This window comes from Pogoniulus pusillus, chromosome 11, assembly GCF_015220805.1.
Source record: "Pogoniulus pusillus isolate bPogPus1 chromosome 11, bPogPus1.pri, whole genome shotgun sequence".
NCBI lineage: Eukaryota > Metazoa > Chordata > Aves > Piciformes > Lybiidae > Pogoniulus > Pogoniulus pusillus.
In genome coordinates, this window is record NC_087274.1 from 8,059,460 (window position 1) to 8,201,826 (window position 142,367).

Genomic DNA, 142,367 nt, shown 5'->3' on the forward strand with positions numbered 1-142,367 from the left:
ATCTTGTCCCTGATACCCAGATATTGCAGTTCCAGTTCTCTAATGCTCCTGCAGGTCTGACTGTGACACTCTGTGTGCCTGCAGTTTATGTAATGGTGAAGTCTGGGTAGATAACATTTGTACCCTGCCAATGCATGGTGAGATCCAGGGCTTTCAGACTTTGTTTGGATGTACTCATGTTTAGTTCTCTGCTATCCCATGAGCTGTTTGCCAGACTAAGGCAGCTGCCTTTCTCCTTTGTCAAGTGGACTACTCCACCTTCTTCCTACGTGCCTCTGAGAATGGATTTAGATACAAGAATCCAATTTCCCTGAAACCCAAAGGCAGAGGATTGCTTTCACCCTCCCTCTGCAGGCAAAGCACTGCCTTTTCCTCCCTCTGCTCCCGTTAAATAGTCTGTGTTTTCTTGAGGGTTATGTGAAGCAGAAACAAAACATTACTTTGCTGAGTTGGCAGGCTGCAATTGTTTGATTAAAGAGGATAATTAGTATATTGCTTTGCCTTAAAGTAATCCCTAGTTAGCGTAGGTGCAGGTGTGCCCAGCATGAATGGTAAGTGGCTTGGCTTTGCTCCTGTTGTAATAGTGCCTCTGAGCTCACAAGCACTGTGTATTAAGAAATGAATGCACTGGTCATCTCTTCTTGTTAATTGCAAGGCTATCATCTTCTAGAGTGCCTGATCAAAGTTTGGGTTGCAACCTCTTTGTCATTAGCATGGTGACTTGTAGTTCCATGCACAAAGGGAGCTCTGTCTTGCAGTGCCTAACTGAGCAGTGTTCTGACCTGTGTCATGGAGCAGGAACTAATGAACCAAGCCTGCATCTGTCTGCACTGCCTATTAAGAAATGCCTTGGAAGAGGGGGTGGGATGAGTATGCCTTAAATATCAGTTCTGTCTAGAAATGTGGCCAATTGGGATTCTCAAGTATAAAGTGTTCCTGACTTGAGCAGCCTAAAGCTGGCTTGATCCTTTCTTGACACTGGTGATTGTGTGATGAGACTCGTGAGAAATGGCTTCTAAAATCCCACTGTGTGGTTAGGAACATAACCTGAATCCATCACATAGCCCCAGCCCACTCCTGTGCTGTAACAGGGGTTGTTTGTCGTGCTGGTGACTGATATATTTTCTCTGGCGTAGAGAGAGGAGAATTGAGTGATGGTCTTGGGAAACTGGCTGAATGGGAAGTGGCAGGTAAGCAGCTTGAAACTCCACCATGATGGACATTTAGCTTTCTATTAGAAGAGAGGCTTCTGGAACAGGCCATGGAACTCAGAATACTTTAAAGTGTGTGTCTGCACGAGGGAAGAAGTGGACTCTTTCCATGGGAGGTAGGAAATGTGGTTTCAGTTGCCATCTTTAAACAAGGCAGAGAAGCTTTTTTGGACTTGGTTCTCCCACACTAATCACTGGCCTATTGGGCAAATGCCACACCCTGTCCCTCCCCCTCACTTGCTGGGCTAGTTCCAATTCACGAGGCAAGCTAGAATAACATGTACCAGCTTAGTGTCTAAACCTGATTTGAGTACAAGGGTACTCAGAAGTGATGAAAGTTGCAGAAGGTCTTGGTTAACAGGCTGGTTAGGGTGGGAGATGTTATCCCCAGAGTATCTTGGAAGTTATTTTGTTCAAGTAGCAAAGTAATTAAATGGGCAGACTGGGCAGGAGAGTTTGAACTACTCTTACTGTCATCTAGAGAATGCCACAGCTAAATGCCAGGCAGCATTTAAGTCCAGCCTGCCAAACGACTGTAAGGCCTTACCTCTTGTGGTGTGAATGAATGGGAACAGGCAGCTGGCGTAGACAGAAGAGATTGATGGTCAGGATCATGTGACAGGGAAGGTGGCTGAGGAAACTGTAGAAAAGGAGAACCCAGACCAGAAGAAAGCAAGCACAAAGGTGGGTGACATACAGGGAGACCGAGAGCTCTGCTTCCCACTGGTGCTGTGCTTAGTGAGCTGTTAATCTTGCTGCTGGGCTCCCTTGTTAGGAGTGCTTTGAATGAGAACCTTTCTCCATGAAATGAACAAACCCACAGCTACTAGGTAGGGATCTTTTCAGCCCACAGTTCCAGTCCTTGTATGAACTCATGCCTGTAAACTGTAATACAGCTTCAATTGCAGGGCTGAGCTCAGCAGGGCCAGAGGGGATGTGTGTGCAGAGACATGAACACACTTGTACAGAATGAGGTTGTTGAGAAGTCAAAGCATTAAAAGGGGTTTATAAAATACTTAGGGTGTGCTCTTATCTCCTGGTTCCTGGAAATGCTGTGTTTGGCATTAAAAAACAAGTCATGAGCCCTGTAATTGGGGTGGGGCAGGGAAGGATCTTCCCTCTTGTCAGACATGCAGGGAGATGTGTTTATTTTCAGACCCTTGCAGGCACTTTTGGTTTATTACTGGTCAGTAATATTCTTTTCCAAGGCAAGAAGGCACTGAGGACATACTTTGCCAGTGCTTTATGCAGACCTAGGATTCTGGGTGCTGGGTTTCCTGACCATTTTCTGTCAGACAAAAGGAGGACCAGTTATGAATAAGCCTTGCATCCATGGAGGCAAATTTAAAGGCTCCAACTGGACACATGTGGTCTAGCAACAGGACATGCTTGTGAGTGTATGCCAAGTCTCTGGACGTTCTGGTCTGACAGGCTAGAAGCAGAGCCTTGGATAGTGTAGTGGTGAGACCTAGACCTGCTCAGTTGCAATCAGGCTGGTTTAGATGGGCAGGAATGGTTGCTCAGGACTTGGGCCAGACACACAACTCTGTTGTCCTCCCCCCGACCTGGCACTGTTTCCTTCTTTCTCCTACCCCCTCCCTCTCTGGCCTTTTTTTTTTTATGTTTCCCCCTCTTGTCTCCACTTCGTTGGGCATGCAGCAGTTTAACCCCTGCTAACCTTCCAGTTAAAGGCTCTAGTGCTGTAAAGGGTTTGCTCACAGGTCAGCTATGCCAGCCCAAGCATGGCCAGACTGCATGTGTAATGCTGCACAACAGAGCGTTGCTTTGGTTCCTTTAGCAGGCTCTGTGACAAGCACTTAAGGGCCTGCTGGTTCCAGTGCACTAAGAAGGTGCCAGCAGCTCTGCAGGAAAGCTGCTCAGGCTGCAGGACATGGCCATGCTGGAGCAGGGTCACCAAGCATACAGTAAGTAAACTGCATTTAGAATACAGGCCACAGCTGAGCTAAGCTTGATTTGGTTTTCCCAGCTTCAAAGGGGCTGGCTTGGCTTCCAGTTCCTCAGCCTGCTAAGCAGCTGTGCACCATTGCTGGATGGGTTCTTTGACTGCTGACATTCTTTACAGTATATTGACCATTGCAAAGCTGCACTGACCAAAGGCCTAGGAGACACACAAAGCCCACGGGGAAGAGGTAAAGTCAGGCAGGGGTCATGGATGTGCAAACCTGCATCTGGTTTGGACACACTTCTCCCAGGCTTTAAGAGAGGGGAAGGAGAAACAATGATCATGTAATTAAGTATGAGATTGTGGGCAGGGAAGGGTTCAGGGACTTGGTTCTACCTTAGCACATAATTTCAGACACTCCTGTCTATTAAAATAGAGATTTAATTTTCCCCCAACCTTTGGCTCATGGCAGCTCATGAAGCTTTATCATAGTGTATAAAACTACTGTTAATACACAACGTGGTAATAGCAACATCTTAACAGTTTTACATTCACATGTTGAAAGCACTGCTGGACTCCTTTTTGCACTGCAACTGCAACCTGTGGCAACTCAGGCAGGTGTGACACATTCTGTTCGTGCATAAGTCATCCACGTTGCTGGTCTTGGCACACCAGAAGCTGCCCCAATACATTTAATACCCAGCTATTGAAACCAGGACACAAACAGTCAATGAACACAGAAGAGGCAGAGCCTGATGGCACTTGAGTGGTTGCCCCCAACAAAAAAAAAACCAACAAAGCAGCATTTTCAGTCTTCAAAACACAGCATGAGAAATTGAATTGCATCCTTTTTTTATTTCAAATGCAGGACAAGTCCCTGAGTAAGCAGCTTGCTTTTACTTAAATAAAAATTTCCCAGAACTTAAACTAAACCTGTGGAACGAGTTCACACAGCTGATGGGGAGCTGGAGACGATGTGTTCTTTGGCCCAGGGAAGCAGAGGCCTGGCAGGAGCTCTTTACCTTCAGTTCCAAAGCTTCACACAGTACTGTCACCAGCCTCCTGCAGCACAGCAGCCTCCCCCGCAGCTACATCTCCTCTCCGACTGACCTCTGGGTTCTGAATTACTCTTTGACTACTCTGCCATGAAAGGGATTTTTCATATTTGGTCTTAAAAAGTAATCCATGACCTGAAGAAACAAGGATTGAGAGGGAAAAAATATAACAGAAACAACCCTGAAAGCATTGGTAAAAGAGAAGAGCTCATTCCTTAGCGTTCCAGAGGAGGAGTCCTCCCCAGCAGGGAATTCTGCATCACAGAACGAAAAGGCTTTTAAACTGCTGATAAAATTGCAGCTAGGTTTGTATGTAGATTTTAACCCACACCTCATAAACCATTAAGTAACAAATATAGATGGAAGATGAGCCACCTGCTCAGTGCCCCACAGGGACAGCCACACTCACCTGGGCAGTCCGCAGTCTCTCTGAATGCTCTTTTCTTGCAGCAGCCTCGGCACATGTTAAACACACATTTATTGCCCTGGGGTGGGATGGAGGTGGGAAGAAGCTCGTATCAGTGAAAATGAAACTGTTACTGTAATAAGCAACAGCAGAACAGCTCTGCACATTCAGACCTCCTCTGGGAAAAACACCACGAACTCCAATGTTAGATAGGCACACCTCAGGCTAGTGAAGATGGCAGGGCTGATGTCACACTGGGGAGAGGGAGCCTCAGCTCTCAGCTGTTTGTACAGAGGAGTAAATCCTTCTGCAGCATCTGTGGTCTGCTGGGCATCTTGAGCAGCAGAAGCACATGAGTGCCTAGAGCACTCTGCAACAGGCATGATGGTGATTGTTGCAGCTGAGCTTGCTGTAGTCCTCTGCCAAGGTACTCTCTAGAATACAGTGCCTGACATGCTTGCTTCCATCTGTGCCACAGCACTTACTACCCTACATGCAGCTTAAAATGTACCTGAGTATATATTAAAACATCATGTATGACCCTGAGGGACAGCAGCAGCTGACTCCTGGATAGCTGACAGCCTGGCTATGCTGAGGGGCTTCTCTGGTGCTCTGGCTCACCCATGCTTAGTGACTGTTGAGGGAAGTAGGGGTTGTTTGGTGTGTCTCCCTCCACCCCAATAAAAAAAAAATACTTCATGTTTAGGAAGTCCTTGCTTGATTTCTGTTGTTTTCCCCTCATCCCTTCAGTCTCTTATGCCAGAGCTTAGAAACATCTGACTTAGGAAAGAAACAAAGAAAAACACAGGCCCAGGCACAAGATTTCAGGCTGCCTGCAGCACTACAGTGGTGTAAGCAAAACAAAATTGGGACCTAGCACAGCTTCAGACAAGCATAGCTGCTGCACCAAGCTGTGCCAGCTGAACGTGGTCTAATTTCCACCTCATGGAAATGGGTTAATGGACACTGGCACTGACTTACCTTTGGGTTTCCACACTGGTCACATTTTGCATATTTGGCTGGAAAAGAGAGAAAGAGAGAGAGAGCTGATTTCAGCAATAGGATTTTTTTATGTGGGAGAAGTAATTTTAAATGAGGATCAGACAAAGCTTGGCACTCTTCTAGCCAGACAGTCTTTTTGAACTAGAGCACCTCCAAGAGCAGTGCAGAGGTAAAGGTACTCTGACTTTTTAAGTGCCTCCAATTAAATCTAAACACTGAAAATTTGACTTTTCAAGTCAAGTGTGAAAGAAGAGAAGGAGGTCTGCCTGAAATGCATACAAAAGTTCAGTTAGCGACAGCTGGAATTTTGTTGGTAGTGCATTTTGATCTCAAAAAGGAAACTAATTGGTGGCAATGACAAATGTGGTATTAGTAACTCCATGCATTTATGCCAATAAATGGAACTTACGTTTTAAAGATGGATCAAAGCTTTTATTTGGGTTTCTTAACTTCTTTTTTTGTTTATTCTTTGACAGAAGCTCAGAATTTCCATCTTCCTCCTCTTCCAAAGCACGCTTCCCTCGCACACATTTGTCAGACTCACTGCTTCCATTCTCCTTGCATCTCTCTTTTGGCCTGGAACAATGAATAGCAGTCACCCTAAGCTGGCTGAAGGGTACAAATAGGTGTTCCCTCAACACTGGTCTGCTTTACAGAGGTCTGGGCAAACTGGAAACCTTTCTGTCATGGCTAAGTTACAGGGAAGTGTCACTGCCCTTGGAAGTGGGCTAGAAAAGTCTAACTTTTTGGATAACTACCTGCTAATAACAGACACTGTCAGATTTATTGGTTGGTAAATCAGCTGAATTAGTCAGGTACCTGTTGTTCCCAGGTTTTACTGAAGTGTTTAGTTAAGTATTACACCTGACATGCTGTTCTCCTCTTCAGCTCAATTTTCACAACAGAAAAGGAGTAAGGTACCTGCAAAGCCTGTCCATACAGCACAAAGGATCCTTTATCAGACACAACTGAGTTGCACCTTTGCTGCACTGGCAGTTACAAGCAACATCAGTGTGCTTATAACAATAAAAGACTTTCAGACAGCATGTTTGTTGCACATCAAATTCTCTTTCTGAGCTGCAGTGGAATTATTTGGGTTTACTTGAGAGAGAGAGAGAGAAATCTGAGGAGCATCTAAAGGAGGCGATGCACACCATAAAGCAACATCCCCAGAAACAAAGCAATGACCTGGGGGGTGGAGGGGAGGAGGAAGGAAGAAGACAACAGAATAAAAATAATCCAAAGTCTTCCCTTATCTTCTAATGTATGTAAGTTCCTAGACCAGAACTGGGTGGCTCTGTACTGAGCATGGTTGGGAAAGACATAGGAGAATTGTCCACATTAGAAGAGATCACTCACCCTGGCCTGACATATGGCTGACAGATCCAGTGGAAAAAAGGCAACCCTTCTTTTGGCTTTTCTCCTTCTTTCTGATTTGCTATTTCTTCCTGCAGCACAGAGTTCCAGTCAGTGTCCCTGGAGTTCTCAGGAAATGCTCCAAATAACACTTCAAGCTCCAGGAAACCACAAATTGGAATTTAAACTAACAGTTACTGACAGTTAAATACAGGCAACCCCCCCTACTAAGATGAACAGAAGCAGATTTGTGCCTCCTAAAGCAACTTGATCCTGTGTAAAGCTGCTGAGGCTTGAGGGGCTGCCACTGTAGTAAAACTACCAATATCAAGGTTGGAAAGCCACAAAAGGGACCAACAAACACCAAGTGCACGACATACATGGTAAGTTCCCACCAAGTGCAGACAGTGTTGTTCTGGGAGATTAGGGCCCATCTTGGTACCTGGCATCGTAGTTTCAGCTCCCTGTTGACATCTACAATGCCCTCTAGAGTCTTCACTTTTGCTAATTCATCACGCAGCTGCTGGTAAACTTGAAGCCTGAGGCAAATCCCAAACATCAAGTCATACTTATGCATTATTGCTAGACTGAAGAAGAGATGAGCTGAAAAATGTCTTTATAAAAGCTTTCTATAGACTTTCCTTGCTGCACATGCCTTGATAGAAGCTTATCTCCTTGGAAGTCCAGAGGAAAGCACACACAGCTGCTCCTCTCAGCCAAATAAACACTTGGCACACAACCAAGGTACTTAGAGATAAGCTGAGGTGAACCTGCAGCACGTCAGCTGCTCCTCAGTAGCTACCCATGGCCATGCTCTTATTCTACAATAAGTGCAGGGCAGTTGCTTCACAGCAGACCAGGCATTAACTCGGGTTTGCCACAAGTGCAGGTGTGCAGATGGGCAATTACCACATGGCAGATGATGTGCTGGGAGCTCACACCCTCCCTTATCTCGTGGTAACTTGTTCACTCCCCATGCCCTGCTTCCCAGATGTGCAGTGAAGCATAAAGGCCTCAGCCCACACTCTCCAGCAAGAGCCCAGGAAAGAAAACCTGGCAGCATACTAGTTCTGACCAGACAAATCCTTGTGCAGAAAAGTCAGACACTTGCTGAGCAGGATGAGCCCTGAAATCATTCAAAAGTTCTCTGGAGATACTCACGTGTGATGCCAGAGCTTGAAGAGATGAGCCCTCACGTAAGACAGCGGACAAGGGTGCTTCTGCACTATCTCCAGGTACTCCTCAGCCATTTCCCACACCAATGGGTTTCGGCCCTCAAACAAAGCTGGGTTATGAAGATTACCTTCTAGAGAATGAAAAGAAATACTCAAACTTTCATTTCAGGACTGCAACAGAAAACAAAATCCAAGCTGTGGGGCTTGATCAGTACTGAGTGATTCTACCAGCCAGTCAGACACATCACTCATGCTGATAAAGAGGAATCCAGGGTCCACAAAGTGCAGCCTTATCTCAGCATGCCATATTTCACTATTTCTTAACTGAGCCAAATAGCTCCTGTCTAAAGTACATTTCCCAGAAAGGAAACCCATCTTGACACAGAATGCAAAAAGCCAATAGAGAACCCTCTGCTTTTCTTGCCCTGTGGTTACATACTTGGACTTTACATCTGCATCTGCATCCATCTGGCTTAAGCTTACAGATGCTGCTTCTCACTCTACTTTTCCCTACTAGCTCCTCAAGCCTTTTGTTAAACAGTATTTCCTAAAACTGAGATTCTACAATCCCCCCACAATGTTTTATCTGCAGTGACGGGAAGCTACTTCTGCTGTCTATCTTGGACCTTCTTGTAGGAAGTTATAGCACTTCTTACTTGTCCCATCCCAACATGAACCACCTGAAGGAATACTAACCAGTGGATGCACTTCCTGCATGAAGATCCATTCAAAAACCATAGAATCAGAGAATCAACCAGGTTGGAAGAGACTTCCAAGCTCATCCAGTCCAACCTATCCCCCAGTCCTATCCAATCAACTAGACCATGGCACCAAGTGCCTCATCCTGTCTTTTCTTGAAGACCTCCAGGGACAGCAACTCCACCACCTTCCAGGGCAGCCCATTCCAATGGCAAGCCCATTCTGCTGATATCAGGAAAACATCCCAGTAAAAGAGAAGTCCCACCTATTTCTGTCAAGCAATGAGATTTGAGCTATCCACTTAATGGTGCAAGTCTAACCTAACACAATTGTTACAAGTCTTAAGTGCCTTGTGGTGATGGTTGGTGCAAGAGGAGGCAGAGTGGCCACTCAGCTTTCAAAGCTGTTCCCCATGTCAGGCTGGTGTAAGCATTTAATAAATGTATTTGGAGCTGCTGAGGGTAAGAAGCAGTTCTGCTCTCATCTGTTGTGAGTGTAAGCTCACTTTCATTACCTGCACTCATGACACCGTGCACTCCTGTCTTACGGATGCATTCCTCCACGTCCCTGAGGCACTGGATGTTTCCATTTGCAAACACAGGAATCTTTACAGCTTTCCTGTGCCAGTGAATAAAACAGATGCACAGAACTGAGACACGGGGTCCACCCAGAAATTCTACTGCTGTCACACACTTTTGTGCATGCTTAAAAATTCACCCTCACAGCATGCTAAGCGGAAATCCAGCGGGGCTGGGACTGCTCCCTCACCTGACGGCTTGAATGTGCTCCCAAGATGCCACGCCAGCAAGTGGTCCTTTCTGCTCTTTAGTTCGGCCATGCACCGTCAGCAGCTGCAACACAAAGTCCCTTTTCACCTCTGTGAACCACTGCAACAAATCCGCTGACAAAAACTTCCTCCCGCCCCACACTCTAAGTCCCTGCTGCTGTTTCAACAGTGTGGGGATTTTGGTATCACAGGCAGGTATCAGCAGCTCACCTACCATGGCATGGGCTTGGGCTTCGTTCAGCTTGCTATTGATTGTATCTTGGGAGAACCTACACATTTCCTGTTGCATTGGTTCCCCTTTATGATTCACTCTGTAACACATGGATCAGGCTGGCTCCCCACTGGCACTCTTGTACTGGCGCTAACTCCAGGCTGTCTCTTCCAGTTTAACTGGGCTTAAAGCCTAGAAGGCTGCTCACTTCTCCACTAGTGGTGGTCATCTGTGATAACTATTTCCTACAGCACCGTGGATTTCAAGCATTCACACTGCCTCCTGCAGCATAACGTCAGACTGATGCAGAGTGAAGGTTGTCACTTTGTGCAGCAATTGCAAGAGAGACACCAAAATCGTGCTCATGGAATCACAGAATCAGTCAGGGTTGGAAGGGACCACAAGAATTATCCACTTCAAATGCTCCTGCCATGGGCAGGGACACCCTACCCTAGATCAGGCTGGCCAGAGCCTCATCCAGCCTGGCCTTAAACACCTCCAGGGATGGGGCCTCAACCACCTCCCTGGGCAACCCATTCCAGGCTCTCACCACTCTCATGCTGAAGAACTTTCTCCTCACATTCAGTCTGAATCTCCCCACTTCCAGCTTTGCTCCATTCCCCCCAGTCCTGTCACTATCTGATATCCTAAAACGTCCCTCCCCAGCCTTTTTGTAGGCCCCCTTCAGATACTAGAAGGCCACAATAAGGTCACCTCAGAGCCTTCTCTTCTCCAGACTGAACAGTCTAGAATGGCCTAGGCTGGAAGAGACCTTAGAGATATCTAATCCAACCTCCCTACCATGGGCAGAGACACCTCTCAACTTGACCGGGTTGCTCAAGACCCCATCCAACCTGGCCTTGAACATCTCCAGGGAGGAGGCATCCACAACCTCTCTGGACAATCCACTCCAAAGCCTTGCCACCCTCATAGTGCAGAATTTCTTCCTAAGATCCAACGATATGTTCCATCTCATACTATGGACCTGCTGCCTATGACTGCAAACATACAACCCCTTGCATCCCGTGTCCTCTGCCTGAAAACCATCTCCACAGCACACCAAGAACTGACCACCAGATGCTTTGCACAGAGGCACGTGTGCAGTGCCAAGTGGAGGGAGCTCCTTCTCACCTGGCAGCCAGCTTTCTCCAGCATCTGTGCATACTTCACCGTCTTGGCAATCTCTGGGAAAACGCGGATTTTGCAGGTGATGGGCACAGAGAGCTTCTCGTTAGCCAGCAAAACTGGGGGAGGTTGAAAAGACAGGTAAGTGGGCTGCACAAAGCTGTGAAAAGTCCCTGCTCTCCTCAAGAGCTGACACTGGATGTGAACAAAAAGAAAAAGCCTGAGAAGTTAATGCTGTGTAGTTCTCACAGCTGAAACAACCAGCAGTGTTCCCTGCAACTCTTAACTGCATGGATTAATCAAGCAGTAGTAAACACAAAGCAAAAAATCTGCACTCTAACAAGAAGACATAAAACAGGCAGCATTTAACAGCCCTAACACTTCCACTGCATCAAATCTTCCCTCTGATCACAACCTGGAATCACAATCGCTGATACAAGCCTGCTAACATCACAGGCTCTTATACGCCTTCTCTGCCAACATGAACACCTAGGAAGGTGCTTGCACACCTAGAAGAAAGGCTTTGCTTCTTTCCAAACTACACCCAAATAACCATGACAAGTCTAAGAGGCTTATCAACAGAGGTGGGCTGTGGACCCATTTAAGTTGTAAATATAGATTACCAAGTCAGGGTGAAATCTAGAATGTGATAAACTCCTGTAGTCCTCATACAGTGCACCGAATCAGAAAGCTGCTAAGACAAGAGCTAACAGCCAGCAGGAAAACACTGAGCAAGGGCAGGCCTGAAATTCTCTTCTCTTCCAGAGCTCTGATGTGTAATGTAGAAAGTCACCTGCTGTCTTCTAATGCAGTTCCTAGGAGCTCCAATGATAGGTCTTCCTACTGCCCTTTCAAAGGAGCCAGCAAAGTGTTGCAGGAACCCCATTATTTTAATGGCTGGGAGAGCAGGAGGACAAGGAAGCTTTGCCCACCTTTCATAGAACAGCCTGTTGAGATAATTCTCCTACTAGACAGCCTGGGTTCTCCAACTAGATGACCTGGGTTCTCTTCTCACCTTGAGACTGTTCTGGTTTGCATCTTTCACTCCTAAGGAAAGTGCCCTAACAACCACACCACATCACACGCTGGGCATCACACTGTCTGTCTTTCACAGTTCCCAGCAGTGTCTTTGCATCAATCATCACTAGAGATTCCCTGGACTACAGAGAACACAAACAGAAAACTCTAACTTGATGGTTCAGATGCTTGTTTTAAGTGGAGGCACATTCTCAGATCTGCACAATGACCCAAACCTTGCTTTTAGAATCCGTTTTGAATGTATTTCTTTAAAAAACCCAAATTTATAATACTGTTCACAACTGCTACCAATAGTCTGAAAATGTTCTGTGAGCATCAGAAGAGAGCCTTACTATGGTGTGGACAGAAAAAGCACTCTGACTTGATTAAAAAACAGCAACTGCAGCTTCAAGCACTTCAAGCAGAGGCAAAAGTCCTAGCAAAATAAAAAAGCCTGGCACTGGGAGTTCTGCTCTTTGTAGAGTTGGAGAGTCACTAAACTGTTGGGACACATTGGTGGAGTGCTATGGGAAAATGACTCTTTGTTCACCAGTATGGTTAGATGGTCAAATCCACTTTATTTCCGTGATGCAGTGACTTATATACACTTCTAGCAAGAGGTGTGCTCCACCAAGGTTGGTTACAGTCAGAGGGTCCAGAGTTACATGTAAGGCGTGCATAGGTTAACTTATCACAACATTCTAAGGGTCAGCCTCCATCACCACCCACTCCAGCCCCTTTGGTTACCTAGTCTCTGCCCACTACAGCTGTGTGTGGGGTGCTCAGCTGTTTACAGCTCGATTTCCTGGGCTCCCAGGATGTTCCCAGCACGGGTTGCTCATGTTTATCAATTCTTGTGTGCTGTGCTAACAAGAATTTTCTCCAACACTAAACCACCACTGGATTGGAAGTGAACTGACTCACTTTCACCTTAAAGTCTGTCTCAGGTACTGAAATCTTTCAGCAGACCTAGCCTGAGTTTGTAGTGGGATATCACCATCCTGAGGATGCCTGTGGAACACAGTGAGAAAGAAGAAAAAAACCCAAGCCCCACAAACACAACCCTCCTGACAGAAACATGCTGCATCTCCTTCCCCCAGAACTGCTAACCCTCCTCACAATGATGCGTTCATCCCATTCTCTCTCAGAGTGAAGCCTCTCCAAAGTGAGGCCCCTCTAAAGACTTACTCATTCTTTGAAGAAGATCCCACTCCTCTTGCAGAAATGCCCCATAGTGACCTACAATAAACCAGCAGATGAGACACTTTAACAGCAGGGTGAGACTGAGGCATGCAGCTCTCATAAATGCCCACATACAATGATGCAGACACTCGTATGTGTCCCTGGCAGAAGCAGAGGTGCTGTGCCCTGCCCAGACTGCAACATTTGCATCACTCTCTTCCCAATGCCACTCTAGATTTACAGGACGAAGGATGAATACCCACACCTCACTTTCACTACTGCTCCCTAAGGCTGGTGTGTTGACACTGATAGCTCAAAGTCCAACTTTCAGAGGTCTATACCAGGTGTTTAACAATTCCTCTCAGGATAAAAACTGATCAGCCTGAAAGATCTACTTGCCCTGTACACCAGTGACCACTTCCTATTAGTCTCTGAAAGACATTCTAGAAGAGGAATGGGCAGTTACTGACCAAACCTTCCTTTGACACCCCAACTAATCCAAAACCTGCAAACACTGGTTCTGAAACAAGCTCTCCTTTCAGCGTCATTAAGGGATTCAGCCGCTGTTATCCCCTTTTATGTTGAAGTGAACAAACTGTGCAAGTATCAAAGAAACAAGACACTGAGTACTAAGTAACTTTAAATGCAGGTTTGCAAAATTGGGCTGTCTGAGCAACTGAAATCAGAAAGAAAACAAAGCTCTTGTTAAAAATACTTTTTCTGACAGATATTCAAGATGCAAGACCTGTCACAGAGCAGAAGCTGGAATTAACTATCAGTAACTGTTTTTTGCTTTAGTTATTAGAAAGCATTATCTGTTAACGTGGGTGTAACTAAGTCTGACTTCAGCAGTGGTGCAGCCACCCCCCTCCACCAAGTTAGCCACTTTGATCCTCTTGATGTTTTTCTGCCAACGTTCCTGTCTGGAACATCCCAGCTCTCTGGCTATCCAGGGATCAGGCCTGCACGTACCTCTTTTTGCAATCATCTGGGGGCAACCCAAATTTAGGTCTATGGCATCACAATAATCCTGAGCCAACAGCGCTGCTTGGACAAACACTTCAGGGTCATTGGCACAGAACTGAGAAAGATAAAGCAAAATGGAATAATCAGATAATAGCTTTCTTCAAATACTGACAACATCTTAGGACACAGTTATGAAGCAATTACTTGCTACAGAAACAGTTAATCTGCAGGTCATGATAGCAAGCACCCTTTCTCCAAAAAACCCCACCAAACAAAAAATGTGACACTTACCAGCTAAAGATCATAGAATCAGAGAATCAACCAGGTTGGAAGAGACCTCCACGATCATCCAGCCCAACCTATCACCCAGCCCTAGCCAGTCAATTAGACCATGGCACTAAGTGCCCCATCCAGTCTTTTCTTGAACACCTCCAGGGACGGTGCTTCCACCACCTCCCTGGGCAGCCCATTCCAATGCCAATCACTCTCTGTGTGAAGAACTTCCTCCTAACATCCAGCCTAGACTTTCCCTGGCACAACTTGAGACTGTGTCCCCTACCTCAACCCTCAAATAACAAACCGAGAAAGGTGAACATCCAAGAGGCAAAGAACCATTTGTAGAATATTTCATAGAATCATAGATCTTGGAGGACTCTTCCAGTCTGGTTGATTCTATGATAAATAAATTATTACTGACACCACCTAAACCCAGAAAAGCCATTTCACAGAATCATAGAATCAGTCAGGGTTGGAAGGGACCACAAGAATCATCTAGTTTCAACCCCTCTACCATGGGCAGGGACACCCTACCCTAGATCAGGCTGGCCAGAGCTTCATCCAGCCTGGCCTTAAACACCTCCAGGGATGGGGTCTCAACCACCTCCCTGGGCAACCCATTCCAGGCTCTCACCACTCCCATGCTGAAGAACTTCCTCCTCATATCCAGCCTAAACCTACCCATCTCCAGCTCTGCTCCATTCCCCCTAGTCCTGTTACTCCCTGATAGCCTGAAAAGTCCTTCCCCAGCTTTCTGCTAGGCCCCTTTCATTTATTTTCTCTGAGATGACTGACACAAGGCAAAGCCTCCAACAAAACCACACTGGTGAGGATTTTTACCTAGTAGACAGAGCCCAGATTGCAGGCTGGGCTCAGATGTCCTCTTGCCTAATCCACTTCCAAGAGTCTGTAACCATAACCTAAGCCTGCCCAGAAACACAGCACAACTCAGCAAGAATCGCTGTACTGGGTCAATCTAAAGACTGAGTCCTGTACCTCAGCACCACCAGTGGCCAGGGGCAAGAATACAGCAAGCCCACGGTAATCGGCAGACTTCAGGTAGGCTGGCCCAGCACACACAGCTAAGCTGAAGGCTTGTGCTCAAAATACATCTTTTAAGACTAGTCAGGATTTTGCCACCTGTATTTTTCTGTGCCTCCCATCGCAAAAAACAGTGAGGCTATGCAAAGCTGTACTGAGACCAAAGACCCACCTCATCCTCTGGTAATAGTCAACAATGTTCAGAGAACAGTAGCAGCTGAAAGCACCTTCAAGGACTCTGGATGCAGGAGTGGTGTTTGCTGTACCTCATGAGCCCCAAGAGTTTTCCCTTTTTTACTTTCAGCATACAGTAGATCCCAAGGGAATGAATTTTGCTGGGTTTAACTGTCACTATTCTTACTAACACTTGTTTCCCATTTACCATCTTCAAGCTAGACATACTTTCACACATCTCTACTATTTCTCCTCTTGGTCAGGACCTGAGGAGTGAAGCCTCCTTATCCATTCAAGACGTGGAAATCAACCTATTTCTCGGTTTGTGCCAGCTGTCTGTCCCTGCATTATTCTTTATCTCTCCAGGATCCTCTCCTCCTTTGGGATGGAGCACCTGAAACTCACATGGTACTCAACAAGCAGAAGCAACAATAACTTAAGAGCGTGTCCTATCTCCTTTGCATCCTTTTTTTGTGGCTAGCCACTGACCTTATGGTTTCAGAGAACTACTCAAACACCTGTGATCCTTCCTCAGTAGGATGAGCTCTCTGAAAACGAGATGCAGAGGACTGAAACCCAGTCAGAAGCGTAAAGCTCCTGTGGTTAAGGCACCCAAACCCTCTTTGCTAGACAGGGGATAAAAGCAGAGTCATCGTGAGCTGCACCGAGGTAAAGAAAATGAGATTTCTGTCACCCTACACCACAGCCACTCAAACCCGGGGTGAGACGGAGTAGCTTTACCTCACATGCGTTTGGGGAACATCTGGATTTGTTCTCCCACAGGGGTGGCTGAGGAGGTTGAGGGAGCATTGGGCAATGCTGACTGGCTTTTGTGGCAAGTTACCCAAGAGCACCCGGCGAGGTGCCCCGCTCCTTGCCGCCGCTCCCAGTGCTGAGGCTGCCTGGGCAGGCGTCGCCGCGCCGGGAAGAGCGCGGGCGGGCCGGGAGCAGCGCGGGCGGGCCGGGGGCAGCGCGGGCGGGCCGGGGGCAGCGCGGGCGGGCCGGGGGCAGCGCCGGTGGCTTGGCCGGGGGGCCGCGGCACTCACCTGCACGATGAGCGGGCGGTCCTCGGGGCAGGCTTCGCCGTACAGGTTCTCGCGGCGGTAGTTGGCGTCTCTGAGGAAGACTTGGGCGTGCAGCATGGGCGTGTAGCAGAGCTGGGCGCCGTGGCGGCGGCTCAGCAGCCTCCAGGCCAGCTCACTCTGGTCAACCATGGGCGCCACCACATAGTGGGCGCTCCGCAGCGTCTCCCTCCAGAAGGCCTCTCCGCGCAGCTTCGGCATCTCCCGCCTGCCTTCCCGCGCGGGCGGCGCTGCGCCAGCTGCCGCCCCGTGCCGCCGTACCGGGGCTGCCAGCCGCCGCCTGAGGCCCGGAGGCGGGCACCACCGCTGGGCCCTGGCAGGGCACCGCGCCGGCCGGACGGTGCCACCGCCATCTCGCTCCGGCCGGCCCGGCGGTGCAGCCGCGTCCCGTCCCCTCCGGAAACCGCTCCGCGGACAGTAGGGGCCGCGCGCGCAGCGGTCCGGGTGACGGCGGCGGCACGGGAGGGGACCGCGCTGCCCCGCGGGCACGGGCTGCGGCGCTGCGGGCGCCCTCAGCTCTTGCACCGACCCCGGTCCGAGCGGTGCCGTAGCCATTCACCCTAGGTGAGGGGCGGCTGCCGTCGCGGCCGGCACACAGACAGGGTGTCGCGGCGAGGGACTGCCCCGCTGCCGGGAAGCGCACAGGCAGCCTCAGCCGCCGGCCCTGGCTGGCAGCTGCCCGCAAGAGCCCTTCGCAGCGCCGCCTGTGCAGCAGCGGCCAGCAGCAGCGGCCGGCCCCGCCGTGTCCCAGCTCTGACCGGCACCGCGCACCCCTCACAGCCTCCTCACACACCCCCTGGAGTCCCGAGGTGTACTTTTGGTTTTGCTCCTTGGCCTCTACCCCCAAGAAATGCCAAGGTGCAGTGCTTGTTGATCCCTAGGCAAGAGGGTCCTGCTGGTCCTCGGCGTCAGATGAGGGCAGAGGTGGAAGTGCTCCACCTGTCCGAGCTCAAATAACGACATACGCGATAGAATTGTTCGTTTCTGCAGCACTTCCTAAAGCTGCTGACCACCACCAGCGCTAGCACAGTGGGAGAGCTGCCAGAACCTTCCAGAACACTGAAAATGCTGCGTCTTTTCACGTCAGAATATCCATGTACCTTTAGGCATAGGGCTTTAGATGTTTTTTCTCCAGAAGGGGAAAAAAGTGCTCATTACATGCAACATGCTCATTGCATGCACCAGACTCTACATAGAACTCAGTAAGCTGTTAAGACCTTGTCCACTGACAGTCTTCACAGTTCAAGACCACAGACAAAGCTCACATTTCCCTTCTCCCCACTTTTCTAGCACTCCTGGGTGACAGACTTTGCTGCAAGAAATATCTATGCTTCAAGCTCCTTTGATTCTCTTGTTTTCCGCTGCCCTCCAAGAGGCTAATACAACCAGTTCTGCTGTTTTAAATACACACACACCCTCCCCAGCCCTTCCACACCACTCCCATTTCCTCTTGTGCAGCTGCTCCAGGGTTATTTTCTTTGACCCCGATTTGCTGGCAAGGTCTGATCTTCAAGGGGTCTCTTAACTAACTGCAGGAGAAGCAAACACCTCACTCCTTTATCATTAGGCTGTCTCAAATATCTTTTTTTTCCCTGTTGACCTCTTAGTACCAGAGAGCTTCTCTACTTCTGCTGTTTAAAGTCACCAGTTCACTGAACTATGGCTTCTTGCATTTTCTTTAGTCTTTGCCAAGAGAAGTGTAACTCTTTCCCCTCAGGAAGGTGGCACAATATAAAAGGGCAATCATTGAAATGCTGATCACTCCATGTGCTAGGTGCTGTTTTTAACTCTCCTGTTCAGGCTGTGGTGCAGATTTAAGGTATACTGCCCACCACTGCAGAACAGCAATGAGAGTTTGTCAGCCTAGTTACAGTTATAATGGGCAACATGGAACTGTGCTTGGCAAGTCTTAGGAGTAGCATGGTGCAGTGCTAGGTGAAAAGCAGCATCAGCTGAGAAGAGACTTCCACTTCAGTTTTGGCTAGAAAGGTAGACATAAAGGACTTTGCTTCTGTCCCTCTCTTCTCAGAACAAGCAACTGCAGCATTTGTTTGCATTATGAATTGTTCTACCTCTGTCTCTCTGATGGACCACTGAGAAACAACAAGCAGTAGCAGAGCTAGTAAGGTTTTTATTTTTGGCACACTGTATTCAGCAGCCAATTACATAATGGGTTACAGAGCAGCAGCTCAGAATTAGACAATTATGGAGGACCCTCCCCCCAAAAAACCCCCCACCCCAATCTTCTGCTTTTCCCATCACAAGAACATTGAGAGCATTTAGGCTGTTAAGTAATTCTCAAAGAACTTCTACTACTAAACCAGAATCAAGCTATGCTTTGATGAAATCACGCACATTTATGTTTAGAGAGAACTTGTCCAACTCCTGCTTTGACAGCTGAGCCAGTGTTAGCCTTTCCTCCCTCCACAGAGACCATTCTTGTTAAACACTTTAAGCAAACAACTGCAATCACTCTGCTAAAATTTAACCACACCTTTGTTTTTCGGCCTAAGTTTCCAATAAAATCACGGCAAGTAGGAATCTTTCATCTCTTTTCAAACTCAGTACAACTTCAAGTAGTGAAATTTGAAGTAAACCAAGCAAGCAGTCCGTATTTGTTTTGTTTTGGGTAGTATCCTATGCTGGCATGTGCATGGATAGCACAAAGATACACTGAAGTCTCAGAATATGCTCAGTTCAGAGACACTCCTTACTATTTGATTCTCAGCACCTCTAAGACACTTCACCCACTTCCCTCCTCCTGTTAACACCTAGTCATCATACCTAACAACTTAATTGCCTACCTAACACTCTCAATGACCTTGAGATGCTATTAGTCTCATTTTGCAGATGGGGAAACTGAAGCATTAGCATTAATGGCCTGTCCAAATTCACAGCAGTGGAGCTAGGATTAGAATTTAAGCATTTCCACTTCAGTCTAGTGGGTGAGGGTGGCTTGGTTGCATCTAGGGTACCAAAATCATGGCAGCACGAAGCCATGGTCTAGAATATGAAGTCTTCTTTATTATTGTTTCTACAGACTCCAGATCAGATATGCCAGCAGCAGGTTTTGCTTTATACCAAGAAATGTGATGAAACACAGCGTTAAGAAATGGTGGTAAAGAATTAAGACAAAAAGCCAACCAGTGATCAATTCTGTTTAATACTAGGAAAGCCAAAGAGAAAAAGACACTCTTCAGACCAAAAAAGTATTAAAAACAAAACAAAACAAAAAGACTTATTCTGGAAATGCTTTAAGCTGACATCATGTTGGTTTTATTTCAGATTTCACAAAAGAAATATTTTATAAAACTAAAACCAGTTAACCCAGCCACTATCAACAGAGGGTGGTAGAAGCAGAAGACACTAGGTCAGAACCTGCAGTCAAGAGCCATCCATTCCTGCCACAGAAATGCTGCTGCACTACCAGGATACTTCACTGCAGGATGGAGAGAACTGGGGTTTTACAGCAGTTCTGAGAGGCACAAGGACTCCTCCTAGTTGGCGCTTTGTTGCTACCCAGGTCTCCTCTGTATCATAAGTGTAGCAAGGATTTACTGATTTTGGAAAGGACAGATCCAGCATAGCAAAGGCAAGAAACTTTTTAAATTGAATTTTATGCAAGTTTCCTTTAAAAAGGTACTACATTTTAAAACCATACCATCAAACTGATTACTTAGCTAACTTATGTGGGATCTCCAGTCTCATTACAAGGAAAATGAATACACGAGGCTTAAGCAAGCCCCATGCTAAATACAGGGGCTCTGGGAAGGTGCTTGCAAGGTTTGCCTGATCTCTGGTTATGGGACAGCAGGGGTAAGAGTATTTGTTCATTCAGTTCTTGTTGAAGAATTCTATTTCCTGCCCCATTCCAAATGTCTGATTGGGTGGTGAGACTGGAGGTGGAAGGGAACAGGGTAAAGTAATAGGCTTAATGCTTTACTAAGGTTCTGATGCTGCAGAGCACAGGACCCTGCATTAATATAAAGAAAGTACCTCTCCAGGGACACCTTTGCCTGTTTGTATCATGCCCAAGCTAAGGCTGTGCAATACAGTGGCATCTGTCAAACCATCTACTCTTCCCTCCCATCCCTCTCATTCTTCCAAAGAGTGGATGGTGTCAAAACCCCTTCCTTCTACCTTTTCCTTTCTGAACAGGGCAGAGCAGTAGAATTAAAAATAAAAAAGAAACAAACCCCAAAACCAAACAACAATTAAACAACAAAAGAAACCAGACTGTTCCAAAGATTCACTTTGGTGTAACAGATGGACAACTTCCCCTTGTAGAATAAACCTTCCCCTCCAAAAAGGGATGCTTCTTTTCTCCTATAACCCATGATAAATTAAAACCAAGTAAGAAGTCTCTGGTTTGACACAATAAATACTTAGAATATATCAAATTAAAAAAATATAGTTACAAAAGCCTCAATGGAATTCTCTTTCTGACTCAACTACAGACAGATTCTTCACAGACAAAAGGTTATCTCCGAAATCAGCTGCAGCTCTTCTCCCTGCTCACTGGGCTTGGTCAACAAGTGCTATCCCACTTTGGAATACTGTTAAGACAAAACAATACAAAGCACAAGTAATCTACTCCTAACTTTGTTTTTCATACTGCCAAAGGTGTAGGAAGCAACCATCAGTGGAGAACCTTCAGAGCAGTGCACAGTGACAAAGTCACAGCACTACGGCAACATGGACAGGGATACCAGGGGAAAATAAAGGTTAGGAAGAGAAGGAGGAAAGAGAATCCATAAAGGCGACAAAGGAAAAGATGAGCAAGAAGGAGAGAGAAAAAGACCAAATCAGCTGAACTTCCCAGTTCTGGCAACAGAGCAGATGAGATGTTAAACAACAGGAAGAGTTCCTTGGGGTCTATCATAACAAGGAATGTTGTTGGCAGTTTCTTCCTCGTTGACAGTGAGCAAGCAGACGTTAGCCCTCCCTGACACTGACGCGAGGCTCTGCCAGCGAGCTGTGGATGATGCCAATAATTGACTCAGCGCCGTTTCCCTCCAGCAAGGTGCGGTGATCTCCCTCAATGACGTGGACAGATATTTTCCCATCACACACCTGCAGAGATGTGAAAAAGAAAATCTTATATTCCATTCACAATTTACAATCAGATGGTCGCTGAGCTCTTTGGGCTTTGGCAGTCGAAGCTGCTCAGTAACACCACTGTCTACCAAAACCAGCACCGGTTTTACTCTGACGTCTTATCATAGACCAGATGCAGAGCATTGTTTGGAACCACTGTTTTAAAGTACAGTAGTTTTGGCAATCTGGCAGGTGATCCACTCAAATATAAACTGGGCAGGAAACCAATGAACCTAAAGAATGATAACAGAGTAATTTGCCTAAGGTATCAAAGAATTAATGACAAAATAGCTACTTCTAAGCCCTTAAGAAAACAACAAAAAACCCCTCCCTTCCACCTCATCTTTCTCCCACCACCATAAATCTTTCTTTAAGGTGGCCAAGAGAGCCAATGGCATCCTGGCCTGCATCAGGAACAGTGTGGCCAGTAGGTCAAGGGAGGTTATTCTTCCCCTGTACTCAGCACTGGTCAGACCACACCTTGAGTACTGTGTCCAGTTCTGGGCCCCTCAATTCAAGAAGGATGTTGAGGTGCTGGAACATGTCCAGAGAAGGGCAACGAAGCTGGTGAGGGGCCAGGAGCACAAATCCTATGAGGAGAGGTTGAGGGAGCTGGGCCTGTTTAGCCTGGAGAAGAGGAGGCTCAGGGGTGATCTTATTACTGTCTACAACTACCTGAAGGGACATTGTAGCCAGGTGGGGGGTGGCCTCTTCTCCCAGGTAACCAGCAATAGAACAAGGGGACACAGTCTCAAGTTGTGCCAGGGTAGGTATAGGCTGGATGTTAGGAAGAAGTTCTTCACAGAGAGAGTGATTGGCATTGGAATGGGCTGCCCAGGGAGGTGGTGGAGGCACCGTCCCTGGGGGTCTTCAAGAAAAGACTGGATGAGGCACTTAGTGCCATGGTCTAGTTGATTGGATAGGGCTGGGTGATAGGTTGGACTGGATGATCTTGGAGGTCTCTTCCAACTTGGTTGATTCTATGATTATGTACTCTTAATAACATAGAAGTTATCCTGGAATTGATAATGAATGTAAGTTAGAAGGGATAAGATGCTGAATACAGGAAGGTAATTCTGAAAAGCACTTCCTTTTCCCTGCAATCTGAACTATCATGTAAGGCATTTGACCCTTTTGTATGAACACAGACTAAAGAACAGTGACCTTATCTGGACTACAGGCCAAAACCTGAATTCTTTTAGGCTCACAGAAAGCCCACATATTAACTTGTAAGTGATCCACAAAAGCTAAGAAAAAGTCACTTCTATTGTCAGAAGGCTGACATTTCCTCTTCAAAAACCTGTCCTCATGCAGCAGATAGACTTTAAGGGTCTACAGTGAATTGGAGGAGACTGAAAGTTGTTCTGTCATGTTACTCTTTTAACATCTTTATTATCTCAAGTGCATCTAGGGAGCTACAAGTATCAGCTATATAAAACACCAAATACAGAGACTACACTACCCTGAGAAAATGCCTAGAACCAATCAACTTGTTTGCTTTTGGGGGCTGCTAGTTCTTGTTAGAGCACAACAGCTGCAGAACGATCATTTATTTCAGGTTGGTTCCATCCCTTTCCTCTCAACACAGTTGTTTTCCATGCTTTTCATTCACTCCCCCGAATATCAGAAGAACCTCAACAGAGACCTGTGGGCCTCAAACTGACCTCTGAGAGTCTGTAGTCTCCGCCCAGACCTTCTTCATATTCGTTGTTAGACTTTGCCCGCATCAGTGTTATATTCCCATGATACTTGAACTCTGGGACATACTTGTCAGCAGCCTTCAGTTTATGGTAAAAGGAAGCAGCAGCAAAGCTGAGTGCATCACGATTGATGTTTGTATGAACTCGAGCTATCAGGTCTGCAGCAGCATTTGCACGAGCCTCCAGATCTTTTAGGGGCAGAAGAACCTCCAGTAGCTGAAAACAGAAACATTTTTTCCCTCCATTAGTCTCAGTATCTGGGAAACCATTGCCATTATAGAAAGGAAAAACCAAACCGCATCCATTTTATGCAACATACAGAGACAGGTGAAGAAACCCCCAACCCCCCCCAAAACCTCCTTACCTTATTGTAGTCAATGCCTGTGAACTGCTGAACAAAGGCACACAAAGCTTCAGCCTCCAGTGCAGTCTCACTTCCCTCTGACAGCTTGGCTCTGTAGCTCTGGAAAAGAGAAGAACCAAATTCAAATATGAGAGGGGTGTGTCTGATCTTGTGTGTTAGATAAAAACAACTGCAGAACAAAGGGATCTGAACTAGGAAAAGAGGTAGACTGAGGCTTGGGGTGGAGAAGGAATATCCCTTGAGGACAGACTAGAAAGCAATTCCACAGCTGGCAATTGCCAAGAGCCTAGTATCCTCTACAAAGTACAACAGAAGTGGAAAGGGAGGTTTAAACAAGCACCCCAACATGAGGATCTTGTCTTGCTGGCTCCAGGTTCTTCCAGAGGACACATATTTGTGTGCTAGCCTTTGCCAGTTAATAAAGGCCACCCCCATCTTCTTCCATCCTTCAGTCACCCCTAAGCATCCACTGTATCTACAGTTGCTTCCCAACTCCCCACTCAAGAAAAAAGTCTGTCAGTTTTTCAGACTGCTCATATCTAAAGTAATAAACTTCCAGAAGGTGAGCCCTGATGGCACAAGATGGACCCCAGACAGGTGGTTTCCTTTCCATTGCTTACCTGAGTGTATGCTGCCACAAAGGAATGAGACCCATCAAAGAGGAACAGACTGTTGAGTGCATGGGAACCTTTGTGCTGTGCTTGCAGCTGGGAGCACATTTCAAAGGCTACACAGGCACCAAAAGAATATCCAGCAATGCGGTAGGGTCCTTCAGGCTGTATCTGCTTCATACAGCCAATGTAGTAGGTTGCCAGGCTCTGTACACTGTCCACAGGAGCAGCTGGAACATAGAAGCAAGTCAGAAACATTTCCATGAGCTCAGAAACAATCCAGGTTATTTTGAAGGGAAGTTTCCAAACGATAGCAATGTACATTATGGACAGGGAATAGGAAGGTTTCTGCTTTCCAAAGACAGCTGAACAGCATGCCTTATTTTGATCCTGCATATTTATCTGCTGGCAGGGCCTCAGTGCAACATCCAATTGTTCTTTTTCCCCTGGGGCCTCAATGCAACATCCAATCATTCCTTTTCCCCATACATGAGCTTCTCAGTTCAGCCTAGCACATCTCTTGTAACCTGGGGATGTCCAACACGATCCCAAGCAGGCTTCAAGTACTGAGTTTGAGAACTCAGAAACAGCTCCATAAAGCAACTACTAAACTCCAGCATTTTATATGTTTACAAACTCAAGATGCTAAAGAACTGAGATACCTTTTGTGCACTGGAACCCATAGCAGGGTACACGGAGTTTGGAGGCAAGAGTGTAGAAAACTGCAATGGATCCTTCAATGGGGTGGACGAGGAAGAGAGGTCGCTCTGAGCTCTGGATATCATTGAGACGGGTGACTGTTGGTGCCTCTGGGTTCACCAGCAAGTTGTTCAAATCCAGTTTTGGAGGTTCACCTGGGCCTGCCTTCGCCATTTGCGATGGCTTCATCTCTTTGAAAAGAAGCACAGCAGAGAAACACAATTAGATTCAGGATCACTCTTGGTCACATGGCCACAGTCCTAAAGGAGAACTCCAGGATGCTCTGGATTAGCACACTGGCTCACTAAATTATCAGGGGGCACAGACAAGGAGACCTTCCTGTTGTCAGCTGCTCTGTATCAACTGCATCTGCTTTTAGCTTACAATAAGCATGACACTGCACTCTATTCCTTAGGTAGAAGGTTTCAAATTAGAATCTGCACACAGCTGAATAAGAGTACTCAACGTGGGCAGGTACCAGCCAGGCAAGAAAGCATCTCTCATGCTCTTTTTTATATCCTTGCCCCAAGAACTGATGGGCCTGACCCAGCTGTCAATTCACTTCAGTGACACATCTGCCACTCAAGAGCTGTTCAGCTATAACCTTGCTTCGTGATCTTGTTGTGATGTGATAGAAAACCCTATCAATACAGATGAAAGATGGACTGGAAGCTTAATTGTTTGGGCTCAGGTGGCTAGTTCCCAACACACTACCTTCTGGTTTCCCAGTCTTGGAGGAAAGCTCCCGCAGTTTGTTGATTGTAAGCAGCCGAATTTCCCTCATGGTCATAACGATGTCGTAGTCTCTCTCCAGGGTCTGGCGCACCTCCACACCCATCAGGGAATCCAAGCCCAAGTCTGCCAAAGAGCTGTCAGCATTCAGACTGCTCACGTCACGGACACCTGAGAAAAAAAAAGCACACAGTCTGCTCAGCTTCCTTCTTTCACCTGAAAGTGGAACAAACAGCAGCTGAAGGGTCTTTCAAGGCCATCTTCAGCACCTACGGCAGCACCACTGCTTTCCAAAAAGCACTGAGACAGCAGATGCTGCCCGGAAGGACTTGTCTGAGAGCACTCACCCAGGATGTGAGCCACAGCTTCTACAAGATCCCGCTGACCACCTCCCTCAGATTTCACAGAGACCTTCTCTGCTAGGACAAAACTGGACATGACAGGATGAGGTTGATTCAGGAAGGTATCCAGCACCTCCAAGCATGAGCTGATTTGCTGGGGAATGGTTCCTCCAACGACAATCTCTTTGTTTCCCATTGTCTTCAGAAGGATGCCCACATCACCAATGGCTCCCCACTGGATTGCCAGGCCTGGAGGAGAAACCAGAATTTCAGGTATTAGGCAACCAACTCAAGTATGTAGCAGCCACAAAAGGGAGTTAAAAACCAGCTAGCCAAAGGTCTGCATTGCCTTTGTGCTGCCGAATGGTTCATTTACACATGAATCACTCAAGGGAACAGCTAGGAGAGGAAGAAGCTTTCAGCATTCCTCACTGTTCCAGACGAGTGCTAAAGTTCCTGGTGAGCTGTTCTTTGGATGTTTGCTGAGATAAGATCATTCTGCACAATGCATAAAGTCAACTTACCTGGGAGTCCATCATGTTGTCGCTGCTCACAGATCCGCTCCATGGTAGAATTGGCAAAGCCGTAATTACTTTGCCCAGCATTTCCTCTTCCACAGCTTACAGAGGAGAACACAACGAAATAGTCCAGGTCTGGACACTTCTTACGAGTCACCCTTTGAGCAGAGCAGGAAAGAGAAACCCAGTCAAAACAAACCTGCTAACGGCATGTCAGCATGGAAGGCTAGTGCAAGACAATGACTGAGTTCGATCAGCTTTGTGACCACAAAGCAGTTTATCTTTGTCCCTCCTACAGACACTTACCGGTCCAAGTGAAGGGTGCCTGAATACTTGGGCTTGTTGACCTCTGAGAATAATTCTGGGGTCTGATTTTCAATCATGCCATCTCTAAGGACCTGAAGGGGGATAGGGAAGTGGGGAGAAAAGAAAAGGAAGGTGCCATTTCAGTATCTCGAGTTTTTCTGTTCAAATCTGCCAGTGACATAAGAGGTGAGAGGATTTCACTGGGCCAGGTGGTTTTGTATGTTTACAGCACAGACATATCTGGACTGTCCAGAAATAAGGGCAGCAAAAGGCTTTTGGCAAACCTGGCATTTTTCAGAACTGCCACTGCAGCCTTCAACTGTTAAGTTCCATATGGGATCCTTCCTGTCCCCAGGAGTCTTAAGCAACTTTTTGTCTTATCCCAGAAATGAGTTTGCTAGCAAAATACCCTTGCTTCCCAGGTCAAGGGGCCATATCAGTAAGCCTTTAGTCACTAGGTAATGCCAAAGCAAAGTGTCCTTTGAAACAGGGCAACCTAACACTATAAAACCCTGTGGTCCTCAGTGTAAAAGCCACATGATGAGTTGTTGTCTCTTACAAGCCCTAAGCACTTTTGTCACTTACCACAGCCAAATTAAAGATGCCTCCAACTGGGCCAAGCTTCAAGGCTTCTTCTATCAATCGCTGTGTTCCTTCTAGTGTTCCAATATCACTGGTAGATACCAACACTTGGACTCCCAGTGCCTTCCACTCTCTCACACATTTAGCCTGGTAGCCTACAAAAAAACCCCAAGGTTAACAGTGCCTGGGATGAAGTATTCAAAGCATAAGGCTTTGGTTAACGTCTTTCTTGTGCTTTTCTCACTAGACAGAGGCTGAATAGCTAAACAGTTCCTGATTCAGCCACAAGAGTAGTACATAGTTCGAGTTTCAGAAGTACTCCAAATAGATCAGAGTGGAAAAGGGGTGGGAGGTGGGGGATGTGAGAAAACAAACCAAAAGTACACCATTGAAGGGAAATTAGCTTCTCAAGTATTTGAGTACTGAGAAAGGAAAGAATGGCTACATTAGACTAAGGCAACAGATTACAGTAGCACAGCCAGAACTTGAGAAGTAGAAGTATTTAATCTCTGTGTTTGTACAAGTACTGCAACTGTGAACTTACCAATAGAAAGAATAAATCTAAATTTGTATGAAGAAACACCAAAACCCACCCACTGATAAGAAATGCTGTGACTGTAACCATTAAAACTGAGTGAAAACGACGTTACCAGACAGCAGAGCAAATCTCTACAGACTGACTACCTGAAGGAGCAAGAGCACACACGTAACACATGTGACTCAAGGGAAGGGGTACCCATAGCAACGAGTTTAGAGACCTTTCTTTGTGGTGTGGGATTCACTGTGCTACAGTCAGTGATATAGACAAGCAGGATACAATCAAGGGAGGTTCTCCTCCCCCTCTACTCTGCCCTGGTGAGACCTATCTTGAATACTGTGTTCAGTTTTGGGCTCCCCAGTTTAAGAGGGACAGGGATCTGCTGGAGAGGGTCCAGTGGAGGGCTATGAGGATGATTAGGGGACTGGAGGGCACTGCCTTATGAGGAGAGGCTGAGTGACCTGGGGCTTTTGAGTCTGGAGAAGAGAAGACTGAGAGGGGATTTAATAAATGTTTATAAACATCTGAGGGCTGGGGGTCAGGAGCAGGGGGACAGGCTCTGCTCACTTGCTCCATGGGACAGGACAAGGAGCAATGGGTGTAAGTTGCAGCAAAAGAGGTTCCACCTCAACACAAGGGGGAACTTCTTTACTGTAAGGGTCACAGAGCACTGGAACAGGCTCCCCAGAGAGGCTGTGGAGTCTGCTTCCCTGGAGACTTTCAAAGCTTGTCTGGATGTGTTCCTCTGTGCTCTGTGTTAGATTGTGTGGTCCTGCTCTGGCAGGGGGGGTTGACTTGATGATCTACTTGTGTCCCTTCCAACCCCTAATAGCCTGTGATAAAAATCTTGTAGAGGGGGTAAAAGTAAAAAAAATCCCAAGTAAGGGCAAAAAAGCTGATAGAATCAGTAAGCATAAAAAAACCAGGGAAGATTTAGTTGGAAAAGAGGTGAAGTTAAAAGGCACTTTCTCCTTTAAAGAGGGACCACAGCTTGAATAGAATATAGAGATGATAAGAAGAAAACAGATGAAGATATTAGTAGCTGATAGGACAAGTGGGAAATGGAAACTATAAACCTGAGGTCTGTTCAAAGACAGTCACATTCCCTGCTCCTTTATTTTTGCTTACCAGTCCGTATGCCAGAACGGGAAGTCAGGATAAGCTTCTGTGCTCCTCTCTCAACTAGCCACTGTGCCAGCTCAAGCCCAAATCCTCCTAGCCCCCCTGTGATGATATAAGACTTGGTAGGTGGACAGGAGGTTCTGGAGATGGCAGGGATTTTAACTGGATCAAATGTTCTTAAAGGATATTCTTTTTCTTCTTCTTGGACCTTTAACCCCCCAAAAAAAAACAAAGGCAAGAAAAGAAGTCATTAAGATCAGATACACAATGCATTTCTTATCTTTCCAGGCTATGCTCCCCCAGTCAGTAAGAATGAGCCTTGTAGAATCACCAACAGTTCATTCATTACACTGTCAGCGTTGAAAACAGTAAGCCCATGCTGGCCTAGTTACACAACTTCGACTTGTACTGGATCAAAGTGTTCAATACAGTCACTTCCAGATGCATCAGAGAAGGCCATTATCTCATTACCTTAATCATAACTTTGCCAATATGTTTTCCTTGTGCCATGAACCTGAAGGCAGCTTCCACCTCTTCTTTATCAAAGACCGTACGCTTCAGGGGCTTTACTACACCATTCTTGATGCCTTTTGTCAACAGCTCTGATACCAATGCCCACTCTGGGCTTCCCTCCTCAAAGACTGCATCTAGCAGTATCCCATGAAATGACACATTCTTGAGGAAGAGAGCCATTCCTAGAAAAGAGCAATTTGGTTAGGATTTGATGCTGCTGAGTTCTCAAAACATTTTGTCTTCTGCTTCAAAAACATCTCTTTGTAGGTCAGCAGTGTAAAACCGAGGAGCAAAGTAGTTGTTGGTAGAACTGTACCTTTCCCACACTCATTCTTACCTATACTCTCTAAATGCTGTATTCATTAGGTTGTTCTCTTACAAGCAGACCAGTTTAACAGAAACTCCACTCACAAAAACTGTGTGCTGAGAGGACAAGCTGTAACACGGCCAGCCTGATATTAAAAAGGACAGTTTGTGTCTAGTGACAGCTGAGCCACTCCTCTAGAGTCACAGAGGAGCTAGAATCCTATGTCCCTCTGTCCATCTCCACAAGAAACTCCTGCTCATAGGAAGTTTTTCATGATGCTAAGATCTTTTGAAATTTAATTAGAATAAGGAAGGAGACTGTCAACACTTGTTCTGTGCAATCATTTTACAACAGGAGAACATTCTTGTTGCTTTTCACTAACACATCCTTTTATAACACTCAATTTTGTTTTTCCATCCAAGAACAATCAGGTTAATCTTGCCTCTGTGCCATCAAAATCTGGGAGATGCTGCTGACTTTCTTGAGGGACAAGACACCTTGCAGAGAGGTCTGGATAGACTGGTACATTGGGCAATCATCAATGACACAAAGTTTAGCAAGAACAAGTGCCAGTTAGACTAGATAGTCATTGCTGGTCCCCTCCAACTAGAACTAACATATTCTATTCAAAATGGCCCAGATATTTGTGAAACAACAAACTGAGGTTCTCTCAAGATCAGGTTCTCTGAGTTATCTGAAAAATTCCAATGGCTTTCACTCTACAAGTGACCAAGTTTACCCAGAAGAGAGAGCAAAACTGAAGCTTGCATATCTATAAACTTTATTTGCTGAGTTTGACAGTGCACTCAGCTATTACAAATAGCTGTGGCATACCCACAAACATTTCTAAGTCAAGTCCAACAGAGCTATGATATTTGCAAGCTAACAGACACAGAGGTAAGCAGTGCCATGTGAAATGAATGCTGCTTCTTACTACCTTCCTATGGAAACACTGTGGGCAACATGTCCCCAGTGAATGCTGCTTCTTACTACCTTCCTATGGAAACACTGTGGGCAGCATGTCCCCAGTGAATGCTGCTTCTTACTACCTTCCTATCGAAACACTTTGGGCAGCATGTCCCCTGTACTGACTTTAAGGAAGATATTGATTTGAGGAAGGTCATTATTTGCAGGCTTCCAGAACAATGCTGAATGCCATGCAGCTCCCAGAAGGTGTTTGTTGAAAAGAGCACATCAACTGTTAGTGATAAAAATGAAACAAGTATTCCAGCTAAGGCCTTTGCTGCATTTGAAGACTAGTCAGGGTTAAGATAACAAACAGGTTGTGCTGGCATGCTTAAACCTAATGAGATGCATTTCCTGATGATCTTACCAAGCTGACTGTTCTTTGACAGATCAAATTTGCCTATTTCCAAGAAGCGGCCATGTCGAGCAAGGCAACGCAAACTGGCTTGGAGCTTCTCTTCTGCCAGGGAATTTAACACCATGTTGACACCTGTAATGAAAGGAGAAGCAAATACTTCAACTCATCTTTGCTGACAGCCTAACTCTGGTGCTCAGTGCCTCCTTTTGTCTTTAAAAAAAGTACAACTGCATAATATGGCAGAGATGACTAAAGAAGGAAAAAAAAACCATTCCTTGAGCTTACCTTTTCCATTGGTAACTCGCAGCACATGCTCCTCAAAGGCAGTACTTCTGGAGCTGGCAAAGCTGCTGGCATCCAGCTGTGGGAATTTTGCTTGGAGGTACTCACGTTTCTCAGTGGAGCCTGGAAGCAGGAGACAGGTTGAATGATGACAGTGTTCTTATGTTACCTTTATTTTAAATGATGAAACATCCTGTTCTACACTGCACATCTTCTCCTCAAGGATTGTAAATATGAGCAGCCAACAAGCACTTGTTTCACAGCTCTCAGAGTCAAATCTTAGGACAAAGGGTGTCTAGGACAAGAAGGGATGGAATGAAGCTTGAGGAGGGCAGAGTTAGACTGGATATTAGGAAGAAATTCTTTACAGTGAGGGTGGTGAGACGCGAACAGGTTGCCCAGGGAGGTTGTGGATGCCCCCTCCCTGGGGCTATTCAAGGCCAGGCTGGATGAGGCCTTGAGCAATCTGGTCTAGTGGAAATGCCCATGCCAGTGGGGTTTGAACTAAGTGATCTTTAAGGTCCCTTCCAACCCAAACTATTCGTAGAACCATAGAATTAACCAGGTTGGAAGAGATCTCCAAGATCATCCAGTCACCTAGCACCCAGCCCTAGCCAATCAACTAGACCATGGCACTAAGTGCCTTATCCATGCTTTTCTTGACTCCACCACCTCCTGAGCAGCCCATTCCAATGCCAATCAGTCTCTCTGGCAAGAACTTCCTCCTAATATCCAGCCTAGACCTCCCCTGGCACAACTTGAGACTGTGTCCCCTTGCTCTGTTGCTGGTTGCCTGGCAGAAGAGACCAACCCCCACTGCTCATTTATGAGACAAAGCAAGGACCAAAAACATATCAAGCCTTTCAATAATAAACATTCTTTGATCAATGTACTCAATTTGAAATGAAGAAGCCTTGATTTTCTTTCATACTTTTGACTATATAATGTACAGAAGCAGATATATTTGTCTGTGCTGTGGATTTTTCAAGCACATAGTAACTGTATTTACCCTGTATCCTGATCTCAGTTTAGAAACTAGATCAAAGTTACAGGAGAACATACTGAGGGAAAAGAATATACACATGAAGAGCTGCTTTTCATATACAGACACATGTATCCATTTCCTCTATTTATTATGTCTATATATTATGGATTTAGCTTTCTCCCCAGAGCATTAGACTCTCAGTACTCACCCACAGTAGTGAAGACACGGCAGCCCATGCTCAGGGCAATGGCAATGGCTGCTTGGCCCACACCTCCTGAGCCAGAGTGGACAAGGATGCTCTCACCCTTCCTCATGCCACCTCGAACCACCAAAGCATAATAAGCAGTGGCATAAACCACAGGCACTGTAGCTGCTTCTTCCAGAGTCCTAAGAAGCAAAGTGAAAGAGAGACAATGGCTCAGTATCTTCAGCCTTGGAAAAGACAACTAAATTCTCCTGATTAACCTTTTCATTGTAGGAAAGTGAATTGAAACAACTAAGACCAAAAACTACAAATGGTTCTCAAATCACTCAGCAGACTGTGACAGCTGCCATGCACAGCCAAGAGTTTTATCCCTCTATGACATTTTAGCAACTAACCAGTAACATAACCAACACAGAAATCTCAGGGTCTGCTGAAACACAGACCTGAGAGCCCAAGGAAGGAGAGGAGAACCTTGTGTGAGCCACTGTACAAACACCAGTGCTCAACTCCTGCAGTGAAAGCCACTGTACAAAAACCAGTGCTCAACTCCTGCAGCAAATCTAAGCCAAATCCTACAGCTGCTCAGAGGGCTACAGCTCTGTTATCACTTCCAGAGGAGACTCTGGTCTGATCAAGGCTGTCACCAGCCTCAGGCAGGAAGGCAAATCTTAACCACATAGACAAACCAGAAAACAGAAGTTGACCTACCAGTTTTTAGGCACCTCCCACAGAAACCTCTTGTGGCAGTCTACCACTGTAGCCAGCCCCTTTGCTGGCAGCAGTCCCATCACCCTTCTTCCAGACAGGTCCCGTCCTGAGAACTCCATGCCCAGCATGCACTGCTGCAAAACCCAGTTACCTGAAAGAATGTTAACATCTTTTACAAAGGGAATTTCTCTTCCAAAATCTTATAATCAACAATTTACTACAACAGTAGCCCCTGAAATTTAGAACCCCAGAGAAATGCTGTGGTTTACATACAGCATTCACAGTTAAATTCTTCCTACAAGAGTAGTGCAAAAAGACTGTCTCATTAAATCTTACTCTTTATTCTCAATGGTACTGCTTTAGTTGTCAGTTTTCATCTGAGAAATTTCATGGAAACCTCTTGTTTCAGAGGCAATTTTGTTCCTTGTTGAAGAATGATGAGAGCAAAATTATCCTATGAGACCTTAGTTTCTGCAAACATCCATTTTAGGCAGCCTAACCTCAGTCACAAAGGGAAATCCAGTCCTGACCATCTCACCCATAAGAACCTTCAAACACATTTCCTACATGTTTTGCCCCCTCTGCTTTAAAACCATTTAATAGACACTACATTTATTCTTAACTCACTACAAGGTAAGATATTATCACCTTGTTTTTTCATTCCATAAAAGTGTATCCAGTGGCATGGCAACAGGAAACTAACATTCTCCCTTTTGCAGTTACCTTACTTCACCTCCATCAAGTTGGTCACCTCACACTTGGTACCTATGCAATGAGGCTGGTGCTGATTTCTCACAGCAAGGTTTATTAACAGAATGTCAGGGGCTGGAAGGGACCTTGGAAGATCGTCTGGTCCAGCCCCCCTGCTAGAGCAGGATCACCCAGAGCAGATCACACTGAAATGCATCCAGATGATTCTTGAGTATCTCTAGAGAGGGACACTCCACAACCTCCCTGGGCAGCCTGCTCCAGTGTCACTCTCACAGTGAAAAAAATCTCCCTCAAGTTCACGTGGAACCCCCTATGCCTCAACTTCCACCCATTGTCTCTTGTCCTGTCACTGGGCATCACCGAGAAGAGTCTGGCTCCATCCTCCTGACACTCACCCTTACCATATTTATAAGCATTAATGAGGTCACCCCTTAATCTTCTCCTCTCCAAGCTAAAAAGTCTGCAGCAGGGCTTTAGCTTTCCAAAAGGATGCTCTCTTGCTTAGCAAACACTGATGCATGCTTTAGTCAGTGCTTAACTAACATAAAGCAGATTATGCAAAGAAATTGTAAACCAGTAGTACATAGATACTTTTTGCTCTAGTGTAATTTTAACTCACCAGGGATAGCATCAGGAGGCAGCTTTCCTGTGGCCAGCATAATGTCACGGAAGTTGAGAGATGAGTAATAGACTTTGCAGAGCTGAACATCAGAAGTTGACTGGAAGTGTCGAAGTGGAGAGGCAATCCAATGAAGAGATGAGAGATCTCCACGAGTCAGCACATTTACATAGGCATATTCTGTCAGCTCCTGAGGTTGTGCTGCAGAAGAAGGAACCATAACAACCTCACACACTTTCCAGAATGAGTAAATTCCTTGTGTAATTGCTACTTCTTTCTCCATTTGCTCTCCAGAAAGCCCCTTCTTACCCCTACAATATCATCCGTACCCTAAATAGCTGATCCCTCCTCCTGGCACCAGAGCTTGCCACTGTTCACTGTGAACTGGGGCAGAATTCCAACTTATCCATTACAAAATAGTAATAAAAAGTAATTGCAGTCACAATAACTACTCCTTTTGTATTGAAAGCCCATTCAGATTCACGGTCCTGCAAAGGATCCTCAGACCTCAAAGGCATTACCTTGCTGCAATGGGAGGTGCCTGAAGGAGCCCCACTTTCCATCACGATACACATTCATCACCAGGTCCTTCTGAACAATCTCCTTCATCTCCTGGGAAGAAGGACGCATGGGTGGGACAGCTGATGAAGGGTTCAAGTTGGAAACGAACACACACCTAGAAAACAAGAGTTGGCACTGTTGTTTGTTTTGCTACAGGCTAGGAAGAAAGCTAACACAAAAACATCTCTGCTTCAGCTGCGACTCCAGGGCATGCTTACACACCTGATTCTGTGGCCATCTGCTTCGAGGCGGAGGCAGTTCACCATTCCCAAAATTCCCGAGTTCCCACAATTGGTGGCAGTCAACCACACAGGCTGCTCCAAGGGGTCAGCCAAGACCTCCTACAAGACAAACCCCAAACTGTTTTACTAGGAACCACAAAAAGGAACTAGCCCTCATACCCTAAGGCAGAGATTAGTAACTTCTATTTGAAAGCATTGCAACACACGCACATTTCTAACAGTGCTGAAGATCTCGTTTAGAAACTGTAATGAATTGGAAATTCAGACATCTCAGACATGAATTCTCACCTTTAAGGATTCAACCCACTTAAAATTGGTCTCATCTACTGGCAGAAAAACAGGGGCTTTGGCAGGGGCTTGCCGGCGACACAGGAAAATAACTGAGCCAAAGAAGGATTTCTTCATGGCAACCAGATTCAGCGAGGCATTGCTGAATAAAGTCTCCCACTGTGCCTGTCAAGTCAGGTAAAAGAACAATTAACAGGCAAGTCAGAAGTCAATTAACACAAGTCACGCCTGTACTTTGAGTCTCCTCAGCCATGGCTTCACCAGGACCAAGAGGCACTGTCCACCTCTTTCTTGCTTTTGCTTTAGATCTTGGCATCTGCTCTGTATTGTCTCAGTACAAACACATATTTGATTATCTAACAGCATTTTATCCACGTCTAGACTGTTTCTTCTTCCCTACTAGATCTTCAGAAAGCAGTAGCATAAGCATCTCCAAGAGCTGGTTAGGGCTCTTGGCTAGCCCTAGCACACTACCAGGTGTGCAAAAATCAGTGACCATGCTGTCAAATCCCAGAGGGTATTGAGACCTTGAGCCACCTGTTCTAGTGGGAGGTGTCGGAACTGGATGATCTTTGAGGTCCCTTCCGACCTAAACCATTCTATGATTTGAGCAGTCTGGAAGTAATTCCATCAGTAAGGCAGACTTCCACAAACACAATGCAGATTCCAAGGCAGAAAGCAACAGAAGGGGAAACATCAAGTTTAGATGCAACCAGTCTGTATCACCCTAAGGGCAGCCTAAAATAAGAAACAGTGGGAGAGAGGCAACATGGAAAGCCAAGTCACCTAAATCCTTCATCTGCCTGGGGTGGGGAGGAGCAGCCTACCAGCAGCAGAGAAGAAGCACCTACACACAAAACTTATGTTGAAACAGCACTTTGGAAACACAAGAGAATGAAAAGTGCATGTATGGCATATCCAGAAACACTGAGGCTCTATCTGAACGAAATAAAGTCATGTAAAGGGCTGCAGGCTCCTAGACAACCACCCATTTGCTTTTCATAGGCATAGCACAAAACAAGGGAAGGTTTTTACAGCATGAGCCCTTACATCAAGGACTAGGGACAGTGTCCCTGCCTAGAAAACTTTGCTGTAGTAGCTCTGCTCTCTATTGCCTGTGTTGTATCATTTTCTTTAGAGAAGGTGCATTCAACTCACATCTATACTTATCCAAGGGATTTATCAAGACCAGAATACTGACATTTATGGCAAATGTAGATTTGAAGTTATTAGCTTCAGCAGCATCTCACTTTCTTTTTTTTACCCCCCTCTTTGCTGGGTAAGATGCAAAGCCAAAGAACCCAACCTTTCTTCTCAGATCTCCTTGAAAAAATCTTTACAGGAAGTGTAATCTACAGAAAGTACAGAAAAGTCTACAGAAAGGAGAATCAGTGCCAGTGCAAAATTCAAAATCCAACCATCGCACTTATCAACAACACACCATCACTATCACACTTACCAACAACAGCAACCAAAGCTCATTATTAAAATAACTACTGCATAATAAGTTTCTTCTAAAGAGCTGAGTCTACAGCCCCTCAGATGATGAAGAATGCCTATGATCTGTAGAAGGGCAGCTTCCCATTCCCACTTGAACTAGCAGCTTCCAAAAGAAGGCAGTGTCCCAGTTCCCACCCTTCCCCTCACTACGGTCTCCTCTCTTCTGCCAGCACTGGCATCAGTCCATCTGCATGATATACTGGTTTGCAGATACAAAGCAGGCACTCTGCCTTCCCTAGGCTTATTTTGCTCTGCCACATTATGGGATCAGATAAAGTGGGGAAGAATGGAATGAAAGAGGAAGAAGAGAGAAGGACAAGAGGGAAAAAAAGCTTGCCTTCCGGGGAGCACTTCAATGTTAGAAGAACTCAACTAGCTCATGAAGTCTCATTTCCAGCAGTGATATCAAAAGGAAGAGAGATACTCTGATGCTGAAACATTTAAGGATTCTGTGGTGATAAAATTGTACCCCACCTAACAAACACAGCACATCTTTTTAGCTTGAAAGGCATTGTCCTGGCCAGTGTTTTCATGCAGGTTATATGGATACACCAATGACAAAGGTAATTTAAAGAAAGGCTTTTCTAACTGAACTCATAGTTTACTCTCCCAGTCTAGTACGTGGAAATTCACAACTCTTCTCTGTTTGTATTCCCACAGAGGGTTCCAGTGCAAAGTGATGTAAGTGAAGTCTACTCAACATTCATCGTAAGAGCATCTACAAGCAGCGAACTCAAGACTATCCACTGAGAAAGTACTGGTGCTGGCAGGAGGCTTACCTCACTCAGGAATTTCTGTTTCTGCTGTAGATCTGGACTTGTAAGAAAACTGACAGTTTCTGCAAGAGTTTCTCCTTTTAAAAGGGTGTGCACCAGAAGAAAGCCTCCCTCTTTCAACGCAGCTGCCAAATTAGGGATGATTTCCTTGGTGTTCGCTACAACACTTGTTGTGTAGTTGTATACCACCAGGTCAGCATTGGTTAGATTTCCAGATGGGGGGTTAGATGGATCCCACTGGCTAAATGAAATTCCAGCATCTTGTATCTCTGATTCAGAAAGAGCTTTCTGGCTGGCGTCAGTGGCAATGTATTCCATCTGCAACACAGGCTGAGCATTCAGAATCTTTGTGACATGAGGGAACAGATGTCCATTTCCTGCAAGAGCCTGGGAGAAGAGGAAGGAAAAGGGCAAATCAAGTTGACAAATCAATGGTACTCAGAATTATAACTGGAACAATAGGAGTATGGTATTAGGTTACTGGAAGGCCTATAAACACCAGTTATGGTCCCATCCCAGGCTTCCAGCTAACCTCTATTATCTTCATCCTGCGACTGGTCATGTTTTCCAGTGCCACATCAATGCAAGTCCTCAGCTCTGTAGAATCCAGCAATCCATTGAGAAGAGGGTCATCCAGGAAGTGCATTTTCTCTCGAGTCACAATCTGCTCCAGCTCAGAATGGAGGTTTCCATTCAGCTCCAGATCGCAGATTTCAGAAAGGATGTGCTGAAGGCCCTTCTGCATGGGTGAGGATGTTGCAGCAACTGTTGCACTTTCTAGTCCAGGGACAACTAATCTGACCCCATGCACTGCCACTTTGTCCTGTAAGTTATGGATCAGAGCTAAGGAAGAGAAAGGGAAAGAAAAACAAGAGTCAGATTTTTCAGAGGGTTTTATTTTCCACTTAATCTTAATTTGCTGTATGAGCTGATCAGCACCACAAATTGCAACATATTCGATCATCAGCCTAGCCACAGATAGTGCACTCCTGCACAGTCACATATATGTATTATCCAACAGCTGAGGCCCCTTAGGCAAACAGGTTTTGTGGCAAAACAGTCTTAAACCACCAAAATTACCTGTGGCAAGATTCTGACTAAAAGAAGGCAACTAACAGAAAACGTCTGACTGAGGTAGTGAGTTGTGGAAGAAAACTGTAAATATCCACCGATACAAAAATACTAAAATGCCCTTTTTTTGCTATATAACCAGATAGAAAATAGCTCATCCTGACTAGCATTACTAAAAAAAAAAAATTCCACTACAGCATTTGCAATAGGATTTGTGGACATTATTTGGATACTGCAGAAGAGAAAAGAAATCTTTTATATTTATTGCCAAATCAAAGGATGAATGTGAAGATGCTACCAACATAGAATGACAAAACTACTGTCTTAAGATACAGGAAAAATCATCACATTTTAAAGTAAAAACTTCAAAAAATAGTATTTTCTTTCCCCTCTTTGATGTAAAAGCACTTAAAAGTGGTGAGCTGGGCGGGTATCTTCCTATCCAGAGAGGACTGTGCTAGGCTACCAGTTGCACAACAGGTTAAGCTGCTCCTATTCTTGCCTTATGGGAGACACAGACTTTTTTACCTCCTTGGGTAAGTTCTTGGTGCTCACAACAAAGGGGAGCAGATATGCAGCTAACTCATCTTGGCAGCTCACAGGGGAAAACAAAACAATAAAGGCCAACACTTGAGGAAGTAGGCTCTCCTGTCTATGTCTAGAGCAGCAGGGGTCAATTTCCCTTTAAAGATGATTTGCTGGTTTTGCTTGGACAGTTCATTTTCTTCATGTGTTTTGGATTTGTGCTGGAAACACTGTTGATAACACATGGGTGTTCTAGTTACAGCTGAGCAGCAGCTGCAGAGTCAGGGATTCTTCTGCTTCCCACACCACCCCACCAGTAAGTAGGCTGGGCATGCACAAGAGATTTGAAGAGGATGTAGCTGGGAGAGCTGACCCCAACTGACCAAAGTGATATTCTGGACCATATGATACAATGCTCAGTATATAAAGCTGGAAGAAGAAGGGAGTGCTTGGAGTTAGGGCATTTGTCTTCCCAGGTAACCATTAAGTGTGATGGAGCCCAACTTTCCTGGAGATGGATGAACACCTGCCTGCCAATGGGAAGTTAGGAATGAATTCCTTGTTTGGCTTTCCCTGCACAGGCAGCTTTTGCTTCACCTACTAAGCTATCTTTATCTAAATAAACCCATGAATTTTCTCTCTTCTACCCTTCTCCTCCATCCCACTGAGGGGGAGTGAGCCAGAGGTTGTGTGGTGCTTGGCTGTCAGCTGGGGTTAAATTATGACAAAGACTTATGTCATCTGACGCTGCCTTTCTCTCTTGGATGTTCTGAAGTAGTATGAACAGCTTCTCTCAGATATTTCTGTCACACTGCAACATTCCCCTCATGTGACAAGAAACCAACCCCATCTTACCTTTGCAGTGGTCCAGATAGGTATTAAGATGATCACTGGAAGACAAACAGTCATTCTCAGCATAGGGCACAAAGCAGAATTTTTCCAGGGTGGGAGCAGTTCGTTCCTGCTGTCGCCGCGGTGCCACAGAAGCATGAAGACCATTGATCTGAACACCTCCTGCTTTAACACTATTGAGACAGCGGTCCACAAAAACATCAAACGCTGAAAGAAGGGAAAGAAACAGAAGTCTGCACCAAAGACTACCAGCAGTCTTATTTAAGGTGATCAGATGAACAGTGCTACGTCAGGACTGTTACGGAATAGTTTGTGGACTCAGAGGATCCCCCAGAGTCCATCCAACTTCTTTGCAAATCACACATTCATCCACACATAAGTCAAAGCAACCAGCAAAGGCCCAAGCATATGAGATGTTTACCTTCTACGTTGTCCTGGTACTGGCACACCTGTTGTTGATGCAGCATTGGGTCAATGTGCACAGAGCGAATGCGGGTGGGTAAGCGCAGGCTGCGCCCAGTCTCGGCCAGGATTACCACGTGTAACAGAGTGTCAAGGAAGGTCACCCAGTTCCCATTCCACAGAATTTTCCCTGTGTTTGCTGCAGAAGAGGAGCAAGGAGAAGGCTCACTGTGATTTTGTTACTCAGCAGATACCAGAAATCATTACTTAACAAATGCAGAGACTGCTGTATGTGCCCAGCTCCCCTGTAAACTCTGACAGCTCTGCAATGGAGGTAAGAGCTTCCCAATGCTCTATCCTGGTTGTTCTCCTTTATCACACAAAGTATAATTACCACACAGAACACAGCCAGGTGGACTTCTAATACAAATGTAATTAAAAGATCAACTATTCATCATCATTCTTCTACAGAAAGTAAATTCACCTTCACTGTCACATTCCAGAACGCCCTGAAAAGTTGGTCCATAATTATATCCACGCAGATGCAGCTCTTGGTAAATGTCATCTTTCAAGAGGCCTTTCGAGCTCTTGTCTGCTTGAGTCTGAGAGTCAGCTGGCTTTTGGAAGTCCTTCAGAGCTGTGCTTTCCAAGAGCAAAATCCTTCCTGATGGGCACAGTGGCAAGAATAAGAATCAGTGTCCATACATAATGGGTTTTAGTAGGACAGCTGCATGCACTTACATTGCCTTCACTTACCACTCACAGCCAGATTCCCATTCCCTGACACCTCAAAGCAGTGGGAGGCAGGCATGTATCGTACTTCCAGCTTTACTGATCCTGCAAGAAACATTGAGGAAGACAGGAACAGTGAGGTCACTCATTGCTGCCATCCAGCCAATCTTTCTCTCCCACCATCGCCAGACCCACTGCACACAACATAAAGATAACCATAATGTGTGCTACTTGGCTGTATGAATTCAGTTCTTTGCTCAAGTCACTGCACACTTTGCACTCCTCACTCACCATTTTTGGGAAGGATGGTTGCTTGATGAATTGTGACTTCTTCAAATGTAACAGCTAATTGCTCCATGGCTGTGCCAATGGTCCTTGCTAGAGTTCGCCAAGCCAGTACTAGGTACCCAGTTGCTGGGTACAGGACTCTGCCATCAATGCAGTGACCAACCAAGTAGTGGTCAGGAGAGCCAGGACTCACATCTGTCACATGATAAAGAGCAGAAAAAAAATTAAAATCAAATGATAAAGAGATCTTCTCCCTTCAAAGTCTAAATGAGGTATAGTAGCTTCCCCAACTATACTGCCTAGCAACATGAAGCTCTTAAAACTACTGCAAGCCTGAATCATATTCCTTCATCCCATTTCAGAAGCAGAGTCAGACTTCTTTCAATCTAAGCATTAGGCTTTAGAAGCTGCCTTCAAGAATGCTGCTTTGAGCATCCTTTTCCTGGTTGTAGAAAAGAAATGCAGAGGCAAAGCAGGAAAGAGAGAAACAGAAAACCCCAAATAAGCAAACGCACCAATGTTGTAGATGGAAGCAGATGCAGAGCCTTTGGAACCTGACGGGAAGTCTTCAGCTTTTGGAACATCCCAGTCCTGGCTGTGGTCCCATTTGATGTATGGAGAAATAAGGGGTGTTCCCACTGGGACAGGGTATTCCTCAAGTGGGAACAAGTTATTCCCATGAACATTTAACCTAGGAAGACAAAAGAGATCAAGACAATGGGGGAAGGGGGAAAACTGACCACAGTATTTAAAGGTCAGACAGTAATTGCTCTTGGGCTCCACGTCTAAAGATGTAACCAGCAGTACCAGAATCATAGAATTAACCAGGTTGGAAGAGATCTCCAGGATCATTGAATCCATCCTATCACCTAACTCTTCTAATTAACTAAACCATGGCACCAAGTGCCTCATCCAACCTCCTTTTAAATACCTCCAGGGATGGTGACTCCACCACCTCCCCAGGCAGCCCATTCCAATGGGCAATCACTCTGTCTGTGAAGAACTTCTTCCTAATGTCCAGTCTAAACCTGCTTTGGTGCAGTTTGAGACTGTGTCCTCTCGTTCTGTCACTGGGTGCCTGGGAGTAACACTGTAGCCAAATTTGGAACTCAAACAGTCTACAAGATGCCAAGTTCCTTTCCAAGAGCTGGCTCCAGGTTCCTAGACTTCTAAAATGGGGATTCCTCTTTTAAGAGTCACCTTCTTGGACCAAGAAGTCTCTAACCCAAGGTGACACTCCAAAAGTGAGCGTGTGGAATATGTAAAGCATAGACCCAAGCCATTTTCCCCCAAGATTTCTTAAGTATTTCAATCTCTGTGAAGACATGAATGCTACAAAAGAGGTTTAATTCTCTCCTGACACCCACACCACCCTCCTCCCTTAAGTTTCCTTACCCAGTTAAATGAATCTTTCCAATCTGCGTTAGGAAAAACTCCAAATTATTTTTCTGCTCTTTCTTCATCAAAGGCAGGATGGTGCAAGTGGGTTTCAAACTCCTCCTCAAGATACCCTGGTCAAATGGAGTCCATATATCACTGGTGGGAAGCATTACTTACTACTTAGTCTGAAATTTTCTCTACTACTGTGCCAAGAGCTTGGTGCTAGGTGACACACAGCATTTTAACAGGGAAGAGGAAGGGCAGCACAATACCCTTCCAACAACCCAAACTGCACATCAGATAAAGCAAATACTCATGAAATTCTGCCAAAAGACAAATCTCCCTTTCCCACGAGAGACTGCTAGGTGGAATCATAAGCTGCACTTCGAGAACTGCAAGATCACCTTCTAAAGCCTCTCACTCGCTCACAAGAACACCACACACAACTTAGGGTCCCAGGAGCAGCCCATTTTTGTCTGAAGCATCTTACAGCATTTTCCAAGTGACAGCTAATAAAGTTCGAAATGCAGCCTTGAACAGCTGACTCAACTTTTATCTTCTCTTCTATCACTTCTCACAGTCTTTAAATGAAAGACGTAGGGGAGAGAAGAAAAAAGCAGAACACTCTCAAAACCAGATGATGAAGTCTTCAGTCACTTATATCAGAGTCTAGAATAGTGCAATGACTTTAAGTGTATAATCTTTTTATAGAGGAAAAATATCTGCCCAATTTAACAGCTTTGCTCTTAATTCTCTCTTCTAGTCACTCTTAAGGCATAAACAAGACTAACATCACACAATACACACACAGAACTGGAACTTAAAAGAACTGTATTACTATTATCAACTTGATTCTCAAGTAACAGATCCTTCTTAAGACTTTTCTCCTCTTGCATGTCACAGACCAAATGAAAAAGACTAGACCTTGAGACTTAAGAGACAGGCACAAGATCACAGTACTGGTCTTGTGGAACAAGTGCATCCCAATGAACCTGATGCTTTGCACCCTCTACTATGGAACCAGTGCTACAAAGAGAATTCTCAGGGGGTGGCCTCAGAATTCTTGGTCTAAGAGAAGAGGGGAAGACTCTACTAACAGAGTAGAGTCTTTCTTCTTCTAAGAAAGAAATTTCCAACCAAGTTCATTGTACAGATGGTGGTAACAGATTTTTCATAGAGATGGTCAGTCAGGTTTGAATTTCTCCCTTCACCCCAGTTTTTGCACACACTCTCCATTAGATCCAAACAATGAAATGCTTTTCTTACTCACTACACAGTTCAGAGCTGACTGTCAGCTTTCTGACATGCATGGTAATAAAGAAAGACTGCAATGTGAAGGTCTGGATGGGGAATTGATAGTGTCAGGGAATGATTTTCCATTTTTCAAAAGACTATGAATATACATCATGCTCCAAAAACCCCAACCACCCTTAAAGTAAACTAAAAACCACAAACCAAAACATCACACAAAACCCTTTAAAAAAAAACAAAAGCATCAAGAAAGGTTTAAAGCTGGGGGAAACTCAAAACTACCAGAGGGAGGAAGTGTAGGGGGACTAAGGGGAAAAAAATATCCCAAGCCTCAATATTCCTCAGTCCTCAGACCCTCAGTTTCCTTCCTGCAGCAGCGTATCAAGATGGTACCACATTGCCACAAGCAAACACAATACCTGGAGAAGAGCATGTGGAGCAATCTCTACCACGATAGCATTCTCCGGAACATGCATCAGACCCTCCTGGAACAGCACTGGGCTCACAAGGTTGTTCACATAATAGTCTGCAGAAGAATGCTTTGCCAGATCACTCTGCCACTGAGATTCAGGGATAGAGGTACTGACCCATCGTGCTGAACGAGGTTTGGGGCGTGGAATGACCTACAGACAGACAAGGAGGAGGGACAGAAGAAGAGTTCCACGTCACAGATCACAGTAAGACAGGAAAAATCAAACAGCCACTTTTTGCAGGCCATTTTCCCCATCTTTCTTACTCAGGAGATCCTTCTGCCTGAGGTCATAGGACTTCAAACTTTAGGTCTCAGAGACATCTATGCACTCTTCAAGAGAATTCCTCTTAAAGAAGGGAGCCCCCTAAAACTCAAGATCACCTATGCTCAAATCCAGGTGCCTGAGTACAAGCCACATGAGCCAGAGTTTGTGAGCCTTACCTTTTTCAGGGCACTGAGGAGTGCTGGTGCAATGGATTCCATGTAATAGGAATGAAAGGCAACGCCAGCGCTGCGCACCTCCTTTGCAAACACTCCATCCTTCTTCAGCTTGGCCACAAATGCATTCACAGTGTCCTAGGAAAAGGAGGCAATGAAAAATAAAATCTCAGGACATAATTAATATCTGTGTCAGTCACTGTGCTCCCACACACAGCTTTCATCACTTGCCACTTAAGGGCAGCCAATTCTGGGATGAGTCTGAAAACTCATCACTCACTATGCCCACAACTGCTAAGACTATTCAGCACAGAGATCTCTTGTCAGTAGGTCACTGAGGCACTGACACCACCTCCTCCCATAGGACATTTGAGTGTTTAAGTTTATACAAAGCACCATTTCCTTCCCACCACTTTAATCCAGCCCCCTTTTGCAAGCAGCTGAGCTTTAACTCAGCTTCACTCTTCCCTTGCAGGCTCCAATCACATCTCCAGCTTGCACCCAAACTCGAGTTCCTTGCTCACCAGAGGCCCTGAAATCGTGACTGTATCTTCAGAATTGTGACAGGCTGGTACCACATTTGGAGGACAGCTCTGCTTACATTCCTCCCATGTCAGACCTGCAGAAGGAAGACCACAGGACAAGTGTTTCTAGCAATGAGTCTCCTAAGAGGAGGAAATCTTAATGCACAATCACTGTACTTCATTCAGCGTTTTGCTAAACTGGGAAGGATTCTGAAGAGAAAGATGGCTACCCTTTCCACAGAAGTGGTTCTGCAGAAGCTAAGAACATTTAACTCAAAGCTTTAACATGGCATTTATCACTCTGATACTGAGCACGAGAACAGAGAACCGAAGGTTGGTACCAGCCCATTAAGGGACAGGGTGGGGGGAAGCCACACGCTTTCAAAGAAGCAATAGAATTGGTTTGTCTGATCTTGCCATTAGCAATCTGAGCTAGAACAGAAAAAAGAATAAGCCAGCTTGACTCAGACTGAGTCACAACTCGAGTGGTTTAAACTAGCTTAACACAAGTAGCACCTGGTTATATGTTACATGGACACAAGTCACAGGATGAACTTGACCTCAGTATCAGATTACAAAAAACATATTATACCCAGCACTCTGAAACAGGTTCTGTGCTGTCAAGTATTCAGTATCAAGGAAAAGAGGGTAAATTAGGTAGGTAGTCCTTCATAGCATTAAAGAAAGAAGTCTAGGATTGTATCAAGTCCTGCATTAGATCTCCAGCAGCTTTTCTCTGAAGTGTTTGTTTTTGATCAACCACGGCATCCAGTAAGAAGAAACAGAAGAACAATGCTACCAATAATAACTGTCTTTTTAAACATGTAAGTCAGCATGAAGCCACAGGGGAAAAAAGTGCTGGGCCCATCCAAAGCTCAAAATTTCCCCCAAGAGAAGACAAAACTATATGGCTTACAAAAACACTGAGCAAAGCTGGGTTAGGAGAAAGCTGCTTCCTAAGTGCTACTAGACCCATTAAGTTCTAGTGGCATTAAGTTTCACTACCCAGTTGTCTACTACATAATGAATCAAATATCCCAGTGCCTTAGATTTTCACCTCTCTTGTCAAGGTGGTTATTTATCAGGCTTCTGTCACTTGTCAATAAATGTCTCTATTTCCACTTAGTTTTGAATGGATTACCAAAGTTTTGCTGTATTTTAGGTTGGAGATGACTACCATTATATCAGCTTTAGTAGTTAATAGCCTGTCCTACATCAGAAGGAAGAGGCAAGAGCAGCCAAACTTTTACAGAAGTTGTCTCCACCAACACATTTCTATCCCAGTGCCACAAAACAGATCAGATGAACTTTTCTGTATCACTCTTTTGACAAGGGTATACCTACCAACAGCAGCCATTCCTCCTGGGGGCAATTTCCCGTCTTTAACACATTTTCCTCGCCAATAAGCTGCAAGAATGGCTTCTTCGTGACTTAAGGATTCATCTGCATAGCCACAAGCTACTTCTCCCACTGAATGGCCCACAATCCCATCAGGTCGCAGACCTGCAGCCTTCAGCATATCAATCTGAGCAATCTGCAAGGAAAGTAGAGATGAGTGATTCCACACCAGAGTAGGGAGGTGTCAGCCCTCAAAAGTACACAGCAGTAGTGACTATACATTACAAAATGGCTTTTTGGTGCAGAGAATTCTTCTTGGTCTTACTGCTTCCCTCCACACCTGTCAAAACGGCAGCTCCAGCCTCATTTCAAAGCTATCCCTAGAATCCTTATGTGACTCCAGTACTGCTTGGGCCTCTTCACTACGTAGCTTTCCACTAAGAAGCTATTTTCAGCAGTAAGAGGTTGCCAAGAGCACGTCTGTACAAAGTAAGAGGCATGACCAGTTTTCCAGACCACTTTAAAAGCAGTCTCAAATTTATTAGAAACAATTCATCCCATACCGACTCTCAGAATTAGTATCATTTAGTTCATTTGCAGAACAAGCTTTGGAAGGCATTCAATGGAAGCTTTTTCCTTGGTTTCTCAAAAGAAGGGAGTTCAATATCCACACACAGAAGCACAGGAAAATCATGGAATGGCTCAGGTTGGAAGGGGCCTTAGAGATCATCTACTCCAATCTCCCAACCATGGCCAGGGACATCTCTCAACTACATTTGGCTGCTCGAGGCTTCATCCTATCTGGCCTTGAACATTCCCCAAGGAGGTCTCACCATCCTTTTACTGAAGAACTTCTTCCTAAAATCCAATCTAAACCTACTCTCCCTCAGCTTAAAACCATTCTCCCTTGTCCTATTCTAGACATGTCTATGAGAAGTCCCTCTCTGGCCTTCCTGACGGATCCCTTCAGGAAGACAGCTCTAAGGTCCCCCCAGTCTTCTCCAGGCTGAACACTCCCAGCTCCCTCAGCCTATTCTCATCACACAGGCTCTCCAGCCCTTGGATCATCTTTGTGGCCACCTCTGGACTTGCTCCAACAGCTCTGTGTCTTTCTTGCAACAGGGACACCAGAACTGGACACAGTATTTGAAATGGTGTCTCTGGAAGTGGCAGAGCCCAAAACAGTCAAAGGTACAACACACTCTCTCCTCTGAGAGGGACATTTCTAACAGCTGCCACTTGCCAGTTACACAAAACAAGCTTCCATCAACCGGTCTGAAATGTTACTGGCCAAACAGACACACCAGCAGAGCATGCTGATGTGCACTGAGTCAATGACCCTTTCCATCAGTCATTTAAGTCTTACCTGAATAGCAGCCAGTCCAATGAATGCATTGACAGTGTCATCGAAAGTGTTCTCTTCTGCATGCAGAAGCAGCTCGGAGACCTTTATGCCTGTGCTCTTCAAAGCCTCATCTGAGCGCAATATAGACTGACGGAACAAATCCAGCTTCATAAGGCTCACGCCCATATCTTTCCACTGTGTTCCCATGCCTGCAGGACAGGCAAGGAGAAAGTGAGCTTCAGTAATGCTCCATGAAAGGAGCAGACCTCACACACTTGTTTTGGCAGTGAAAGAATGTTATCTAGACACAAAACATTACACATTTCTAACATCCTCTGAATTAGGCACTGGGTTATTTTTATTAGCCTGGACTTTGCTATCATCAGAAGATGGCAAAGTTAGAAGGATTAGATAAAATGCAAGAAACATGAATCTCCTAGACATATCAGAGGGCTGCAAAATAATTCCTTGTGCTGGAGTGGAAAGCATTAGTATGCAGAGTCCAGTTAATTGCTGAAGCCTCAAATCTAGAGGAATGCAGAAGCCTGGACCTGCTGCTGCAGGCTTACCTGAGCAGATGTACCAGAGTGGTCTGCCAGATGCTTGAACTTGCTGAATCTCTTGTACGTCACTCTCACTGCCAACCAGTGTGTAGCCCCTGTAGGGCATGGAGGATACAGGAATTGAAGAGATCTCATTGAGCAGGCTTAGGTATGCACTGCATCCTACATGTTTCCTGCTCTCCTGAATCAGTGTTTCCACAGCTTCTGGGCTTCTGCCACAAACTTGAACCAGTCTCGGCATGGTGCGAGGCTCCACGGGCTTGCGTTTTTTCTCATTTGGCCTCAGAATGACATGAGCATTAGCACCTCCAAAGCCAAAAGAGTTGATACTGCTAAGGCCACCTTTCACTGGTATTGGTTTGCAGACTACCTCCAAAGAGCCGTCGTGTAAGGCAGGAATATCTGCATTCGGGGTATTGAAATGAATATTTGGAGCCCACACTCCATGTTCCAAGGAGAGAATGACCTGGAAGAAAAAACAGTCTTCTGTGCTTCACATATCCTTGTAACAAACAGGTTTCTGTTATTGTTTTCCTATAAATGAGATGTAGCACACACAACACAAGCAGCTGTTTCGATGAAGAGACACTTCAGCAAATAGCATTATTGATGTTACTGAGGTAGTACCTACTTCATCTAGGTACATTTCAGGTCCATGCAGCAAGTCAGCAGTGAAGGCGAGAGTGGCAGCTTTAAGTTTAGCTTACAGACCCTTCCTAATTGGAAATCCATGCAGTCTAGCTGGAGAAGCTGTATGGCTGCTACGAATATCACATCTTCTTTCTCCCCTTTCTGAACCTGTCCCTTCATTACATTCTGCTTCATCTTGCCCCAGTCACACACCACCACTCTCTTCCTTGTCACAATGAATGCTTCTGCTTTTGCTGTCAAAGAGCCAAGCTGAAGCACTGGTAAAGGAGTCTGCTTGCTGCTTTGCACCCATTTGTTGTCTTCCTGATCCAAAAAAGCAGGAACAGCAGACTGGTCAAAACTGGCAGAGCCAAGGGGAAGTACAGAAAGAGCGTGAGAGTTAGAACAGCTGTGCCAAAAAAGCAAGAGCTCCTTCTCTCAGCAGCATCTTTATAAACAGCCCATAACACCAAGCCCATAATCCTCTGTGGCACAAGTCCAGCAAATCACAGAGTACAAGGTCAGTTGCAAACACTCTGTGCTCTGCATGTTTGGCCATTCCTTCATTACCACAAAATGGTCAGAGAAACAGGTATTGGTTCAGGAACTGTTCTTCTGAGTTGACTCTCAGACATGGCAGCCTACCTGGGAGAACAACCAGCATAAATGCACAACTTCAATTCCAGTCAGCATGGCTAAAGCTGCAGTTTAAGTATTTTCATGCATGCTGCTTCACACCTACAATACTGTACACCATGGACTTGCTCTTACTTTACACAGCACACATTTGTACTTTCAAGTCTGTCAGGGTTTATACACAAGTTTGAGAGTAGAGTAGAGAGATCACACACCAGAGCCACTAAAAAGCATTGTCTTTGCTGTGCAGCATGTAGCTAGACAGGCTGAGTAGCTCAAAGGTACATCAGAATTTAACTGAAGTGGCCTTGGCAAGCCATAGGCCCTTTCCTACTTATCCACATAATAGACCCTTTTCAAATCTGAAATCTTATACCTTCAAGATTTTCCTCACTGCCATCTCATGTAAGAACATTTTATGGAATTCCAAAAGAAAACATTTATGGAAACTGCAGACTTTCTGAAATAGCTGAAGTCTAAGAGAGGCTTGTTGCAGCTTTTGGCTTGGTCTCAAGGACACCTGATCTGCCATTCTGAGAAATTGTCAAATTTTGAAATACCAAATGCTGCCCAACTTTCAAAGAATCAAGAACAGAGACAGAGCTTCAGGTGCTTCCTAAATGTCAGATGGGGAAACAAGACTTAGCATAAAAAAAGCAAAAAGATATTCTAGCAGGCATAACAGATGCCATGGGCTCTTGTCTGCAGCTCTAAGTTCCAGTACAAAGAAAAGCAAGAAAACTGATGCTAAAAACGTGAGGAAAACAGGATCACAGAATTAACCAGGTTGGAAAAGACCTCTGAGATTGAGTCCAAACTATCACCTTCTAGTTAACTAAACCATGGCACTAAGTGCCTCATCCAGTCTCCTTTAAACACCTAACAGTGTAAGTGAAGTATTCAAAAAGAAAATGTTGCCTTTGCAGTTCTGCAAAACTGCAGAAACACAGACAGGGGAAAAAAGTACTTCAAAGTTGTGATCCTGTCCTGACAGATCATAGCAGAACTGCACTAAGCAAATCGTTCAGAATAAGCATTGTACTACAGCTCAGTTACTATTCCTCCTATGAAGAAAAAGTGTCAGTCTGAGGGACAGAGGTGCTAAAAGTGAACTTCCCTCTGCAGAGTGACACTGTCTTCATGATTCATTTGCAGATGAGTAAGTTGTATGTGTTCAGGTCAGAATAGCCACTTTGAAGACCCTGTAGTTGTAGCAGTGACAGCACAAGCATACGTGACTTCTGCCTCTGTGGCTCTGAGGCTGTCAGTAATAGGCTTACAACCAAGTGCGAACATTAGCTAGCTCTCTGCTAAGCAGTTTAGCAGCCAGAGCCAACAGATGACTGCTTACAGCAGTAGTTAGCAGGCTGGTTGCTAGGACAACCAGTTTATTCAAGCTGGTAGCTTCATCCCAAAGAACTCACCTGGCTTCTTGCCAACACAAGAGTCTAGAGGAAGAGATGATACATCTCTGACAAACAGCCAGAAGGACCAGCTACCGTTTTGGCACTGAAAGCCCACGCTGCCTTTTATCTTTGCTCATTGCCAACTACTCCAAACATCTGAAGCCCGCTCCTTGTATGCCCCTCAAACTCAAACGACTCACAGCAGTGTTCTCTTGGAAGGTTCAGTGTAAGGATAATAGTAAAGTCATCCCAAAGCCTTTATTCTGAGAGGAGTTATGCTCCTGTAGAATCCAGCAGGAAGGGGGAACTAAAGTGTATGTGCACATGTGCACAGAGCACTCCTGTCCAGCTTGCAGAACAGTCATTTGAGATTCTAAAAGTATTTGCAGGTGAAGCAACAAGTAGACAATCAATGAAAAACATCTCAATTCTTATTACCAGAGAACATATTATCCTGGATCAGTGCAAATTTTCCTTAAAAGAAGCAAACAACCCCCCCCCCACACACTTTTGTATTGCCTTTCCCCCATCCCCAATTTGCTGTCTCAAGCTGCCTGTTACCTTGGCTAATGCAGAAAGCCCAGAGGCAGGCTCTGGATGACCCATGTTTGACTTGACTGATCCAATCAACAGAGGCTCTTTCCTATTTTGACAGAAGAAATTGGCAATGCCATTTAGTTCCTGTGGATCTCCAACCTAGCAGGAAGAGAATTAAAACAGCTATTAGCCAACGTTTCCAAAACACATCATAAGAGACCTGAGAATGATGCATGGGCAAAATTCAAAAGTAGTGTAGCAGTACATACTCTAGGAACTGGGAGAAAGGAGAAATACAGGAATATAGTACATTTAAAAAGGGGAGAGACAGAGAAGACATTAATTTAATGGAAAAGCATGGTAAGTGATGTAAGGAAATAACATAAAGGAGAAGATAAGAGGCCAGTCCCAAAGGGGCTTTGCTGACCTTGGTGCCTGTGCCATGAGCTTCCACATACTCCACTTCTTCAGGTTTGACACCACACTCTTTGTACATAGAGACAACCAACTGCTGCTGCATGTCTCCAGATGGGAATGTTACACCTAGGACAAAAATTGCAGTCAATTCCTCTCTCCTATCAGATGCTTCCTGTTCTGTTTTAGCACCTTTTTGGGCTACTAAGTCCAAAAGAGACAAGAGAGATCTTTTCAGGATTTACACCAAAGTCCTGAATACCAAACACAGTAAAGTCTCTCAGGCTCTCTGGAAGGAGAGCAGAGAAAGCAGAAATGGACTTAAATCAATAATCATAGAATGGTTTAAGTTGGAAGGGACCTCAAGGATCCTAGTTCCAACTGGACTAGTGTGGAAAGTTATTGGTTAACTGAATAGTAGGACGTGTCTAGATCAAGCAGACTATGTGAAACTTGTGTGTCCACAACTGGAGAGCAAGACAAGTAGGATAGCAGTAGGAAAAGAGCCTTACAGTCATGAAACTAGCTACACTGCTACCATCAGTGCAGAAGTTACTGCAGAGGTGTGCTGAAGAAGGCTGAACTAGTGACAGGATGCTCCTGCTACTTTCTACTGCAGAAACCACCACTTATTTCTAATTTCTTTACAAAAGAGGGTCCTGAACTTTGCATTAACAAACACACAGAAAAGGAAAAAAAAACTCAAACAAGTAAAAAAGGCCTTTCACATCTAAAGAGGAGCTCTACAACATCCCATTTTTGATGGCAGAGATGTGGCAGGTATCTCACTTTTCAGAGGCTCAGGGCTTACCTTGCTCCTTAAAGCCATCAGTATTAGTTCCAGCATTGACTATTGTAGCATAGATTCGCTTAGCCATGGATTTCTTGGTCAAAAAAACGACCACAACAGCTTCAGAGCGACAATATCCATTCCCTGAGAGCAGAGAGAAAAGAATGAGTCACTAATGCTGTTCTGCTTCAGAAAATGTTGCAAACCACCAAGCAAGTAAGCTTCTTCCTGAGCTACCACTCGCAACAGACTGATTTAAGAGTCTGACATACTCATTTCTTTAGAAAAAAACAACAATTAATGTCCTAGAAAGGCTCACTGCTCATGACAAATGAGGACAGAAAGTTTCCATCAAGAAGCAGGTATTTCCCCTCCCCAGTGGCTGAGGACTGAGCTATACAGTTTCTTCCACACAGTTAAGTTTGCCAGGTTCAGTGGAAGATGCAACACAGATCAGGTGCAGGCTACGACCCAAACAGAGCAGGCAAGAACAATTTCCAAGACCAGCTCTTTGCTCTGTTAGAGGAGCATCTGTCCACAGATAGCTCCTCTCACAGAACACAACCTTTTGTACTGATGTCTTACCTGAAGCATCAAAAGCCTTGCAGGCACCATCAGGACTAAGCATACCCAGCTTCATGAACTGCACAGAGGTGTTGGGTTTCAGCAAAACATTGACCCCTCCTACGAGGGCTGCACTGCACTGTCCATTACGAATTGCCTTATAAGCATTTTCCAGAGCGACCAGACTAGAGGAGCAGGCTGTGTCAATAGCTATGCTTGGCCCTTAGGAAACAGAAAGGGAAAATAAAAAGGAGATGTGTTTTTTTTTTTACCTCTGTTTATTTCTTAAGAGTTGCTTTCCAAAATCTACATGATGGAACCACAAGGAAAAGGTATTTTTAAAAGTAAGAGTTAAATGAGAGCTGCTTCAGAAGGTAACAGCTAATCCCAATACAATGGGAGACAAGAATCACAGTCTCTGCCTTCTTACCAGGTAGTAAGGGATGAGAAAGGTGGAAAAAAAATTGTAAGCAGTTTGGCTTGGCTTTAAGGGTATTTTTTAAAATCCCACCTGCCTCCATCAAAAAGAAATATTGCAGCTTCACAGGTAACTCTCATCTATTTCCACACCTTCACCAAGAAGAATCTCTTCCCCTTTCTGGTGCTACCTTGGCCATTACTGCTGTTCTGTGCTGCTCTTCAGAGCAATTCCCCACTCCTCTAGTCCTCAACACCAGACATAGTTAAAGTTGTGCCTACACCACAATTTCAGTGGCTCTGCTTCTTGCACTTGACTCAAAAAGAGTCAGCTCCCCAGTGAGCTTGTCTCTGGGCTAGCTGACTTCTGCATAGCTTGACACCAAATATCAAACACCAGGAAAGACCTAAGCCTCCTGGCATCATTACCTCTCACATGAATGTTAGCTCAGCCCATCAGTAGCAACTGAGTTACAAAGCATTACAAAGAGTTTCACCATGCAGTTGCAATACATTTTCTCCTTCCCATATACTACTTTATGATCGTTGCCAGTTACTTTCTCAATCCAAACAAGGTCTACATCATTATATCCACCCCACTCCTCTACAGAAAAACTGTGGTACAATCATGCCCACTCACCTTTAAAGTCATAAAAGTAGGAAATCCTGTTGGGAACCATAGCTCGTTGGCAGCCAGTCATACTGTATCCCAAAAGCTCTTCTGGATCTTGGCTAAGGGCTTCACCAGTTTCTGACCCACTGATACCAACCCATACACCTGTGTCTGTGCCACGGAGGGTGGATGGGTCAAAGCCTATGAAGATATTGGAAGGTAGATTACAGCAGACAAACTTTGAAGAGGCAAACTGGGGAGGTATCAGGAAGTATGTTGGTACCAGGTCATGAAATACTACTTGGTGTCCCCTTCTGGCAGGCCTTACCTATTACCTGTTTCAACTGCAGATCTATCCAGTCTTACTACAGAGCCCACCAGAACTCTGGTAGTGGCTTTTGGCCAGAATATATGTGCCCAGAAACAGCTTTTCAGCTTAGCTGGGCACTGCTACAGTCAAGACCTCCAGACTGAAGCTCAGCAGCAGAGGAACAAGTGTTTATTTTAATAAGCCAGTGCCAGTGAGGTGGTTTCAACTCTTTCCCATGCGCTTATGTTCAGGCATGAGATGGACTGAAAATTAAACGTTTTGGCTCTGTCGTAGGTAAATCAAAATCTCCAGACACTGGCAGTAATGGAGGAAAGAGGCTGCTATTTCTGAAAGCACACTTCCTCCTGGGCAAGCCTTCTATAGTAGCAGATCAAATGCCACAAATTTTCCATGAACCTGGCCAACAGGTCATCTGCCACTCTTTCAGACCTCTGATAGGAATGCTAACCAAGTCATCTTCCTTCTGCGCTACAAATATGCCCTTAACAAAGGGATCTATTATGCAATATTAGGGTAGAGCAGAAGACAGAAAAGCTCTAGAACTGTTTTTTGTTAATTGTTGTTAAGTTTCTATCATGCTAGTTTCACCATATGATGCAGGTAGAGATTTGCTGGCAGTCAACACAGATTTCCTAGTTTGAGCTCCAGAAAAAACAGTTCTGCTCTAACTTCTGTAACAGTTTTTTGGTCTCCTCTCTAATGTGACTTCTTTCTCTTGTTAGACACCTCACCACATAAGTGCATGTCTGCATCAGCTGCAGAGATATAGGGAATGCAGCTCAATTCTCCCTCTTCAAACATTCAGCTGTTTACCTCCATCCAAAATAGCTTCAAAAGAAACTTCCAAGAGTATGCGAAGTTGAGGATCCATTGTATGAGCTTGTTTGGGATGAACTCCAAAAAAGGATGCATCAAATTTGCTTAGGTCCTTGAGCTTTCCATTTCTTCTGGGTAGTCCATAAATTCCTGAAAAGATAAATCCAACACTGAGTCACACAGAGTATGGCAGTTTTGAAGCAGCTCCCAGCTGAGACAAAGAACAGAATGCCTACAGCCAGCTCTTGATTATATGTGAGCCTCACTTCCCTGTTGCAGTACCCAGAGTGCTGCATGAATATTCACCTACCCATCTCTCTGAACCTCATTTAGAAATGAGAACACTGCATTAACAACAGCAATTGTAATTCCTGAGACCCTCCTAGATGTGAGGGCAAAAGACATTTACCTAATCCAAGCAGTTTTGCTCTGGGAAGCTGTACCAAGCAAATAAACAAAGGTTCCAGTCAGTCACCAGTCAGAACACAAGCAAAAGCTACTTTTTAGTTCTGCAAATCACTAGCTTGAGCTGGACAGACTTACACCAAAGACTTCAGAAAGATAATCAGACCTGAAAAGAACACTGTAAAAAGCCAAACATGACAGGACAGTCCCTGTGCTACTTCTGAACCCAGAAAAATGTCAGAGCCATGTTCCCGCAATAGTTATCAACAGCAGGTACAGGACTCATGGTGTCTAGCTGCTCTGTCAGCAGCTTTTATTTGGAAGCAAGTTACACACTATTTACAAGCTACTGCTGCACAGGACATAACCTGAGAAAACCTATTGCATGAGACCTTCATAAAAGTGTTCTGCTCCTGTTTCTTGGTGATACAACAGAACTGAACTCAGCAGCTCTGGCAGGGTTTCACTTCTTACAAACGTTTTCCTTTTACAGGTAACTCCTCTAGAACACTCAGAACTTCAAAAGGAGACAACAAGCACTCACCTGGTTTCCACCTCCGATCATCCTCTGTGACCATATCAACTCCATTCATCAGGTTCTCCCAAAACTCTTGCAAGTTCTCAGACTCTGGCAGCTTTCCTGCTATGCCTGCAATCACCACGTCCTCCATTTTTTAACTTCTCCCTGTTGCTGAGACCCACAAAGCAGTAAGATCAGTAAGATTTCATAGAGAAGGAGTATTTGTGTCTCTTGCCCTCCTGGCATGTTGTGACAAACAAGTGTATTTGCAGGAGAAACACCCACACAGGAACAGCCCACAGAGTCTCAGCTAAAAGACAACCCAACTAATCAAGTGGCCCATGAGATTCATGGGCTCGATGAGGAGGAGAGAACCAATCCTGAAGCAGTGTTGGGCACCAAGAACCACCAACTTCTGCATGACAATCAGAAGAAAGAAGAGGTCTAGCCCTACTAAATGCAGAGCCTCTGTGAAGTCAGCAGAGAAGAAAGATTAACATGCTGCAGCAGAGGTGGGTGGAGAAATTATGAAACACATATAGTAAAATACATAATTACAAGGCAAACCTAACAGGTAGCAAAACAAGTTCTACGATCATTCCAACGACCAATGCTAACTTAAGAATCAATAATCAGAAAGTATGAAAGGGAAAATAACTTAAACCAACAAAACTTCACGAAGCAAACACAAACCCAACAACAACAACAACTCACCAAAGAAAACAAACAAACAAGCAAAAACCCCAACAACAACCAAACAACCCCAAAAGCAAGCAAAACCAACCCAACCCAAAACTAACCAATCCAAAAGACACAGGAGAAAACCCACACAGAAGCACAAAGGTTACAGTACAACTTGCATCATTTTAAATACCCGAAACAAGAAGGAAGTTTTACATATGAAGTATTTCCTAACTGGACTCTGTGCCACCACACGTTTAAGAGGACTGGGAATGGGGAACTGAGCACATGTGGTATGCAGTAGTGCTCTGAGGTTGGCAGAGGAGATCTTGATTCCAGATAAGATGGAAAATCTCAGCCTTGTCCCAAGAAATGTGCATTCTAAGACCTTAATCTCAAACAACACAAGTAGAGCAGGATGCTGTACCACACAGCATGGCAGGACATCCATACAGATCACAACAAATTCTGGCTCACATGTTACAGTCAGCACACTCATTTATTGTCTATTACACTGAAAATATATTAACAACTAAGCAGAGAGAATGCATGCAAGATAATCTGGCATTTCAGTTAAGTTCAAATTAGTTTGTAGTTACTAAGTAGGAAAGTTAAAGAAGGGAGGAAAGAAATGTATGGATTAGTTTATATATATAAATAAATGAAAGTGTGGTTACATAAACAAAAGAGGTAGCAAACATTCACAGAACTTCCTTAAGTAATCCTTCTGCTAAGTAGAAGCAGAATACTGTAGCTATTAGGAATATTAATGTGTGGGATGTTAACAAGTAAAAACCACAAAGAAAATCAAGCATTCAAATAGCCAACACCATGATTTAATAACTTCGAAGTAAAGACTGCTATGGAAGACCTCAAGTTTGACTTCCACAGTGCTACACAGGCACTCTGCTTAAGCAATGGTGGTGCCTGATCATCTCCTCCACAAAACAGCACTAATGGATACTCTTGGATGAGGATTTCATAGCTGTTCTTCCAAAGCAAGACACTTCACTTAGGCATAACTTTGCAGCCTCTTTCAGGAGTGCTTTGGAGCAGGCAACAGGACTCTTCCATCCACACACTGCTCAGTTGTAACACCTTCCTACAGCTGAAAGAGGGGAAGCAAAGCCTCTGTTTAACTGAGGTGTAGTCCAGCCAGAACGCACCATCAGAAAGGTTATCTGATTTCTTTTACCCTTCTTTCCTTCAGCAGTTATCTTGATTCAGATCTGTGGAGTAACTGTGGAATTATGCAACATGCAACACTGAAGTAGAAGAGGTGATTACCTCATCTATCTAGTCCATCCCTTCTGGGAGCAGAAACAGAAGTGCTCCCGAAAGGACATCTTGGATTTCTCAGTCTTATGCTAAGCACCCAGACACAAGAAGTTCCATTCCACTCTGGCTGCACCTTGAAAAGGGAAACACTAAGAAGCAAATGTACAAGGCCCTTACTGAGAAACTGTTCTCCAAAACAGAGACTCAGCCCACTCTGGTCTGAAGAGAAGGCTTCAAGTTCTTCCACTCACATAAATCCAGTCAGTTTTATTGCCATCACTCTACCTCGACAGCAGAACCAGGAGCCACAACTTTGCTATGCTTGCAGCAGTTCTGTGCTAGGGGCAGAGAAGGGATAGATCTCAGGCACAAAGTTTACAACCTGATCATAAGACAAGTGACATACTGTGGTATGTTTCAATGATAATGTGATTACATTTCAGTTTTATGCCTTAGCTCTTTGGGCAATGATCCCTAGGGAGAGAAATAAAGTTTGTATTTCAAGGGACTGAAATTCCTCTTCTGGGATTGTTCCTTCCTATCTCTTTGCCTGAAGTATCAGAAAAACACCATTCAGGTACAGTCAATCTTGACAAAATGCTCCTCTGAGACAGTGAAATAACAAAATTTATCAGCAGAGTAATTTTTGCCAAGATCTTATGAATGTAGTTGAGCAAGACTGGGTCAAAGGTAGAGAAAAAGATGCTGCAGTAATCAAAATGTATGAAGAACAAGAGCCAAAAAGTTAATTTTAGCTGGGTAAATGGGCAAGAGGAGCCAGAAGTTCAGAATTTTAATACACAAAGTCAGGAAAGATTTTGACTTGACACAAAGAGGCCCAAGTGTCTATATTTAAGATAACACACAAATTATGGATTTAGCAGCAGAAAGAGCCATTATTTGCTGTGGAAAAGAGTGGGAAGACAAAAAAATCATTAAGTCATCTTCGATTAAACAGTGATTAAAGTAGATGTCCTGGCTACCAACAACGGCTTTGGTCTTCCTTGCCAGGTAACAAGCAGACAGACCAATTTAAATTTGACTGACTATTCCCAAATGAAGTATTACTTTACTATACTAGAGACTAATTTTTTTTCTGTAGAGCTTTCCTGGACTATACACTGACAGATTTTCAAGTAGAAGGCATCACACAGATGAAGAAAGAAAATTATTTCTACAGCTCTTTTAAAGGAAATTGGACTTGAGCAAATAGAGAGATTCTTCCTGCTACATCTTATATCTGATGAACCAGGTAATGGAAAAGCCACAGGTCAAAAAGGAGACAAAGAAGAGGGATAAATAGGATTCTCTGATTTCTTAAGGTTGTATTTTACTGGATCAAATGACACTTCCAACATCCTTTTTCCTCTGCTTACCCACAGTTTCTCTTGAATTCAATTCTGTGAATTCTTCCCAGGCAGCCTGCACTAACTGAGGGGAGAAGAGGGAGAAGCAAGCACCTCCACATCAGTCCCAACCTACCTGTCCTACAGACACTTTGGTTAGGCATAAATTATCATCTCACTGGATTTACACAGATTTTTTTGGCAATGATATTGCACTGCTGACTCAGTCTGTGACTGGTAATAACTAACAATCCCTTCCGGTATTATTGACCAGTAAAAGCTTTCATCACTTTATACTTGGTGCTCTGGTTATCTACCTCCCACATTAGCCAGTTGACAAGACTGGTTTGTTTGTTATGCCAGCTCCTTTCTCCCATCATGTTATACCTCCTTAACTTTGTTCTGTATGTATTGGACAACTACTGGTATCATGTTTGCTTAATGAGATTATCAGAGTTAACACTGAAGTTGGAATACTGATTTCCACTTCGTTTAAAACATTTTTCACTACTTCACTAATTCAGCACCAAAAAATGAATCAAGAAGAAAATCATTAATCATCATATTCCACCATCCCAGGCAGCTGCTAAACTTTGCTTTTTACAATAATATTATCTACTCTTCACCTATAAAAAACATCTCTGTGCCCATTAAGTTTGTAAGTTTTTAGAGGGGGAAAAGGAAAGACAAGGAAAATTTTAAAAGTGAAGGTAAATTTGATTTCTTCTCCCACTCATACCTGATTTGCCAAGCACCTAAGAGAACACTTCTCTTGTTCTGTTCTATATCCACCTAAGCTTCATTGAGGAAAGTGTGAGGAAGAAGAAACAGCAAATAAAACCTAAATCTTGTTCTGTCTGATGCATGGTTCTCTTTCCTAGACAGAAGCATAATACTTATTTCACTGTTGTTTTGATGGCTGTCATCAGAGTGGGACAGAATACTCAAAGTCACCTCTGCTATTGTTTCCAGCTAGTCCAAACTCTATCTTCTTTTGGAGTCCCAGTTATTGTAACTTGCTACATTCAAAATTTCTCCACAGCTTCCTTCACCAGAGACACTGACAAAAGCACTGCTACCTTAGTTTATCAGTACGACTACAGGTCTTCCAATCTCTATCACCTCTAAAATTCATAATTAAAACTATCATTATATAGTAACTTCTCTTGTAACGAGCTATAATGCCTGCCTCCAAAAACCCTTCGCCCAAATCGAGGCAAACACAGAATGCTTTTCATTTCCTGAAAGCATTTGGCTACAGTCAATCTGTGTGCTATAGCCTCAATTTAACAAAGACCTTTTAACTGTCTCTGTTTCAAGGCTGGATTTGTCCCAATGACCAAAAGAGATGAAAAGTGGCAGTGTGTTTTCATATTTAAAATGCACTACTTATCAGGAAACACACTCTGTGTCAGATCTGTTGAGAGAAGTAGGTGAGACTCAACACGGGTCCACTGATCGCTGAACGATCAGAGCTGATTTGTACAGAGATTTAAATCCCCAGTATCACTACATCACGTTTCTAAACTATCTGTTCAAAACAGCCCTCCACGTTGGGACCTCATCCTCTGAGCTCATCCACTCAATGCAGCCTTTCACAATGTACTATTCTTTCCAGCTTGCTTCAAGAAGCAGAGAGGCTGCAGAAAAAGGTGAACCCTTCGCTCGTGAGGCTTGAGGCTCTTCCATCCTTCTGTCTTTCAAGGCAAGACATGTTCCAAAGGCTTCAACATTGCTCTGTGAAGGTGTATGCAAGTTAACAGACACAGCAACTTCAACAGTGCTATTTCCATTTAACCATCCAAATAAAGCCTTTAGCAAGAAAAACGTGCATCCAGCATCTCAAAGGGCCCTATACCAGGGAAGGGATGTAGAGTGAAAACCAAATCCGAGCAAAACTAGCAAAAGAAAGATGAGCATCATGTTCCTGACAAAATCACACCATCAAATCCAGACTCGTGTACGACCAACTTCATGTGGGCTGCTGGAGCATACTGAAGTGAAGAGACGTTAAGGAATACATTCGGTACCTCTCCCGCGATGGCTGCCTCACACCTATCGAGAAGCCACCTTTCGCCACAGCGAACGCTCGATCTCCTCCCGCACAAGCCTCCCCAGCTTGCCGTGCCGGTGCTTTTACACTAACGGGCGGGAGCGCAGCGCCGCCGCCCCGCCGCCAGCACACAGCAGCCCCTTCAGCCCCAGGAGACAGCTCGGTGCTCCACGCCGCTCGCTTTGCATCCGAGCTGCGGCAGCTCGGTCCCGATGAGGCAGCCCGGCCCCGCGGCGAGCGCTGATCGCTCCCCACCGGGCGCGGCCCTCGCCACCCACCGGCGCCGCCGCTAGGGATCGGCACGTTGAAGCTCGAGAGGAATGGAAGCAAGGCTCCTGGCCGTGTCACCGGGTGCGCCCCTGCATCCCCCGAGTCCGCCTGGCCCCGCGGCGAGGGGTCGCGGCAGCGGCATGGTCCCCGCCCGCCGCCAAGATGGCCGAGCGCCAGCACCACAATGCAGCCGCTCAGCTCCCTCCGCGCGGCGGGCGGAGCGGGAGGCTTGCGGCTCGGTGACTACCGAGCTGGCGGGGACTCTCCTTGCCACGGCCGCGCTGGGCCACGGGATACCGGCCCGCGGCAACAGGGCGCGGCGACCACGACGTCGGCGCGCAAGAACGTTCCGGCCGTGCGGGCCGGGCCCGCGGACCCCGACCTATGCTGCAGACCCCCCACCAACCCAGCAAGAAGCGAGCGCAGCCCCGCAGGACGTAGGGGGCAAGATGGAGCCTCCTCGACGCGCCATCCAGGCGCAGCGGCCCTCGGGAGCGGAGGATGCCGCCACATTCTTTGTCCCGCCGGTACCTGCACAGGGACGAAAAGCTTCGTGCCGGGAAGACTGGCGTTAGCTCAGCACTGGACCGGACTGCTGCGGGGTGGGCTCTGCGGGTGGACGCGGGCGCTGCTGCGGCGGCCGGTACCAAACTGCGCACGGCCGATGCTCCGCGCTCTCCTCACTGTCTCCCTCTAGCTCCCAGCGCTATTTAAGCAGTCGCCACCTCCAGAGGCCACGCCACATGGGCTGACAGTTTACTCCTCGCTGCAGTCCAATGAGAGCTGGGGCAGGGCCGCCCCGAGCCGGCCCCGGGGTGATGCCAACCCCTGCCCGCCAGAGCCGCTCCGCGGGAGAAGGGGGCCGTGGCCAGGCCGGGGCGGGCCCAGCCGGGCCCCCCGTACCCGCGGCACCGGGCCAAGATCTCTTGGCCCGCCCCCTGCTGGAGGCCGTGGCAGACCGGGCCCTGTGGGGCGGGGGCGGGGAGGGGCTGGCTGCGGGCCGGCCTAGCCAAGGGGATGAGGCAAGGCTCACCCTCCGCGGGTGCGGATGAACTCGAATGCCTGTCCCACTTCCCGCGGGAGCGCTCTGAGGGACAGACACACAGACGCACACTAGTGCCGCGTCGCCCCTCCGCCTGGCGGGAGGCGCGTGGGTCCCGCGTGGGCGCCGCGGGCGCGGGGCCAGGCTGGGCCGGACTGCGGAGCTCCCGCGGCGCACAAAGACAAGGGGACGGGCTGGAGGCGCAATCCCCGGGCCGGCACCCAATCCGGGGGCGGCAGAGTGTGGGCGGGGGCGCGGCGCCGCCAATCGCGGGGCCCGTGGGGTGTTGCTAGGCGATAAGGCGATGTGGTGACGGCTGAGGGGACGGCCGGGCCGCCGGCGGAGCGAGCAGCATCGGCGGCGGCGGTCGTTCACCCCGGCGGAGCGCGGTCCCGGGGTTACCACAGGGCAGCGGGCACGCCGGCCGGGGATGCGCTGCCCCGTGCCCGGGCCCGTCGTGCCGTCGTGACTGGCGGCAGCGGGAACCGGTGCGGAGGTGGGGGCGGGCCATCGCGCACCCTGCCGTGCTGCCGGTACGCCCACCATGCCGAAGGACGGAATCATTCTGCGGGCGGGCACCCTTCATCCACAGTCTGCATGGCGTGCACTCCTGAAATCAAAGCGAGCAGCAGCGAGCAGCAGCGATCGGAGCGCTGTTGGCTCTACCCACGGCTGCCACGCCGGCACAAATCCCGTCATTCCCATCCCGTCTTCGGCCGCTGAACGTGGGCCCGGCCGGGAGGAAGCCGTAGCCTTGCCTCGGCTGTGAGCAGAGAAGGCTTCGCTCGGAGGTCCCGTCTCGAGTGGGAGCCCTTCCCTGCTGCCACGCAACATAGCTCGGTTAGGACTTTCTCTGCACGGAACTTTTGCCCTTCTCCGTCTATTCCTCAACACTACAACAGCTTTTTAACTCGTTGACAACAGCAACAATCAACAATTGACTCGGTTTTACCTTTTCAGCAGGGAGTGGCTGTAAATCTCTTTTTTGACAGGCTCTCCTTTCTTTGTATGATTCAGTAGCATCCATTGCACTACCTTGCCACCATTGTCATCTGTTTTTCAAGAATCAGTGCCTAATTTGTTAAATATTTTGGTCATAAGAGAATTTTAGTATTGAGCACACACTTAGCACAACCTCCCCACACAGGATCCAAGCCATATGTTCATGTTCTTTATTGTTATTATGCAGACTTTGTTCTTTTTCAGGATATTTATATGCTATGTTCTTATAATTACTCTCAAACAAATGTACAATGATTTACTTTTTTTTTTCCTACCACAAACAGAACAAAATGAAACAACCAAGAGCTATCACCTTCCCTTACCTACAGCTACCTTGAGGAAACCAGTTTCTCAGGGACACTGCATAAATTAGAGTTGCATTCCTGTCAAGAGGTCTGCATGATCAGACATGCCAGGTGACAAACTCAGGGGGGAGGAAGAAAACAACCACCAAAAAACACCCAAAACCCTCAAATAACCAATCAACAATGACATCTAAAAACCTGCAGTGAAACCTACACAAAGGTAGTTCTGAAGTTTGCAGCCCATGATCTTATATCTATGATGTAAGGAATATAGGGTAATGTTTTCCCTGCTCAGATGCAGTTATTATTACAAACAGTAGGGAACAAACTGCTCTTTTTCTAAGGGCACACTGCTTTTAACACCTGTAAATGCATTAAATCCCATAGCACTGAAACACTGCACATCCCCACAGTTCAAAATTAACCATGGAATTGGAAATAAATTAGAAAGGAAAAAAAAAAAAAAACAACCAGGATAAGCTACAACCATTAAAAACTTTGGAATTTACACATTGTGTTCTTGAAAACCAGTGAGAGCTGTAGCTGGTGTGATCTGGGCCAAAATTCCTCTACTTGTTAGAAACCACTATGCTTTGAGCTACAGAAAGAGCTCATTCAAGGCCTGGTTCAGAGGAATGCATCATGTTGTTCCGGCTCATGAACAATGTTAAATGTTGAATCCAATGGCAGGATTTTCAAGTAATTCAGTGATTTAGAAAGAAGCTCACAAAGCCTTTCAGGCCTCCTTATTGGCTTGGTAGCACCTCAATGAAATTTGTTGCAGATTTAGCATTTGGCTACAGTATCATAAGTACCTTTGCACTGGAGCAAAGCATTTGCAGCAGGGAAGAGAAAAATAATTATTCAAATGCTTAAAACTCTTACTCTACCAGACCCTCAGGTGCCAAAAGGACAGCTGGTTGCAAAGAGGACCAGCAAAGGATTTCTGAAAATGAAAAAGCACTACAGGAAAAAAAGGCTCCTGGATAAGTAGTTCTCTTCCTTCATGTTTAGATTTAATGTGTTTTTAACAGCAGATGAGAAGTATTATTTACTTCAGTGATACCAGTCACAGAATCATTTGGTTTGGAAGGGACCTCCTGAGATCACCTAGTCCTATCACTCTACTCAGCAAGGGACAGCTGGAGCAGGTTGCTCAGGACCCCATCTGGTTGGGTTTTAGGTATTTCCACAGATGGAGACTCTATAACCTCTCTGGGCAATCTATTCTAGTGCATGGCATTTCCCACAGCAAGACAGGTTTTCCTGCAACTTTTCATGTGTATTTCTTTTCCTTATAGCCAAGATTGTCACTGTACTAGCCCAAGACAGCTCAGTGTTACTGGAAACATTACAAAAATGCACTGATCATTGTTTCAATATCCTGGCACATTCATGACTCTATGGATATCCCTCACTACATCACAACTCAGTCAAGCTCTGTTTCAGTTTCATCTGTTGTAAAACTCATTTCCTACAATGCTTCTGCACGATTCCAAGTGCCGCTAATGGACATATTTTTCACTGTTTTAAGCTCTATGCAACCTCTTGTTAAAGAATATACAGTTAATGGTGCAACATTAGAGTTTAATATTACACTTCTTCGTGCTGTCTGACCAAGTGGAAATTGCTACAGAGCAGAGAATCAGTACAGGCCCAGATGTAATCTTTTCTAACCTCTTTCTTTCACGTTGAAAGGTAGCTGCACAGGATTAACGGTTGCATTGTTAATTAAAAGAAAACAAATAGGTTGAGGCATCCCACTAAGCTTAAATCACATCTACAGTTTCTCAACAAAATCTTTACCAAAGACCTGCAAGCCCTGCCTAAAGGCACAAGGCTTTATATATGTCTTAACTGTGCATTTCTAAATCCATGACGCAAGCCATATTTAACATGTATAATTAAAATAAACCAGGACTAGCAGTGAAGTCTGTAACCTCCTAATATGCACAGATTAACCCTCTCTTTTAGGGTTTCATGGTATGAAACAGGGTATTTGTTCTCTCTTCTGGCTGCAAGCATCTCAACTCAACATACTAAAAAATGAAGCTGGTGTTTAGATGTGACTTATAGATTTCCAAGTGACTTAACAGCAAGAGGGGACCTGGAGCTTGCTGCCAACAGAGAAATCAGTCTTTAATGTTATAGTTGCGGATTTTTGCCATTTTAGAAGAGATTTTTGGGTTGATGGGATACGTTTTATGGGTTAGTCCAGATACATTTCTGGATTTTAACTTCTCCTGAACTGCCAGCCTGGTCCCTCTCACTGTCAAATCCGCATCTGGCATTTCCAGTTTATCCTTGGCTTTGCTATTTTGCTGAGATTCTTCAGATTGCTCAGTTGACTGTATAACTTCAAACTCCACTGCTAAAAAAAGGAAGAAAAATACTTTGTTGCTGTGTTTGTGTTTAATGCTGAGATTGGATAGTTGAAGAGAAACGGTTTATACTTTTCTCTAAACACATTTCTACCATGGTGCCTCATTGTCCGAGTCTTTTATTGAGTAACAGAACCATTTGTGTACACAGGAGGCACAGAACTCTTCACTAAGGCTTGCTACACTGATGGTATAGTAATACATCAACATCTCCTGCTCAATCCTTGCTTCATCTGCACCTGTTCATCCTTCATTAGCATCACACTGCTAAAGAGAGGAGAAAGACAGCTGAGAGGTTAGTGTAATTGTTCCAAGCCAAGCGCTATCTGTACAGCTGTTTCTGAACACCTATAGTACAAATCTACCCTTCTTTCCATTGTGAGAGAACATCTGTGTCAGTCAAGGCAACACCAACACACTGGACAATGATACAAAGTTAGACCTAGCTGTTCCTGTATTGCGAAATGGTGATAAAGTAGTTGGCTGCAACAGTTCAATCTGTTTCAAGAAACCACCAGCAGCCACAAAAACTGAAGCAAAACATGTTTGGATATGCTTGATCCAAAGGGCTTGAAGGAATTTCTGTGGGCTTGACAAAGCTGCACTACTGCCATTATCTTTTTGGTTTCATCAGAAAGCAGCAATTACTGTAGAATTATTCCTGTTTACTACCTCAAACACTTGTGTGTAGTAGAGAGGACTAACTCAAAAAGTAACATCTTTGGTTGGGAAGCAGGAAGAGTGCTCCTGGTCCCAGTGGAAGTCCATTCTGCAGCCTCTCACATAATCATCTGAAAATAACTATCTCCAGCTAACTGAACCTTCGTCTTCTCACAGGTTTCGTCAGGTAAGAGAAGTGGAATTGGTCAATCACAGTATTCATCTTAAGCTATAGGTAGCATTTATAGATGCTTGACTCCAGACTCTTACCACTTATTTTTCAAGGCGCTGAGATTTTAACTTTAGATTTTCTCTGAAGTGCCAAAGCAGACGGCAGAAGTAGTCATAACACAACTGTGGTACACACCACAGCATTCTCTACTAGCTGATTTTTTAAAAGCATGACAGGCTTCAATCCTAGGTACTGTTCAATCATGGAGCAAGAACAAGAGGTGCACAAACTGGCAAAGATCAGTTATTAGCAGGATAAGGCAAGTTTTCATAGTCGACAACGTGGTAGAAAGTCTAAACAAAGGCAGGCATCATGGAATGAATTAATCTATTGAGGGTTTATAGCCCTGTGCAAATCAGGACGCGGTGGCTACTGGCAAAACACGACACTTTGCAAGACTTTTTTTTTTTTTTTGTTGCATTGGGGCTCAGCTTGAAGCAGCTGTTCAGCCGTGTGTGCGCAAACCATGGGCTGTCGGCTCGGTGCCATTCGTTATTACAGACGGCAGAAGCTCAGGGGGCTCTGCTGCGCTTGGTGCGAGATGCTGTTGTTCAGCGTTGCCACCTAGTGGCTACCTACAGATGTAGGAGGTCCGAAGGAAGATGCAAGACCTTCGAGTCTATTTTCCTGCCTGGAAAAAGGGCTCTAATAATGCGTTACCCGAGAGCTCTACCGCATCCGCCAGATAATAAAGCAGAATTTTACAACATCAATGCTTCAGAACAGTGTGGGCAGTCTGAAGGGTAGTGGATACAGCTTGAAAGATTCTTTAGCTTGAACAGGAGCATCACCAGTAACAGCAGTGAGCAGATCCATAAATAGCACACAGCCAATACTGCTTACAAACAGCCTGGGGTTTGATTTACTCCCTCAGTTTTGAAGGATCTTTCGTATTCAGCTGAGGGGATACTTCCAGATATAATGCAAGAGGTCCTAATCCTGTAGATCCAAAGGCAAACTAACCAAGCACTAAGCCTCAATGCATCCCTTCCTCTGAGGTCTTCTGTATGCTTGTGTCTTGACATTAGTAGAGACAGTACAGTTATAACTAGAAAAGGTTACTTAGGTACTTGGAGCATCAAAACACACAACACAAGCATTCTGTATGGCTGTTGTTAAGTTTTGGACTGTCAAAAATCCATGTGAACACAAACTGCTAACTTCTAAGGTTAGTTCCACAAAACAGAAGAGAAAGAACCAGTACCCCAGAATAAACAATGTTATTTGAAGTGAAATATCCTAAGAAAACACTGAACAAGGACCTTCAGATGTCATTTGGTTTTGCCTGGGCCTGTCCAAGTGTGAAGAACCTCAAACAAAATCTGCATGATTGCTGTGTAGTAAAAGTTAAATGTGGTAGCTTGCTTTCCACAAGCAAACAATACAAAAGCACACCTAATTTACAAGCCTGTGACTTGCTTCCAGAAGTGACCTGGGCAACAAGATCTAGTAAGATGATACTCAAGAGTCTAAACTGCTTTTGAAAACGGACCTAAATGTTTTTGTGTGTTGAAATGCTTAACACAGCTTCTATTTGATGTATGTAAATACAGTCAGAAATTAATATTCACAGATTTTTTTTTTCCCCCAGAACTGAAGAGATACAGGTAGATGCATTGCATGAGCAAACTGAAACTGCCCCAGATGAAAAATGTCACTTAATAAACTTGTCACTAGATATTTGCTTATGGCTAACAGTGCTTCTGAAGGTACACCAATTCAAACAAGTTCCTATTCAAGAGCAGAACATTTAAGTGAAGAAAATGTAACTAGAGGATTAGTTAATATTTGTGAAACACTCCAAATATGAAGTTTTATGTAATGCAGGAAAGAAATCATGAGTCCTCCTGTGATTGGAGCTGGAATGAAGCCAGAACCAGAGCGCTCTTTCTGTTTGTTAATATTTTACCAGATTCTTTCTCTGGCCAGCTTTTTACCCACATGGATTGCTCTTAGAACTGTCAGTGATGTCAAAGCTGTTGAAATTCTGTCTAGTGTGGAAACACTTAAGATAACTTTTGATCCATAAAGTGTAGAATTTCAGACCACAGAGCTTTGCAAGTAACAGCAACAATGAGAACTACAGTAGAAGAAACTCCCCTAAGTTCAAGTAGTAAACCAGAAAAGCTACTTTGCTTCATAGCAGCTCAATCTCCTTTGTTAGGCCACAATGTAAACACAAACTAGTAGACCCAAGACACAGTTTTGAGTATCTATGGAGGTGAGGTTTGTCAACCTCAGTGAGACCCTCAGGACCCCTCAGAACCAGTGGGACCATCAACCACAACTGCTGTCCTCCATTGGCATGGGAAAGATAAAGTTTCATCTATCCCAAAAGTAAATAAAAGAAGTTACTAGTGGGGACACTCCAAGCACAGATACAGCTTGCCTTACCCCTTATGCACCTTGCACTGACCACACACTCTGACAGAGCTGATCAGGAGCTTTTCACATGGTAGCACAAGGCACCCTTCACCGTACCAGCTCCGCTCTGAGGGCAATCTTACGGTCAAACTTTAATAGGTGATGTTTGCTTTTCGTTCCAGAAAAACAAGTAAGTGTCTCCAGTAGCCAGTAAAAACTCAATTAGGCTAAAGTACTTGAAAACAAAGCAATCTTAGTTTTCTGTATGTTTTGTAAAGCTTCCCCTCCTCCTGCCTGACAGGAGGCCCTAGCCCACATGTCAATAGAGCAACCTTGCAGCATGTACAGGAGCTAATCACAGGTTTGTACACGTGTCATGGTTTTTGGAGGAAAAGACACAACTCCTCTGGTAAGCAGCTTTCCTCTGAAGATGGCCTGTCACCAGTGCTCAACATGCACATGGCACAGATCACCAACTGAAGTCTCCCATCTGCTCTCAACCTCTGGGATGGGATATATAAAAAGGAAAGAAACATAAAAGTGTATTTCTGACCAGTACAGTCTAAGTAACTAACACTGATGCTCCTAATATCATCATAGCTTGTACTTGTCCACCTCTGTAGCAGGAGCTTTTTCTTTCAATACTACAGAATGATTAAATCACCCAAACAAATCCTTTATTTCTATTTGTCTGCATAATGAACATATAAATTATTAAATCCACCTGATTCCTACAGTACAAACTAAATATTCACAGTCAGAGTAAGGAGAGAGAAAACTAAACTATCTCATAGTCTCCTCACTTGCTTCCATAAGTTCTTAATTTGATGATAGAATCATAGAATCAGTCAGAGTTGGAAAAGATCACAAGGATCATCTAGTTCCAAACCCCTTGCCATTGGCAGGGACACCTTACAACAGATGAGCCTGTTTAAAGCCTCATCCAGTCTGGCCTTAAACACCTCCAGGAACAGGCCTTCAATCACCTCTCTGGGCAACCCATTCCAGGGTCTCACCACTCTCATGGTAGAGAACTTCTTCCTAACATCCAGTCTGAATCTACCCATTTCTAGCTTTGTTCCATGATGAAAAAAGTATATAACAATGCTCTTCAGTAATACAGTGTTAACATAGTCAAATCCATTTCAAAATGCATTGAATTGTGTCATATTCTGGAAACACAACAAATTGCAGGGCTTACTTGACATGCTAACCATTTTAAGTCACAAAGCATTGTTTTGTACATGAAAAAAAAAGTGAATGAAGCTTTTCAAAAGGTTAGAAATAAAAAAATCATTCTCAGATCACTATTGCTTCTGTTTTACCAGAAATGTCCATAAAACACAGCTCCTGGACTTACAGATTTGTAAAGAGTTGAACTTGTAAAGAAACCATTTGAATAAGCAAAGTAACTTGCTTACTTAAAAAGACTGGATGAGGCACTTAGTGCCATGGTCTAGTTGATTGGAAACAGCTGGGTCATAGGTTGGACTGGATCATCTTGGAAGTCTCTTCCAACCTGGCTGACTCCTATTCAGTAGGACAAGGGAGGTTATTCTGCCCCTGTACTCAACGCTGGTCAGGCCACACCTTGAGTACTGTGTCCAGTTCTGGGCTCCTCAATTCAAGAGAGATGTTGAGGTATTGGAACGTGTCCAGAGAAGGGCAACAAAGCTGGTGAGGGGCCTGGAGCATAAACGCTATGAGGAGAGGCTGAGGGAGCTGGGGGTGTGCAGCCTGGAGAAGAGGAGGCTCAGGGGTGACCTCATTGCTGTCTACAACTACCTGAAGGGAGGCTGTAGTCAGGTGGAGGTTGGTCTCTTCTCCCAGGCAACCAGCAATAGAAGAAGGGGACAGAGACTCAAGTTGTGCCAGGGGAGGTCTAGGCTGGATGTGAGGATGAAGTTCTTGCCATAGAGAGTGATTGGCATTGGAATGGGCTGCCCAGGGAGGTGGTGGAGTCGCCGACCCTGGAGGTGTTCAAGACAAGCCTGTATGAGGCACTTAGTGCCATGGTCTAGTTGATTGGACAGAGCTGGATTATAGGTTGGACTGGACGATCTTGGAGGTCTCTTCCAACCTGGTTAACTCTATTCTATTCCAAATAATTTTTTTTGTTGCTGAGCTTTGAGTGTGTGCATAAACTTGTATCTGAAAACCCAGTATCAAGTCACTTTGTCTCAGGGATGGCTCTGTCCACTGTAACCACGTGTTTGATGAGTGAGCTAAATTCAAGAGAGTGGTTTTAAACAGGGAAGATTAAGGTCATCTTCCATCTTTCATGCCAATCTTAGGAATGAAAAATAGTGGAAGCCACTGCTAAATATCAGAAGCAGAACTCCTTGGGAATTGTGTATATTCTGCTCTGAGATTACATTTTTGCCAAAAAGCAAGCTTTCCCTTTCTCAGTCTTGTTTCCTGCAATACAGAATTCATACTAGAAGACTTAAAGACCATTTGGATCATTGCCTGGAGCACAAAGCTGAGCAATATATGAGTTTTAAAAAGTTCTGTTGTTGCAATGCAGTATTTTCAGGGTCTGCACATCAAAAAAAGTAAGCAACTCTGCTCAGGTATTCCTGATGCAGAGATCAAATTAAGGTTGTCCTGGGGAAAAATACGACCCCCTTATTGATGTTTCATTTGTTTCATGTCAGCAATATCACTTTCCCTTTTGCTATTTCTGGACCCCCAAAATACTGCACTAAGTTTTGCAACGGTGGTTGGAAATTACTAAACATTAAGAAACTGATGTCCTTGTAAGGCTGCCAGTGGCATTGCATCACGCATACAGCAGCATGAAGCTGCGTGGCACTATCAGTAATGTTTCAAAGACATCCTTTTGCTTATCCTGTCAATATAGGCCTGACCTGAAGTAATCTTTCTGTTTCAGTCCCAGGCCCACAAATAAAGCACATGCATCACATCTGGCAGCGCTGTGTCCATTCCAGCCCTACAGGTCTGTCCATGCGGTTACTTTGTCCCTGCAATGCAATGGTGTTGTGAATAAACACACTTATAATCCATCCTTCATTTTGAAAGTCCTCTTAAATATGATTGTTTTTTTTCTTGCATGCTGCTAAAGATGGTTCATTGCATCTATACCCTAGTTTGAAAATAGATGTAATGCAGGTTGGAAAAGACCTCTGGGTGAAATGTCACAGTGCTTATTGCTCCCTGCTCAGAATGGATCTTGACACAACTTGTGTCCATTGCTTCTTTTCACTGTGCACAACTAAGATCCAAAATCCCTCACTGGGTATTTAAACAGTAGCAATCAAACCACCCACTGACTCTTTCTTTTCCGCACTGAACAACCCAGATCTTTAACCTACTTCTCATGTAACATGTCCCAGCACCCTAGCCATCTTGGTACCTCTTCTCTGGACTCCCATGTTTTGCGCTAGAGAGTCCAAAACTTGACACAGTACTCCAGATATGGCCTCACAAATACCAAATAGTGGAGAGCAAAAAATTCCCCTTATCTGGTTGAGTTTGGTACAGCCTATGGCTTACTTCTTGGAAATCAGCAGAGGAAAGGGTAGAAAAAGCTGATGTCAGGAAGGACAAAGTCTATCAACAAACCTGCCCTTTCCTTCCTCTGGAGAATCATAGAATCAACCAGACTGGAAGAGACCTCCAAGATCATCCAGTCCAACCTATCCCCTAGCCCTAGCCAGTCAACTAGACCACAGCACTAAGTGCCTCATCCAGTCTTTTCTTGAACACCTCCAGGGACGGTGCTTCCTCCACCTCCCTGGGCAGCCCATTCCAATGCCAATCACTCTCTCTGGGAAGAACTTCCTCCTACCATCCAGCCTATACTTTCCCTGACACAACTTGAGACTGTGTCCCCTTGTTCTATTGCTGGTTCCTGGGAGAAGAGGCCAACCCCCACCTGGCTACAATGTCCCTTCAGGTAGTTGTAGACAGCAATGAGGTCACCCCTGAGCCTCCTCTTCTCCAGGCTAAACAACCCCAGCTCCCTCAGCCTCTCCTCATAGTGTTTATGCTCCAGGCCTCTCACCAGCTTTGTTGCCCTTCTCTGGACACACTCAAGCATCTCAACATCTCCCTTGAATTGAGGAGCCCAGAACTGGACACAGTTATCCCAGTCGCTGGATTCTTTGTGTAGTCTGGCATGTGGTTAATGGCACACAAGTATCTATGTAATGGTAAGAGGTCATTATGAATATAAAGCTCATTTGGAAAAGCTAAATGTCTGCCGTATTACTCCACAGCTGTCATCAGATCTCAGGAATAATAATGCAAATAATAATAATATCAATCCCCACAAAAAACCAAACAACCCACATCACATAAGCCCCATAGAATTCTAAGAAGTAATTTGTTGAATGCTGTAAGTCTTATTTAAAAATAGGAAAAATCATTTTAGCTTGGAACATTCTGGAGAATTTTTTGTCTGTCATCTATCAACTTCTTCAATAACGAAGTTTCCTTCTGGGGAACATTCTCTGTTATTAGCCATCCTTGAAGTTTTTTTCTAGTGTTATAATTTAAGGCCTTGATTTTCTCCCATCCACAGCAGTTTTCCAATCTATTGCTAATGAAAGATTATTTAATGAACAGGCCAACAGTTTGGGAGACCTAACATTCATCCACAGTACACTGCTCAACATAACGGCTACCCTTCAAAAGTTCCTTGACAATTTGCTTATGAAGAGGCTACACTTACTGCACACACCCTAGAAAGTGTGGAATCAGCCAGGTTGGAAGAGACCTCCAAGGTCATACAGTCCAACCTATCACCCAGCCCTGTCCAATCAACCAGACCATGGCACTAAGTGCCTCAGCCAGGCTTTTCTTGAACACCTCCAGAGATGGCAACTCCACCACCTCCCTGGGCAGCCCATTCCAATGCCAATCACTCTCTCTGTGAAGAACTTCCTCCTAACATCCAGCCTATAATACAAACCTAGAAATGGTGCTTCTGATGAAATTTCCAAGAATATGTTAAAGTATTACATTAACTACTTTACTACTTTCTATGAACTAAAGTTTAGTCTATGTCCTAGGTTTTACCTTCTCTTCTCATTCTACCCCTGACACTGCCTGATCTGCAAGGTCAGGGTGCTGTGTGCTTTATTTCTTTTGTTCCAGGTTGCTGGTCTGGGCTGTAAAATTCTATATAATGCTTTGCTCACTGTAGGTGCCCACAGCACATACCACATCATGCCCATATCTCACTCCTGGCCTTTATGTCTTAGCAGACTGAGTAGTATTGCAGCTACTAACCTGCCACAGAAATAATGATTAGGCAAGGCCGAATTACAATTTGATCTAAGTCACTTGGCAATACATGAAGCATGCAATTCTTAGAGAGACACTTTCACATCTGCCCCAGATAAGATTTAGACCATGCCAAAACAGAAGGCTAGCTGCATTTCCCAGGAGTATTTAATAAAAGGAGAGGAGCATTTGCAACAGTGGCATTAAACCCAGAGACCTATATATGTATGGCTCTTACTTCTGCTGAAAACAATTAAATTCCTGTCAGGTAACTCATTAATCATTCTGATTACAGGACTGTAACAGACACATTTAGTGGAAGGGGCTAGCATCCAATACCAGACTTCTAACCTTCTAGAAGAGTCAAATATTGTCACTACTTTACAAAACATGCTTACCTTGGTCAGTGTTCTTTAGAGGACTGAGACCAGAAGGGCTTGATCCCATTTCTAAAGTTTGCCAAGTATCTTGGCAGCAATTATATGCTCTAGATAAAGGAAGATGGAGCTGCTGGGATTGACTAAGCCTCTGCTGGAGTGGCTGACTGTGAACAATCCTTGAGGATGGGTCTGTCTTTCTTTGCTCTGGCCCATGATTTTTGGTGGAGAAATCTTGCTGAACCTGTTTGAATTCAAACACAGTCTTACAGAGATGCAGACTGATAATGGCATCTTGGTCTTTGAAAGGTAGAAGGTTTCAGCAAATGGCAAGATATACATATATAAAAATATTATTTTTCATTCACAGTATCACAGTATCATCAGGGTTGGAAGAGACCTCACAGATCATCAAGTCCAACCCTTTACCACAGAGCTCAAGGCTAGACCATGGCACCAAGTGCCACGTCCAACCTTGCCTTGAACTGCCCCAGGGACGGCGACTCCACCACCTCCCTGGGCAGCCCATTCCAGTGTCCAATGACTCTCTCAGTGAAGAACTTTCTCCTCACCTCCAGCCTAAATCTCCCCTGGCACAGCCTGAGGCTGTGTCCTCTTGTTCTGGTGCTGGCCACCTGAGAGAAGAGAGCAACCTCCCCCTGGCCACAACCACCCCTCAGGTAGTTGTAGACAGCAATAAGGTCACCCCTGAGCCTCCTCTTCTCCAGGCTAACCAATCCCAGCTCCCTCAGCCTCTCCTCGTAGGGCTGTGCTCAAGGCCTCTCCCCAGCCTCGTCGCCCTTCTCTGGACACGCTCAAGCATCTCAATGTTCCTCCTAAACTGGGGGGCCCAGAACTGAACACAGTACTCAAGGTGTGGTCTAACCAGTGCAGAGTACAGGGGCAGAATGACCTCCCTGCTCCTGCTGACCACACCATTCCTGATGCAGGCCAGGATGCCACTGGCTCTCTTGGCCACCTGGGCACACTGCTGGCTCATGTTCAGGCGGGTATCAATCAGCACCCCCAGGTCCCTCTCTGTCTGGCTGCTCTCCAGCCACTCCGACCCCAGCCTGTATCTCTGCATGGGGTTGTTGTGGCCAAAGTGCAGCACCCTGCACTTGGAGCTATTGAACACCATCCCATTGGACTCTGCCCATCTGTCCAGGTGGTCAAGGTCCCGCTGCAGAGCCCTTCTGCCCTCCAACTCAGTCACATCTGCCCCCAGCTTGGTGTCATCTGCAAACTTGCTGATGACTGACTCAATGCCCTCATCCAGATCATCTATGAAGATGTTAAAGAGGATGGGGCCCAGCACAGATCCCTGAGGGACACCACTAGTGACTGGCCGCCAGCTGGATGTGGCACCATTTTGAAAGGTTGTACAAGAAAATGAATTACTACATCTTGGATATTAAAAAGGGCTATCCTCCTTTCTAGTCTCAACAAATTCCAGATGTAACAGAGATTATTCCAAAAGAAAGATCCTCCATGACAATCACTTCATTCGTGACCCACCAGCAACCCATGAGCTGAAGAGGGTGGACTACTGCTCCTGGAGTTTAGTGCACCATGTGGAAACTCACAGTCAAATCTACCTCTCCAAGAGCCACAGATACATTGTATTTTAAACTTATATTTCTTCTTAAGAAGGAAAGAGTCTCCCTCAGTGATTTTAAAAAGAACCTGGGGGACATGAGATGCCATAAAACAGCAAACAGTACCCAGCTCGTTAAAAATAAGGCAAGGGAAGGCTGGGATGGATGGGCAATGAATAGCCAGTGGTCTTAGTTTAAGAATCAGATACGTTCTAAAATGAGTTGTGAAAGAAAGAATAAATTAAAGAGGTGGAGAAGAAAAAGTAAAAACAAAATATAGATTTGAAATGTGGTTATTTTGCCCAGATCTGGAAATCGCTTTTATAGGTGTTTAGTATAAGCATTTAATTAATCCTTTCTTTAGACCTCAATCTAAGCAGTGCACAAGTAGGCTACAAAAGGTCTACTTCAATGCTTTACTGAACCTGAATCTCCTTTGTAAAAGTATTGCTGGTGTTAGAGTTTAAGAGCTTAAGAAACACTTCACTGAACTGAAAGTTCGAGGGAACAAAGAATGCCAACCTTGTGATTTCAAGTTGGTAAAGATATTCCCAAGCATCATGGACAAATTATCTGCCCACAAGCACACTGAAGCATTCCACAGTCAGCTCACCTGTTGGCAGACAACTCTCCAGGCTTTCTGCACGCTTTAACAGTTGCCTTACCCATTTCCTTCTGAAACTCCACAAGAGGGCGATTGCCCTGACATATAGGACCAGAGTCCACCTTTTCACCTAGGAGTTTGGAAAGTTTAAGACCTCCTGCTCCAGAAGCAGCCCATCCCACTGTTCCATAAGTGTATCACTGCTATGCCAATAAGGTTATTTATTTAATGCTCCCCATTTTTTTTCCTCTGAGGACCTTTCTCACGCTTTCTTAATCTGGAGAGGAGAAGGCTCCGAGGTGACCCTAATGTGGCCTCTCGGTATCTTAAGGGGAGACTACAAGAAAGCAGGGGAAGGACTTTTAAGATCAGGTAGTGATAGGACTAGGGGGAATGGAACAAAGCTAGAAATGGGTAGATTCAGACTGGTTGTTAGGAAGAAGTTTTTCATGATAAGGGTGATGAGACCCTGGAATGGGTTGCCCAGAGAGATGGTCAAAGCCCCATCCCTGAAGATGTTTAAGGCCAGGCTGGATGAGGCTCTAGACAGGTTGATCTTGTGTGAGGTGTCCCTGCCCATGGCAGAGGGTTTGGAACTAGATGATCCTTGTGGTCCATTCCAACCCTGACTGATTCTATGCTGCAACAGGATTCTAATACTTGTGACAGTGCTATTATGACAGCTCTTTATCAAGCCCTCACATTGTCAATGAAGAGTGGCAAAACAGTGCTGTTTTCCCAGATCTGTTCTCACAGTGCTTGAATAATTTGAGCCTTCCCAGCTTTGGAACCCAGATGGCCTTCACTACAGTATGTCCTAACTAGCATTTGTGTTGCCCTCACTAATACTTTTGCTGTCAAAAGATCTAGATTAGATAAATTTGGCAAAATATCTCCAGCTCATAATGTATTTACCTGCCTGACCTGTTACAATTCTCCATTTCCATTATCTCAGGCTATCTGCTATATCTAAGGAAGACTAAGTCTCCATTAGCTCTGCAAAGGTACACCAGATGGCATTCTCAGTTTATCACTGTCTGATGGTTTACAATGTTTGCCCACACTGCAACCTTTAAAACTTCTTCATTGACTAATGAGCAGTAAAGAAGAACAGGGGCTTATTTTCACTCATGCAAGCTGTTCAAATTTGGTTCTAATTGACTGTAACAGCACAGCCTTTTGGACTTCAGGCAACCTCTCTCTATCAAACAAGAGTGCCCCTTCTGGGGATATCTTCTGCTAGGAAGAACCTAAGAGAAATTCAAGCACCTGTGATAAGGCAGCTGAACAGGGAGTTCTCTGCCAGATTCCCTTAGAACACATTCTGAGATATTGCCATAAATTCAGCTTGATAAATTCATCTTGTCCGAGAAATGTTTGTCTGAATTATTCCCCAGTATGTGTCTTTCCCAGCTGAAATAGTGTTTGGATGCTTGGAGAGCCTTTTCCTTTCATATGCCAACATCTGATCCTTCCAAACAAGTACTGCCTGGTTTTACTACTGTTTTTTATCCAAGAGAACAGTAATCCTGTCAAGAAGGTGGGTAACTAACTGCTGAAAAACCTGATGGCAGAACACTGAGCTTGATCCTGTCAATGCTCATGCTTCACTTTCAATCTCTGGATGATTTTTGTGCCTCAACTTCTCACATTTGTTCTAATCTTACTGACCCAAAAGCTTTTGTAATTAGTTCAGCTAACAACCCTCATGGGTACAATTACATGGCTAATCTGCAGTGCTCTTTTACTTCCCAGGGAACAAAAAAGCAATCAAACAACAAAAATCTACCACCTATTTTGAGCAGAACTAAACTGCAAATTGAAAGCACGTCATCCCCAGACATACAGCTGGTAAAGTTAATGCCAGCTGAGTCACTCAACCTTTAGTTACCTGATTTATAGCACTTATTCTAAGCAGCTACAGAGTTTCTTCCTTCCTTTCTTCTTCTTTTTTATTTTTTAATTTAACAGCATGATTAAATGTAAGAAAATAAAATATTAATGAGGATTTATTTCCACTCTCTCTCTTCTAAGAAACTCACCTTCGTCATTCACACTGTCTGGCCAGATAGTTCTGTAAACACCCAGGGCAATCAGATAACATCTGAAGAAGTTAGTGATAACTTCAGGCCCACAAAACCACAGGGTAATGTGCTCAGAACGAATGCATGGTTATTCCAGCTTTTCTTCTTTAGAATGTGTCTAGATGTAAAAATGTTTCAGGCATTTTTAGATCATGTTCAAATAGTAAAGTTTTCAAGTAACTGACTGATGTCTGTGATTTCCTAGTGCAATCTCACACCATGACTGTCTCCTGTGTAGTTTCCTATTAACAACAAGATCTTACTATGCATAAAGAGAAACATTAAACTTCAGTCTCCTATGTATTCCTGCATGAACCTTAGTAATCCACAAAACTACTCCCAGTCTGTTCTTGATTTCAATTAAGATAACTAAGAATGCATAAAGAGAGAATTAAAAATAAACAGGACCCTTCAGAGGAAATTATCTTTAATTCAGTTGATTTTTTCCCTAGTGGCAGTTTCAATCTCACAGTCTGGAAGCTGACTGCTTGGGAAGCAGCTCAGCAGAAAAGAAACAGGAATTCTGCTGGAGTACAAGTCAAACATGAGGCAGTGACATGTTCTTGTGACCTTTGGCCAACATCACTCTGGGCTGCATCAGGAAAAGCACTGCCAGCAGGTCAAGGAAGGTGATTGTTTCCCTCTGTCAAGCACTGGTGCAGGCATGTTTAGAGTGCTGTAACTGCTTTTGGGCTGCCCAGTAAGGGAGTGATTTGCTATTGGAATGGGCTGCTCAGGGAGGTGGTGGAGTCGCCTCCCCTGAAGGTGTTCTAAAATAGCCTGGATGAGGCACTTAGTGCCATGGTCTAGTTCACTGGAGAGGGCTGGGTGATAGGTTGGACTGGATGATCTTGGAGGTCTCTTCCAACCTGGCTGATTCTATGATGCTACGATTCTAAGACAGACGTTGACATACTGGAGCATAAAGATGCCCAATGATTTGAAGTGTTGGACATATGAGAAGAGGTTGGGAAAGCTGGCCTTGTTCAGCCTCCAGGTGAGATAGGTCAGGAGTGATCTTTTCAACTTGTATAAGTCCTTGATGGGGATGGTGGGAGGAGGTAAAGATGAGTGAGCCAGATTCTTCTCAGTGATATACAGTAGAAGATCAAGGGGCAACAGGCAGAAAGTGAAGTCCAGGATGCTCACAAGGGCTAAAAAAAAACCAACCCAACTCCAGTCTTCTTTACTGAGAGGATGATCCAGCACTGGAACAAGTTGCCCATATAGATTCACAGAGGAAGTATTTCCCCAGTTGAACTTGGTTAATAATTCTACTGGAGTCTTATACCTCAGAGCAACAACCTCACTCTTTCTCAAAGAACACTGTTTACCACCCTCAAAACTACAACGACAATCAGCTGCTCTGACTCAATCCTCACAGGAACAAACCCATTGATCAGTTAGGTAAAGTACACAGTGAAATCCTGCCTGTTGAAGTCACAGGGAGGTCTACCACTAAGTACTAGGGATTCATCCATTTGTTCCTCTGATGAAAGCTGCAATTTAACTATTAAAAGTTCTATTTTACGTACAAATGACAAGAGGCAGGTTAATTACACACCTTGCTTTCATAGATGGAAAATGTGCTGCAGCAATAATTTGGATATGAGTGCTTAAAAATCCCAGCACTGTGGGTATCTGGAAACATGCTGATTAATCATTTTCAATTTTATCTTAGAACATACTGCAAAGCCTTCCAATGGCCTATCTTACCTAAAATGAAGCTTTATGATGCTCATGCCTGTAATTCAGAAATACATTTATGCTGCATTAGAATCAGAATCATAAAATAAGAGAGTCATTTGTGCTGGAAAAGACCTTTGAGATCATCAAATCCAACCATTAACCTTACTCTACCAAGTCCACCACTAAACCATATCACAGCACAAGCTGTTCTGAAATTCCTTGGGTGAAACATAAAGAAAGATGATTTTTGAAGTCCCAGCTACAGCCATTTATGTAAAAGGGATGACATCTGCTTGGCAGCATCACTAGTGGTGCTCCTGAGAGCTCAGGTTTAGGGTCAGTTCTCTTTCAGTGCTTTTATCAATGACCCAGACATAGGAGTTGAGCGAACACTAAGTTTGCCAATGATATTAAACCAGGAGGACTCATTGATTTCCTTGAGGCTAAAAAGACCTTACAGAGACATCTCAGTAGAATGGAACACTTGGCTATTACCAACCACATGAAATTTAACCAGAGCAAAAACTCCTCCCTGCAGCTGGGACAATGTAATCCTGCTTGTCTGTATGGACTGGAGGACATGAAGCCTGGAGCGCAGCCCTGCAGGAAGGGATCTGGGGAGTTTGGGTGATGAGAAGCTCAATATGAGCCGACAACGTGCCCTGGTGGCCAAAAGGGTCAACTGTGTCCTGGGACGCATTAAACTGAAAGGAGCGCAGCTGTCCCGCTGTGCTCAGCACTTAGAGTGATATGTGCAGTTCTGGCCTCCTTAGTATGAGGATATAGGAATATCAGTGGGTGTCCAAAGGTGGGCATCAAAGGTGGTGAAAGCACTATCGGGCAATACAGAAGAATCTGAGGATACTTGGCTTGTTTAGCTTAGAAAAGAGGAGACTGAGGGATGTCTACAAATTCCTCAAGAAGGGGGAGCAGAGAGGAAAGTGCCAATCTCTTCTTTCTGTTGACCAGCGATAGGATGCACAGGAATGGCTTAAAGCTGCAACAGGAGAGGTTCAGACGGAATATTAGGAAGTTATTCCCTGAGAGAGCAGTCAAACGCTGGAACAAGCTCCCCAGAGGGCAGTCATAGCTTCAAGCCTGTCAGTGTTAAAGTGTTATTTGGACAATGGTCTCAGATACAAGGTTTAACCTCTAGATTAACCTGTGTGGAGTCAGGGCTCAAAGAACTACATGGGTGTCTCCCAGCTCATAAGTCTATGAAATCTTTCAAGGTACCAAGGCACTCATGTCAGTAGAAGACATTCAAATGCACAATTTAAAGTGAAGTTATACTGATGGAATTAGATTTGCCTTGGTTGCTCCTATCACTAGATTTCAGAGAGCACATCATCATTACCTGCGTTACAAGGCTGTGCTGCAGATGCTTTAAAGCCGACAGCTGACACCGCATTCTTCTGACAAGCTCTCTTGGAAGAAGACTGCCAGATGTAAGACAAACTGTGCAGTGCTTAGAGCTAGCAGGATGCCAAAGTCCTATAAAGGAGGGAAAAGTCTGAGGAAGTCATTCTCTGCTGTTGTTTTGTCATCAATATTACATTCCAGACAGGTGTTTATCAGGGATACAAATGAACCACGGAACACCGATCTTCCCACTGCAGAAGCATTTAATGCATTGGGAAAGTAGGCCTGATGCTTTTCTCCTTTGTTTTGTTGCTAGAGCAATTGTTGTAGGGAAATTAAATGTCCACAGTGAAATCTTCTTCCATTATATATACCCTTGATTCAAGTTAACTCTGTAGTAAGCTTATTCTGCTTTCTCTTTCACAAAGCATTAATTTTTCTTCCATGACATAAACTACTTCCTTTCTGCTCTTAGTTCAACTTCCAGTTCCCACACTGACATTTAAGCACCAGGGAGTCCTGCTTCTTTTCAAATTAAAGCCTAGTTCATTCCAGCTCAAAGAATTAACTGATTGCCAGGGTTTGCTCTAAATATATAAGCTAGCACTCATCTGTAGAATAAATTTACCTTCCTTCCCAAGTTCTGCCCTGAGCCTGTTTCCAATTTCAATCAGCTGCTGCTTCTCTTGGTTCAGAACTGAGATTTTCCGTGCTGCTTCCTTTAGTTTATTTTGCATTCCTTGTAGAGTGCAGTTGACATCATACTGAAGAACACCACCAGGACCTACATCAGGTAATTGTTGTCCAAAATCTACCATCTTTTCTTCAGGAATTTTGGGGTTTGGTCTCTGAAAAACACCAAACAAACCAGATAATGCATATAATCCCTTATTTCCTTGCACAGTTTCACATGAAGTAGGAGGCTCTTGAGAACATACCTGGAAAGCATGCAGGCCTATCTTTAAAGAAAACTCTAAAGTATGGATTTACAATGGCAAACCTGAGGAGGTGATGCATGGTAGTTAAAGCATTTCCAAGTGGAAAAAAATAATCAAGAAGGGCTTGAAAGTTCTAGACTGACTTCTCCTCCCTTCTGATTCTCTCCTTTGAAGGAGAGAATGAGGAGTCAAAACTTTTCCCTTAGAAAGCATGAGCATGAATTTGGCTGAAAAAAATCATTGCTGGCTTTCACTGAACTTACACTCATTATCAACTGACCACTTGCTTCAGTTTTAAACATTTATTCAACTGAAATTAAGTTGCTGTGTTGCTGTATATTGCACATGTACAAGCACGGACAGATATTTAGGTAGTTTAAACCTCTCCATACCTTTTCTGTGTCAGAGTTCACTACACAACCTGAGACTACCGAGCTGCCTTTGCTCAAAGTGGTCCCAGCTGAAATTTTGTTTGTGATCAGTGAACCTAAAAGAGAAAAGGAGTGTAATATGAATGAATATGTATTTATAGAGAGCTGCCTCAGAACTTTGCCTCTTTAATAGACATCTACACCACTTTAGTAGATAGACAGTAATCAGAGCTGAAGAAATATAGAAAATAGAACAATCTCACAACATGCAAACACCACCAGCTCCTAAACACATAAGGCACTAGAAGTGGCACACTAGAAAGGGCAATTCATGACTAAGGAGCACAGAGAAGTTTTTAATTCTTCTCTTAACACTGCATTGCTCAGTTATTCTTGGGGAACTGGCAAAGTGTAATAAAGAAACTGTCAGAATGTCAGGCCTCTGTGTGCCTGAGAACCCCACTATTATGTTCTTTACACATGTGGGGGTTGAGTAGTCCTCATAAGTCCTGACCATGACCACGTCATGACCATGACCACCACACTTCCTTACCTGAGTTTAGAGTTCTGTGGCAAGCATTGTCACCTTGCTCTGCAAGCTGTCTGTTTTCTGCTGGAGGAAGAGAGGATGATGTGTGCTCATCAAGGCTCTCCATTTCTTTCCTCATTTGTGTAATGGCAGCCCGGAGGTTGGCATTCTGCTCCTGCAGCTTTTTTATTTCTAAGGTAGGAGCATCTTTGCTCAGAGAAGTTTTATCATCATACTGAAATACCTGTAAAATAAAAGTACAACACAGGAACTACCCTTTGTTAATGAACAAAATATGTTCTGTCCACAACACACACACAGATCCATAAACAAACTTGAGAGAAAAGAACCATAGGAAGAAAATAAAGAAGGGGGCACAGTCTCAAGTTGTGCCAGGGGAGGTCTAGGCTGGATGTTAGGAGGAAGTTCTTCACAGAGAGTGATTTGCCATTGGAATGAGCTGCCCAGGAAGGTGGTGGAGTCACTGTCCCTGGAGGTGTTTAAAAAAAAGCCTGGATGAGGCACTTAGTGCCATGGTCTAGTTGATTGGACAAGGCTGTGTGATAGGTTGGACTGGATGATCCTAGAGGTCTCTTCCAATGTAGTTGATTCTATGATTCTAAGTCTGCTTATTCTGGGGATTTACTGGGGAAAAAACTGCTATGATAAGAATTTGAGATGGGGAAGAAGGCACAGATGAGAGAAGCACAGCCACAGAGGGAACTCTGTCTTATTCCAAACTCTAAACATTTCAATTCTAAAATAAGCAGCAACATCTTCCTTTTGTGCATTTGTTACAGATAAACTATCAGTGAACAATGTAAGAGGAGCACCTCTCAGTTAATGGTCAGCCTTGAAGCCTGACTTTTGGAATTATAGATGGCCTCAGACACCACTCCTTTTCTGTCTTCCCCATCATTCCCCAGTTCCTTCATTCTCCTTATTTCCTCAGTCACAAATCTGTTTTGTGAGGGTGATCTGAAAGCATGAATGCTAAAGGACTTCACATTAAATTCCCTCCTTCTGCTCTAACAGTACAGAGTGTGCAGATGATGAGGATGATCTCTCTTCTCCGGGAAACTGAAATGGCACGAAGGGAGAGGCATGAATAGTATCGATACACCATTCAAGTGCGTTCAGAATTGTAGGGTCCAGCTCTGACATGAACTGCTCCGCGTTGAGCCGCCCAGCAGGGCGCACTGCAGCACACGCTTTACCTTCTCCCACAACAGAGTTTCCTACTCCTGATACATGGCTTCAAATCAGCCATGTTTGCAATTTGGTTTGCAATTCCGAATAGCTATTAAAGAAAAAAAATCTACTTGAATAAGCAGCAACGAACGGAGTGATTTTAAACAGCTGGCAAGTTAGTATTCGAAGCACTGCTTTGCAATTCTCCCACTTCAAAATCCAGCACAAACTGCAATTAACACAGAGGCTCAGCAACATTTCAGAAATGAACTTTTCCTAGTGTGATGTGCCATGATCATACAGTACATTGTCCTGTTCTGAAGCACCTGTCTACATCCAGCTTGCTCCTTCTGCAGCTGAGCAATGGATTGAAAGTGAAAATGAAGCCCATGACACCTAATCTATGTGTATTCCACACTAGACATGTCTGTATTTTGAATTAAACACATGAAACTGAGGAACGGCTTACAAGAAGTGAAAACATGCCCCATAAAGCTGTCATCTCAAAATTAATTCAGACATCCAGTGTTGTCTAACCTGTTTCTCCCCTTCAGGTAAAATACTGTGATTAAACCATGTTTGTATTGTCTGTTCTCTCTCAAGAGTCAAAGCAGAAAGAAGTCTTCACTTCATTCAACCTGACCTCTTTTTTGTTTTTTTTTTTGTAGACCAGCTTCAACTTAGGAGGGAAGGAAGGAAATCAGAGTACCATCAATATTTCAAGCACAAAGTGAGTAGAGATGAAATCAGAATCAAAATTAAAACAGAAGAAGGAAATAAAATTTTAAAAGATTTTAAATCCCAGGACAGAGATTTCACAGCAGCTCTCTTTTGGCTCTGTCAAAAACTGCTTTCACAACAAAACAATTTGGCTTCATTGGCTCCTCTTGTGCTGTCAAAAGCCCAGTGCTGATTTATCTCTCAAATGCCTTCTTGTGCTACACCTGCTGATGCCTATGAATCACTTTGGGAAGACAATGGGAAAATAAAACACCAGATAAAATGCCTGCATTCTGAATCTTGTAAAGAAGGGTTTCCTCTGTCCCCATGAGATTATGAGGCAGCTGCTCACAGAGAATTACTGGTAGCCTTTTGTGTCACAGTCTCTAAACAATAACCATGTATTAATTTTTTTCACAAAATAGGATTTTTTTTCTATACAAGAATACTCTGGGGTTTCCAGGCCTAATATTGTTCCCTTCATGGAGGTCAAGCTATACTGTGATCAGCAAGCTTATTTTGGCCTGGGGCTGATCTAAGCGAGGTCTTCTTTCTTCTGCTACGGCAGGAAGAGAAAGGCAGTGGCATCCCTCAAGCTGACTTGACTTCATTACAAAGGAGTAAAGGCTCCTATGAGAGATTGCCCATGAAAATTAATCTAGTTTTTGATCAAACACAATTGAAGAACTGCTGTTGACAATACAGAAATACTGGTTTACAGATCTCTGAAAGAAGCCTGAAGTCATGCCTCCCCTGAGAAACACCACGTTGGAAAAATTCCACAGCTCTCTGTGCAAGAGATGGTTCCTAAACAGTGTTCATTTGGAATTCTTACCTGCTCTCCTGCTGAAGACAGTCTTTGTGTTAGATCCTCTGATTTCTGACACTGATCACTTTCAGAATTCTCACAGAGCTGCTGCCAGTCGTGTTCTGCTTCCACTTTATTCTGTTCAAGAATACACTCTCGCTCAGCTGCCAGAGCCAGTTGTTGTTTATACCTATGGAACAGAGCAAAGCTGTGGATTTTAGCAGGCTAAATGCTGAGAATGTTTTCCATTTGGTTTTTGGGTTTGTTTTTCAAATCTCAACCTTGTTTGCTGTCCTCATCTTCTTTCCTTGTTCTACTTTCCAAATTACCTATTTTATTCTATTCCACTGTAAGTATTTTATTGGACATAAGCATTTTAATTTGCTTAGAGCTCAGCAGTCTCCTAGGGTCCATCTGTATGGGTATTTAGAATCAGCTTTGGAGGTCACCTCAGCTCAAGCGGCATAAACTGCTCTTCAACTCCAATACCGCTCTTGGCAACACCATCCACAGCATGTTTTCCATTTGCAAATAATGGAAATGAGATGCAAAAGAGCTAAGAATTAAAGTTGTTGGATTGCCAGGGTAAAATTCCTAAGCTCAAAGCTTTAGCATATGCATACGTTGAAAACACACTGAGGACCAACAGCATATTCAGAGCTGAAGGGTTTTCAAGACAGATTCAGTTGTCATATGGCTGAGCTTTGCAAACACAAAGCTGCTAACACTTTGGGACACTCTCAAGATTGGTTGTAAATGTCACTTTACACAAAGTCTTCATCTTCTTTACCATTCTGCATCTTTTCTGGAATTTGGCCAACTATGCCCTCAGCATCTCTTCCTCTCCTCATAGCAATTGAATTTGGAATTGTTTAGAGGCAGACTCCTTAGAAACCACAATCAGATGAGAACCTTGGCCTGGTTTTAGCACTACCATTTTCTCTTGAAGTTTACATACAAGAACAACCTCCCTCCCATGTTTATATATACTTTCTTAAGACAATTAATACAAGTGGTGCAATCTTGGATATAAAATTGTTCTCTAAGGAGAAAAGACCCAACTCCTTCACTCTTTCCTCACAGGTTCTCCTTTCCTTTGATCACCTTTGTGGCTCTCACCAGTCTGTCAGAGTCTCTTTTTCAATTGTGGGGACCAGGACTGGACACAGTACTCCAGGTCTGGTATCTGTTTTTGTAAGCATTAATTACTGTAAACTTTTGACATAAATAAGCTGGATGCAATTCTGCTAAGTATGGTGTTCTGGATTTCTTCATCACAGCTTACAAAACAAGATGAATCAAGTCACTCACTTTCTAATAAGAGCATCTTTCTCCCTTAAACAAGCACTGTGACTCCATTCTCTTCTGCACAGCTCAATTTCCAGACTTTTATGTCTTGTCTGCAGCTCTCTAATCTGCTGCTTCAAGTTTTTTAATTGCTTGACTTGTGCTTCTTCCACTGGAGCTGGCATTGCAAACTTTTCCTTTGCAGTATGAGATGGTTCTTTGTGCCTAGAAGATGTAGAGAGACAAAATGAAGTGAAGTTTCGAGCAGCACAAGCACGATACTGATAATTTACTCTCTTATCATTTTGGTTCAAGAAATTCAAAGAATCAGAAGCAGTGGAAAGAGAAATCAGTATTTGCTTGCCAGTGGCACAGGGTGTGAGGTGGTCTTTTGTGGTTGTTTTGTCAAACTATGAATGCCATTATTTTCCCCCTCTACCCATGCATGTTAGTTTCTTGAATTATTAATCTATCAGTTCAAGCAACACTGAAGCAAACACAGACACCAGAGAACCATCTAGGTAGTGCTGGATGGTGATTAGTGAAGACTAAAGATGCAGTCAATACAGATTTTGGAGGAAGGAATTCCTCATTACTAGCCTTAGAAAGATGAGACAGGCCTATAAAAGACCTATATATAGTCTTTGGTTGTGCAGGAAACAAAAAATCCCTATGAAGGAAGTTAAGATGCTTACTACAAACGCCAACAAGAGTCATCTTTTCATGTGTTTCACACAGGAATTATTGGAGACCCTAATAAATTATTTGATTCTAACAGGTAATAGTTAAAAATCTAAACTAAGAACTAAGTTACCCATTTAAGCTACTTCTGAAACTCACATTCATTCTTTCTCATGTCTGCATCAACTTTGGCTACCAGTTCCTCCATGAGGAGCAAGAGATAGCTAACACTAGTACAGTGGTACAGATGGCAACCTTGTATTGTCAGAGGCTTTTCTGAACACTGTACAAGGGTTTCAATCATTGCATAATCTTTCTCTGCTCTAACGAGAAGCAGAATGTGCTGAAATTTATCTATGGTAGGTCACCTAACAGGATCTGCAGCAAAGGGGAATTTAAAGAATGGCATCCTTTGCAAAATATTAGATTCTATAATCACAGGGAAAAGAATAAAAAGATGGATGGAGATGGGTTACTTTAGCAAGACTACTGTTCTGAAGCAGCAAGATTTGGACTGGCAGGTGTTGGGTGCAAGATGTAATTGTCTAACAATCTCTTTTACCACTTTATAAGTGGTGTTTTTGTTATATTATACATTTACATTATGCATTTATACTACAGATTGGATTGGTTGAGAGGTAAAAAATTAACCATTCTGGTTCTAATGATTAAACACATTGCCCTGTAAATAATTTAAAGTAATTTTAATATCAAATGCACTTATGCACAAAGCCACAAGACAGTAGGTTTGGTTGTTCTTTGAAGTCTATAATATGTATAGCTGCTATAATGCCCCCCTAAGGTATCACAGTTGAAGGCAAGAATTCAGCATTAGTGAGTTTATCCTTTTATGATGAAATTATAACAATATAAGAGGTAGAAATGGAGGGGAAAGTGCCTTGTAGTTAGGAGTATGACAAACAACATATATCTACTCATCTTGCCTAAGGCTGCCCCTGCTTTCTAGATGCTGACCTTTCATGCAGTTTCAAGGTTAAATTTAGTAGTGTGCTGCCTACATAAAATAATCTTACACAATATCAAATTGCTAAACGTATTCCTAACAGTCCTTTACAAAGGGCAGCTGCAAGACAAGCAAAGCAATGGCTGTGCACGAGTAGAGTGTCCTTACAGATCTTATCAATTTAGGCAAAAAGAGGCACAAAAATTAAAAGCTTATACAACCACAGCGATGTTAAGCCAGAAAAGGGGGGGGGAGAAGAAAAAGAGAGGGGGGGAGAAGAAAAAGAGAGAGGGGGAGAAGAAAAAGAGAGGGGGGGGAGAAGAAAAAGAGAGGGGGGGGAGAAGAAAAAGAGAGGGGGGGAGAAGAAAAAGAGAGAGGGGGAGAAGAAAAAGAGAGGGGGGGAGAAGAAAAAGAGAGGGGGAGAGAAGAAAAAGAGAGGGGGGAGAAGAAAAAGAGAGGGGGGGAGAAGAAAAAGAGAGGGAGGGAGAAGAAAAAGAGAGGGGGAGAGAAGAAAAAGAGAGGGGGGAGAAGAAAAAGAGAGGGGGGAGAAGAAAAAGAGAGGGGGGAGAAGAAAAAGAGAGGGGGAGAGAAGAAAAAGAGAGGGGGGGAGAAGAAAAAGAGAGGGGGGGAGAAGAAAAAGAGGGGGGGGAGAAGAAAAAGAGAGGGGGAGAAAAAAGGGGGGGGAGAGAAAAAGGGGGGAGAAAAAAAGGGGGGCCAGAAAAAAAAGGGGGGGGGAGAAAAAGGGGGGATGAGAAAAAGAAATGCTCTAATTTCCTAAAGAAGTGCTGACCATAACATTTCTTCTCATGAATCACTTGAGACTAATTATAACAGTATTCGTCTTTGCTTAAATCTTGGTTGCACATAAAATATCAAGGATCTGCTGCAAAGCAGTGTTAGACTTCCACTTAAGTGTAACAGTAGTTCCTCTACCCCAGAATTTGTCACAAAAGAAGAAACTGCAAAACGAGGGCTGCCTAGCAGAAATCTCAGCTTTTAGATACACAGAAGAATAGAAACAGCTTCATTTCTTATCCTATCCCCAGCATTGTTATTTGCTATCTACAGATATGGTTTTCTTGGATACAGAGGAAGACCAGCAGTAATGCCAGCAGTTCAAAGAAATCTGAACAGCTGATACTGCTACCATGAGCACTAAGGTGTTCCATGATACCCTACATCTATTCAACCTTTGGATTCATCTCTGCAAGGCTCAACAGGCTTGGTGCAACCTGTTATATAGCCACAAACAGACCTAGACAGTTCTGCAGTCTTCTGATTACTTTCCCCTCTCTATTACAGTTATTTTATGCAGCTGAATGAGCATTGCATTTGGTTAGATAAGACTCACCATATAATAACACAATATCATAGAATCATAGAATCAACCAGGTTGGAAGAGACCTCCAAGATCATACAGTCCAACCTAGCACCCAGCCCTAGCCAGTCAACCAGACCATGGCACTAAGTGCCTCATCCAGGCTTTTCTTGAACACCTCCAGGGATGGCAACTCCACCACCTCCCTGGGCAGCCCATTCCAATGCCAATCACTCTCTCTGTGAAGAACTTCCTCCTAACATCCAGCCTAGACCTGTCCTGGCACAACTTGAGACTGTGTGCCTTTGTTCTGTTGCTGGTTGCCTGGGAGAAGAGGCCAACCCCCACCTGGCTACAATGTCTCTTCAGGTAGTTGTGGACAGCAATGAGGTCACCCCTGAGCCTCCTCTTCTCCAGGCTAAACAACCCCCAGCTCCTTCAGCCTCTCCTCATAGGGTTTGTGTTCCAGGCCCCTCACCAGCTTTGTCGCCCTTCTCTGGACACGTTCCAGCACCTCAACATCTCTCTTGAATTGAGGGGCCCAGAACTGGACACAGCACTCAATAATACATAGAACTGCAGGCTCGACATGGAGAGTCACAAACAGCTATGTGAATGTTTACCTTCATACTCTGCTAGGTTTTGGGTTTAGATTTTCACTTCACCTGAATTAATCTGAATCCTATAGACTTCATTTACATGCATAAATGTTGGCTAACAGTAGTGCTGTCTGAGTATAGTCTAGACAGGCACTTCTACACCTCCCTGTTCATCCCACAACTCTCCAGGGCAAGGCAGATCAGAAGAATAATTGCTGTACAGCTCAGTGATCAGCATCCAGCTCAGCCTGGCAAAGAGGTAATGCTGGGTGTCGAAGACTCAGACTCCTCCTTCTATTCCCAAAGGATATACTCCATATACGATTCCTGAATTCACATATGTCTTGATATTGCTTTTTTTGGCACCTTGCAGCATTTTCTTCTGATAGAAGAAGAGGCAAGCATGTAGCCCTTTCCCTTCTTTCACTTTCTAGTTTCTTTCTTTGCAGAGACCATTTAATTATTTTGCCATTTGTAGCAGTACTATAAATCTGAAACAGGAGCTGACAGACAACACTGAAGACTGATAGCTCATACAAATCAAGTATCTCATCACTCCTAATCAGCTACATAGCTGCTAATTAATTACCAGTTAAATTTAAACTTAGATTGCCAAGTTTCCTGGCCCATCAGGCACTGGCCACTTGTAGGAGCAGAAATTTACTTTAATTTATAGTCCTATGTTGACCACAGGTAAGACTTTCCAAATTAGTTATGAAATGTCACTAAATCCTGGGGTGGCCAAGCATAATTTTCTCCTACCTTTATACAGATTGAAAGTAGAGGGATACCAGATGAGTCACTGTAAACTGCATGTACATATCTCTTTTCTTGAAGACATTTATGACAAGTCACAGCCCAGCCCTCTTTTAATAGCAACAATATTAACTGCTGTGTCACTCTTATCTTCTTCTCCCACAGTTACTCACAGGACTACAAAGCTACTGTTCTGTCCACAGTTAAATCACTCAGGCATGAGGAAATAAGTGTATTTCAGTAAGATATTAACTGCATCCTTAAAACTGAAAAGAGAATAAACAACACAGAGATTGTACTTGTACTGGTGAAACCCTTTACCTGCTTCACTTTCGTCTCTTCCTATCATTTATTCTCCATATTTGTCTCATATCTGATTATAAACTCTGTAGAAGAAACCAAACCAAAACAAAACCCCAAACACATTGTTTCTAAGCAAAAGAGGAAAAAAAGTATTTTCTGCTCAGATTTTTCCAGATTGGAGAGATTTGGGAAAATCTCAGGAGAGATCCGAAGAGAAATGAACATGTTCCCATTCCCCCAAACCTCTGGAGTCAATACAGCTTCTCTCACTGTACAGCACTATTTATTCTGTGTCAGTGGTTACAGCTAATCCCATCTGGATAAGCACAGGGGATGCAGAGAACAAATCAGACAAGCATGCCTTGCAAACAGTGTCTCTTTAATCTCTTTAAATGAAAGAGAGATTTCCAGATCAGCAAACATGATGAGCTATCTCTATGCTAAAGGATGTCACAATTTAAACAATGTTTTTCTTCACAAAGAACCTAGACAACTCTAATTCTGCAGCATCAAAAAAAAAAGTCTCTGATCACTGGATATGACAAGAATAACAAAATTCAAGCTTGCTCTTCCCAGGTACACCAAGTAACAAACAGTGCTAGAGGACGCAGTGACCTGGTGGTCTTTCAGTTCTGCTGACCTAGATTCCACATTTATCCCTAAGGCAATTAAAATAATGTTTTCTCTTCATATCCCATGCCATGCTGGCAATCTTCAAATCATGCTGCCATGTAGAAAATGGTCTAAGCAGCATCTTCTTCATCTGAATAAGCAGAAATAGATGTGTTTGTAAAAGCCACTGTCATGAACATTCGTGAACAGCAGTCTCCCTGCTTGCAACATGCAACACTTCAAATGTCTGTTCTTTTTAATCTATTCCTTTTTCAGCCACTATTGTTCCAAATGCATCTGATGGCTACCACAGTTAAAAAGATTAACTATATTTGACTTTTTGTCCCCCTGCACCCCAATCATAAATACATTACAGTTTAAAAAAAAGGCTGTGAGATGCTTTCTAGAGTCAAGACACTGAAATAAACTATGCTCAGTCTATCCCATTACGGTGTCAAAATGCTACTGTGAGAGCCTTTTAAAAGCATGACTTAGCTTCATTTGCTCCAACTAGCAGGAGATTATTAAACAAGACTTTTATGTAGGAAATCAAAACCAAGACCACAGCTAAATTACTTCCTTAAAATCATCAAACTGATGTCACAATTTTTCTTGGAAAGTGGTGGTTAAGAAACAATGAGGCATCTTTTACAACCTCTGCCAGTCACCACACAGTTTCCTATAAAAACAACCTTCCTATCTCACGTAGCTCACTTCAATTAATGGCACCAGTAAATGGAAAGCAGCATCCTGAGTTTGAGTGACCCATATCATTGGAATTGTTAATTTCTTATAAAAATACTAATGAATGAGCTTTCCTGCAATTTTAGGACGTTGCTTTCCGTCACAGAATGCATCAGGAATGGTGTGGTCAGCAGGAGCAGGGAGGTCATTCTGCCCCTGTACTCTGCACTGGTTAGACCACACCTTGAGTACTGTGTTCAGTTCTGGGCCCCCCAGTTTAGGAGGGACATTGAGATGCTTGAGCGTGTCCAGAGAAGGGCAACGAGGCTGGTGAGAGACCTCGAGCACAACCCCTACAAGGAGAGGCTGAGGGAGCTGGGATTGTTTAGCCTGGAGAAGAGGAGGCTCAGGGGTGACCTTATTGTTGTCTACAACTACCTGAGGGGTGGTTGTAGCCAGGAGGAGGTTGCTCTCTTCTCTCAGGTGGTCAGCACCAGAACGAGAGGACACAGCCTCAGGCTGTGCCAGGGGAAATTTAGGCTGGAGGTGAGGAGAAAGTTCTTCACTGAGAGAGTCATTGGACACTGGAATGGGCTGCTTGGGGAGGTGGTGGAGTCGCCGTCCCTGGAGCTGTTCAAGGCAGGATTGGACGTGGCACTTGGTGCCATGGTCTAGCCTTGAGCTCTGTGGTAAAGGGTTGGACTTGATGATCTGTGAGGTCTCTTCCAACCCTGATGATACTGTGATACTGTGATACAGAGAGCTGCAGTTCTTACAAATGCAATTTAAAAGCATTTTGCTTTTGATAGCAGCAGTACTTAAAATTGCAAGTTAGTTTCCCTAAGGACTACAAGGAAAACAATGGTGTAATTTTAAATACAAATGCCACCAATTGTTTGGGTGTCTTTCAGCTAAAAGAAGAATAGTAAATCTAACCATGATGATATTAAAAAGATGACCTAGAACATAGACAACATCTTACAAGCAGAACATGCAACCTAAATCATAGAATCAGTCAGGGTTAGAAGGGACCACAAGGATCATCTAGTCCCAACCCCCCTGCCATGGGCAGGGACACGCTACCCTGCCCTAGCAGACACCCACTGCAATCCAACCACTTACTACAACCATATCCAAAAAGAAGTGGTTGGTAGGTAGTCCTGTTCCTTCCCATAATGGCCTAACGGGACTCAGCCTTTTCAACAAAGGAAAATGATGGCTTGGCTGCAAATCACATACAACTGAATGTGGTTGGCACACCTGGTTCAGTGGAAATTTCACAACCACTGGAGATATTTAAAACCTGTCTGGACGTGTTCCTGTGTGATCTGGTATAGGTGATCCTGCTCTGGCAGGGGTGTTGGACTGCATGATCTGTTGAGGTCCCTTCCAGCCTCTGACATTCTATGATTCCCTGCTATTAAAACGCAAATTCAACAAGAAGTTAGATGCCACATTTGAGCTAGTCAGCTTTCAATAAAATAAGAACAAGGTGAAACTGAAGAATATTTTAGAATAACAGCTGAGAACCTTCAGATTTCCATACAACTCTTATTTGTCAAAGGGGTGTAAAGCTTTATGATTTTGTTCAAAGCATTGAAGAGCTGTATTTGCTTATCTCTTCCTTGTTTTCCTTACACTGTATCCTTCTTGTACTAAGAATAAGATGTGGGAAACAGATTAGCAAAGCTAATTAACCAAGATTGTTTCTCTTCCTTTCAAAACCACAGAGAAAATGAAAACGCCACACAGCCAGTAACAGTTAAACATCTCTGGCCACAAACGTTTTTTTCTCGAGGAAATAGTAACAAACAGAACTGAGACCACCTGAGTATGATCACAGCTGGTTCACTACGTGCTACAAATCACCATGAGACAAGCAAAGAGTGCCAGTCACAGCTGCACTATCAGGTGGGGAAAAACCGGTGACAGACAGCGATACAAGTTAGCATCCCCTGTGTGCGCTTTCTTTACTGTGAGTAGCTGGTTGGCTGATTACAAGTAAGGTTAGGCATGTAACACAGCAAATATACATCGTGCATTATACAATGTAATCAGAAGACATAAAACATAGTAGAAGCTAAGGCATGGGGTAAGGACCAATGACATACAAGAGAAACCTGGAGTGTCAAGTACTGAGAACAGTCATGTCTCTGGGGTTTGCTGTGCAGTACGGGGTATATGCTAGCTTGGTGTTAGGCTCTGCCACTACGAAGGGCACACAGGAGACATAAGAAACAAGGCAAGATACAGTGGGAAGAAACAACTGTCCCTCAGACGCAGAAATGGGTGCGTATTCTAGAAAGTGCCCAGGGATGTCAAAAGAGAACAACACACCGTGAGGAACACTGACACTGAGTCCTTACAGCAAATATCCTCAGGGATGACAGGAAGGGACAGACATTTGGAGGGAGGAAGGGAATGCTACTGGCAGGTCAGGAATCAAGTACCCTGCGGGACTTGTACGCCGAAATACAGAGAAGGAGAGAAAGACAGAGTAGGAGTGAAGGGAAACTGCCAGTGGAACAGCCGGCAGGAAGCAGATCCCAGGATGGGAAAGAAGCACCATGGGGGCCCCAGAGGGTCAGATGCTCTGAGGCAGAAGAGCAGATGTCAGGCTGGCCGCCGAGGACAAGTCCCTTAGTGGAGGGCAGTAGAGAGGAGCAGGCAGAGCAGCACAAGGTAACGCCTGGGACACAGAGGCGGCACTCAGAGTACGCGACAGCGCGGGGGGTGCAGACAGGGCGGGAGCCTCGGGAGAGAAAGGCCCCAGGACGCAGGGAAGCGCACCGGGTGCTCTGGAGGCCAAGCCGCGGCATACGGCGACGCTGTGCGGCCCCTCGGCCTCCCGACGGCAGGAGCGGCGGCTCGGCTCCCCCCGGCACGAACCTGCACGCTCCCTCCGGGGCCGGCTGCAGGCCGCGTCCGGCGCCAGCGGCGGCGGCACCGCCCGCCTGAGGAGGAGGGTGGGGGCAGGGGTCGGCCCGGTCTCCATGGCAACCTCGCCCCCGCCCACCGCTCGGTACCGCCCGCCGGCGGCGCTGCCCCGCCCCCGCCCAGTGCCCCCGGGCGTGCCTGCGGGCCGCCAGATGCTGCCCGCCCAGCTCGGGCCCTGCGGGCATGGCTGCTTCCCTTTTCTGCCCTCTCCTGCTCGGCACACCAGCTCTCCGCAGTTCCTCCTGCTTCATTCCCTCTCAGACACCCGGTGCCAGTTTTCCTCCTCCTGTCTCCCCCGTTTCACCCTCTCCGTTAACGCAACATCTCCTCTCGCTCCGTGGGCATGGGCACGCTCCTCTGCAGCCCCTCTCTCTTTTACTAACGCCTCCCGGAACACAGACGACACTTGCCTCACACCCTCGGATCTCACTTTCTTGCCCACTTATCTTCCCGTACGTGTTGTTTACCAGGCTGTTCAGCCTTAATTCCTCCTGCAGCTCAGGAAGAGGACCCATATCAAGCACAGCTGTAGGGATGGGAGAAAAGAGGGAACAAACTTCCCACTCTTCCCCGAGTCCCACCGCATGATGTGACAAACTTTGTAAAAGCTTGTAAAACAAGCTGAGGCTGACTGCAGCACGGATGAGTTCTGCTCCCAAGGTGTTTAATTATTGAAACAGGTATCTCTCAAGGAAAGCTGGCTACGTTGTCTACGTGAGACTGAGGAAGATGTGACACGTGGACTGGACGTAAAACATGATTTTCCCTGAGTCACCGTGGATGACTTGCTTGTCTGGGAGGCATGAGGCAAACTTCCTGTAATGCTCGTTCACGTTTTAATGTTCCTGGGTTATACAAAGAGCTTTGCCAGATGAGAGACCTGTCAGAAACCTGAATGCTGCATGAATTATATCTGAAATACATTGATTTAAAAGAGATAGGTTATCGATACCTCTTACACTTCTTTCCTTAGGTGGTCAGCTCTATTTCCTGATCCTATGCCAAGTAAAGAAAGAAGGGACTTATTTCCACCAGGAACTGTTGCCTAACATTAGAATCAGAATTAATAACTTGGCTTCTTAGTCAAGTTTCACTGAGCTACATGAAGTGTATCTACATCTAATTTAAAACCACCACAATTCATTAAGAGATTTTGTTCATTTGTTTATGTGAATCACTTCTGCTTTAAAATGCAGCAGTGAAATCTGGCCTCAAATGATTTTCCAAATATGAACACAGAAAAATTCTAGCACCAGTCCAACCATAATTCTTATACTCTTTAGTAAGCCTCTGAAAGCACTCCTCAGAACCAACACATTGCATATGCTGATTGATGCCTACCTACACCTCTACACCACACTGATTGGTGGCATTCGTCTTTTCCTTATGTCCTACCCCAAAGCTGCCTAGCCTATCAACTGCATTATCTTTTGCAACCCTTCCTCACCACCCAACCCTAGCTGTTATCTTCTCCAAGGTACTTTCAGAGAGTCCATAGTCACTTAGTTAAATTCATGTTAGTTCCTCAAATGAGTAACTGATGGTTTCTAGTGATTCAGTAGTGCCCAAAATGGGTAAATTTTGATCTTAACAAGTGAGTCAGAAAGATTAGTCAAGGCAGCACTGAATACAGAAACCTGTATACACCTAAAATAAATGCAGAAAAAGTCCTGATTTCATAAATGAAACGTAAATGAGACCTTCTTTCCTTGTAGCCAAAATGAACAGGAATTTGGAAGAGACAGATTTTCTGTTCTTAACAAACACTAGTGAGGTCAGTACAATTTAGGCTAAAGGTAGATTTCAGCCACCTTTAGAACCATCTGGCCCCAGCAGCAGCTTCACCAAGAAAGAATGAAAATGGACCCACACTCTGAAAATGCTGCATTTTGGAGAGGAAAAGCCTGTTATTTAGGAACTAAATGACACATTTAAATTCCAGTTTTGCTCAGGCTAGATGAACTTGATATCCATGTCTCTTTTCCATGTACACCTTTACAAAAATTGTGGGTTCATGTTTTTGAAGACAATATACATCTTTATAGGTACACTTTATGTTCCTCAACTGCATCCTGAGAGTCATATAAAAAGACCTTACTTTCATACATCAAAAACAAACTGGAAATTACCAAAACCTCAACTCTGAATATTACTGGCCTTTCTGCAATAAAAAACTTACAAGGGCTCTTTGTATAACGTGATCTGCTGCCTTTACCTTCTGAATCCAAGGCAGAATCCAGTGTGTATGCATTGCACAGCGTACAGTTAGCCACGTATGAAACCACTTGAAATGCTCCAAGTTACCATTAACATTCTTAAAAGCACAGCAGTGGAATTCCAGAATGAACACAACAGACTCCATTCAGGTCCAAATAGGAAAATGCAGACTCAGAAACAAAATACCTAGAAAATCTTAGTAAGAATAAAGGTCTACAGGCATTTGTAAGGTAGTATTTGGGACTCATCTACAATGTGCAGGAACAGCAAAGAGCACAGCTGGAATTTGGAACAAGAAATGGTGACCACACGAAACCGTTGAGATATATGGAAGAGTTTCTTCAGTTCAGGTGCCAGGGAAGACGTTTGCCATCAGAATTCCTAAGCTTCAGCACAATGAATCTTTGTCCTAATGTCAGCTATCCTATTTATATTCTGCAACAACAATATTCCATCACTTCTGACTTTTTGGAAACCTGTGATCAAGTAAAAATTTCCACCAGTCTCTACCTGTCTTTACTAATGTGAATGGCAGTTATTGAATCCACTACATCACTCTGTTTTTAATGGAAACAATCTAGGAATCTCGTGAAGCTCAACAGAGGAAAATCTGAAGTCCTGTCCCCAGTGAGAAGAACCCTGTGCAACTATACAGACTGGGGGACAGCCAGTTGGAAAGCTGAGGGTCCTACTGGACAACAAATTCACCATGAGGCAGCAATGTGCTTTTCTATTCAGTACTCAGTGTGTCATTAGCTTTCCTTAGCAGCAAAATAAATAAATAACAGACAAAGTCAAACAAAATATGTAAATGAAGAACACACTAGGATCATTATTTCTTTGGAAGCTAGTAAGGGATTATGGAGTGAAGGACTTTTTAGTGGTGGGCTGGTGGAATGTAGCATCTATTATGTATAATGCAATGGCATATTTCCCATTAAGAATCCCCTTTAGCAAGAAACTGAGATTTGCACAATGTGTTCCCAGCAAAGAATCTGCCTATTTAAGTATTCCTCATGAGTTCAACAAAACACTGAGAATATTTGTAGTAAGTGGCACACTGACATGTGAACAATACTAAGATGCAGAAAAAATGTATTTAAACTGCAAAGAAGATTTTTTTCAAAGCTGTTTTCATAGTTAGATGCCTTAAGTTACTGTGTCTTGAGTTCTCTTTGCTGCGTTTTAATTCTCTCTACTCCTAAAGTGTGCTGCAGCATGTTTAATGCTTAAGCATACACAACACGACTCCCCCTAACAGATTGGGGGGTTGTGCCTTCATCTCAGTTCCAAGTGTTTATGAGGTTGTCCAGACTCTGCAGGCTTCTGCTAGCACAGCGACCCTGTGTTCAGCTCACTTACACTGCTGCCTTGTTGAGTACTGAATCACATCCAATCATCTGGGTGCTGACGTTGAGGGGTTTCGTTTGCCTCGGCATGTCACCCTCTATGAGCACATCGCTTTTAGAGAATGCTTTCTTCAACAACAATAGGGGCCGTCAGCTACCAAAGGGGGACCATAGGCCACTGCCGACTTTTCTCAGCAGCTGGTCTTCGCCAGCGGACATCCACTTCTGAAAACCAAACCATCTGCAGTGACACTCCTCTGCCTCTAGGAAAAAAAAAACCCTACCTCTAAAACGAAGTGAGTGGTCTCTACATCTGAATGCTACCAGAGAGCACACTGCACTCTGCTCACTAGGCTGCAAGGATGGCAGCTTTGGCAGGGGCAGTGTGATAGATGTGAAGGACACACCTGTCCTCTGTCTTCTTAACATGTTCAGTTAACTTGTCTTTCCTCATCTAGCCTCTTACATCATGTGAGTAAAGAGGCACTGGTAGCTTACATATTTTGCCAACTTCACTTTCACTGTTGCTCCTCTCCATTCCTAGGCACCTCTGTCACCCCTGAAAATATCTTCAGAGTAGATACCTCTAAGGTTTGAATTGAAATGTCTACTGGTGGCTTATACATTTCTGTGATGTAGTGATTCAAGTAAAGTGTGGTAACAAAGCAGAAAAATCTGCAGGATGAAACTGTCTTTCATAAGAAATTAAAGCCAGAGGGTAGGGTCATGACAACTATCTCCATCTCAAAAACCATGGGAGTGTTTCCAGCTCTTTGGTACTGGCAATAAAGATCATAATTCCTTTTCCTGGAGAACCAACACTGCCCATAAAGACATGTAAAAATGTCTTCAGCTGCTAGAGTTCACTAATTTTGCAGGTCCTCAGGCACTGTAATGCTTGTTTCAGAAGCTCCACAAGAAGCACCAGGTTTTGCTCTTCTGCCATTACCTTCATTTAGCCTGTAAGTGAATGGCTTAAATTCAGGTAGTGGTAGACAGTCAAAAACTGGTTTTACTGATCCTTAGAATTAGCGGTGGATGTCTCACTGGCTGCAGGATGTCTCACCTGCTCAAAACAAACCACCACAATCACTTAGGTTGGAATGGACTTTTCAGATCATCGAGTCCAACTGTGCACTTAACATTGACAAGTCACCACTAAGTCATGTCCCTGAGTGCCACATCTGCACATCTTTTAAATACCTCTGTGAATGATGACCCAACCACTGCCCTTGGCAGCCACTTCCAGTGCTTGACAACCCTTTCATGGGAGCAATATACCTTAATATTCAATCTAAACCTCCCCTGGCTCAACTTGAGGTCATTTCTTTCTGTCCTATCACTTGTTACTGGGAAAAAGAGACAGAGCCCCATCTTGCTACAACCTCCAACTATTCTGTGATTCTGTGTCACTCCTTTCTCTTAGTTGTAGAGAGTGAGAGGTTCTGCCCTGAGCCTCCTCTTCCCCAAACTAAACGCCCTCAGCTCTCTTGGTCTCTCCTCAGAAATTTGCTCTCTAGACCCTTCATCAACTTCGTTGCCAGTTCAGCACCTCAACGTCCTTCTTGCAGTGATGGTCCTAAAACTGAACTCAGTATTCAACCCAGTATTGTGTTTGAGGGGATGGTCACTTCCCAACACATTGAACTGTGTGCTGTAAGCACACGAAGAACTTGGGCACCAACTCCTGAATTTCCTAATCCCTGAGCAGCCTACTTTCTGTACTGCACTTTAGAAGCCTATCACGATTTGCTTGGATGCTAAATATCAGCAGTATCAACATACACTCAGTTTTATAATACTGCCTGATTTGAGTGAATAACAGTGGAGCGACAGCAGACGAGCAGAGAAAAAAGCTCACTCCATCTGGATGTAAAAGGAGGTATCCCACAGAATCCCAGCTTGCTGGGGGTTGTTAGAGACCCCTGGAAATCTTTTAGTCCACCCCCACTGCTAAAGTAAGGTCACCCACAGCAGGTTGCCCAGGATCACAATGTCCAAGTGAGTTTGGAATCTCAGGGCAGCTTGTTCTAGAGCTCCAACACCTTCCCAAGGAAGACATTTTTCCTCACGTTCAGACAAAAATCTCCTGTGACCTGCTTTGTGCCCCATGGCCTTTCTTGAGCATCACTGAAAAGAGTCTAGAGTCATCCTCTCGACTCCTACTTTTTAGATACTGATAACCCAGAGAGGTTGTGGAGACTTTGGAGACTTTCAAATCCCACCTGGATACATTCCTTGAGCAATCTGCTTCAGGTGAACCTGTGTTGGAGTAGATGATCTCCTGACGATCGCTTCCACCCCGCACCGTTCTGTGATTCTGTGAAGGCATATTTGGAGGTGGTGACCGCAAAGGACCTGTACCCGCTTTCTGTAGCGCAGAAGTGGCAGCAGAGCACCACCTCCAGCTACAGCTACCATCTGGCCCATCAAGTCCCTGACTCCGGCCCTGCTGCCTCCTCAGCCGGGCATCCTTTCCCACGCCGCTGAGACCAACGCACTGCTCCCCGCGGTGCCTCCCGCGCTGCCCTGCCGGGGCCCAGGCTCCCGTGGGGGCTCCCCTTTGGGCAGGCCGCGGGCGCTGCTCATCCGGCGGCCGCGAAACCTCTCCGCCCGCGCCCGCGGAGCCCCTGCGCGGGCGCCCCTGTAGCGGCGGCAAGGGTTCATGTGGCGGCGCTAGGACCCGATCGGTGTGGGAGGGGCGAGCAGTTACAGACCTGCCGCGCCGGAGCGCTCACCAGCCGGTGGGGCGCAGACGGGCTGGGGCGGGTCTGACCGGGCGCAGGGGGGAAAGCGGGCAGCGGTCCGGCGTGAGCAGGGGCATCCTCACGCCGAGGCGCGGGACGTGACTCAGGTACTGAGGCGGAGCTGTCGTGCGCGATGCTATGGAGCGCTTGGCTGGCGCACGGGGTGGGGGCTCCGGAGCCGGGTGAATAGACCCCGTAGCGCCGGACAGGCTTGAGAGGGTACCTCTGCCCAGGGGTGCCCGATGCTGGCGAAGCTTTGGGCGAGCGCTGAGCGGGCGTCGAGGCTTCATCTCTCGGCCAGAGGCTGCGCGGGGCGACGGTGGGGTGGCGGGCACGGCGCGGACTGTCCTCATCCTTCTGGGTGCCACCTCACCGTGGGACGGCCGTGTGCACCCCTGGTCGGCTGCGCTTCCCCCAGTGCGTGGGACTAACCGCTTGCGTTTCTTGGTTGGGAAGCCCGCGCAACCGTACGGGTCAGCCCGGTGTTCCCACCACCGTCGGGCTGGCAGCGCTGTCCGGGCTCCGAGCGGTGCTGGCGGCCGAGCCCCGCTCTGGCTGCTGCGAGAGAGCGCTGCCCCCTGCTTCCCCCTTTGTCGGCCGGGTCACGCCTAGGGGAGCGGTGCCGCCGGCCCCGGCGCACGTACAGTGCCACAACCGGCGGCTCGGGAGGCACACGCCAGCTCGGGCTTTGTTCCCGCCATCGCTGTCTTCAGACCGATACCGGGCAACGAGGTTTCCGGCGTCCAGCCCCGGCTCCACCATCCCTTCGCTGCTGCTCACCTTGCCTCTAGCCTCGAGGGGGTCAGTTCCGGAGTTCTCTTTGTCATAGCGGCAACGCGCGGTCCAAGGGACCGTCCCCTCATAAGGGCATCGCCGCGGCCCCGGTTTGGGACTCCGTTACTTAGTGCTCAGAGAACGGCGAGGCGCTGAGACGCATAAAGCACAGCCACTTCTCCAGGTTCCGTGAGCATCCGTGGAGGCGGCGAATGGAGCGCTCGGCGGGAGCCGTCTCGGCTACGTGCCCGCCCCGGAGCGCCGCGCGGGCGGCCGTGGCTGTGGCCGTTGGCGGCACCGCGACCGCCACCATTGTTCGGCCGACCCCTCGGCTCCCGCTCTCCGCGGGTCAACGCAGCCCCCCGGCTTCTGTGGGGAAAGAGCCTTTTGTCGCTTCTGCCCTTAACCTCTAGCAGAAGGTTTTAACCCCTTTGCTCCAAGGGCTGCGGAGTGGAGCAGAAACGCACCAAGGGGCGGTAAAATCGCCGCGACACAACTTCCTCACCGGCGCAGACCGTTAGCACCGGTTGGGGAAACACAGCCTTGGTCAGCGGGTGTGTGTGCTTTTGGGGTAAAGCAATTGGAAAACCGTTTGGCTGAGGATGTTAGAGGGTGAAGTCACGTAGGGGTTTGCAATGCTTGCTTCAGAGGGAGCGGTAGTTTGGTAAGGCGTGGCCGTCAGCACTGTGGAAATGTGAAGCAGAATCTGAGTACAGTTACACCTGTTGTGTCTCGGATAGTGCAAGGTAAATGATAAAAATAATAAGGTGACATTTAAAATTGTGGCTGAACTGGGAACTCACATATCTCCATGTGTGACACCATGCCAGGCAGCTGCACTGTCCACAGTGATTGTGTAAAAGGACACCTCTTGGCCAGATGATCTTCTCCCACTACATCCAGCTACATGTGCGAGATACTGTGCATATGCAGGCCAGCACTTAGTATCATCAGGGGAGTTCCATGGTATTCTGCAAAAACAAGCCTGTATGTCTGGCTGGTGACAGCGTGGACCCTTAATCGGTATTTATTTGCCTCTGACACTTTCTTTGCTTTAGACTTGGCAAAATAAGGACACTCCTGTAAAAAAATGGCAAGAATCTGTTTTTCTAAAGCTCTGCCACCTTGCAGAGCCACCATAGCTGCAGGGCTGAGATTAATTTTCATTATACTTTGAAGAATGAACTTTGAGTTTTCCGCCAAAGTTGGGATTTTACAGCTTCTATTTTTGAAAGCATACATAAAGCAGCCAGATAACTCAAGTGCAACCGAAGGCATGTTTGTCAGAAAGGGCATGTGCTGTCTGTTCTTAAGGAGCAGCTGTGATGCTGACATTAATGCACTTACGGTAATGGATGTAGTGTAAAACCAGTACGCTGCAGAAAAACAAGTCCAGAAGCTGGCATTCGACAGAGACTGTAACGGTTGACAGAGCTGTTCTTACAGAACCAGTGTATTCGTTTCAAAGGTGGTACCTGAGGAGAGTGAACTGTTAGTTACTGTTGTATTTGTAGTTAAAAACGTAAATCTGTAGGTTGGGTTGAAAGGGACCTTTAAAGGTCATCTAGTCCAAGCCCCCCCTGCAGTGAGCAGAGACATCTTCAACTAGATCAGATTGCTCAGAGCCCTGTCCAACCTGACCTTGAATGTTTGCAAGGATGGGCCATCTACACCCTGTCTGGGCAACCTGGGCTGGTGTCTCTCCACCCTGTTTAAAAAATGTCTTCCTCATATCTTGTCTAAATCTCTCCTCTTTTAGTTTAAAACTGTCACTCCTTATCCTATCACTACATTCCCTGATACAATCCCTCCCCGCCCTTCTTATAACCCCCCCTTTAAGTACTGAAAGGCCACTATAAGGTCTCTCTAGAGCTTTCTCCAGGCTAAACAACCCCAACTCTTAACCTGCCCTCACAGAAGTGCTCCAGCCCTTGGAGAATATTTGTGGCCCTAATTTATGCAAGTATTTATCTCAAGATTAAAAGAGCTATTTCTTTCTTGTTAAGAAGAAAGCCACATTAATGTTTCCTTTTAAAACATGAAGTCAGTGTGCAGATCTGTGGCTTATTCTTTTGTGCATGGCCTGGTGTAAGTTAGGAGTGCTCGATAGTAACATCCTCATTTGGGGCAAAAACCCCAAGCACACTACCCCCAAGAGAAGAATCAAATAATATAATATAAATTTCCAAGATAACGTAAAGAAGAGAGTTCTGACATTTTCATAATATAAATAAATAATTAAACACAGCTTCCCCAGAGGAGCACTGTGCCTAGATATTAGACTCTACACTCGTTAGCAATGCTTGCTACACCTAAAATTGCAGGGTGTGTGAGTTTCCTGTGTCGCTGCAGCCTGTTAGTAACTTGCAATGTGTATGTTACTTACTGAGCTATAGCAGGGAACACCAAAATAGTTTGAGGCTAAGTGGAGGCTGGAGATTGATTAATAGCAAGTGTTGGTGTGGATCATCATCTACAGCAACAGACAGTGCAGGTTAGTGCAGGACTTTAGAGAGAGAGATGAGAAAATGGCGAAAGCTGGGAAACCTCTGACTAAGAAAGGCAGATGCAGCAGAACCAGGAAACTGTCAGTGATAAAACAGAGGCCAAAATGGGAGAGTTAAAGTTGCTGCAGGGCTTTGCAGGGAGGACAGGAGGTCAGGGCAGCCAGCAGTAAATACAGTAATGATTTTGTAGGGGAGTCTGCAGCAGGCTTTGGAAATGGGTGCATAACAGCTCATGTTTAAGCAGGCTACACACAAGACATGCACAACTGTGTCATGCCAGTGGCCCAGCAGAATGGCTTGTACAGAGTATCTCAGAATGAGTTGAAAATAAATAAAAATGGAATTAAAGATGGATATATTAGTGCTTTAGAGCTTCAGGAAAGAGTTAAAGTCATGCTGAATCAGCAGATGCCAGTGATGTCAATGTGAAGGGTAGCTTATACATGAAGGCTGTCACCAGGGTCTGAAGGATATGAAAATAGAATTATTTTTGCAGGGGTCATTTCCTGCAAAATTTAACTAGTGTTGGTTACATCATGTATTTAGTCTGTTTGTATTTTAATATACTTGGGCAAATACAGACGGTTTATGGATCCTCTTAACACATTATTGAGAGTTTGTGCTTTTCAGTACTCCCAACACCTCATGAGAATCCTCATTCCACAGATAAGAAACTAAAAGAGGAACTTCACATTGCTCAGCATCTTACTCAATTTAGAATTGTATAGTTCTCAACCTAGCAGAGTTTCAGACTGAATTCCAGTCTGAACTGGGTTCCTTACATGGAAGTTCATATTTTGTTTTTGATAGCCATTATTTATTTCCATCCTAGGATTCAAGGCCAAGCAGATTTCTGCCAAAGTTAAAACAAAATAATTCAAAGTAAGTTCTCAAGCTATATAGGTCAGGCCACACCCTCACAAATACCCTTCCTACCCATACTGATGACCAAGTACTGTTACGAGGCCAGTGAGGGTACTCGCTAAAGACCTGTCTCAGTTTTTTTGCCATTTCTAGGTTCTCCTTATGATAGAAAGGCTCTCCTTTCATGTACACTGCACCACCGCACCACACATCACCCACAATGTACCTACCATCACCTAATATCTCCTCCTAACTGATCCTGTATTAGTTTCCATGGCAACAGGAAGATAATCATAGGAGCATGAAGCTCCACAGATTTAACTGCATTTGCTCTTTTTATTTTACATGTTACCAAAGCAAGAAAACATCAATGATAGGGATAGTAAGAATCTGGAATAAATACTGACGATACTATATTGTCTGTGTGGAGATAGAGGAACTCAGCTGCAGCCAGATAAATGTCGTTCTTTGCCTCCAAACAAGGCTGAGCTGGCAAAAGCAGAAAGCAAAGCAAACTGTTGCGGCTGTGCAGTAGCCTCCCGTCTTACCAGGCTTTGGCATTACTGCAGTGAAATTACAAGTCAAAATTTTGCTTCTTCGACTCAACCATGATCAATAACCTCTTCCTACGCTAGCCCTGCATGTTCCACACGGGAAGCTCCCTGCTACTTCCTTTTGAGTTCTTTAGGAGGTGGATCCAGCCCGGGAAAAGCACAGGGCAGCAGGATGGAGGGAGCAGGTTGAAGGGCATCTTCTGCTGTGGTTAGAGGCAAAGCTCATTTAGTTATGGTAATGAACTTGCAATTTTGGTGTCTTAACGTGAATTACAGCTGGGCCAAACCAGATGAACGAGAGTGAAGTATGCATGTGCATACAGGCCAGTCTCTAAAGGCTGTCGTTTGACAGGCTGTGTGTTGCTTTAGGCTGAATTTTAGCCAAACGTGGCAAAAGACATGACGTAAAGGAAGGGGAAGTTACAGTTTCCCCATGGGCTTGTTTTTATGAAGCGCTGGGAGTGCCCTCAGGTGCCCCACATCTCCAAGTCCAGCTCCGCCACCACGGCAGAACATTAAACCTTTTTTGGGTCCGTCCGTCTAACGACAAAGCTCAGTCCCGCAGCCAGGCGGGACGAAGCACCCCTCTTACCGGGCGCCCAGCTCTGCCGAGCACAGGAGAGTGCGAGAGCGGCCCGGCAGAAGGGGTTCCCGCCGCCTCTGCGCGACGCAGGCTCCGCGGGGCGCGCAGGCTGCGGAGGGCTGGGCGCAGCCTCTGCCGCAATTACGGTGGCGGAGGCTCCGCCCCGGCTCCGCCCTCCTGCCCGGTCACGTCCTGCACGTCTCGGTGCGGCGGCTCCGCAGCGCCCCACGGGGCCGGCCGCGCGGGCGCACGTCACAGCGGCGGCGTCACGCGGGGCTGGGCCTGGCCTGCGCCGGGGCGGGAGCGGCTCCGTGTCCCTCTGCCCGCCGGTTTCGCCAGCTCTTCCCCCAGACTGGCTGCCGAGTAGCGCACCTGTCCGCCATGGAGACGCTGGGTGCAGCCCGTGGCTGGAAGGAGCCTGCAGCCGAACCGCTGTTAAGAGCGGTTCGTTCCCCAAACCACCTGCCGCTAGGGCTGCCTTGAGCGTAACTTGTCGGGGTCCAGAACTGCAGGTCTCAGGGGCTGCCATGGGAACATGTTGGCCGTAGGCTCGATAAAGGAGACCCCTTCGCTAAACGCACTCAGCTGGTGGTACTGTTGCCACTAAATACCGAATAAACCCTACGCAATTCTTCCCGCACCATTTTAACCGTTCAGTCCAGACCAAGCGCTTTGATGGCTTAGGAAATCATGAGTGAGGATTCCTCCTACTTCTTCATACACCTGAGGAACCTCAACCAACGTTTTTCTTGCCAACATTTGGAGAGACCAGTGTCGAAAATGGTTACATCTCAGGCACCTACCCCGTGTAACTCCTCTTTTTGGTACTGTCAGAGAGAAACGGACCCAACAGGAGTAATCAGTTGGCACTTTAAAGAGTTGTTCAGGTATTATACATGCAAAATTTAATGTAGGACTGGTTTGAAGCTCAATTTAATGTTAATCTTTTGGACTTCTCCAATACACAGACCCTACAAAAATGTGATTGCTGTGAAGCAATACCTCCCTGCACTCTCCACACACAGGGACCCTTTATCTGCTGTTTCAGTGTACTCCTTACTGCCCTCTCTTCACATCTCTCTTTTGGAACTCTGCACTATTACTGCCCAGTGTGCAACCTTCTCTAATAGAAGAGAAAAAAAATGTTTTTCAGATACAAAATCCCTTATGACTGCATGTGGAAAAATGTGAATAAGATTCATTAAATACTAAAAAGCATTACTGATAATGTAATAAACCCAAGACTGAGAAGTATTTGCTTCAGGCCAACAGTGATACTGAGCAGTGCTGCAGTAACTAATTCCTGTCAGCCACAGAAACTGCCCAGGCACATTTTCACTGCAGTTTAGTTCAGGTACTTACTTGGTGCGTGAAAACTGACAGCTCATCAGAAGCTCAAAGGGATCTGTCCATCTTTTCAAGGTATCAGTGCATCAGGGCTGTGTGGCTGTCCTCAGTAGGGAACATAAAGTCTGGGTGATTTGTCCACTGCTGCACAGAATACTTGTGAGGCACCAGGATTTTGCATTCAGGTCTCCTAATGGAGTAGTCCAAGAGCTTCACATAATAAGATCTTGTAACAAACATCCCATAGATGTTTGTGGTGGTTGTTTTGTCCTTGTTAAGTCCCAAGATGTGGTGGTTGTTATGTCCTTGTGAAGTCACATACACCCAGAACTGCTGCCATGGCTTCGGTTTTCCTGTGAAGCAGTGATTTGGTTGAGGTCCAGTTCTGACTTTGTGAGAGGGGTGTTCATTTAGAACTCATCTGTGTGCACCTCATGTATTTTTGCAGCCTTTGCAAGGATTAAATCTGAACACAGAATAGTTAAGATTGCACTGCATCTTCAAGAGTTGTAGTTAAAATAGTCCATATCCTACTGGCAGCTTTAACTGTAGTGCAGTTTCTGCCTATTTTGGTCACACAACTTTAATTAGATAATTGTTCCACTGTTAATCAACTAATTGCTTTTTTGTCTCCTAGGGAACGCTCCTGATCTTCGTGATGGGAGCTGTAGTAGCCGATGATGGCCCAACTGGTGTTAAAGCCCCTGATGGAGGCTGGGGCTGGGCTGTACTTTTTGGCTGTTTTATCATCACAGGATTCTCCTATGCCTTTCCCAAGGCAGTTAGCGTCTTCTTTAAAGAACTTATCCGGGAATTTGGCATTGGCTACAGCGACACTGCATGGATTTCCTCCATTCTGTTGGCCATGCTTTATGGAACAGGTAGGTAGCTCTCTGTTTCTGAAGCTGTACTGCATCGGGCAATGATGTCTGTAGGTCATACAATCACTTAAAATGTGAATCATTACTGCGTATCATTACTTGTGGCCAAGCATGCCATTCAAAAAAAATACTCCAGAAGTTATTTAAGCATATCCAGCTTGCTTATGACATTAAATCTCTAGAACTCAATAGCTACTAAAGATGATGAAAAAGAAAAAAAAAATTGCATGGCACTCTGAAGATGAGAGACAAAGTATTTGACTGTAGAGAATAGAACACTCTTGCAGATTGGCTGAGAGTATGGACAAAGTGCACAGAATCATTTAGGTTGGAAAAGACCTTTAAGATTGACTCCAACCATACATATAAAGCTGCCAAGTCCCCCAAAGAAGAAATGCAAACTGACATATAATCAATTACAAAAGTGGGTTTATCTTAGCAGCTGTAACTCTCTCTTCTTGCCCAGGTCCACTCTGCAGCGTATGTGTCAATCGCTTTGGCTGTCGCCCTGTCATGCTTGTGGGTGGCCTTTTCGCCTCCATGGGAATGGTGATAGCCTCCTTCTGCACAAGCATCGTTCAGATCTATCTAACTGCAGGTGTGATTACAGGTAAGTGTGCATGGTTGGAAAGTTAGCTGATGGCTTGGCTTGAGGTGGAAGTTTTGTGTAAGAAGCGAATATCTCAAAGATCAGGATGATCCAAATGGGCTTTTGTAGAGATGGCCAATAAATGTGGAATTAAACTGTCACTTGGTTTTGATCAATGTTCATTTTTCTGGTATGTTCAGCAGCCAGGGCTGTAAGCAGAGAAGAGTAACCAAAGAGGAGAAGAATATTAGGGAGATGGAACACTTAGAAAAATACTATCTGGGAATTCTTACGTCCATTTGCAACAAAACATTTTTAAGTTGTGCATCAGAAAAAGTGCAATTAGAAATTTGTTAGCAGTGATACTGTAGGCCAGTATTGATTTTCACACCCCCTCTGTTACAGGTTTGGGTCTGGCACTGAACTTTCAGCCTTCGCTCATCATGTTAAACCGCTACTTTGACAAACGCCGGCCCCTAGCCAACGGGCTGTCTGCCGCTGGGAGTCCTGTCTTTCTTTGTGCCCTCTCACCACTGGGGCAGATACTGCAACATGAGTATGGCTGGAGAGGAGGATTCCTTATACTGGGTGGGATGCTGCTCAACTGCTGTGTATGTGGAGCATTAATGAGACCTTTGGAGCCACCCAAAAAGCCTGAAGCTACCAAAGAATCAACAGAGAAGAAACCGAAGAAAAAACTCCTGGATTTCAGTGTGTTTAAAGATGGTGGTTTTGTAATCTACACACTAGCAGCATCTATCATGGTGCTTGGCCTCTTTGTTCCCCCAGTTTTTGTTGTGAGTTATGCCAAGGATTTAAAGTATCAAGACACCAAAGCAGCTTTTCTTCTGACTATTCTGGGATTCATTGATATATTTGCTCGGCCTATTTGTGGAATGGTAGCTGGTCTCAAATGGGTTAGACCACGCTGTGTCTACCTCTTCAGTTTTGCTATGATTTTCAACGGCTTTACAGATCTCATGGGTTCTATGTCTGTTGATTATGCTGGCCTGGTGGTCTTCTGCATTTTCTTTGGCATTTCTTATGGAATGGTAGGTGCTCTTCAGTTTGAAGTTCTCATGGCTATTGTTGGAACTCAGAAGTTTTCCAGTGCTATCGGTCTGGTGCTCCTGGCAGAAGCTATGGCTGTTCTAATTGGTCCACCGTCAGCAGGTAAGGGTTCCATTTAGTTCAGAATTCAAAATCATTTGCATTGCATCCATTTGAAAGAATTGTATAAGGGAGCAGAGAAAAAGACAACTCATTGGAGAAGTGCAGATTGTGCTAGTGTTGCTTCCGTGACTCTGCAGTTACAGTATGGAGGCCAAGATGTGCTGGGATGAATCTTGTTTCTTGGATCTATTTCAAGACTGGCTGAACTACCATCTGGACATGTTGCTCTTTCTCCACTGAGAGCCTACGCTAGCCCTCTTCTTAGTAGATGGCTAATACTGTATGACACAGGCTTTACACACAGAGAATAACTTCTGTGAATTTCAGATGTCTTTGGAGTTGGGAATCAGAATATAAAACCTGTCCATTTTCTCTGGAAAGTGCTAGGAAAAATTCTCCATACCCACAGTAGATTTGGAGAAGGAAAGACAATGTCAGAAGAAGGAGGGGGAATCTTGCAGGGAGGAGTGAAAAGCTGAACTGTTTTAAGGAAGGTAGACTGCTTCTATTCAAATATCTCACAATCCAAGAATAAGAGGACATTATAAAATATTCAAATTAATTAATTTGAATTCAGAATTGCAAATTAATTATCAAAGAACATACATTTGTCAGACCCTGAACTAAAAAAAAAACCCAAACAACTCACCCAAACCCTACCAGTCACTGCCATGAAATGTTTACTGTTTATATCAGACAGTAAAAAGCATCAAGAATCTGTTGTGACAGAACTCTCATGGAAGAACTGGTACTATGCACTACTTCATCTGACCTTCAGGTTTGGAGAGACACTTCCTTTAACATTCTCCCTCTAATTCTTTCACCTCCACCAAATCCTGTGAAAATTAGTTGACTAAAGCATCAGGATCAGTTAATTACTTCAGACTGACCGTTAATTGAGATCTGCATTTAAGCAGCCAGTGCCTGTGTAGTTTAAGAAACAAGACTGGGGGTGAGAGGAAGATGATGGTACAGATCCTGGCTATGGATGCACACATTCGTCTGGGATACATGGCACCTGCCTCATTTCTTCTGAGCTGGTTTTGTCCCAGTTGCATTGCATGACCATATCCCCAAGGGACTTGGTGTTTTGGTAGGTGACATAATACCAATGAATGCTAGAAGCTAATTGAAATCATTGAGTAGTACTTTCCTATGAACTTGTTGCTATTTCAAAAAATTCACTTAGGTAGTCATGGCACTTCTAGACAGAAGCCATTGAAAGTGTTTAGAAAAAGCATTTAAAAAATCATTGAAAGATAGCAATTTTGGTTAATGACCTGGACTGTTGTGTTTTTCAGGCAAGCTCTTGGATGCTACAGGGAAGTACATGTTTGTTTTCATTATTGCTGGAATTGAAGTTACCACCTCTGCACTCGTATTGGCCTTGGGAAATTTCTTCTGCATCAAGAAAAAAACAGAAGAACCACAGACAAAAGAAGAAGCAGCAGAACGAGAGGAATTAAACAAATCTGAAGACAAAGCTCCTGAAGATGCCAAGGTGGACTCCATCGAAGTGGAGCAGTTCCTGAAAGACGAGCCTGAAAAGAATGGTGAAGTTGTAACTAATCCAGAAACTTGTGTGTGAGAGTGAGAGGAACCCAACCAAGTGTTTAGAAAAGAAAGATTTTCAACACTATTTATTTTAGAAATAGAACTAGTTTAGGGCTGGGCCATCTGATTTCTTAACTGGAAGCCAGTCAGCTCATCAGGTCTCTCTGGAAGCTGATTAGCTCGACTACCTTTTATGGGGAAAATTAGCTTTTTCAGTAAAAGGTGGAACGTTGTGGTTATACTTTTTATGTAAACTCAAAAGCTTTTATAAACACAAGTGTTGCTATGCATCACCAGAAACTGCTCACCTGAAGAGAGATAGGAAGAATATATTTTAAGAGAAGTGGAATTCTATGTATGCTTTTAGGCAATATTGGTGAAATCGCTGTGTCGTGTGGCTAAATATAATTTCCCTTTCTGTGTTCTTTGTGAAGGGGAAAGAGTTTGAGATGGAGAAAAATCTCAGGAACTTAAAGGTCTCCATTAGGATTTTGAACTTCTTACTTTTTTTAGCTTTTAACTGGCTCAGCCCTAATTTCATTTTGATAATATCTGTTACTCTATGTAAATGTATTTCCGCGTTTTGTCTAAACCTGTAATCTCTGTAATTATCATCTAGATACTGTATGTGGGATGGCATGTTACAGATACTGTCCTCAGCAGGTCACACAAGTGGGATTCTGAAGTAGTACTAAAGAAAAAAATGAGCAGAATCAATCCCAACAGACTGTAAGCAAAGTTCACCTGCTTACACGCTTCAGTGCAGTTCCCTGAACCACTGAAAACTACTGCAAGTACCACGGAGAAGATGGATTTTAGATTTAGTAGACACCTCTGCGTGTCCATTTGTATATAAAAGAAACAGTTTCAACTTTCCAGATGATTTTCAGCGTGGGTAGGCTTAGGGAAGGGCCTGGACTATTTTGTAACATTTTAGCCAGGTTTAAAATGCAATGTTAGCAAACATAGGAAGGCCTCAACCATGCTTCTTTTATTTATTTGATTTTTTCCCCTCATTTACCCCACTTCCCTGTCCTTTTGCTTAATCTGTGGATGTTCAAGGAGCCATTCTTGCTGTCTGAGGAAACATCATGGAACTGCTGATCATCTTTACCACAGTAATGCTTAAGGACAATCGAGAATAGGCTCAACTGCTACTCAATGCACTAACAGAATTGTGAGTCTCTTAGCTAGTGCTGGAATCTTCTCTGACATTGGTATGGGGAAAGGAGAAGAAGCAGAAACACATCAGGCAAGGCAGTGACAGCACATTTGAAGAAATGCAGGAAGGGAAAAGATTCATTGTGAGGACACTGAGTAGAAAAGGAAGGTAAAAGGAAATCATGCTCTTATAGCCTTCTCGTTTTCACCCAAATGCATCCAAGAAATGTGGTCTGTACCAAATCATGCAACCACCCACTTCAAAGTTACTGCAACCCACCCTTCAGCTATGGTTATAAAAAGCTCTCCAGGCTCTGTGACTGCAGTAATACTCTTCAAAACAGACTAATTGTAACAGATTCAGTTTTCCCGTCAGTAGCAAACGAATATTGGCTTCTAGGTGCCAAAATTGTTCCGCTTAATAACTGAAAACTAAAAGACCCTGATCCCTTCAAACCCTGTGCCCTTCTGAAAAATAACATCATCAGTTATTTAACACTCACCTATTTTAACAAAAACAGCAAAGCCAACAAAGTGCCAAAACCATGAATCATTCCCTAATGGAACTATCTCAGATACCAGCTTCCATCCTGGTACTTCAAAATGGTTCTGCATTGTTAGGACAACCTTGCACGGACATAAAGAAGCTAGGATCACAGTGGGGTTTTTTGAGTGATCTAAAAAAAATGGATGCTACACACTGAATAAACTGTTTATTTTTATATTGCATCTAGTGCATTAATTTAAAACCTTTTATTAATGCAGTAGCAGGAATTGTGCTGGCATGTCCTAGTTTGAAGAACTTATGTCACCAAACTTAGCTCCGGTTTGCTAATGACTAAATCAGTACTTGGAACAAAACACTGCTAGCTTCAGAAGGCCATCTGAAAGGGCAAGAGGAAAATGGATTCCACAGATCAATTTATATCCTTGGAGGATGCTTCAGATGCTACATGAATGCTTGATATCACTTTCAGCTTGGAGGTCCCTGTTGTCTTTCAAAAAGCAAAATCTAGAAACCTTCCCAAGCTGAATTCAGACTCTCAAATAGACCTTTTTTTCCCTTACTGTGGGTTTTGGTCACCAGATTTCTTTGCTAGATAATGCAACGCTGTTGCCACAGAACTAAAATGGTTATTCCTTTGACCTCAGATTTTGGCAGAACCTTAAGTTTCCATACATTCTGTAAATTGTCTAGACTGTAACATCTCAAAAACTTAGACTTAGCACACTGCCTCATTTCCCATACATAATACCTTTACGGTTAAGGCAAAAATGAGAAACGTTTATGCCCCAGTTTTCTGTGACTGGGGCAGAAGAGGAAATTTTTAAGACAAAGGAAACTTGTTTCACCAAGGCACCATAAATAATTCCTAAAGTAAACCTACTGTTCCCAGAATGAGTCCTGCTGGCCTATGTAAGTATTTTCCTTGAATCAAAGATGAACTGCTCTGAGGAGGACTGCCAGTGCTCTTGTGCTATTTTCGGCAGAGATCTTCCAATAGATTGCAGTATTTGTGTGAGCAGGAGATGCTTACTGCATGAGAGGGCAAATCACAGGACTCAACTGTGAGAAATTAGGGTATTTCATTTGCTGAGCAATTTCACACGAGCTATAAAATCTTTTACCTTTTTTCATTACAAGAAGCATCAACACAAAGGCAGAAAACCCCAATGCAGGTCTCCTAGCAACATCAAAACTAGAATGCTTGAGAGTACTTCTGAGTTCTGAAGCCATTTAAACTCCCTGCTTCCACTCTGTCCCACTCAGGGGTGTCTCCTAGCCCTCTTTCCACCAGCTACCTTTATTTCCTTGGAAAGAGACAGATTGTAGTGATGGGAGTGAAACTTCATGCAAGCCATATCCCTAGCACGAAAACCTGCAAGCCAGCAGTGCTGAGGCATGTACTCAACAGCTTCCATGGACATGGCCACAAAGGCCTTTACACCGAGCTCCTCTGTTACAGATCTCCCTTTCTACCCCAAGAGGTTTAAAAAAAAAAGCAAGCAACAGGGTTCCCAGCACTGCCTTACAACACCTGCTAGGAACCAGTCCACACCGAAGGGAAGGATGATACTGGAACCTTTTCTCCTGACAAGAATAACTGGGCTCCTAATTTAATTGCTTACTGTAAATTCAGAAGGAATTGCTTTTAAACGTCTTGAGATATTTCAGTACAGCAGTTTTTAATCTCAACACCACCGAGAGCCCCTTAAGAGCAGTTTGTAAGATGTGCTTTATGTATTTTGAGGATGTGCATGGTTGGAGTCACAAAGCATTGCTAAAGAGACACTAACTCCCTGGGGTCTCAAGCAGAATAGTTCCAGACAACATCTATCTGGATGAATCTTTGTTCAGCCTTCACCTGCTCAAAATTTTTGCAATTCTTTCATTGGAAAAGGGGAAGAAAAGGGAAGGGAAGGCATTACACAAGTGAATTGCTAAGCATCCCAAAGACAACACTGTAATTTGCTCTTGCATCATACGCTATTGAAACAACTTCCTTAGACGCAGAGCTCATGAATCTATTTACGAAGTCTGTGAGGGAAGCAAAGTGTAAAAAAATCCAAGTGCAATACTACAGAATGGGTGAAAGATAGATGATTGCTCTGAAGCTCATGAGGGTTCTTTTAGTGTACAGGCTGGCAGGACTTTTACACCTTTGTACATTCTGTAAGTTTTGTACTATAAGATTAATGGCTAAAATGTTCTATGTTTGATGGTGTATCTTAAGCCCTTCATTTTGTAATGCAAGGAGAGGGTATGTGGATAGATGCCTGTAACATGCAGAGAGCAAAAAGTTGTGTATGTTCATATATACATATTCATGTATGTATGTATTTAGATAAATCAAATATGCAAACAACCCAGTAGACAGAATAGAGACAGTTTGCTTGGTTACTAGACAATGAGCAATGCAGAGTTAAAAATGTTTTCATAGAATCCTAGAATCAAGCAGGTTGGAAGAGACCTCCAAGGTCATCCAGTCCAACTTAGCACCCAGCCCTAGCCAGTCAACCAGACCATGGCACTAAGTGCCTCATCCAGGCTTTGCTTCTGCACCTCCAGGGACAGTGACTCCATCACCTCCCTGCACAGCCCATTCCAATGGCAAATCACTCTCTCTGTGAAGAACTTCCTCCTAACATCCAGCCTATGCTTCCCCCAGCACAACTTGAGACTGTGTGCCCCTGTTCTGTTGCTGGTTGCCTGGCAGAAGAGACCAACCCCCACCTGGCTACAATGTCCCTTCAGGTAGTTGTAGACAGCAATGGGGTCACCCCTGAGCCTCCTCTTCTCCAGGCTGCACACTCCCAGCTCCCTCAGCCTCTCCTCATAGGGTTTGTGTTCCAGACCCTTTCCTCCTCCTCCTATACAAGGATAAGTTTGCTTTTTAAAAAATTCTAAATAAAATATCTTGTAGTTATTTGGAGCCTAGAAGAGCTCAGCAGAACCGAAAATCTTAAAGGGATGTAGCTGGTTAATTAACATCACAGTTCCTAGGTTTTATTTTTCTCTAACCCTTAAATCCATCGCAGCAATTCTTCAGCCCTACCTGCTGCTACAGCAGCTAGATCCCTAAAGCTGAGACTTGAGATGGTGTGATGGTATGGTGTGAAGGACTGGACAGATAATGCTCTGTAATATTAAATCCCATCCCAACAAACATGCATTAGACAATGCAAAATCATTCCTCCCAAAGGAAACCAAACCATTCTCCTAAGCAAACAATCCAACCTGAAAATGAAAATCCAGCATACACTCACCTATGCACCTTTGTTACGTCCCAAAGAACACCTTCGCTTTGGCAGGCAATCACGAACATGGCTTTTGGGAGAAGACAACTCTTAGATGTTACAGCGGTAAGTACTGACTTGTGTCTGTGTCTGCCACACTTGTCTTTATGGTTCTGGCAGTACACCTCATTTTTGTGCAAGTGAAATGACTTTTTTCATTCTTGTTGATGCACTTTAATGTAACCTCTACATTTATACCTAGATTTTTTTTTTTTTAATGCTTTTCTAGAAAATTGTTGCAAATGTAGTGAATAAATATTTGGTTGTCAAAAAGCCTACGGGTGTGAGAGAATAAGCTTAGAAAAAGTAACTTAAACACCCAGATTTGGAAATTCGGCCTCATTTGCACATGCTCAAGTAGCTACAGTGAAGCAGAGTGCTTAGAGAGAAGAAGAGGCGGCGCCGAGCTGACGGGGCTGGAATCTAATGCAGGCAAGGGGACTGCTTTTGCTGTGACTCACAGTTTGTTCAGTTCCAAAATGGAAATGGGCTCCTGCTGTAAATGATCCTGAAGACTATTTTAAAGCTTCAACTAATTTAAAATAATAGCTATTCATTTTGTGGTGCTCCATGCAGGAATTACTGTTGTCTTCTGAAGAGTGATCCAGGTTTTGATTGCAGGTAGTTTTATTAACTGCTGTCACATGTAAAGCCCTAAATACTCTGAGTACTTCCCTGCCAGCAAGCTGCTATTACCATCAGGTGATGCTCTTAAGAAAATATAGTTTGAGAGCATATTTATAGTGGGGTTTTTCAATCCTATGGTACCCCAGCTAACACTGGCTTCTCAAAGTGAAGCAAAATTCTCTTCAATGTAGTGAGCCACAGTTTGCTATCTAGGAGCTACTGAGGTGGATCATGCCTATCTGTGCCTAATTCTAAGAACCTCTGCTGAGAAACTTCATAGAAATGTCTCTAAAATCACCTTCAAAAGTGTCTATATATTTATACAGTAAAGATCATAGGTCTAGCTTACATAAACCCCACGTTTGAATAAACATCATTACCTTTTCTATGCTACCTTAGTTAAACTGGTAGCACTTAAGGAGTAATCAAATGCTTTGGTAGCCAGCTTGCCAGATCAAGCCATATGCTGCTGCAGGAATGAATGCTACCAGGTGAACCGAAATGAAAGAATTCATTAGCATGCAGTCAGCACATCCTTGTGACACAAAACCAAACAGTTTATCTTTGCCTCTGGTACTCTGAGTCTGGAAGAAAAGAATCATCCATTTGTGGTGGAGGCAAATAGGCATGACCTCAATTGCACAGTTGTTGTTCCCTGCTTCCCTGGACCTTCAGCAGGTCCAGACCTGTTGAAGGAAAGAGACCTGCCAATATCTGAAGGTAAACAACTTTGACAATAGCACAAACATTGCCTAGGAGAAGCAATGGTTTTGCAACGGATTATTTCAGCTTCTGGAACAGAGCTTGGTTTTGTGCCAGTAGGAAAAGGTGCATCTATTTCAAATGTCAGGGCTTTTCAAAGTATCTTGCTAGTGAGAGTCTGGCAGATCAACAGTCCTGTGTTTGTCTGAAGAAGTACAAAAAGTCAGAGGCAGACAGAGAAGAAAGCTACTTACCTCTAGTTATACGCTCCTTGTTCCTTAAATTATTTCAACACCTGCTTCATCACCTCAGCAACGTTCCAGCTGGCAGCCTTCCTCACTATCCTTAGATGAATGCTTTGGAGCAGTTAAAAAAAAAGGTGTAGCTCTTGCTCTTCTGACTGTCTACTACTGCTTCAGCAGTTTAAAGCCTTTGATGGAAAACACTGAATCCAATGAAGAAGAGTACCTGGATTTTAGTATTTAAAATGCTTAAATAGAAAAAGACTTTTCAGCCTTGTTGTATGTCAGACAAACTTAGACTACAACTTCTTTTAAGTGAGAGCAGAGAAACTTTTTTTTGCATGGAGTCTTTTAAGAAAAATACCTGTGCATGACTTCAAGAGCCTGTGAATTACTGGTTTATCATTTCCTCAAGCATTATGGGAAAGCCCAGCAGCTCTGCACTGCCTTTGTGCCTTTAACACCTGCAGCTCGGGTCCAAACTGTAATTGAATGTTTTGTGTGGTTATGAGATGGGGACTATATATTTTCTTCCTAGTCCATAATGTACCAAAATAACTCCTCTTTCGTTCCACATCCCTTCCCACCCCTAACATCCTTGATTGGTCACAGCAAAGACACAGTAGACTAAGGCTTAACGCTTTAGGATGATAGACACCAGTTCCTCTTTTTCCACATTCCTATTGGTCCATTACACTTGTGCTTCTCAGACCTAGATGCTACTTATGCATTCTGAGTCAAGAATTTTTCCCCAAATGAAATTAACAAAGAACATTATCTTAATTTTTTTTGTAGATTGTATCTATGCAGATCTCATCTCATCTGTTTTCCTTTTGCCTGCAGCATGTAATGCTTTCAAAAGAACTGAAGCATACCAGTCTTAAGATGAAGCAAAAAAAAGCCACCAATGTCTAAGAGAAAGCCATGAAGTGTTTTACTCCTGTGCAAACAGTTGCTGATGGAGTTAGTAGGATTATGCTGTCGATCAGATATTTACTCTCCTTGTACAAATGACTGAATGATGCAAACAGTCCACAGAATTCAACTTCACACAGTCACTTATATGTCTAGATTTACCTGCAGTGCCAATAACTGTCATCTGAATGAACCAGAGGGAAGTGGACTATTTTCAAAAATGAAGTACTGCATTCTTTAACAGCAAAACCTTTTTATTGTTAGCCTGTCTCACCCAGTGAATTTTAGAAGCTACTTTACTGTAGGATTAAGTTCATGGTGGATTACACTTCCTTACAACTGGATTAAACCCAGATTTCTGACCAGATGGCTGAGCACTATAAAAAAAAAAAAAAAAAAAAAAAAAAAAGAAAGAAAGAAAGGAGCAGCTTTGTTTGTTTTCACTTAGTGTTTTGTACACAGGAAGGGCTGCTTTTGTAAAGCAAAAGTTAAAGAACAAAATAAACACCATTTTATTTCATCCCTTTACAAAGAGAAAATAAATACTCTTCAGAGGAACACGTGCAGTCTAGCCAAGAATCTACTCACAAATCTGCAAATTCATCGTTAAGATTCTTGTCAGGAAATTCCATTTCTGTAAGTGTTGCCTTTGACAGGTTTTATAGAGGAGCTGCCACTCAGAGGTTTGGTAATTGGGGAAACAAAGACAGCAGAGTTGTGCTTACGTTATTTTTCCTCACTGGAGAATGAAGGATGAGATGCCTCCAAGTCCTATGTGCCTTCCTCCAAGGGGGATTTTGAGTACTTTCAGGAAGTTAACAGGGAATCTATGGACTCCTTCAGTGTTTTTACTTAGCAGTTTCCTCAAAACATAAAATTTGTTTTCAATTGTTTTCAAGGTACTTGTAGCATGAAGAATTCAAGGACTCTGTAACCATGAAGATTATGTAAACCAGCAGCAGAGGCAGCATAAAAGCCACATAAAAGCACATAGCCTGTTCCAAATGAAAACTGAGGATAAATTAAGTAGTATCCCCACTGTTAAAAGCCTGATAATCAGAAACACAGAGGACTCCTGAAGGTGCATTTGCCCTCAGTTTATGAACAGACTTCTGAGAATTCCATAGCAAAAGCCAGGATTTTTATTAATAATACAGGGCACTGTAAGCAGAGCTAAATATTTCTCTTACCCTAGTTTCCATAACTGCTCAAGCCACATCAGCTCTTCTTTTCCCATGTTTCCTATCAACACAATGTATTACTTGGTAAAAAATACTTCAGGAAAAGAAGCAACATCCAATCAAAAACATTTACCTTTAGAGAGACAAAAAACATGTTTTCTGTGAGCTAAGCAACGAATGCCTTCTCTTTCTTCTTGTACACCCTAACTGCAGCACTCTGACCATGACTTCCAATATCCTCTAAGTTTTAGTACCACAACAACGTCTTCAAATGTTTGAAGGTGACAATGCTCGGTGCAGGTACAGAAACCCCCTCAAAAAACAACGAAACAAAAAAGAAGAAAGAAGTTACACCAAGTAAAGAGCAAGGATTCATTGTAAGTAAGTTACACCAAAGAACAGAAGTTATTATGAATGTATTTACACAATTGTTAAAGTACACAAATACAGTGGTAGTACAAATGAAGTGCTCTGAGATACTGGTTTCCAATACACAGGTTTATATAGACAGTCTAACTATTTTCCGCATGATGGAATTTAACTATTATGAAGGACAAAAACTGCCCACAAGTGAGTACAATTCTAGAAGTCTGCAGTCAACTTTTAAGTATAGTACAGCAATCTAATGTTCCAGATACAGAGAGAATAAAGAGGCTGCCTTTTGTAAGTCCCTCTAACAGTACATTATTAACCACAGATATTTACAAGGAAAGCACAGTGAAGTGTAAAACTGTTCAAATGGTAGTGCACATGCCTAAAATACTGAAGTTTATAGTAACCGAGGAAATAATTCTCTTATGCAAACTTATCCATGGACCAAACTTTTAACTTTTCCACTATACTCTCCTCAAACACAGGTTTCCCCAGTCAGACCCAGAGTACACACAAGCAAGTAGCTAATGTTCTGAAAACATCCAAAGAAGTGTGACTAATACTTAATACGTGGACTTTTGAGAGGGGCAAAAAAGAATTTGTAAACACCAAAACAATAAAAATTACTCTTCATAGAACTATGAAGACCAACAGGCCTTTAAAAACAATCATTGTTGGGTTTTATTTTTCCAAGCAGGGAAGAATTTCTTAGAATCTCTACGAGTTCAAACAGAATCACTGCATATACTTTCATTCCCGTTGTGGAACTTCCCATGACTTCAGCCATACCAGTAGAAACAGTACTTCTGATACTGTACCAAGTACTGTGTGGACAGAACACCTTACTTTCACATCATGAGACCTTTTACAGTAGCAAACAATATAAAGAATCTCCCACAATCCATAACCACCAGGTGCTAACAACACCTGCAACAGTTTTTTTGCCCAACCTAAGCATATTGAGTCATTCCTGGTTCATGACTCTGGGCATAGTAAGGTTGAATACAGTTCGGAATTAAATAGGGTGTGCACCTGAATTGGAAACATTCTCAGCCTTTCACAGCCAGAATAGGGTTGGGTTATTAGTTTGGCTTTTGTTTCTTTTTTAAAACAATTCCTTTTTTTGAGTCTTGGCATGAAACAGAAGGCCTGAATCAAATTATTTATTTCTTTAAAAACATGTAGATGCTGAATGAAACGTGCAAGTTCACTGAAGACTCAGGAGCAATGTCTATTTCCCACTTGCAATACTCTCCAAGCTAACCAGCCTCAGAGTGCAGGAAACTAAATGTCATCAATAAAAACAATGGTTGAAACTATCTATTTACCCAAACTAAGCAGAGAGACAGGACTAGCTTTCAAATTCTAAATCCCTCAAATGCCAGAGTCTTTCACTTCATCCTTCACATCCTTTACAAAAAAAAAAAGGCAATCTATCAGCACCATCTCTACTATACTCAGACTCTCCTGCAGGGTATTTAGTTTTCTTCTTTTATGAAAAAAAAAGAACAAGTATTAAAAGTTCCTTTGTGTTATACAGAAAGTTAAATGTTAAACGTGAATGAAGACAGCAAACAGCAAAGTAAAATTTTAACAGTTTTAAAAGCTTCATGAGAGAACCTTCTCAGTCAGAATGGGACCATACAAATAAATGCACAGTTTAAATAAAGTCAGATGGTTTTGATTCATTTATGTGTTCCCTGCCAGACTAATTGTTTGTTTGTTTGCAACAAGAAATTTCAAGTCATTGTCTTTAGTTCAGGTTTGTTTATATTCTACATTTTTAAATCAGACAAAAGCAAGAGTTCTTTACAGAGAATTAAGCCAATAATTTTAGCAAAATGATACAAAAAACTTTCTTAAACCAAGTAAAAGATTTATAGTTACAGTAGAATAATAAAAAGGGGGTAAAGTCTGCCGCCTGTGGAGGGAAAACTGAAATGGCCATCCGAGAACAGGCGGTCAACTCTGTAAACCATCTTTCTTTTCCAGCCCTGTTACCACAGGGTTCTCTTAAGGTCATTGGGTTTCTGGCAAAAGCGTCCTGTAATGGCAGCTGCTGGAGTCTGTCCATGTTCCTCCAAGTGCCTTTTAAGTCACATGGAGAACTCCAATTGTAATGTTTCCGCTCTAGTTTAGGGTATTTTTGCTAGTAAAGCCATCGGTAACATAGGAGATCAGCCATGCATTATCTGCCCTCCATGGCAAAATAATTTTCATCGGTGCACAGCAGACTGGAGAACACTGGTAGTTACCCGAGCAGGAATCTACCAAAGCCAAAAAACAAGACAACATCAGCACATATCCTTCCAGTTGACATACATCAGTGTCTCTCAGTGTACTTTTAAATCATGAGTTGGCACAAGCGTGTGAATCTAAAATCCAACCAGCTGCACAACGTTTTGCACCCACCTGTAGCTACATGAAGCTCCCTGTATTTTCCTCCTTTATTAGAAGTGAACATGGAAAATTCACCTTGCCAGCCAGAGGGGATGTTTTGAAGAAAAGTAAACAGAGCATAAACATGCACAGAAGAACAAACCAGATGAAACAACCACCGATGTGCAGAAGTAGACGCAACAATTAGTAAATTTGGGGAGGAGAAAACCCCAACCTCTCAATAAGAGGGTCAAAATAATTCCATTCTTTTCATTTTTTTAATGGGACACTGTGTTGAAAGACATTTGATAAATTTCCATAGCTTGACCAATTTTCAGTAGCAGTGTTACAACATTTCAGTAACACTTCCACTGTGAAGTGAGAAACAACCACACATCACTGCAAGTACAGAAGCCAGAAATGTCCAAGTAGCTGAATCAGTGCTCAGTATTAATTTCAGTTGTAAAAAGCTATAAATAGTGAGGCATACAGTAAAGGCCAACCAATGCAGACACAACCCTCAGCAGACCAGAATCTGCATGTCTCCCTCACACAAGTTTTCCAATGCAAAGCTTTCGGTTTGCCCTTTAATTATGTTTGGTTTTTTTTGGTATTAAGGTCTGATAATTGGACTTTAAAGTGTTAAGCTGCCATTTATAGTTGGATCTTTTTAACGTTACAAACTGTTTATGAAGCAGCTTATGCATAGTCAGCCAAGCACACAAAGCAGGAAGAGGAACAGCAGGATTCTTCACCGACTAGAGATACAGGATTAGTGCAAGCTTAGGCTTCATAGAGAAAGTGAGGAAGCAGACGGAGTTATATGACAGAATTTATTAAGGAACAGAAAAATCTCACAGCCTTTATTTAATAAGAAGCAAAGCAAAGAAGCTCCTGATACTTAAGAAAGCATCCTTCAGCCATCAAGGTTCAGATTTTGAACTGAAACTTGTTTTTGTTCCCTAATGAAACTTGTTGCCAGAAGCTGAACAGACTAAAAAGCCAAAAGCTGCACACAGAGAGGCAGAAACTTCTACTGCACCGGACAGTGGAAAGGAGTTCTAAACACTCAAATCCAAGTCTGTCTACCTCCAAGAAGCTCATGTTCAAGCTATTCTCATTAGTATGTGAACATTTGTTATATATAGAACTGAACAGATCTGAGTATTTTTAAACTGACAGCTTGTAAGGAATGGAGAAGAATATAAACCAGTGAAAAATGGATATGGCTGTAGTAGAATGTTCCATTCACAACAAGACAGAGCCCCGTTTGAGTAACAGAGTCAATTGAGCCTTCAAATGAGTATTTTGGGTTTATGAATCTGGAGCAGATCTGTTTTTGAATGGATGACATGCTGCTGCATGAATACCTCTGAAAAGATATGTAATTCTCACACAGCTAAAATTTAGAGTTGGTTATTTCATTTTATTATTGATGCCTGAATGATTTTAGGGGCTTTTAAAGTCACTGTTTTTGTCAATTGTGCTTAAGAGTTCAAGTGGAACAGCAGCCATAATTCAACTTCTGGAAGGATATTTAAGTTAGATAAAAGCCAGTGCTCCATCAAGCATTTGACCTGAAGGCACAGGTGCAACTATGAGATAATGTGAGGGGAAGAAGCAAAGCTGAATGTTTCCAAAGATTTTTTCCCCACCCCAGCCAAAGGTTTCGGTGTCTAATGAGAAGCACTCACCCAGTGCTGCCTTCCAACGAAAGGAGACGAGCAGCTACTTGCCATGGTGTTCGAAAGGAATGCTATTCTGAGGTAGGGGAAAAGACAGCAATTTGTAACAGTTCCACTGCCCCAGTATATAAAGGTGTCTAACAAATATCCAACCTAAACTTGCAGCAGCAAACGTTATCTTTTGAGGAGCTCTGATTTCAGACTTCTATAAGGCAATCCTATCATATTAAGAGATAAGTCAAAGGAATAAATCATTATTCCTCAAAGAAAGCTGACATGGTCAGAAGACCAAAACAGAGAATGATGCCTGTTTAGATGGACACATGGTGAAAGATTTGCCTGTGAGGGGAGGAAAAATGAAGAGGCATTGGAAGTATGTTATTTTTTTCCCAGAGAAGCAGCACAACACTTAAGTTGTTTGATGCCAGTGTTGGCTAGTCTTCTAAAAACTCCTCCTCTCAAAGAGACTTAATCATGTATTTCTTTGTGCAGCATTTCAATCTTTTCTTCCAACTATGGAGAGAAGCCCTGTAGTACCAGCAGATACGCACAGCTTTGACTCTTGGGTGCTGAACAAGCTACATCAAGGAAAAAAAACCAAACAACTTACTGTATACCATAAGCAGTCAGAACGAACCTTCTGTGAAAGGAAATGAAGGCTACTCACCCATAACTAGACTCCTGAGATGATCACTGCTTTCAGGATGCAGTCTGTGCGATGAGGACCAACAGAACTGATTCAAAGCAGTGCTTACTGGAATACTTATGACCTTTACTACTTCCTTTATTACATTTCTTAACATGTAAAGACTATGCAGTATAGACTTAGTGAACAGTGCACTCATGGAACCTAGGAGCAGAAGGATCTTTTAACAGCTAGCACGATTTTCTGTCCTGCAAAGATCACAAATCTTCATTGCACAGAGACCTGCAATTTAGTCTTGCTTTAGGCCTGAACACACCACCTAGATGTCAATCCAGTTCTGATGTAAAGACAAAGGGGATAGATGATTTCCTTCTTTTAGAAGCTGTTTCAGTGACTAACTGCTTTCACTTAGACCTCTGCTTCACTTTCCTTTACATGTCAGTGGTTTTCATTCTAAGCAAGAGGTTCTTCTAAATGAGTTCCTGTTAAAATCACTGTCTCTAAAATATTACATCAACTAACTCAAGATTATGTCTTTCAGACAAACTGAAAGACATTGATTTGAAACTCTTGCATCCCACAATCTGTTTTCCCAAGCTCAGCTTCTGTATGGATCTTCTTTGTGCAACACTTTGAGAAACTGAGGACTGAACTAGGCATAACATTCCAGCTGTGCTAGTTTGAGGCTAACTGGAATGTTTTAGTGAGAGAAATTAAGATCACAGGCTGTAAAAAGAAAACAATGGTGATGTCTACTTCACTCACAGGCTTGCTGAGATGTATAAAAACAAGAACACAAATACAGATAAGACAGTGTGTGTTTGTGTCTGTGGGTGTCTCTGCTTTCTCCCTGGGACTTTGCTGTGTAATCCAATCAATTCTGCTTCTACCCCCACCTTGGTGATCCTTGCAGCTCACCTTGCATGTAAGGCAAACTCTGGGATAAGGTAGAGGGGTGGAATGAAGGCAGAAAGGTGGCTGGGAGCTCCTTCTAGGGGCTCTGATTTCTGGGAGGGGTGTTGTGTTTCTGTATTACTTTTAACTTGTGTATTTCTGTATATAGCTGTAACTATTGTAAATATTTGCTTGTATATCGTGCTAAGCTGTAAATATAAAGCTTCATTCCTTAGCTTCCAGCCAGCTGAATCTACTCTGGGTGATTTTGTAAGAATGGGGGCAGGTAAATTCCAAACCATCACACCAGCATATGTCTCATTAGTGACATGAAAGAACCCCTCAATTTCTGTTCATTACTATGTCATGTAGAGATTCAAGGATGAAATTTCATTACGAGATTACACTAACCTCTCCAACATTACACTCAAAGCCTCCTCAATCACTGCTTAGTACAGATACAGCTCCTCCAACAAGGCAATGGACTCCATTCCTTCATCCTAGTCAGATTTTGGAGTACTGCAGCAACACACATTTTAGTTGAACAGGCTTCTACCTGTCTGCTCAGCTCTCACTAATGTTTATTTCTGTCAAACATTCACAACTTCAGCTGTTGCATTCATGTCCATATAATAAAGTACTGGATAATGTGTGCCAGAGACTATAGGTGATCTCACCAGAGACACGGAAGTTTCACAAACTGTTTTGTAGACATGCTAATTGCTATTGCAATCAACACATGCTACTTAGTGGTACAAAGTGCTAATCTTCCTATTAGTTCAGGTACTAAATAGACAATGCCTTGGCGGTGGAGAATATATATGACATATTCAGCTATCTTTACCATCTTTCTGTGTTAAACTTCTCTGAGAAGACCCATCTTCCAGAACAGAACTTTGGTTCTCATTATCTACATTCACAGCTTTGGTTTTAGTTTTCAATCTGAACTGATCACAACTCATTCTAGAAAAAAAGAATGGTAAAAATGGGGATTCATCTTTAAGAACTCTACTTAGAGGCAAGTAGTTTTCACTACTTGAGTAACCTCTGTACATTTCCACTGCTCAGAGTTCTTAACTACCAGTAGCACTTCCTCTACATAATGGAGAGGTTAGGATCACAGATGCAGCATTGTTTTATCAAATCAAGGCATCCAAAAACCAAGACGAATCTATCAACTTAAAAAGAACTACTCTAACAAGTGCAATTCTTTACACAGGACATTTGTAGATCTGTACAGCAAATTTTAAAAGCTTATTTTCATGAGGGATACAATTTAAGCACTTCCTGAAAAGGGGACTGTGGTAGCATGTTTGCTTAAGGCTTACAAAGGAAACGAACATGCTTGGAATGGGTGTGGACAAAGAGCTGCTGTTCTTTACTGTTTTCCTGGTAAGAAGGGGCATGCATGATTTTCTGTATTCTAACATTTGGGCAATCAAAATTCTCCTTCACCTCCTTGGATACCTCAGGTTTTCCTGACTAAAAATGAGGTGTAAAGATAACAGGAAACCTATGGCTTTAACTGCTGACCTGGGTAACATTTAGGGATGAATTCTGATTATGGAACAGCTAGTAAGAATGTAGGCTATGCCAATCTGCAGCTTGAGCCACCCTGCCTGATACAGAGTAAGCAGGAATTGGGAAAAGGAAAAGTTAATTTTCTCTAACAATCCCAAGGGGAAGTGTTACAAGCTAAACTTTAAGTAAATCTCTCTCGCCTTTCAAATCTGAAAGGCCCCATGGGAAGCTGCTTAAATTATACTACAGTTGCATGCTATTGTTCAGTCATCGTTGAGTGGAGAACAACAGTGGTTCACTGCCTTAATAAGAACTAAATGAGGACAACAAATGAGTGATTAATTCTAACAAACTCAGAGAAGATTTTGACTAGGCTGCTAGTGGAACTGTAAAGAAGTGAACAGCATGATTCCATATTTGGAGGAGAGTGCTCAAAAGGGCAGATATGGAAGTGTGCCATTAAGCCAGTCCGTACTGTTATCCCACACCACAAATGATACATCTAGATATTCAGAAGACTACTCAAACTACAATCCTACACCATCTCAGAGTATTCCCATTTTAAAAGTTAGGGAGAACCAAAATGTATCTGCAAACCTACATGGACTACTTGTACCTCATAATGTTTAGAAAGTGTCATGTGCACATTGAGCTACATAGCAGCAATACAGCAGAAAAAACAAACCCACAACCTCTTCAACATAGTCAAGTAACATCACTGCACTTATTTCTGTTACTCCCATTCAGTATTTATTTGACTAGTAACAGAGACAAAGCATCTGATTTGCTCAGGATGCCAGAGACAAGCCCTGGGCACACCCACTGTACCAGGAAACAGTCTTGACATTCAAGTAAATGTTCAGGGGCAACTCCATGTCACAGCCTCACAGAACAGCCAAGGTCAGAAGAGACTCCTGGAGACCATTTAGTCCAATCCCACTACCCAGCTAGAGCAGGCTGCTCAGGACAACATCCAATTGGGTTCCAGGTAATTCATGAGACTTCACAACCTCTTAGGGCAACTGTTCAGTCCTTGCCCATGTTCATAGTATAAAAGTTTGTTTCTGTGTCTAAACAGAATTTCTTGTACTTCAGTTTGTGCGCATTGTCCATGCACTGGATATCACTGAGAAGGGTCTGGCTGCCTCTTCTTTACACCCTTCTATCAGGTAATTATGCATATTTACAAGACATATGCATTTCTATCCTCTGTTCCCTCACTGTTCACAAACTTCAGCTGTAAAATATTTCAACAGGAGAATTTCTGGGGGTGAGAACAGTAGTTCAATAAATAAGCTGGCAAAAAATGCCACCAAAGCCAACATAGAAAACCTCATCTGTCTCCAATTCTTGTCCAGTCATTTCTGCCCCTGAACTGTTCATCCCTTGTGCCAGCACAAACATCTGTGCAGCTGCATAGTGAAAGAATTAATTCAGCTGAAAAGCAACCCCAAAAAAAATCCCACTTCGTTTTTGTTACAGCAGAATTGTTTCTCCAATCCAGTTCACCCACAGACTCCATTAGAGATAACCACCTGGCCTCCATCTAAAAGAGCTTTTCCTCTAGCAGTTAAGACTTATATAAGAACATGTACTGTCCAAAAGAATTAATTCTGCCAATTAAATGATGAAGCCAAAAGGAATTAATTTTATCTGTATGCTCCGTCAACAAGGAATGAGTCCACAGCAAAAATGATGCAGTTAGAGCTCCAGCACGGCGTCGAGGCGTGATGGAATACCCCGAAGGCGACTGCACCAGTCCTCATAATAAAGTGCTCTCCCAGTAATGCTGCGGCATGCCTACAGCACAGGTGGTTCCCCATTCTGAGGTAAGACTGAAGGGAAGCTGAACAAAGCCAGGCCACACACTACTTAGGACAGGTCTGTGTGAATACCCTGAAAAAAGGAATGTTTCAGCTATACCGTGAAGAGTTTAAAATATAGGGAAACATTTTTGTCAGTCTTTAGAAAGCACTTCTAAAATCTCCTCAACAAATCACTGTGACCAATAAGGATGATTTCAGTGCTGACTATGGCTATGAATCACTCTACCATTCATCCCCCTGCCATCCTCTTCAAATGAGCCTTCTGTGACCTATTCATCATCCACCTATGTGGCTTCCTATCTGCTTTGCAGTGCTGCACTACAGCATTTTTTGCGCTTTTCTGCTCTTCACCAACTAGTTCTGCTCTATTCTGCATTAGTCTGCTTTGTTGATTTGGAAATGTGACTCACAACTGCCTCTGACTTACTCTGCTTCCTCACTGATTACAGAGAAAATTCAGTAAGTAAAAGGAGCTACATATTATCATTGTAAGTAAAAATTCTGTGTCTCTAGGACTGTGCATCATCTCCTATGCCAATTACTCTGTATCATCGAGTGGTTTATGCTTATTGCTGCCAAGGTAAAAAAGAAGTAACAACTTTTTTCTTTGTAGTAGCTTACAGCCACATCACAAACATTCAGTTAAGATGTCAACATCACCTGCAAAATCAGTACAAAATCACATCAATTAGCTGGCATGGTCTTCTGGCAAACTAACTTCATCAGGTCACCCTCACTCTTCCATCACACAGAAATCTTTTTTACCTGCGAAGTTGACATGCGAGAGGTATCTTGTCGGCCTGTTAAGTCAGACGACGAGATATTGACTGGGGCACCACGATGCAATCTCATACTCACTTTCCTTTCTCGTTCCATACCAGATACTGGCCGAGGAGAGGTGTTGGCTGTGAGGAAAACAAGTATTAGTCTCATCCTAAGAAACAGCATTATAATATCTTTTCTGGAAAAATGACAGTTTTGCTGGCTACATCTAGAACTTCGACAGAGTCAAACAGGAGAAATCAAGGCCTTTGTTTTACATTCACAGAAATCTAAGCAGCCACTGGCAAGTCATGTGTATATAATTACCTTCAATCTACTGAAAAGCAAGGAGGAGGAAAGCTCCAAACCCTGATCAGAGACAAATATCACTCAGGTATCTTAATTCTAATTTTGTATTTCCAGTGACTAGGAAGAAACTCCAAATTAAGAGTAATCTACAAGATGCATCACACCATGTTATTTGCTTACTTACCAGCATGTGAAGTTGGGGTAAGAGGAGTAGAAGGAGCTACATCTTGTGTTCCTCTCAGCCTGCCAGATGCAGTGGAGGGTAACCCACGCACAGCTGGATTTCGTGTGTGTCTCAATCTTTCCTCTCGTTCTCGCCTTTCACGCTCAGCATCTTCAGCCGCTCTGCTTGCACCCTGCGGGTCAAGACTAGTGAACAACTTGGGGCATTATTGAACTTCCTACTACACTTGGATAAAAATATTGAAAATAAAGAACTGCACAACCCATGAATTGGACTTTGCTAAGGCATTAGTTACTTTGGTCCAATTTCTTGAGAACCACCATAAATTCTCTTTCTCCAACTAATGTGGTAGACTTCAAAATGCTAATATACACAAACATTGTTAAGGCAGTTGTTGTTCAACCTCTACCTCTTGCCTTTCCTCATTTCCTGTTAATTTTTTAAATAGACATAGAGCTTAGAGAAGGGAAAAAGCAAGACAAACTAACAGTATGTTAAAACACTCAAAACTTACAATGTAGTAAAAATAACACCATCACCAAAAAAATTCCACTAGTTTTAGAAGGCTATGTCAGCTACTTACAAATTTCAGCATGTTCCAGTCAAACACATAGTCATAGGAGAAGCCTTGCCGGTGGAAGAGGTTTCTGAATAATTGCCTTAGGTAAGAGTAGTCTGGTTTGTCATCAAAACGCAAAGAACGGCAGAAATTCAAGTACGTGGCAAATTCAGCTGCAATGAAAGAAATGCAGGTTTTTTTTCCTTCAGTTTCACATTTGCTTTTTGTATTTCTCAAGCAAAAACAAACCCTCACACTCAACCACCTCAAAACCAACAAACATGAAATCTCCTAAACATAAAACAAAGAGTTAATATTAGAAATCTACTGAGGCCAATGCTACAGCCCCTCTATCAAGTCAACTCTGAATATTAAAACTACCACAGAGGAGGCAAAGATCTCATCTGCCAACAGCAGAGTATTAGAGTTCTTTAACCAACAGTAGGAGGTAGGGGAAGGACAGGTTTAAAACTCACTGAGCAAAGAAAGGGATACTTTTTCTCTGGTCTTTCTTTGCTTCTAAATGCAATCTTTTGCAGGACATAGAATAGCATCTCTTTATTGTTAAGTCACATAAAGATTCATGTCTGCTACCTCAAAGACACAAGAACTATGGGATCCATAGAAATTTCCCAGGTAAATCATGCCACAGTTTTAGATTTGCAACAGTCTGAACACCTGTTCTTATATGGCACACAAAATACAGGGAAAAACATACTGTTGTGAATTCAATACATCAGAGAGAACAGCAGTGTCAAAATATCAGCTTTAGAGCTCAAGTCTTTCTGGCTGAAATTATGTATCAATAATTTACATTAAGGAAGAAATTCTAACAACCAGCACAAGAAAAGGTGATTGGTTTTCTCTGCCCTATTAACCTCAGAGAAAAAACAGAGTAAATGTGAAGGCACAGCTATGAAGTGACAGTTGAAACAAATCAATGGTATTAAGTTTTCATAAAACCCAAATAAAAAACTTAGTTGTCCCAAGTGTACCTAGCTGCTGAAGCCAGGAGAGCTTCTGATGGCAGCTCATGTTTACAAATTTAAAAACTCAAAAATTTCAAGTACCATTTCACAGGGCTCAAATATGCCAAGTTATTGCTGTGGTGTATGTACCAAATTGAGAAACAGAACTTTAGGGCATGAAGCTAGGATACAGAACAAGGACTTCCTGTGCCTCTCACAGATGCTAACCATCAAGAGGCCAGACCAGGTGAACCTGGAGTGACAATTCTCAGGTGAAACAAGTGCAGTAGGTTTGAGATGCATCTGACAAGAAGTTTGGTTTCATCCAAGAAATAGCAGCCCCAGCTATGAAGAAATGGGTTTTTCTAAAAGCCATTTGTCAGTCATCCAGCCACACAGACACGTGCACAGAAAATACAGTGCAAACTGGACACATCAAGCTACCCTTTGTTTGCTAATAGTTAAGAAAGGGTAAATACAAATGGTTTGTGAGCACAACGATCCCAGTCTTGAGAGCGCAGTATCTTTATCACAGATGTGTCCACTCACAGGGCAGATGGGTTAAGCAAATAAACAAGACACAGAAGTCAAAAAGCCTGTAGAATTCACTGTAAAGAAACATGGACATATAGGCCTAGTGCCACAGCAGAGTAACTTACAAGGATATCCTTTACACAAAACCTCAATGGGTGTAGACATTTTCTTTTCACTGATACGTTCATATTTCTGCCTCTTTGTTGCTGCTTTCAGTCCCTGCCAGGGGAGGGAGCCCAGGTTAAAATACATCAGTACATAGCCCAAGGACTCCAAGTCATCTCTGCGAGATTGCTCTACAACAGCATAAAAAAGTGGACTCATTAGGTTTCATTTTCTACTGGAAAAACAAAAGACTGTGCATCAAGACTGTCATAAACATCCTTAAAAAACAAGAGATAGCTGTTATTGCACCCATGACAAACTCAATCAGTACAAGCAAACACATACCAGCTTTGCAGCTACTAAAACTTGCGCTAGTTTCTACAAACTGATCAAACCCCACCCAATCAAGAGATAGGAGGCCAAGCATGCTGCACTGTTAGTGCCAGAAATAGGGAGCATCTTCTATGCCTCCACAAAGCAACGGCTACTTGCACTGAACTTATGTGCACTGACACTTTTACAGTTCGTACTCGGTGCTTCCCCCAGCTCACCAATTCCAAGATGAGTGTTGATGGATGCGTAACGAGCAGTTCCTGTTAAGTTTTTATTTTCACGATATGGAATATGTTGGTGAGTTCGAGCATCTCGATACTTCTTTGCTAACCCAAAGTCTATGATGTACACAAGATTGCCTTTCTTCCCCAGGCCCATTAAGAAGTTATCTGGCTTCACGTCTCGGTGGATGAAGTTCTTTGAGTGAATATATTCAATCCGACTAATCTAAAAACAGAGAACAAAATAAATCACTGTGAGAGACTGGGCATGCCCTTTTTTAATTCTAGAAACAATGTCTTCAGGATAGAAGTAGTAAAGAATCTTTTAATGCTTAATGTAAGGTCACTGAAGAGAACATAATTTAGAATCAGAGGATCACAGGATATTAGGGGTTGGAAGGGACCCAAGGAGATCATCAAGTCCAAAATCCCCTGCTGGAGCAGGACCACACAATCTAGCATCGATCACGGAGGAATGCATCCAGACAGGTCTTGAAAGTCTCCAGAGAAGGAGATCATAGAAAGATCCAGCTTGGAAAAGACCCTCAGGATCACTAAGTCCAACTTATAACCCTACTCTGCAAGATTCTCCTTAAAAGACAATAGATAACCTTCTCTCCAGCACTTTCCCTGTGCCTGTTTGCTTCCAAAAGCCTTTTTGGGGGAATTTTCTTTTGTGTTTGAGCAGTGCAAGTCCAGTTTAAAAAAAAAAAATCCAACAAAGACTTTGTAACCTCTTCTGATGGGACACTTTACATTTACAGAAATATAGCTGAATTTCAGTCTTCTCTCTAATGATACTGCCTATTCACCTCAAAATTACAGAAACAAAACTTAGCTGGTTATGACCTCTGCAGAAAAGTTAATATCCAAACACACTGCACTACCCAGATCAACAAAGCAGTTTCCTACCATTTGGTCAGCAAGTAATAGGACTGTCTTAAGACTAAATTTCCTTGAGCAAAAGTTGAAGAGATCTTCAAGACTCGGTCCCAACAGCTCCATCACCATTACATTGTAGTCCCCTTCAGCTCCACACCACTTAATTGTGGGAATACCCACTAGGAGAAAAAAAAAAGTGTATTCAGTGTAACAAGTTGATTTTTACAGCTCATACACACAAACCTCCCAGGCTTTTACGATGAATTCTGAGAGGGTCATTACTGTGGATGTTTGCACTCACAGCAAGTTAACTTTACACAGTTTAGAACTGAAATGGTATAATCCACTATTTCAAACTCTTATCTTTACTTTTTCCTGAATTCCCTTCACAGAGGAATCTTTATTGGAACAAAAACTTAACATCTGCTACCTCCTTCTGCAGCATCCATCCTCAGAAAGAACTGACCGTCATGACCTTATAAGACCATAAAGCCCACTTTATTCTGTTCAGGTTACATGATCCCAAGAAGCCCTGAGAGATCTTGTGGCTATCATGAAGCTTGGTAGCCATGGATTTGGAACTGCTCCTCCGGCTTGCAGAAGAGCTGAGGTTCATCACCCACCCTGACACATTTCCACCTTCCCCTTAAATGTAAAACCAGATCTTATCCAGTAAATGCTTCCAAGCAGCTACATCAAACATAAAACCATTTACATGTCTGAAGAAGAAAAATAATTTGGCTTGCCTCCACCCTGCATCATTTTGTAGATTTTACTCTCAATGTGGAGCTGAGGATGTTTGGTTTTCACACATTCCAACTTAATTGCAACCTCCTCTCCAGCAGCAATATCAGTTCCTAAAACCAAAAGAGTTAAAAACATTGGTCAAAGTATTTTTTAAGACATCCTTCCTTTGTCAAGATTGAAACAAAACAAATCTTAACAAACTATTTTTCCATTATATATATCCATATATCTGAAGTACTTTCAGTCATAATGAACTACAAATTCTTCTCAAGTCTTACAGCATCTCCTCAAGAATCAGTTTAAGAGACAACTGTTACACTGTAGCATTGGAAGCCAAAACTGCTGCTATCCCATCAAAAAAACAAAACCAAACCCCAAAACGAACATGTTCTGAGAGGTGTCTTTCCACTCTGCTTGTAGTGGAAAGTGTGGCATGTATGCTGGGCTATCTAAGAAATACTAGGAATTCAAATCATCTCTTGTGCCTTGGAAACAAAGAGTACAACTTCCCTAAATCTCAACATACTCCAGGATGAATTTTGACACCTTATGGTTTTATCTGGTTGGAAGGCAGATTATTTAGAATCAAGAATTAGTCTTCTCAAGTAACTTTTTAAGATCTCTTAAAATTCTTGTGCTGGGAATCAATTCTTGTGATGGAAAAACTGGCTTGTTTTCTCACTTCCAGAACTTAGAGGCATGTAGGGAAAACCTGCCATTCTTAAAGAGAAACACTGAGTCAAGAAAATGCACACTCTCACAGACAAGCAGCTTGGGAACTATAGGAGGACAGGAACTGGTGACAGATGTGCGACAGTTTTCAGACATATCATCAAGCCTACTTTCAGAGTTTGGCCTTCTCTTTTCTGCATTGCCTTATGAGTTAGGATCACATGAAGTACAACACCTGCTGTTCTGATCCTTACTCTTAGAAGCTTAACTTGAGGTAGTGTTTGTTTAAAAAGAAACTGTAAATACTCACTTTGTACTCACCTTCTCCATGATGTTCAAGATTTCATAGACTTCTACACTACCTCACTTTCCCTTAACTCTTTAAAGGTCAAATAAACTTTTGTTGTGGTTTGTACAGAATTTTTAATTACTCCTAATAATTCCATATTTTACTTACCTGTACCTTTTCCAGCTCTACTTGAGTCACACAAGAGATGCCCACTTAAAGGGCTTTTTTCTGCTTATCTATTTTTTTTAGCCCACACGCTTCTTTTGGACCATTACAGAGCACTGAACTAACTATTTTAACTGCACAATCTTTTGCCTGAGATCAAGGAGCTACTTCAGAGCTTTCTAGCCTTCTGTCCATATGAGCAGGCCAACCAAGGCTAACAAACTAAAAGCCCACACCTCAAAAGAGGCATGACTCTTCCCTTCATCAAGGAGCTGATGGTGTGTGGAATTATCTATGAGTCCACACAAGACTATTTTCTATTTTTCATGTTAATAAAATGTCTTCTTGTGTGCATGCACACAGAAAGATTCATCTGGTGGTGCTGGTACAGTCAGTTGTTCTGAGTGAACACCAGAGTCAACATCTGTAATGCACCTTAAGAAAATAAACCATCTGAAGCTCATTCTAGAAACAACAGACACAGCTCAAAGTGGAAAACTGGAAGACACAAGTTAAAATGAAGTTGTACATCTCTGTCTCTCATGATTCCTTTGGAACTGACACAATAGGTGACAAAATCCCCAACTGCTGGTTTGGTCACAGCACAGTAGCAACAACTGGACATTCCTCAATCTGTGATCTGAAGTTTTTGCATTTCATGAATCTACTACTTCGGTGGACTTGAAATGACTTATGGTGACAATGGTCCAGAAATGTGAAAGAACAGAACAACAATCCAAGGATGAAGGCATTCTCTTCTGATGTAATTCTGACTTCCCCCCTCCAAACAAATAAAAATCTTGACCAACAGAAGTCTGGCCCTTTCTTCCTTATCTCTGCATTCACTACCTACTTTCCACAGTACCACAGATCAAGCAAAGTGTAACTCAAAGACAGTACTACCTGACGAATTGCTTTGGGGTTTTGGTTGGTTTGTTGTTTCCACTTTTTAAAATGTGCCCATGCAAAGCAGGCACAAATTGCTGTCTGGTTAATTATACTGAAAGACACAACTCTGTTTGATTGGGGCAAAAACTGCCTGGCAGGATCAAGACCTGTATGGTCAGACCACGGTCTTGACTAGTAAATAATCTCTTAGGACAGTTGCTCTTCCTAAGAAGTCTTTATCACCTACAACAGTCAAGATCCTTAGTCTGAACTTTGCTTCTGTATAAACCCTCTTCTTCAAGACAAGAGATTTTGTATCAAAATAATAAAATAAGGATATCCAAGTCCAGCAAAACGGATGAGAGGGAACAAAAATGCAGTTATTCTTCTAGGCAATGCAGTTCTTGTCCCCAGGTAGGGACTTTTGTCCCCATGTAAATCCTGGGACAAATCTGCTTAAATAATTTTACAACAACCAAAACCTCCCTTTAAGGAAAATTTAGTAATAATTGAAAAGTAGCAAGGAGCAGTACTATGAGAAGAATGAATAACTGCAAAGTAGTAACAATTAGTACATGAAAAGTCACAATTTCTAAGTGAAAAATAAGGTCTGGCGTTCCCTATTTTTTTCAACTGCAAAATTCCAGTTTTATTGGAACTGTAAAATCTTCTACCGTAAGGAAAGCCTTGAAATTATTTAAATTATTCTACTGCCTACACCTCATTCTTAAGAGAAATATACACATAATACAGAAATCATAAAAACACAAAGACTGCAATGCCCTCATGACTCACATCTATGTGACCTCATGGACTGAGCAACAAA

At 43.9% G+C, this 142,367-nt stretch overlaps 5 protein-coding genes across 10 annotated transcripts in view; 1 reads left to right on the top strand and 4 right to left on the bottom strand.

Annotated features, from left to right (window-relative positions):
* Positions 1–3,949: 3,949 nt before the first annotated feature.
* Positions 3,950–17,007, bottom strand: DUS1L (dihydrouridine synthase 1 like). Of its 2 annotated transcripts, none has more exons than XM_064150844.1 (13): positions 16,633–17,007; positions 14,102–14,210; positions 13,136–13,186; positions 10,937–11,049; positions 9,576–9,658; positions 9,322–9,425; positions 8,095–8,239; positions 7,376–7,472; positions 6,937–7,091; positions 5,987–6,153; positions 5,557–5,594; positions 4,579–4,654; positions 3,950–4,304 (listed from the first exon to the last, which is right to left on the bottom strand). In XM_064150844.1, exons 1-13 carry the CDS (start codon positions 16,867–16,869, stop codon positions 4,153–4,155), a joined length of 1,527 nt encoding a protein of 508 aa, XP_064006914.1. In that variant the 5' UTR covers positions 16,870–17,007; the 3' UTR covers positions 3,950–4,152. The 2 variants fall into 2 exon arrangements, with proteins under 2 accessions (XP_064006914.1, XP_064006915.1); XM_064150845.1 differs by having other exon boundaries at positions 6,937–7,025; positions 16,633–17,006.
* Positions 17,008–18,779: 1,772 nt separating this feature from the next.
* On the bottom strand, positions 18,780–64,065 carry FASN (fatty acid synthase). The gene is made up of 43 exons (XM_064150851.1): positions 63,719–64,065; positions 57,584–57,730; positions 56,632–56,784; positions 55,515–55,688; positions 54,479–54,679; positions 53,915–54,037; positions 53,117–53,232; positions 52,714–52,848; positions 49,487–49,946; positions 48,939–49,126; positions 47,579–47,768; positions 46,235–46,329; positions 45,714–45,848; positions 45,220–45,423; positions 43,565–43,680; positions 42,685–42,860; positions 42,173–42,364; positions 41,906–41,986; positions 41,634–41,813; positions 41,169–41,348; positions 40,751–40,954; positions 38,832–39,142; positions 38,303–38,686; positions 36,024–36,188; positions 35,716–35,834; positions 35,454–35,608; positions 34,933–35,133; positions 33,603–33,753; positions 32,898–33,076; positions 31,708–31,827; positions 31,432–31,554; positions 29,750–29,973; positions 29,285–29,486; positions 27,622–27,773; positions 27,037–27,128; positions 26,737–26,888; positions 26,219–26,461; positions 25,854–26,042; positions 25,103–25,330; positions 24,450–24,670; positions 23,830–23,928; positions 23,430–23,681; positions 18,780–21,741 (listed from the first exon to the last, which is right to left on the bottom strand). Exons 2-43 carry the CDS (start codon positions 57,708–57,710, stop codon positions 21,604–21,606), a joined length of 7,530 nt encoding a protein of 2,509 aa, XP_064006921.1. The 5' UTR covers positions 57,711–57,730; positions 63,719–64,065; the 3' UTR covers positions 18,780–21,603.
* A 1,313-nt stretch (positions 64,066–65,378) lies between these two features.
* CCDC57 (coiled-coil domain containing 57) lies at positions 65,379–99,086 on the bottom strand. Its single transcript, XM_064151731.1, has 9 exons — positions 98,689–99,086; positions 90,006–90,206; positions 88,722–88,884; positions 86,000–86,219; positions 85,468–85,562; positions 84,766–84,985; positions 84,133–84,269; positions 76,822–77,044; positions 65,379–67,907 (listed from the first exon to the last, which is right to left on the bottom strand). The coding sequence occupies exons 1-9, from the start codon at positions 99,084–99,086 to the stop codon at positions 67,669–67,671; spliced, it is 1,896 nt and encodes a 631-aa protein (XP_064007801.1). The 3' UTR covers positions 65,379–67,668.
* A 6,095-nt stretch (positions 99,087–105,181) lies between these two features.
* SLC16A3 (solute carrier family 16 member 3) lies at positions 105,182–117,857 on the top strand. 3 transcript variants are annotated; one of them, XM_064150852.1, is made up of 5 exons: positions 105,182–105,255; positions 112,415–112,658; positions 113,125–113,268; positions 113,653–114,420; positions 115,722–117,857. In XM_064150852.1, exons 2-5 carry the CDS (start codon positions 112,436–112,438, stop codon positions 116,006–116,008), a joined length of 1,422 nt encoding a protein of 473 aa, XP_064006922.1. In that variant the 5' UTR covers positions 105,182–105,255; positions 112,415–112,435; the 3' UTR covers positions 116,009–117,857. The 3 variants fall into 3 exon arrangements, with proteins under 3 accessions (XP_064006922.1, XP_064006923.1, XP_064006924.1); XM_064150853.1 differs by lacking the exon at positions 105,182–105,255 and adding an exon at positions 105,468–105,949; XM_064150854.1 differs by lacking the exon at positions 105,182–105,255 and adding an exon at positions 111,140–111,317.
* Positions 117,858–124,543: 6,686 nt separating this feature from the next.
* Positions 124,544–142,367, bottom strand: part of CSNK1D (casein kinase 1 delta) — a 20,861-nt gene continuing 3,037 nt past the window's right edge. The window contains exons 2-10 of one of the 3 annotated variants that reach the window (XM_064150856.1): positions 139,527–139,637; positions 138,811–138,959; positions 137,896–138,124; positions 137,365–137,535; positions 135,762–135,910; positions 135,179–135,350; positions 134,689–134,828; positions 129,046–129,112; positions 124,544–127,239 (exon numbers count right to left, since the gene is read on the bottom strand). In XM_064150856.1, coding sequence (XP_064006926.1) covers positions 129,080–129,112; positions 134,689–134,828; positions 135,179–135,350; positions 135,762–135,910; positions 137,365–137,535; positions 137,896–138,124; positions 138,811–138,959; positions 139,527–139,637 — 1,154 coding nt within the window. In that variant the 3' untranslated portion in view covers positions 124,544–127,239; positions 129,046–129,079. Of the gene's footprint in view, positions 127,240–129,045; positions 129,113–132,821; positions 133,994–134,688; positions 134,829–135,178; positions 135,351–135,761; positions 135,911–137,364; positions 137,536–137,895; positions 138,125–138,810; positions 138,960–139,526; positions 139,638–142,367 lie in introns of those variants that run through there. The other 2 variants (XM_064150855.1, XM_064150858.1) reach the window with 2 other exon arrangements.

Excerpts from the sequence above, each read along its gene's own strand:
- DUS1L (XM_064150844.1), bottom strand. The coding sequence starts at position 16,869 with ATGCCGAAGCTGCGCGGAGAGGCCTTCTGGAGGGAGACGCTGCGGAGC. Across the intron at positions 8,240-9,321 it reads GCACGGTGTCATGAGTGCAG|AAGGTAATCTTCATAACCCA; the intron begins GTAATGAAAGTG and ends TTCATTCTCTAG. Across the intron at positions 5,595-5,986 it reads CTTTGATCCATCTTTAAAAC|CCAAATATGCAAAATGTGAC; the intron begins GTAAGTTCCATT and ends TCTCTTTTCCAG.
- FASN (XM_064150851.1), bottom strand. The coding sequence starts at position 57,710 with ATGGAGGACGTGGTGATTGCAGGCATAGCAGGAAAGCTGCCAGAGTCT. Across the intron at positions 53,233-53,914 it reads TGATGGCTTTAAGGAGCAAG|GTGTAACATTCCCATCTGGA; the intron begins GTAAGCCCTGAG and ends TTTTTGTCCTAG. Across the intron at positions 36,189-38,302 it reads AACAGAAATTCCTGAGTGAG|GCACAGTGGGAGACTTTATT; the intron begins GTAAGCCTCCTG and ends CTGACTTGACAG.
- CCDC57 (XM_064151731.1), bottom strand. The coding sequence starts at position 99,086 with ATGAAGCAGGAGGAACTGCGGAGAGCTGGTGTGCCGAGCAGGAGAGGG. Across the intron at positions 85,563-85,999 it reads CCACAGAACTCTAAACTCAG|GTTCACTGATCACAAACAAA; the intron begins GTAAGGAAGTGT and ends TTTCTCTTTTAG. Across the intron at positions 77,045-84,132 it reads AGCACAGCCTTGTAACGCAG|GTTCAGCAAGATTTCTCCAC; the intron begins GTAATGATGATG and ends GAATTCAAACAG.
- SLC16A3 (XM_064150852.1), top strand. The coding sequence starts at position 112,436 with ATGGGAGCTGTAGTAGCCGATGATGGCCCAACTGGTGTTAAAGCCCCT. Across the intron at positions 113,269-113,652 it reads AACTGCAGGTGTGATTACAG|GTTTGGGTCTGGCACTGAAC; the intron begins GTAAGTGTGCAT and ends CCTCTGTTACAG. Across the intron at positions 114,421-115,721 it reads AATTGGTCCACCGTCAGCAG|GCAAGCTCTTGGATGCTACA; the intron begins GTAAGGGTTCCA and ends TGTGTTTTTCAG.